The 131,071-nt window shown below is 35.7% G+C and overlaps 15 protein-coding genes and 1 long non-coding RNA gene across 21 annotated transcripts; 5 read left to right on the top strand and 11 right to left on the bottom strand.

Annotated features, from left to right (window-relative positions):
* Positions 1-9,262: 9,262 nt before the first annotated feature.
* On the top strand, positions 9,263-16,356 carry LOC100243284 (nucleobase-ascorbate transporter 6). Its single transcript, XM_059734038.1, has 15 exons — positions 9,263-9,437; positions 9,967-10,105; positions 10,941-11,038; positions 11,144-11,320; positions 11,735-11,835; positions 12,323-12,398; positions 12,513-12,572; positions 12,724-12,908; positions 13,656-13,752; positions 14,112-14,198; positions 15,064-15,122; positions 15,261-15,352; positions 15,441-15,518; positions 15,625-15,785; positions 15,876-16,356. Exons 2-15 carry the CDS (start codon positions 10,000-10,002, stop codon positions 16,092-16,094), a joined length of 1,596 nt encoding a protein of 531 aa, XP_059590021.1. The 5' UTR covers positions 9,263-9,437; positions 9,967-9,999; the 3' UTR covers positions 16,095-16,356.
* A 5,746-nt stretch (positions 16,357-22,102) lies between these two features.
* LOC100265593 (uncharacterized) lies at positions 22,103-23,486 on the top strand. The gene is made up of 3 exons (XM_002283457.4): positions 22,103-22,471; positions 22,555-22,703; positions 23,066-23,486. The coding sequence occupies exons 1-3, from the start codon at positions 22,201-22,203 to the stop codon at positions 23,198-23,200; spliced, it is 555 nt and encodes a 184-aa protein (XP_002283493.1). The 5' UTR covers positions 22,103-22,200; the 3' UTR covers positions 23,201-23,486.
* A 1,152-nt stretch (positions 23,487-24,638) lies between these two features.
* LOC100243334 (pentatricopeptide repeat-containing protein At2g29760, chloroplastic) lies at positions 24,639-26,009 on the bottom strand. The gene has a single exon (XM_019226469.2). The coding sequence runs from the start codon at positions 26,007-26,009 to the stop codon at positions 24,639-24,641; it is 1,371 nt and encodes a 456-aa protein (XP_019082014.2).
* Positions 26,010-27,065: 1,056 nt separating this feature from the next.
* On the bottom strand, positions 27,066-29,057 carry LOC100265654 (pentatricopeptide repeat-containing protein At3g62890). The gene has a single exon (XM_002280253.4). It carries the CDS (start codon positions 29,055-29,057, stop codon positions 27,066-27,068), a length of 1,992 nt encoding a protein of 663 aa, XP_002280289.2.
* A 512-nt stretch (positions 29,058-29,569) lies between these two features.
* Positions 29,570-32,921, bottom strand: LOC100260380 (LIM domain-containing protein WLIM1). The gene is made up of 5 exons (XM_002283489.4): positions 32,334-32,921; positions 30,764-30,860; positions 30,627-30,658; positions 30,426-30,515; positions 29,570-30,036 (listed from the first exon to the last, which is right to left on the bottom strand). Exons 1-5 carry the CDS (start codon positions 32,469-32,471, stop codon positions 29,845-29,847), a joined length of 549 nt encoding a protein of 182 aa, XP_002283525.1. The 5' UTR covers positions 32,472-32,921; the 3' UTR covers positions 29,570-29,844.
* A 1,291-nt stretch (positions 32,922-34,212) lies between these two features.
* On the bottom strand, positions 34,213-40,296 carry LOC100255301 (succinate dehydrogenase subunit 7B, mitochondrial). The gene is made up of 4 exons (XR_788012.3): positions 40,088-40,296; positions 39,944-40,012; positions 36,056-36,158; positions 34,213-34,441 (listed from the first exon to the last, which is right to left on the bottom strand). It is a non-coding gene; the product is annotated as a succinate dehydrogenase subunit 7B, mitochondrial (long non-coding RNA).
* A 113-nt stretch (positions 40,297-40,409) lies between these two features.
* Positions 40,410-45,119, top strand: LOC100250132 (uncharacterized protein At5g50100, chloroplastic). Its single transcript, XM_002283533.5, has 8 exons — positions 40,410-40,596; positions 40,690-40,835; positions 40,952-41,059; positions 41,724-41,780; positions 42,895-42,960; positions 43,043-43,103; positions 43,599-43,645; positions 44,785-45,119. The coding sequence occupies exons 1-8, from the start codon at positions 40,473-40,475 to the stop codon at positions 44,821-44,823; spliced, it is 648 nt and encodes a 215-aa protein (XP_002283569.1). The 5' UTR covers positions 40,410-40,472; the 3' UTR covers positions 44,824-45,119.
* Positions 45,120-45,470: 351 nt separating this feature from the next.
* Positions 45,471-47,444, bottom strand: LOC100260432 (UDP-glycosyltransferase 74B1). The gene is made up of 2 exons (XM_002280269.4): positions 46,701-47,444; positions 45,471-46,376 (listed from the first exon to the last, which is right to left on the bottom strand). Exons 1-2 carry the CDS (start codon positions 47,334-47,336, stop codon positions 45,639-45,641), a joined length of 1,374 nt encoding a protein of 457 aa, XP_002280305.1. The 5' UTR covers positions 47,337-47,444; the 3' UTR covers positions 45,471-45,638.
* A 312-nt stretch (positions 47,445-47,756) lies between these two features.
* LOC100255354 (calmodulin-binding protein 60 A) lies at positions 47,757-55,901 on the bottom strand. 2 transcript variants are annotated; one of them, XM_010664907.3, is made up of 8 exons: positions 54,968-55,901; positions 54,701-54,838; positions 53,615-53,696; positions 52,023-52,075; positions 51,418-51,908; positions 49,651-49,811; positions 48,809-49,015; positions 47,757-48,714 (listed from the first exon to the last, which is right to left on the bottom strand). In XM_010664907.3, the coding sequence occupies exons 2-8, from the start codon at positions 54,790-54,792 to the stop codon at positions 48,118-48,120; spliced, it is 1,683 nt and encodes a 560-aa protein (XP_010663209.1). In that variant the 5' UTR covers positions 54,793-54,838; positions 54,968-55,901; the 3' UTR covers positions 47,757-48,117. The 2 variants fall into 2 exon arrangements, with proteins under 2 accessions (XP_010663209.1, XP_002280322.1); XM_002280286.4 differs by having other exon boundaries at positions 54,701-55,310; positions 55,600-55,901.
* Positions 55,902-73,693: 17,792 nt separating this feature from the next.
* Positions 73,694-74,508, bottom strand: LOC100854641 (snakin-2). The gene is made up of 4 exons (XM_010664908.3): positions 74,394-74,508; positions 74,262-74,312; positions 74,104-74,146; positions 73,694-74,016 (listed from the first exon to the last, which is right to left on the bottom strand). The coding sequence occupies exons 1-4, from the start codon at positions 74,448-74,450 to the stop codon at positions 73,832-73,834; spliced, it is 336 nt and encodes a 111-aa protein (XP_010663210.1). The 5' UTR covers positions 74,451-74,508; the 3' UTR covers positions 73,694-73,831.
* Positions 74,509-76,400: 1,892 nt separating this feature from the next.
* On the bottom strand, positions 76,401-83,377 carry LOC100245051 (alpha-mannosidase I MNS5). Of its 2 annotated transcripts, XM_002280309.4 has the most exons (15): positions 83,082-83,377; positions 82,173-82,215; positions 82,019-82,084; positions 81,878-81,939; positions 81,602-81,701; positions 81,207-81,389; positions 80,410-80,458; positions 80,142-80,321; positions 79,797-79,917; positions 78,784-78,865; positions 78,607-78,692; positions 78,348-78,448; positions 77,428-77,569; positions 77,170-77,320; positions 76,401-77,007 (listed from the first exon to the last, which is right to left on the bottom strand). In XM_002280309.4, exons 1-15 carry the CDS (start codon positions 83,204-83,206, stop codon positions 76,777-76,779), a joined length of 1,722 nt encoding a protein of 573 aa, XP_002280345.1. In that variant the 5' UTR covers positions 83,207-83,377; the 3' UTR covers positions 76,401-76,776. The 2 variants fall into 2 exon arrangements, with proteins under 2 accessions (XP_002280345.1, XP_010663211.1); XM_010664909.3 differs by lacking the exon at positions 82,173-82,215.
* A 322-nt stretch (positions 83,378-83,699) lies between these two features.
* Positions 83,700-85,331, top strand: LOC100267361 (peroxidase 65-like). The gene has a single exon (XM_002280323.5). The coding sequence runs from the start codon at positions 84,139-84,141 to the stop codon at positions 85,120-85,122; it is 984 nt and encodes a 327-aa protein (XP_002280359.1). The 5' UTR covers positions 83,700-84,138; the 3' UTR covers positions 85,123-85,331.
* A 453-nt stretch (positions 85,332-85,784) lies between these two features.
* LOC104882288 (zinc finger protein JAGGED-like) lies at positions 85,785-86,375 on the bottom strand. Its single transcript, XM_010664910.2, has one exon. It carries the CDS (start codon positions 86,373-86,375, stop codon positions 85,785-85,787), a length of 591 nt encoding a protein of 196 aa, XP_010663212.1.
* A 549-nt stretch (positions 86,376-86,924) lies between these two features.
* LOC100257083 (putative DNA glycosylase At3g47830) lies at positions 86,925-111,096 on the bottom strand. 3 transcript variants are annotated; one of them, XM_002283597.4, is made up of 4 exons: positions 110,559-111,096; positions 110,006-110,206; positions 87,742-87,798; positions 86,925-87,675 (listed from the first exon to the last, which is right to left on the bottom strand). In XM_002283597.4, the coding sequence occupies exons 1-4, from the start codon at positions 110,979-110,981 to the stop codon at positions 87,424-87,426; spliced, it is 933 nt and encodes a 310-aa protein (XP_002283633.1). In that variant the 5' UTR covers positions 110,982-111,096; the 3' UTR covers positions 86,925-87,423. The 3 variants fall into 3 exon arrangements, 2 of the variants coding, with proteins under 2 accessions (XP_002283633.1, XP_010663213.1); XM_010664911.3 differs by lacking the exon at positions 87,742-87,798; XR_788013.3 differs by lacking the exons at positions 86,925-87,675; positions 110,006-110,206; positions 110,559-111,096 and adding an exon at positions 98,079-104,605.
* A 99-nt stretch (positions 111,097-111,195) lies between these two features.
* On the bottom strand, positions 111,196-113,374 carry LOC100244998 (U-box domain-containing protein 38). The gene has a single exon (XM_002283602.4). The coding sequence runs from the start codon at positions 113,159-113,161 to the stop codon at positions 111,590-111,592; it is 1,572 nt and encodes a 523-aa protein (XP_002283638.1). The 5' UTR covers positions 113,162-113,374; the 3' UTR covers positions 111,196-111,589.
* A 4,151-nt stretch (positions 113,375-117,525) lies between these two features.
* On the top strand, positions 117,526-123,778 carry LOC100267308 (uncharacterized). 2 transcript variants are annotated; one of them, XM_002283607.4, is made up of 8 exons: positions 117,601-117,825; positions 118,202-118,341; positions 119,077-119,111; positions 119,215-119,619; positions 119,695-119,756; positions 121,143-121,223; positions 122,690-122,752; positions 123,391-123,778. In XM_002283607.4, the coding sequence occupies exons 1-8, from the start codon at positions 117,781-117,783 to the stop codon at positions 123,442-123,444; spliced, it is 885 nt and encodes a 294-aa protein (XP_002283643.1). In that variant the 5' UTR covers positions 117,601-117,780; the 3' UTR covers positions 123,445-123,778. The 2 variants fall into 2 exon arrangements, with proteins under 2 accessions (XP_010663214.1, XP_002283643.1); XM_010664912.3 differs by having other exon boundaries at positions 117,526-117,825; positions 119,215-119,756.
* Positions 123,779-131,071: the final 7,293 nt, after the last annotated feature.

The following is a 131,071-nucleotide window of genomic DNA, read 5'->3' as shown; positions in this document are numbered from 1 at the left end:
TTTCCCTTGAATACACCTTAGAAAACTGTGGAAAATTGCGAGTGACACTGGCTGGAACAAGGGATGACACGAGTTCAGTGGTAAAATTGGGTGACTTACGTGTGATTGATTTAGATGACTCAGGTTCTTCATCACCATGGGTTGAGACATAAGGAAGATCAAGAGGTCCAAAGGACTCACAAGGACTATCTTCCATCATTGAAATCTCCTCCTGAAGAGAGGACTTGGGGAAAAAAAAGTTTATTTTTTGTGAAGGTGACATCTGTAGAGATGTAAAAATTTTTGGCTGAGGGATTGTAACACTTGTATCATTTTTGAGTGGATGAGTAACCAAGGAAGACACATTTTATGGCTCAGGGGTCTAGCTTGTCACTATGTTGGTTGTGGACATGAACAAATGCAGTGCACCCAAATACCTTAGGAATGAGCCCATTTGAGGTTCTGAAGTGCGGATATAAACTCTTAAGTATCTCTATGGGGCTTTTGTTGTCTACCACTCGTGAGGGGATTCTATTTATCATGTATGTGGCAGTAAGAACGGTTTTCTCTCAATAGGACTTAGAAACATTTCCTTGAAAGAGTAAGGCTTAGGTTGGGTTAAGTTAATGCCCATTTTTCCTTTCGGCTACCTCATTTTGTTGGGGTGTGTTAACACATGATGAGTCATGGAGAATGCCTTGTGATTGAAAATAGGGTGACAAAATCGGGTTGAAGTAATCTTTAACATTGTCTGTCCTAAAGCTTTTTATTTTAACCCCAAATTAGTTTTGAACCATTGAGTGGAAATTAGGTATGATAATGCTAACATCATATTTTTGTTTAAGAAGAAAGATCCATGTAACCCGAGTGCAGTTATAAATTAAGGATACAAACCAATGAGCCCCATAAACATTAGGAATAGTCGAAGGACCCCATATGTCACTATGAATCAGATGAAAATGATGAGAACTTCTTTTATTGCTAATAGGAAAAAATACATGAGTATGTTTTGCCAATTCACATGTTTCGTAATGAAACTCATAAATATCTAATCTTTGGAACAAATGAGGAAACATAACCTTTAAAACCTTAAAAGATGGATGACCTAAACATAGGTGATACAACCAAATGGTATCTTTATCTGAGGAACTAAGAAAAGACAACGACAAATTATTACTAGTTTTTTGAGATGATTCAAGGTGGTAAAGACCGCTTCTTTCCTTAGCAAGTCCAATCCTCCTCTCCGAGCCTTGTTCCTAAAAAACACAATAAGAAGGGAAAAAATTAGCATAACATTTAAGATCATGGGTAAGCTTTTGAATGGAAACAAAGTTGGCCGACAATTTTAGTACATGGAAGGCATTTTTAACAATAAGGGTAGGTGTGATGTATATGTCTCCGAAACCTACAACGATAACTAAAGAGCCATTAGCCACTGCAATTTTCTTGTTACTTGGCTTGGGGTATAGGTATGGAAAAGTTGAGATTTGGAGGTCATATGGTTTGTGGCACCGGAGTCTATTATCCAATAGTCATCATAAACTCTGTGTGAGGCATTTATGCAAAAAAAAAGTGAAGGTGTCCCTAAAAGAGCCAAATAACAAGTTCTAGTAGGCTTGTTAAGGGATCCCAACAAGCTTCTCAGCTTCTCCATTTCTTCGCTATTGAACAAGTTCCAGTAGGTTTGTAAAGAACACGTGAATAAAAAAAAAATCAACTATGAAGGCCAAAAAAATAGCGATAAATGTCAAAATGATGCCCAGGTCTTAAAAACCTACAACTCTGATACCATGACACGAACTATAGGATGAAAAATAATAAGTTCTATCTATTAGATTGACTATACACACATTTTATATAGGAGATTACAAGATAAGAAATAGGAAACAAGAAACATAATAGGAAACTAACTTATTCCTAAATCATAAAACTATCTATTTACATAAATATGAAACTAATAAAACTATCTATTTACAGAAATAGGAAACTAACATAATAGGAAAATAATTCTCCTATTCTATTTACAACTCAACATATATATAGGTTAATATTATTAAAAGAAGAAGTAGGTCTATGAAACCTACATAATGATGGGTTTGAATTAAATAAATAAATTATTGTATAAAGTAATGAGAGAAATTATTTCTAAGAAATTCAATTTAGTTTAGGAATTAGAAACAAATTATTGAGGATAGATTTTTGAAAAAAATAATAATTAATAAATAATAAAATATAATAAAATAAATAAAGATAAACTAATTAATTAAATTGTTATTGGTTAAGAAGTTGGAAAATAATTTTGTGATAATAGTATCTTTTTGTTATGTTAGGGGAGAATTAGATTCTTGGGGTTAAACTCTTCAAGGTTTCTAAGTGCTTTTAAGGTAAAGGAAATTAATGCGGTTGTTTTTTTTTTTTTTAGAAAGAAATTTTTATATACATCATTTGGAAATGTTTTGAGTTATTATTCGTTTTATGTATAGATCAAATATGTTTTGCATGAAAAATATGTTAGAACCTTATATTTTATTTACAATAGAGAAATGTTGAGATATTATGTTTTGCAAATTTGAATAATTGAAATAAGTGTTTGAATTTGGTTTGTTTAACCCTTGTCAATGGGATATAATAGTTGACTTTTGACTTTTTGGTCATTGTTAAAGAGATATAATAGTTGACATTTACATTTCTTGGTGAGGAATGTAATTGATTTGGACCCTAGCCTCTAAGGGTTTGGTTAGAGGTTACTAGTACTAGTAGTGTTTGGTTCCGTCCATCTTAAAGGAACAATTTGAGATTAACCACCTATTTGAAAAGTCTCACCTAACTAAACACTATTTGATGTTTGATGACCAGAGTAAATAAATGATTTGAATGTTTTGATTGAATTTGATATGAAAATGTTTGAATCATAAATGAAAGTGTATAGTTAAAAGTTTTGAATATATTGACAAAACTGACTCAAAAGTTTATAAAAATAATTAGTTATAATATCTTATATTTTATAAGTGAACTTGAAATATTTGATCCATTGATTGCATTAATGTTCCTTATTGGGCTTTGAGTTCATTCTTATTTGTTGATTACTTTTCAGGTACCCTTAGTTCGGGCAAGGAGTGATGGTTGGGTCGGGGAATGGTCATCATTAGGATTTTGCTTAGGATGTTATTTTTGAACCTTGTTAACTTATAAGTTTATATTCATTTGGATTATTTGGTTTTTGGAAGCTATTTAGATATTGAACTTTAAATTTTTTTATGATAGTTTGAAGTTGAGATTTGGAGATTATGAAAATTTTGTTAGCACTTGAATTATTTAAGTTTGCAATCTATTTGGATAATGGATTTTGGTTGATGGATGTTTAGTTTTAAAGTTAAATTTTGAAGATTTTAGAATTTTGTTTCGCTACTCTGAACAAGTATTTGGTAATTGGTAACTTCGAGTTACAAGATAATTGTTTGAGTCGGGTTACACTTTAAGTATTTAGGTTTGAGGTGTGAAATGACCATCACGCCCTTTGAATGGGTCTTAGGGCATGACATTCTGCATGTTTATAAATTTATTTCTTAAAATAACCATAAAAAAACAAGTGAAAAAAAATAATTAAAACATTATGTTTTTTGTTTTTAAAAATAAAAAACAAAAAACAATTTTTGGTTGTTAAATATAGAAAACCGAAAATTGTTCTTAAAAGTAGTTCTCAAACAACCCTTAATAGGTAAGGAATTGGAACTGAGGGTAAAAGAAGTTTAATACCTAACCATTACAATAAGTTTTTCTTAACATACGTTCATATATTTATTAAATTATTGGACTTTTCTATTTAAGTTTTGTTTGGTTTGGGAGAATTTGAGAAGAAAAAATAGGCAAGAAAAAAGAAAATAAAAAGTAAAGAAAAATTAAAAAAAATATTTATAATTAATAAATTATTTTTATATGTATTTTAATTTTGTTTTACCTATTTTAACTTTCCTATCTTTTTTTTTATAATTTAAAAATATATAAATTTCTATTTAATGTAACTATATTTTATTTTCTTGAATTGAATCATCATATAGAAATTACTATGTAGTATTTTATTTCCATAATTTTATTGCAATTTAATTTATTATTTTTTTACCCACTTTCTTTGGTGCAGAATTAAAACATATATTCATTAATTTGTTTAGAAAAATAAGTTTGAAATTAAAATTATAGAAACAAAGGAACAAGATAACCCCCATATTTGAAAAAAAAAATCTAGAAATTTTATGGTAAATTATATTTGCATTTACCAAAATTTTTTCTTTATATTCACGCTATGTATACATCTATTTTAAAATAAAAACCTTATTAATATATTCATTTACAATTTTTTAATATACTTAAAACTCTATTCTTATTCTTTCCTTCCAACTTTTATTTTTCTCTCCATAAATTAAAAACAATTAGGAATAATTTTAAATGATTTAAAAATAAGAGATGGTGAACAATAAAAAAAAAACATAAGAGAAATTAAAAATAAATAAATAAAAATAGGGATGACAATGAGACAAGTTCAAGATAGATTATCTTTATCCTAACCTTATCCGATTTGTTCAAAATAATTTCCATCTCATTCTATTAAAAAAATTAAATGGGGCGGGACGGAGCCAGTTGGATATAAGAATTTCTCATACTTGCCCTACCTCGTTTTACTTTTAAAATATATATATTAAAATTTTTTAATTATATTAAAATAAAGATATTCTATAGGTATTAAAATATTATAATTTTATTTAATTTGTTTTATTGAAAACTATTGTATTATTATTATTATTATTATATATTAAAAATAAAAAAATAATTTAATTTTATTTTTAATTTTAATTTATATATAATTGGAAAGCAAGGTGAGATAAGATAAGGTAATACTCGAACCCATATGGATTTAAAAAAAAAAATTCAAACTCACCTCAAATCCTTTTATTTAAATTTCAAATAAGGCGAGTACCCAAAAAAAAATCTATGACATTATCATCTCAAGCTAAAAAGTTTGATATAATTTGGTTATTTCATCTCTAATATAATTTGGTTATTTCATCTAGAGATATTTTTGCCCTTTTTTTATTTAAATGGATGCGAAAAGAATTAGATGGACACATATATAATTTTTATTATTTTATTCTTTTAATCAAATCACCCTTAAATTAAAAAAGGTGACCTTGAAATTTAGAAATCCAATGGGGTTGGGCTTCTTTCATATTTGGATTGGGCTTTGAGTGATCATTAATATCGATTAACCCACTAAAGTTAAGGCACGTTGAGACACAACCAAGCCTAAGCCCACCTCCCATTGCCAACGGCAAAGCTTTCATTTTGTTGACCAACCGACACTAAAGCTTTCATTGTCTTGGCCAAGACAAACAGCGATAGCTCATGAACGAATCTATTCGTGATCTATTTTGTTAATTAAATAACTTGTAAAAAATCAATAAAAAAAAGTATAAAATTCTACCATTTTTTAAATTTTCTTTAAAATATTGTTTCAAATGAAATATGATATTTTATATATGATATCCAATCTCGGGATATTATACTGTATTTATATGGGTTATTTAATTAAAAGTGTAATTATAAACTCAATTTTAGAAATCTAACTCTTTATTCATTTTTTGTCTCATTTTAATAAAAATACTCTCATTATTTTATTGTAAAAATAAGCATTTCTTTTAAAATATATTGTAAATACTTGAAATAGTTAAAGGTAATTATGTCAAAAATGAGTTATTATTGAAAAAAAAAACATGAGAGGGATAAATTCACAAATATGATAAGCATTTTATCCCTTTTAACCAATTATTTCTATTTATATTTGGTTTAAAGGTATAAAAAAATAAAATAAAAAATATATTATTTTAAAACATTTGATTTTTTTAAATAATAAATATTTTATGACCAATCTTTGCTATGAAAAAAAAAATCTTTGTGATGTTTAGTTTATAATTTAGTAAATAAGTTTTTATTTTTTATTAATAATATTTATAAGTAAAATATTCAAAATTTTAAATAAAAAATTACATTTTAATATTAAATAAATAAAAGCATTATACATACATACACACCCATATTTAGTTTTTATTTTTTTGCACAATGAATAATATAAAAAATTTTAAAATATGGGATATGTTATAATTGTAGTAATGAATGCCACCACATTAATGTTAATTAAGTATTATTTATGACTTCCATTAATACTCATTAATGGAAACCATTAATGTTATTTATGAGCTTCATTAATATTCATTAATGGGGATATTAATGGAAGCCATTTGAAAAGCCTATAAAAAGACTTCCCGTTTCCGACATCTCTAAGAAAAGAAAGAAAGCTCTTCCTCTCATTCTCTCTTTTTATTTCACTTTCTCAATTCTCTTCTTTGATTCCTTCTTCCATATTATATATCAAAGTAAGATATATTTTATCTCTACTACTTTGATTTGCATTATATTTGTCCTTGTTTTACAACAGGATATCTAATATCTTAATATTATTATACCCAATATAAAAATAACATAAAAATTATGTTAAATAAATTATATTTTTATTTATTAATCAATGTCTAGGATTGAATTGAGCAAGAAAATGAAAAGTGACAAAATAATTTATTGTATTCAAATACCGAATAAGATATTTCTTTTTCATCTTTTATATATTATATAATAAAAACAAAAAACATTCCATCTTCTTTGGTGTATGCTAATAAATGTTGCATTTCTTATTCAAGAACACAATAAAGGGAAAAATATAAATTTTGATCGTCGTTTTTTCATGTATATTAATTGGATATTATTTTTCTCCCTTAAAACTTATGTGTTCATTAAGCAAGCAAATCATAATTGGTTTTTAAAAATCAAAGATAAAGCAAAAAAATATAAAATTTTATCATTGTTTTTTCATGTATATTAATTGGATATTATTTTTCTCCCTTAAAACTTGTGTGTTCATTAAGCAAGCAAATCATAATTGGTTTTTAAAAGTAAAAAAAAAAATTATTACAACTTTAGAAACGTTAAAATAAAAATATTTTATTAAAAGAGCTTATGACGTTAAAAAAACGTTTAATATAAAACCCGATAGCATAATTTGATGAAATTTTCATTTATGTGGCCCACATTTCAAAATTGCTTAGAGATGTAGTCACAAAAGCTTTGAGCGTACTAAATGGGGATTAGGAACAAAAGGAAAGAAGGAAACTTGGAGGAGAAAAGAGAAAAGGAATATACCAATTTCTTATTGATCCAAGGATCTACTAACAGAGAGAGGGTGGTGACTCATTGAAGAGAAAGAGAAAGGGTAGCCAATGAGCTAGACCCAAGTAGACAAAGGCCACCAAACAACCATATCCCTTAGAATTAAAAAGGAGGAAGAAGCCATAGAAATAGGTAAGGCTCCTGTGGTCCATGTAGGGGAGGTTGGGTGATAAGGGCATCTTGTAAAGAAAAGAAAGCAACACCATGTTCTGTCTCCTGTCTTTTTCTTCATAGCTCTCATCTGTTTCCTCATTTCAATCAAATCCTCTCTTGAGTCTAACCACCCATTTCCATTTCAGATTTTCAAATCATTTTGTTCCACATTTTTCTACACTCTACTAGCCTATCCATAATTTTTTTCAACTACCCATGTTTGATTTTGCATTATTTATTGTTTCTAAGCCCAAGGTTGAGGCCACCTGTAGGTGGACGTGCCCTAGAGGTGGGATGGTGCCAAAGGGGAAAAAGTCTAGAGATTACCAATAAGATTAAGAACTTTTTAAAAACAGCTCCAATGGTCATTTTACTTTTTCTCTAATCTTTCTCTTTTCTTTGAAGTAATGGCAAAGCTTTCCATCTAATAATCAATGTGTTCCCAACTAATATTCGAGGTTGAATAATTGAAACAATCATTTGGGTGAAGGAAATCAGAAGGGGGAATATGTGGATTACCTTTTGAATTTGGTATTGTTAAAAAGTGAATCGGATAGAATCCCTACTTTTTAAATTGCAAAAGTCTATCCCTACTTTTTAATTGCCAAAGTAATTTATCTTTTGGCAAAAGGTAAAGCATATTGGGTCCCATTGTCCCAATAGCAACTAGTAATGCCAAAAATATTTGTGAAAGGGGGGTGTGAATCTTCATCCGTTTAGATCTTAGGGTTTGGGTTCAGTGCATCAAAGAATCTCTCCTGGTTTAGGGTTTTGGATTGGAAAAGAGTCTTGGGCTCCATAGTCTCACAACAGATTGAATTTATTGGAATAGATATTTACATAAAAAAAAAAACCCATGGAATATTAATAAAGAATCATCCCAAGAAAAGGAGAATTATAAGTCATGTGTTTGACCCAAAAGAATTCTTGGGAATGTGAAATATTCTAAAAAATAAAGAAAAAGAAAAGGGAAAGTGCCATTGCCAGAGAGCTTAGCTCTGGCAACAACAATTCCCCAAACCCAGAAAAAATATTGGGAGCAGCAAATTTTGAAGATTGCCACTTGCCAGTTGTAAAAGAAGTGTTATCTGAGGACAACATGCAGAGATTAGGGGATTGGGGATAAGACCATGTGTATGCCATCCCATCCTTTTTCCTGTTGGCTACTGATTAGGGCACCCTGACATTTTCCCTTATTCCTCTCCTCCCTCACCCCCATATATGACCTCCACAAACTCCAATATACCAATATGCCTCATCTCCTCAATTATTGAGTTGGTTGAAATTGGGTTTTCACTCTTATAAAAACATAAATTCATAGCTATTGGATTCAAAATGGAGTCATTATTAAAGCTGGTCCTGTTTTTCTAGTGCTTAATGTTTTCAAATGATTTTGTACCTTTTCTAAATGCTAGAATTACTTGTGTGATCATGACTGTCTTTTTTTTTCCTTTCAACTTTCTCTTTCTCTTTTGAAAATTTCCATTGAAAAAAGGCTCTAAAAAGTAAAGTTGCAAAAACAACTTTACTTGATAGAGAGCCCCACACATTGTTATGAAACTCCTGCAGCCATACATAGAATAAAAATTTTGTTTATAAAATCTAGGGTACCAAACAGGGTTCAATGGTAAATCCTAAAGTATTATTTGTATTTAAGACACAACACCTACCAATTATGAATTTGACTAATTTTTAAATGCACAGCTACCTACTTGTCCTTGGCAAGTGTTGCCTTGTCAACATCACTCCTGTATATTTAATATTTTACCAAATATTAAGCTGGTTGAAGAAAACCAGACTGTAATTTTCAGCACAGCAGTTAAAGGGAAACAAAAACAACAAAAACAACAAAAACAAAAACATAAAAAACAAAGGAAGTGTTAGAGAGAGAGATTTTGGGATTAGGTTCTACACTTCGGATTCTTGTGTTCAGAACTTCAGACCCCAATCCTCATTATATCTTTCATTTTGCTCACTCTCTTCTCATTCACCAATTCAGTGTTTAACAACTGGGTTTTTGCTCTACAACACATCTGGTACCGCTTCCTACTTTCCTTTTTGCTGTCTTCTCACTTTTTGGTGCACACTTTTTTTTTGGGTGTGGGGTATACTGGATAAATTGCATGAGTCTTTGACTTTAATGCTTTAAGCTCCCCACTAGCTCTTTGCTTCTCAAGAGAGTGAAAATTTCTCTCATTTCTTCTTGCAATTAATATTGCCATTATTTTCACTGTCTGGAGCCTCTATCCACACTCTCATTTTCTTTTCTTTTGTATAAGTTCCATCTTTTTTTTTTTTTTCCTATTTATTTATTTTTCTTTTTTTAATCCCAACTCACATGTGGGTGGTTTCAATATTGTCTCTCAGTGTTGTTGCACAGTTCATGAATGAGTGATTGAGCCTTCTGGGTCTTCATATTTCTGAGTGTTTTCTCTTTCTCTCTTTCTCCCTTTCTTCCACTAAGCTTAGTGGGTTTTGGGTTTCTGTAAGATTTGGGATCTGGGTTGTGTTCAGATTTGGGGTTTTGCAGTGCTGATACAGATTCACTGATTTTGTTATTTTTAGAGAGAGAGAGTGTGTTTTAGAGAGAAAAAGAGCATGGCAGGTGGAGGAGGCGGTGGAAAGGCAGAGGAGCCACAGCCACACCCACCAAAGGAGCAGCTACCGGGCGTTCATTTCTGCATTACCAGTCCTCCATCATGGCGTGAGTATCTCTCTATAAATCCACTCTTATCAATCCTTCTTTTCTTTTTTGGGTAAATTCTATTTTTCTTGTTCAGTCTTAAGCCAATTGTTGATTCTTTATGTAAGTCTGACTCTAAATCTGATTCCTCATGAATCGATTTAGATAATTTTTGGTAAGTATACAAACGATAGGTTAATTGTTTTGGATATGTTATCTCTCTATCTTATTGTTGAAAGTAGCTTTTTGAGTTACTCTTTAATGTTTCTGGAAGATACCGTGCCTTCTTTTTTTTTTTTTTTTCTGAGAAAGTGAGTGAAATAAGAAACCCCATTATTTTGCTGATAAATTTATGTAAATATTTTTCTATGGGTTCTTGACCATGTGGCCATTCTATGGAATTGGGATCTGGGTTTGGATTCTTCATTTGGGCGCTGAGAAAAAGGAGGAAGAGGAAAGAAATTTGAATTATTGTCTGGTTTTTTTCTTTGTCTTCTAACAAAATCCTTTGTTAAACTGCCCTTAATACAGCTTTGGATTAGTGGATATTATGGTCAGTTAAGTCGAGTAATGCATTTTTTAGAAACCAGCAAACAACTTAGGCATGAAATTCAAAATCCTATTTTATCTTACTTTGTCGGTTTCTCAGCAGGAAAACAGAGGCTCAGTGATAACTGAACTTGTGTAATCATTTTTAATTTGAGAACCGTTACTGATTCCTTTCTCTTTATTTAATTCCCCTCTGTTTGATTTTGTTTATTGGTGGGTGGGTAGGTACTTGATTGATTGATTTATTTATTTTTACTACCTTATTTGCATTTAATTCTTCAAAATTATGGGTTTTCTCTTTTTTCAGCCGAGGCTATCATTCTCGGTTTCCAACACTATATAGTGATGCTCGGTACAACAGTTCTCATCCCCACTGCTCTTGTTCCCCAGATGGGAGGAGGAAATGTAAGATAAAATACACAATTTTTTTTAATTCCTTTTAAGCCAGTCTTGTTTCCCAGACATGGTTCCTAATCTGTGTAACTAAAATCACATTGTCCATTCTTTTAGGAAGAGAAAGCAAAGGTGATTCAGACACTGCTCTTTGTTGCTGGTTTGAACACATTCACCCAAACACTATTTGGAAGTAGATTACCTGCTGTGATTGGAGGCTCTTATACATTTGTTGCAGCTACAATTTCAATTATTCTGGCTGGTCGATTCAGTGATGATGGGGATCCTATACAGGTTTTTTTTAATCTGGATTCTGTTCCAATTATACTGGCTGATGTTTGGATGTTGCATTTAATCTTGTAAACTGGTGGGCTCATTGTGTTGTTCTTATGGAAAACTTTTTCTATTAATCAAAACATTCTTTTTTACTCTTAAGTGAAAAGTGTTGAGAAACATGAGCTCTCCTTTCTCACTACAGCATGGGTTATAAAACATGTGTGTTTGTTGATATCTCTAATTTTCCCAACTTCACCAAAGTAATATTTGGAGCATCCAAGCACAAATTATTTTAATGCAGAAAAAGCATTTTAACATAATGCATACCAAGAAAACAAAAGAGCAATTGTGCATCCAAACACTGCATTTAAACCTTGATGATGTTAGTTTCAGGGTGGTTGTAACGATATAATCATTTTTATGCTTATTCAGAAATTCAAGAGGACTATGCGGGCAATCCAAGGTGCCATGATTGTTGCTTCAACTCTTCAGATTGTCCTAGGTTTCAGTGGCCTTTGGCGTAATGTTACGAGGTTGGTTCAAATCTAAATATGCTTATAATTTTAGACAATGCCTAGAGCCTCAGACAGCTTTTACTTTCATTTTATTAGTAATTGTTAATAGATGGCTTATATTTGTTTGGCCCTCAAATGAGTTTGTCCATTAAAGCCTTACCCTAAAAGATTCACTAGGCAGGGCCCATTTTGGCTGACTCAAAATAATTTTGGTTATACTCTGAATCAATCTGATTTTTGAAGTAGTTTTTCTTCCCCTCACCCTTTTGCCCCCTTTCTTTCTTCATCTTTTTTATTTTATCTTTCTTATTATTAAAATAAGATGTCTGAAATGGAGATTATAGGAGATTCTTATCACCTGAATGCATACATATATTTTTTTAAGCGTATGCTCAAATAGAGTCTATATGCAATTCAAAATTCTAATACTCTGTTATGACAGTTCCATCTTGGAACCTCTAAAATCATGTTGGTTAATTTTTCCACACCCTTTATATTGGTTCAGGTTTCTAAGTCCACTTTCAGCTGTTCCTTTGGTATCTCTAGCAGGGTTTGGTCTCTATGAGTTCGGTTTTCCTGGTGTAAGTGTACTTCCACTGCATTTGGAATGGATAGTAGTTAAAATCTTTTTGGGTTTGCTGATATGTTATTCATTTTATTAGAATAGAATGTTAATGCTTGCTTTGGACATTTAGGTTGCCAAATGTGTGGAGATTGGACTGCCACAGCTTATCATTTTAATACTTGTCTCACAGGTAATGTTCTTTGAAGTCCCACAAATGAATTTTCTTGTGAATTCAGATTACCCACTTGTGATATATAATCTATTGCATTTTGTCTCTGTAATTTTGTGTTGGATTGTTCTTATTATGTTAATATTATTAATTTCCAATGCTTGTTTTGCAGTACATGCCACATGTGATACACTCTGGAAAAAATATATTTGACCGTTTTGCTGTTATATTCACCGTGGTGATTGTCTGGATTTATGCTCACCTACTCACGGTGGGTGGGGCTTACAATGGTGCTGCGCCAAAGACACAAGCAAGCTGTCGTACTGATCGTGCTGGACTTATAGATGCTGCTCCATGGTATGTTTCTGCTCTTTTATTCTGGTAGTTGTTCACCTTAGGCATTTCTCTAGGGTTACATGTCAATATGATGACCAAAATCTCAAAATGCCAATGTGGCTATGCTCTGTTGTATTTATTAATATCCCCTCGTATAACACTGATTTTATAAATCAAACTTATTAGAGGCATTAATACTCTTATGGAAAATCTTTTCTTTTTTTTCAATGAAGTATGCATCAAAAATCTTTTCCATTGTATTATATGTTGTTTACCTGTTTTAAGTCGTAGAGAAACCACTCAGCCTAAAAAGAAAAGTATTAGAGAATGGGATCAATTGAGAAGAAAAGTATTATATATTTCTTTTAAAAGCTTCGGTTGCATTTGTTTATAGTGATCAGGTTGATTTGGTGCATCTAGTGTCATGCAGCTTACCTAGAGAGTTTCAATCGCATGAATTATTTGAATCGTCTTTCAGTTAAAGCTTGTGATGGAATAAGCACTGATTGAACTATGCGAATTACAAAGAATTTTTTTTTCCTCTTTGGAGTGTTCATGTGATTTTTAGTCTTGGACTTATTTCATGTTTCACATGTTATTGAATTGACATTAGCTCTAGGTAATCTACTAGGTACTTTTGCAATGAGAGTTTGATTTATCCTCGGCATTGCTTCACTTAATCTAATTCATAGACAAGCATCGCTTATGTTGTGGGTCAACATGTGAGGAAGATGTTCCTTATTTCTGCACTGGTGTTTGGTTTCTCAGGATAAGGATTCCGTATCCCTTTCAATGGGGAGCACCTACATTTGATGCTGGAGAAGCTTTTGCCATGATGGTTACTTCATTTGTTGCTCTTGTAGAGGTTTGTGTTCTTTATTAAACTTTACTAAACTCATCTTATCAATTCTTCATCACCATCATTGTGGTCGTTATTATTATGATTTATGGATTCTTTTCCTGCTGCATAGCCATTCTATTTGCAGCTCATCTAGTTTTTTTATCCTCCATGTGTTTGCTTTGAAACTCCATTAGAGAGGAACTAAAATATTTTTCATTAATATGATTTCATAACATGTTGAAATCATGTGGTAATCATCATAGGCATGGGCTGCATGAGCAAATATGCATTAGTATTATTATTTTGTAGGAATACTAATATTTATAATCCCTTGAAGTTCTTAACTTCACTTCTCCCTTACATATTTGTTATGATATAAACAGTCCACAGGTGCTTTTATTGCGGTGTCGAGGTTCGCAAGTGCAACTCATTTGCCATCTTCCATTCTCAGCCGGGGTGTTGGTTGGCAGGTAAACTTAAGAGGCTTGCCTTTTTTTTTTCTTTAATATTGTAACAAAACTTAGAAAGTACAAAAGCATGGATTGTAGTTGAATTAAGTTGTTTTTTCATATCCATCTTATTGTGGGATCAGGTCTCATTTTAGCTTGTCATTTTCATGGAATTCCTGTATGCATCCATATACATATGCACACTAAAGAATAGGCTAAATGTTATGGAAATTGAGCCATTGATAATATATATATTTTTTCCTATAGTAAAAAGGAAGATAAAGATATCCCCTTAGAGAGGTCTGAGTGGGCAGCTCTAGTTTTTGAATGCAAAGCATGTTCTTTTATGGTGTAATGCCCTCTGTGGGTCCACCATCTGTCCTATTATACACATGGGCACTTTCTTGTATGCACACGCTTACTCAAAGGGATAGGAGCTTACATCATTGATGAAAGGATTAGGTAGTGTCTTCCACTGCATATATTTCATATGCTCAACCTATTTATTAAATGTCAACTTCATCTAGTCATTTAAAAAAGGGGGAAAAAAAATACTAAAGGGGCAATCCAGGGTTCCTAAATGTTTGACTGGGAATAATCTAGACTGAACAATTGTATGACAATAGAAAATATGGTAAAAGATATAAAAGACCATCATAGTAAAGAGGTATTGAAAAAATATATATGATCTTCTCTATCTCTATGGTGGGGTGAGAGGCTATAATCTGCCAGGAAGTTGACCATGTTACTAGCAATGATGATGAGTGTATTGCAAATATCTGTCTCTGCTGTGCACAACACTACCATGCGAATCGCCTATACTTCAATGACAGGAAAATGTTGAATTCTTATTAGTTGTGAATTAATTGTTTATTCCTGTTCTCAGGGAATTGGCATTTTGTTATCTGGGTTATTTGGAACTGTGAATGGATCATCAGTATCTGTGTAAGACTCTTATGGAAAACCCTTTTGGTTTACATTTCTACATTAATCAATCATAAAACAAAACTTCCATGTTGACTCGAGGAGTTTTGATCAAAATAAAAAAACTTGACCTGGGGATTTTGCTTGGGTTCCATACAGAGAAAATGCTGGTCTTTTAGCATTAACACGTGTTGGCAGCAGAAGGGTTGTTCAAATATCAGCTGGGTTCATGATTTTCTTTTCCATTCTTGGTATGTTTTGAGGCATCAGGTATTATTTGACTTGTGCAGATTGAATATATGATCAATCCCTTATAATCAAATATCCATGATTGTGCAGGTAAATTTGGAGCAGTCTTCGCTTCAATTCCAGCACCAATTGTTGCTGCTTTGTATTGTCTTTTCTTTGCCTATGTGGGTATGTATATACAAAATAACAAGCCACCAAACAGACTTTTTGAACTTCAGATTCATTTCCATCAGTTTAAGTTTATGATATCTTCATTTTGATTTTGCAACTGCAGGTTCAGGAGGTCTGAGCTTCCTTCAGTTCTGCAACCTGAACAGCTTCCGAACAAAGTTCATATTAGGATTCTCAATTTTTATGGGCTTTTCTGTGCCACAGTACTTCAATGAGTTCACAGCTATTAGAGGTTATGGTCCAGTTCATACTAGTGGGAGATGGGTATGTACATTGGATGGCTCTTAATCTTAAAGCAAACTTTTGTTATTGTGTTCACCACTAAAAGAAAATGTCATGCTTTCTTATTGGCAGTTCAATGATATGATAAATGTCCCCTTCTCATCGGAAGCATTTGTTGCGGGCTGCCTGGCATTTTTACTGGACATCACACTCCATCGGAAAGATGGCTCAGTTAGGAAAGACAGGGGTAAGCATTGGTGGGACAAGTTCCGATCCTTCAAGACTGATACAAGAAGTGAGGAATTTTATTCTTTGCCTTTCAATCTCAACAAATATTTCCCATCTGTGTAATCTGCTCGTCACTGAGTTCTAATGCGGTCTTACCAAGTCTTGCACACTCAATAGCTCTCTTCGGGCTCATGCTATAATATTAATATCATCGTTCTTTGTTTTACTTGTGAATCCTGTTGCATGCTATAGCACAGTATAAATCAGTCACCTCCTTTACAGGATGCCTTAGAACATTTATTTATTAATTTTTCGCTGTAAATCCAATGGGTGAAATGGACTTGACCTAGCAATGAAGCAAGTTGGTTGCATTCCTCTTTTGCAATTTCTTGTGATTTTTTTTTTTTTTCTGAGAAAGTTATACTCCTGTTTATCCTGCTCCTGAATATACATTATTTGAATAGCACTTGCAATTTGGATGAGTATGTTTGTGAGGCCTAAATTAATCCAACTATCATGGGGAGATTGTTGGATACTTGATTAATGAATTTTGTTGGCAAATTATATTTAAACTTGTTGTTAGGCTAATATTTGATCAGGCTGTGCAGTCATGACGAGTTGGATTAGCTTAGAGTTTTTGGTTAGAGGTGACATTGATTGACTCAGGGCAGTTTCACACATCTTAATAATAATGACTGTCTCCATCTTTCCATTTTTTGTTGCTCAACTGTCTTTTAAACTCCTGTTTGACTGGAATCAGTTGTGCTTCCAGGTGGCTTATGAGCATAGTGTTTGAGCAACCAAGAAATGACTGATGAAATAGAAATGATCAGGATTCAGGGGATCTATAAAATTGGAAATTACTATATATAGTCTTGAATTTGTCCCAACAGTGGATAAAGAAACTTGGTAGGGCATCCCATGGAAATGGAATCAATTTGTTTTGATTTGATATCACTTGAACACAAGCCTAATTTCATCCAAAGATATCATGACCTAAGTAGAATAGATCTGAGATCATTCATGGATCTTAAAGAAGTGTTGGTATCTGAGAAATATGTTAGGAAAAGCTAACCCATTTAGAAACCCTCAAAAACACAATGGATTGGTTTCAAAATAAGATGGTGAATACCTTGCCTTGCTTTCATTCAATTTCAAGTTTGGGGGCATTGAGGGGTTTAGTTTACCTCAGTATCTTCCTGTCTTAAATCATCAGTTGTTGAATCCTTTTGTCTCTTTCCTTCTTTAACACATCTACATGTTTTTTTGTCTGTTCCTTGGGGCTACAGAGAGTCCATACCTTAATATCTAAAGATATATGATTGGCTTTTTATTAGTTGAAACTAGGCATCCCAAATTTGATGTGGTTCAAACTCTTATTTAAGGTGACAGAACAACCACCTTACCTTGCCTTGTAAGCCTAATTTACCAAATGATCAGATTAGACAAATAATGTAGTAAGCAGCAGGGGGCCATTTGACCCAACAGGAGGAGCAACAATGACATTTTTCTTTCATAAATTCGGGTTATTGTGTGGGTTGCGTTTATAGAAGCTACAAGACTTTTAGACTCAAAAACTGTCGACATGCTTGAACGGGGAACACAGGATCTGTATGGTCAGTATTAAGCATGGCAGGTTCTCCAGGTTATCATTGATGTTGATCGTATATTTATTCTGTTATAATGACACCAGCAGATTCTTTCTTATTATTTACCCTAATACTTGAAGCTGGTAGAAATGATAGTACTTGATGCATATGTGCCTGTGCCCGTTCCTATGAATATGTGTTTGGAAGAATTACTGACTTCAGATTGCTGCTGTGATAGTCTCTTTTTGCTCATTTTCCATATCTGTTTGGTGGAAAAAAGGATGAATGTATCTCTGGATTCAGCTGAATAAACAATTTCCCAGAATTTCCCATGTCTTTTGTACTAATCTCCAGGCCTTAATAATTATTTTGTGAGTCAAGTCCTTTACTCTTCTACTGTGTTGGGAATAGCAGTTGGGGTTGGATGATTGCTTCAATTTTATTAGAGAAAGGGTTGAATATCTGGTGCGGCTTCAGATATGATTTCAAATGAAATAAATGTGCTTCATTGGGTAGATAAAAGTCTCTTCCATGGCCCCCCACTGAAAGTGATGAAGATGTCCTTCACCTTAAATGAACATCCTTGAAAATATCAGATTCCACCTCTAGGCCTTAGGTGACTCCATCATTGAATGCATGGATCTTTCATGGACCCTTGTGTGGATGTTCCCACCGTTAATGGGAATGGTTAGGTCTTTAGGACCATCCTAATCAGAGGATGAAGAATTCTCATCATCAAGTCATCAACATCATCATTGTCATGTTGTTATATTCATGTAGAATATTGGATTGATTGATCTTTTATGGTAACATATTTGCAACCCAATTGCAGTTGGCCTATCCAAATCAAATGTGACCACAATTTGGAGACCCTGTTTGTGAGCTTATCCAACTTACATTACCCTTTTTGTTTTTAAACAATTTACCCACTAGATTGAGGAAAAGATTCAAACAGAGCCCTAGGCAACCCAATTTAACCACAAACCCTTGGCTGCTCTCTGGTGGGTACCCTAAATTATGGGGGCATTAGGTGAGTGGAAACTAAGAAGCCCATTCCCCACAAGAACCCTAAAAATGTAATCCATGGGGTTTGGTCACTGGTGGGGGAGGGGGGTTGGATTTGGAATATTAAATACCAAGGCACTGATATTGGGGACCTACAAATGTTGCTCCTACCCACTTTAATTTCTTGAAAAAGAAAAGGAATTGAATGGTACCCACTAGTTGTATACATAAAATCATGCACAAACAATGGAAAAGTTGGACTTGTCATATAATATTCAGGGCTCCATAGACCTTGTACGCAAGAAGTTAAGATCCTTAACTCTAATATTTAACGGTTGTAGACTTGCAGTTTCCCCACCCTCTGCCCTATTTTTGAATAACAGACCTTTAAAGTTTGAGACAGTACAGTTAAGTTTAAAAAGCTATCATACCTCATCCTTCACATGCCTGCATAAAACATCATTCACTCGACATTTACATACCGAGACATGTGTTCTAGGTTTTGACATGTGACTTGTACCAAAACCCTACCTAGGGTTTGAAATCTCTCTATAGTTTGGTAAATATTGATTCAGTACTTAATATTTTTCATCAATTTAACCCTAATAAAAGATAAAAAAACAAATATATTAAAAATTTTAATTTTAATAATATATGAATTATAAATTTATGACATCATTGATTAACCGCGGTTTAATCCTTAGTTTGATAATTGAATCATGAATTGGTAATTTTTTCAATTCAATGACCGATCAAGTTTTAAAATTATTGCTTAATACCATAACAAACTATCAAGTTAAATCAAAATGCTGAACCCTAGGAAAATGTCTTATATAGGCAATTGTGTTGACGTCATTGATTGACTGCGGTTCAACTCTTAGTCTGACTATTAAACCGTGAATCGGTAATTTTTCCAATTCAATGACTAATCAAGTTTTAAAAACATTTTTTAATACCGTAACAAACTATCAATTTAAATCAAAATGCCAAACCCTAGAACAATGTCTTATATAAGCAATTGTGTTAACGTCACTGATCGACTTTGGTTCAACCTTCAGTCCGACCATTAAACCGTGAATCGGTAATTTTTCCAATTCAATGACCGATCGAGTTTTAAAAACATTACTTAATATCCTAACAAACTATTAATTTAAGAACTCTAGGAAATGTCTTATATAAGCAATTGTACTGATGTCATTAATTGACTGCGATTCAACTTTCAGTCTGACCATTGAATCGTGAATTCGTAATTTTTTCAGTTCAATGACCAATCAAGTTTTAAAAAAATTACTTAATACCATAACAAATTATCAATTTAAACAAAATACCGAACCACTATCAATTTAAATTAAAATGTCGAACCTAGGAAAATGTCTTATATAAGCAACTTTGCTACCATATTAAGATGTACAAATTACAAATAAGTTAAAACTCATCAATGAAACATAAATTGAAGAAATTATGCTATAGAATGTACAAACAACATCAATTGTTTCTCTTTGAATGCACATGTAATGTGTTCATATAAAGAGGAAGAAGGTGGAAAGAATTGTTGCTATCAGAGAGCAAAGCCATTGACCATGACTAAGCAACTACAATTATGGAAAGTATATGGTTGAGTTGGCGAGGTGGCCTCTCATTTGTTATTGAATCTAGTTTCTGTGGTTTCAATGCTCTCATCATGTATGAGGCCCTAATTTTGATGTATTACAAATGTCAAGTCATTGTTGTCCCCTTTGAACTTAAAATTGTTCTTGTCATCTTTAAAACCCAAAGGAATTGCTATTATGGCTATAAATATGAAACATTATTTTCATTAATATTTTTTTTTAATACATAAGTTTTGTTTCACCGTATTTTCTTAAACTTGTTTTTTAAGAATCATTTTGTATTCTTTAACTTAAAAACAATTTTTAAAAATAAGTTTCATAAAGCATAGTCAAACAGACTCATATATATATATATATATATATATTAAAAAAATTAGTTAAATTCTCTAAAAATTATTTACTATTTCATTTTATTTTTATAAATTATTTCCAGAGAATAACAATTAAATAGTGGTATAATTTTTTAAAAATAATTTTTTATTTTTAAAAATAGAAAATTGTTTTTAAATCACACAATCAAATACACTAATATTTTATAAACTTAAAATATTGATAAAATTTTAAACAAAACAAATATTCATAAATGAGTTTTTATTACAAAATATTAATGTTGAAAAATACTAGGAAAAGAAAAAACAAAACCTACAATGATTATTTTCTAATGTGATACAGACGGGAAAAGTGGGTCCTGGTGAAATGACAGCCGTCGGATTTGAAGACGGAAAATCGGCCAAATAACTGGGTCCACCACTCGATCTGTATCAATTGGCTGTTTCCAAATTCAACCACCGTCCATGCATCTCTCATGGTCCCCTTCCCCACTGAATGGTTTGGAACCACGTGGGTCTCCATTGGGTACATTCACTCACACACCAGCTTCCAGTATAAGTGATTTTCTTTCATCTCCCTTATTTATTTGAAGGGCACAATAGCATGAGGCTCTTTTTGGGAAGTGAAAACCTCATCAATGGCTTTACACACTGTGTGTTGTCATCTCATCATGAAAAAGGGGAATGAAAAGGAAGGAAAATAACATGAAATTTTCTCATCATCCAAACAAAATATGCAATTACATGTTAAAAGCGTAACCACCCACATCATTGATGATTGAAAAACGAAAAAGGGGCGCAGGAGAAATACCCACAGGATCTTCAAAAGTTGGACACTATGGCAGACCATGATACGACGCCGTTTTGAAAGTGGTAAAGCTGGCAATTTTTTTCCTTTATCCTATGAAAAAGTGGAGAAAGAAAGGAATGAGTGGGAGGGAACCCTCACACGCGACACGCACTTATTGCGCGCGCTGCGGGTTGGGACCCACCTCTTACCTCACGGCTCCCCTCACGTTATCTTTACTTCTCCCCACTTCCCACTCAAATTTCACGCCAAACACCTCTTTTCCACCCCACGCGCCCTCATCTAAGGGAAGTCGCTTTCACGATTTAAGTTGATTTTATTATTTATAAAATAAAAGCAAGGGGCTGGGAAATGGCTTTGATGAGATTGGCGCGTGCCTTGACGTGGGATTTGGAGAGTGGGAGTAGGATTGTACTGCGCCAGTACTAGCCACGTCCACACGTAACGGTTCATCAACAGAGCGTTACGGTTAAACTCAGGTGTCCGAGGGAGCACGAAAATGTATGGTCTCGACCAATCAGAGACTTGGGTGTACCGAGACCTTTCCTCCTCTGAACACCACAGGAACTTCTCCCACATTGCACGTGTCATCCAGAATTTTATCTCAGGAACGGTATTCCAGAATTTCACTACCCAATCATACCCCGCCACATCACAACAAGAGAGGACAATCCGGTTATTTGACTGTAAAACATACCCCATGGTTTTATTGTTACTTTGACGAAAATACCCCTAGCCACCGTGGAAATTACGAAGTGAGAGGTGGTGGGTGGTGGCTACTGGCTATAAAGAGATAGGCGTGTGAACTCCTCCACCTTCCTTCCTCCTTCAACCACCACCTCTAAACTCCATTGAGACACAGAGAGAGAAAGAGAGAGAGAGAGAGAGATGGGGAATTGCCAGGCCATTGATGCAGCGACACTGGTGATACAATACCCATGTGGTAAAGCAGACAAGTTATATTGGCCTGTATCTGCCAGTGAAGTCATGAAGATGAACCCTGGCCACTATGTTGCTCTTCTCATCACCACCACCTTGTGTCCAACCACTGCCACAACCACCACCGCCCCCAGCTCTGTTCGGATCACCCGCGTTAAGCTCCTCCGCCCCACTGATACTCTTGTGCTTGGCCAAGTCTATAGGCTCATCACTGCTGAAGGTTTGTCTTTATCATCACCTCCTGGCTCCTTCTCCCTGTTGGGTGGTTGGTGCTAATGCCTTTGTGTGTTTTCTGGGTTGCAGAGGTAATGAAAGCATTGTGGGCAAAGAAGTATGCTAAGATGAAGAAGACCCAGGCAGCATCTGCAGATATGGCAGGGAGGGTGAATGAGAAGCTGGGAGGTGGATTAGAGTTTACTGTGAGAAGATCTGAAATGGAGAAGAACCATCAGGTGAATTTCTACTTTCTCTACTTGTTAATTGAGAACTCACATATCAACATGATTCAACCAAAACTACACATCCATCAAGAATACAGAAATTAGGCAGCTGTTTCCTCCGTTCACTGTTATTTAATTCTTCAAATGCCCACAAAACTGAAGCAAAATTCCAACATTTGAAAGAAGAAAATGAATCAATGCTTAAACATTGAAGGGTTCCTAGCAAATCTATATGAGGTTGATTTGGAGTACTAATTGGAGAGAAAATCATATGCACTTCCTTTGATAATAGGGTAACATGAACATTTATTCACATATAAGCTCATTTGTTGATACATGACCTCAATTCTCTAATCACTTTGAAAACATTTCAGATGGCACGCCATGAAAGAGGACATGAAAGAGGGCGAGGAAGGACAGCAGCAGCATCAGCAGGCGCAAACTCTGCCACAGCAAGGCCAAGAACATGGCAACCCTCATTGCATAGCATCTTAGAGGGTGGAAGCTGATTATGCTACAAAACTTCTCTGCATCCATTGTAAGAGGCAGAGGAGCAATAGATGGCTCCACTGATACAAAAATCCATTATACATCGATTTCTTAGCCTGTGACAACAATCTATACAGTATGTTAGAAAATCCAAGGAGACAGGTCGCATGTTGAGAGGTAGAGAACTTTTCTTCAAGTGCAGAACCAGATGATGTAAGATTTGTACCATGAGGGAATTGAGTTGTGTATCTGATATCATTGTAATCAAGTACTGTTCTATAATGGAATTAGTCTTTGCCCCCAAAATCATTTGCCTACTTTAGTTCCTACTTTCTTAATGGGTCAACGAATAATCCAACCATTAAAACACCATGTTAGCTCAAAGGATTGACCCAGCTTCAAACAAAAGAAAAACAAGAAGAAACAATCGCAAGGTCTAGAAAGATACCCTAATCTTAAAATAGAGTATTGATTGAAGTTTTACAGTTAATCCAGCTGAATCAGGGTAAGACTTTGGCTGAATAACACTACTCATAAGCCAAAATTTGCAGATATAAATATATGAATTTGGCAAAGGTGATGCCAAGCAGAAGAGATAAAGAAAAATATCAGAATTCAATGGCACATGGTTCTCCTTTTCATGACAAAAAATGGTAAATAGTGAAGGGAAAGTACAAAATACCTGTGATCATCATGCCACTATATTTTTGACTTTGAGACAATCTGCACTTTAATCATTTTTGGCACATTAGAAGAAGCGGAATCTTTCTTTGTACCCATGCCCACCGTTAACCCTTCTCTTTTCTCAGTGCTCCAGTGCAAGGCAGACCAAAGCTATGAAAGCAAAAGATGGCTTTTATTTTCCCTTTTCCCATTTTTATCTAATTGAGCTTGTAGAAACTTTTGATTGGACAACTGCAACCAGCTCATCATAGGAGCATTTTGTAGGCATGAAAATCAGAAGCATTACACATAAGTATAGTCAGATTCCATTAAAATAACTAGAATTTTTATGTGGGGCACCAAGAGTATTGTCATACTGTAGCAAATTGATGGCAGCATTACAGAAAATTTGTCTCTATACTGAACATATGAACCACTTGACTAATACAATTATTGATGGTATAGGCAGAAGTTGGAACAATGGGTTTCTAAGCAGTGTGCAAACAAATTTGGATTGTAGGCTCACCGTACCTTGTTGAGCTTGCCCTGGCATTCATCTTCTCACAGGTTGAATATCCCAATTGTGTGAATGAAAGGACACCTCTAACCTGGTATAAATTATGCATAAAAGGGTATGAAACTACAGTTTTCTCAGTAGGAAAAAGCTATTTTGCACTTATTGGCTGTGCAAGACCTAGTTGTTGCTATTTTTCGTCATTGGTGATGGTGGTGCCCTTTTACATGGTTCAGGATTTGGTCATTTAATTGGGAACTTCTTTCAACCTGCATTGCTTACTACCAAAAATCCTTGCATGAACAGTCTCCTTCTATGAAAGTGTGGAAACGAGAACGATCTCTAACTACTATTTCCCTGCCATAAACTTGGGAAATGGTCTTCAGAGCTGAATGACAGTCTTCGCATGTCCTTAGATTTTTCACTATCCGAATCAAAGTCCCTGGCTCAGTACTCATCAGTCCAAAAGCAATAGCTAACTTCTCACTATGCCAAGCCACTGCTTGCTCTTTCTCTTCCTCATTCAAATCAAATGAAACTTGCATTGTATTAGCCGAATAGCCTATTTGACTTAGTCTTTTCAAGATTTCATTCAGCTTGTTTCGAATCTCTACAATCTGGGGATGCAACTGATCAGCAACTCGAAACTCATGAACAAGACCATTGACCTCAATCCAACTACATCCAGGGCTTGACTCACTCCTCCTATCAACCATTAGCTTCCTCATTTCTGTGACCCTCTCCCATCTTCCTAAAGAAGCATATAAATTTGAAAGAAGCACCTCACCTCCATTATGATCACTAGATTTCAGTTGCCCAATGTGACTGATAATCTGCTCCCCAAGATTAACATTATGATGGATTCTACTAGCACTAAGCAAAGCCCTCCATATAACAATGTCTGGTTCCATGGGCATGGTTTTGACAACTTCAAGTGCCCTCTCCAAATAGCCGGCACGACCAAGCAAATCAATGTAACACCCGTAGTGCTCAATCTTGGGTGCAATTCCCCACAAGCTTTCCATATTAGCCAGGATTGAAGAACCCTCCTCTACAAGACCTGAATGGCTACATCCATTTAAAACCCCTAGAATGGTGATCTCATTGGGCATCACATTTTCATCTAACATTTGATAGAAAACGCGCAAAGCATCCTTGCCAAGCCCATGATATGATAATCCTGAAATCATGCTTGTAAAACTGAGAACATCACGTTTACAAATTCCATTGAAAACTCTACTTGCACAATCAATCCTTCCACATTTTGCATACATATCAATGAGTGCAGTAGAAATGTTTGAGCTCTGCCTTATTCCAATCTTGTCTATATAAAGATGAATCCAGTTTCCCTGATCTAAGGCTCCAAGATGAGCACAAGCAGATAGAACACAAACCAGAACAGCCTCATTAGGATTAACCCTATCATCGCATAACATGTTGCAGAAAAATGTAAGAGCTTCAGGATACCTTCCACATCCCAAAAACCCTGAAATCATGACAGCCCAAGATACATCATTACGCACAGGCATCATATTAAAAAGCTCACAGGCTCTATCCATCTCCCCATGTTTTGCATACCCACCTAACAGACTAGTCCAACTAAACACATCCCGCTCAGACATTTGATTGAAAACTTTGCGGGCATCCTCCATTCTCGCAAAAACAGAACACATATTAATCACCGAGTTGCCCACATATAAATTTGATTCAAACCCACTTTTTACTACCATCCCATGAACAATTTCTCCATATATGAGGGATATTTGATGTGAACATGAAGTGATCACAAAGGTAAAAGTATACTCATCCGGGACAACTTGCATGGGACCATCCAGTGTGAGCATCCGAAGAAAAAGATGGATAGGCTCTTGGGAATTTCGTATCTTGGAGTAGGTTCTGATCATAACATTCCACAGTTTAATGGGTGGTGAAGGAGAAGGATAGTGATCAAATAGGATTCTAGCATTTGGGTGGTTCTTGGCACAGAGGTAACAATGGATGAGAGAGGCAGTAAGAGAAGCATTTGATGACAACGCTTGGGTGACAACTTGGGCATGGATTTGTTGGAGTGGAGATAGTTTTGGACGTTGATTTAGCAGAAGAGAAAATGTTTGTGGATTTGGGAGGTCAATTGGAATTGGGTTGGTTGGTATGGAAATGGAGGGAAATGTGTTGGATGAACAGAAAGAGAAATAAGTTATAAATTTGAAATGTTTTGAAACTGCAATAGGGTTTAAGGTTATGGCTTTTGAGATTACATGGATTTGAGGTTTGGTGAGGGTAGAAGAGAATGTGAAAGCGGTAAATTTGTGCTTTTTGGTGCCGAGGGTTCTCATTTTTCATTGATCTTTGGGACCCCGCATCAGCATCATGTGCTGATACCAGTAGACAAAGTATTGCTGAAGAGGAATCGAACCGATTGTGAAATGATGACCGTGTATGAACCAATTTTCAATGAGATTTTTGAAAGAAGAGTGAAATTTTGACTTTGCAGGGTTGGTGGGTTTTGAGCTTCTGTTATTGTCTATGGAGGTGAAGGTGGTAGCTGTCCATTTTGATTAAAACAAGATGGAATCATGAAATCCTTAGGCCCACAGGTCAGAAAAAAACAGCATGTTCTATGGTCATTTTGTTTGATAGAGAACCTCAAAAAATCTTGTTTCAAGTGAACAGTTTTTGCAAGTTTACAAGTATCTATAATTTTACTTCTACCAATAATCAGTACAAGAACAATTTCCATATCTGAAAGTGTGGAAACGAGATCTATCTCTCACCACAATTTCTCTATTGAAAACAAGAGAAATGGTCTTCATGGCTGAGTGACAATCTTCACATGTCCGCAAATTCTTCGTAATCCGAATGGTACCCTCTTGAGTACTCAATAACCCAAAAGCAACAGCCAATTTCTCACTGTGCCAAGACACAGCTTGTTCTTTATCCTCCTCATTCAAATCAAACAACACTTGCTTGGTGCTAGGAACATAACCTCCCTCTATGCTTATTCTTCTCAGCACCTCATTCAACTTCTTATTTATCTCTGATATCCGAGGATGCAACTTATCTGCAGCAAGAAATTCATGAACAACACCATCAATCTCAATCCAACTGCACCCGGGGCATCCTTCACTGCCCCTCTGACTCATAGCTTTCCTGACTTTGGTTACACTTTCCCATTGGCCCATAGATGCATACAAATTCGAAAGAAGCACATAGCCTCCACCATGAGAACCAGGACACAGTTCTGCTATATGGTTTATAATTCTCTCCCCAAGATCAACATCACCATGAATTCTACAAGCACTAAGCAAGGCTCTCCAGGCAACAACATCAGGCTCCATAGGCATGCTCTTGATAGCTTCAAAGGCACTTTCAAGTCGACCAGCTCGACCTAGAAGGTCTATTAAACATCCGTAGTGCTCAAGCTTGGGAACTATTCCCCACAAAGGTATCATGTCATGGAAGATGGAAAGACCCTCCTCAACCAGACCTGAATGACTACATCCATTTAAAACACCAAGAAGGGTTATATCATCAGGTTTAAACCCTTCTGCTAGCATTTCTGAAAAAGTCCACAGACATTCTGCACCAAGCCCATGCATGGATAATCCTGATATCATACTTGTCCATGTGAGGAGATCTCTTTTATGTAACCCATCAAAAACCCGCCTTGCACAATCTATCCTCCCACATTTTGCATACATATCAATAAGAGCAGTCGAGATATTTGAACTCAGCAGAATTCTATTCTTGTCTATATAAACATGAATCCATTTCCCTTGATCCAAGGCCCCAAGATGAGCACATGCTGATAAGATGCTGACTAATACTGCCTCATTAGGCTTCACCTCATCATGGCAAAGCATATCATTGAAACATTGAAGTGCTTCATTATAGAACCTGTGTCCCACATAACCAGCAACCATGACTGCCCATGAAACATCATTGCGCCCCGGCATCATATCAAACAATTCCCTAGCTCTTACCAACTCCCCACGCATTGCATACCCTTTTACTACGCTAGTCCAAGTGATTACGTCCCTTTGAGGCATTTCATCAAACACTCTCTTGGCATCAACCATTCTTGAAAAGATTGAATACATATTCACCAACGAATTCCCCACAAATATATCCGATTCATACCCATCTTTCACAACCATCCCATGAACGTTTTCACCATAACCACGGAGTGTGGGATGACGCGAGCAAGCTGTAAACACAAACGTAAAGGTGTACTTGTCTGCTGAAGTGGGCCTGCCATGCGCAAGCATTTGATGGAAGAGGTACAGTGATTCTTGTGAACTGGGTGTCTTCGAATAGGCTTGGATCATGAGGTTCCATATTATTGTGGGCGGCAGAGAAGGGAATTGATCAAACACAATCCGTGCAAAGCTGAGATTTCTACAGCCAATATATGAGTGTATCAGAGGTCCAAGGAGAGAGGTATTCTGGGCCAAGCCGTGAGTAACAACTTGGGCATGTATCTGTTTGATCTGAGTCAAAGATGGCCTCTTCTTCAGGAGTTGTACGAATGTTGAATGGCTTGGGAGTGAAAATGAAGATGTTCCGGATGGTTCCCAGATGGCAGATGAGGTGTTTGATGAGATGTAAACCAGAGGAGACTGAACGTAGAAAGGTTCTTGGAGTCGAGGGATTTTGGTGCTGAAGAGTAGGGACAGTTTGGGAAGTGGGGTAAAGCGCATTTGTGATGAATATGCGCTTGAGGAAAAGTATTGCAGCAGGTGAGGAATGAATAATGAAATATGAACTACAAAGGTTTTCTGCAGTTGGGCATCTAATAGGTGGCATTAATTAACTGATCTTAAATATAAAACAATCTTCTATGACCCAATTTGAAGAGCAAATCATAGAGTTCATAGCTCATTTCACCCAAGATTATGACAGGAATTAAGCTGTCCCATTCTTATAGTACATTTTGTATGAGAAATGAAGCCATTTTTAGGCATTTGGGTTCCCCATTCTTTCAAAGGAATCTAGACAATATGCAAACTGCAGCAGAAAGAGAAGTTCAAGCAATAACAAAGGACAGAAACATATCTGATGGCAACAAATTCAAGACAAATTGTATGTGCATCAAAGGCATCTTAAAAAACAGCTTGGTTTCAGAGCAAAGCAATGGACAGAGAGAAGGAAAAGTCATACCAAGCTTCATATGAAAACACAAACAAAAGACCTTTGGGCTTGCCACATATTGTTTATTGAAAGGAGATAACCCCACCTCTCTAATTATTATTCATTCAAAACCTCACACTCAAAACGTGAAAAACTGAGACTCCAATAGTGAATATTCTTCAAGAAATAACACATATATATAATCTATATAGAAAAAGAAGGCAATCCCATTATCTCTTCTACTATACTTTAACAGTTGCATCCGGTTCTTAGAAAACCCCTTTGGATGTGATGTTACAGTATCACACTAACATGAAAACTTTAACAGTGTCGCTTTGCTGCTACGTTCTCAGAATTTCAGTCACCCCCTTTAACTTGCTCCTGCTTGTCCAGTTGGCTGAAGTTCCCCTTCTCCTTGAAGAGTTGGGAATGGTGGTGCCTACAGTAGAGTCGATGCTCATGGGCTATGTAGTTTGATGGGCTGATTGTACAGCCTCCATGGGTGCACCTGAAGCAAGCCTTATGGTAAGACGTGCCATCCACCCCCACCTGAAATGAACAGCAGTCATGATTCATAAGGCTTTTATGAAGGAGCAGTTAAATACACTTTTGGGCAAATGATACCTGGCAATCACATTATGTTACATTATTATTAACTAAGGATGGATTAGAGCATGGCCAAATAGGTTCAAGTCGAATTCCAAAAGATAACCGCTTGCTGGGATCTGGTTTTAAAACACTGGATTCTACAAGTTTCTACTAGCAAGGGATTAATATTCGTGGACATAGAAAAGTACAATGAACAATACAATTATCTAGTGCAGATAGTTAAGGATGGTAGAATAACAATGCTTCTCAAAGAATTTTGTAAAACATAAAGATCAGTTCGGTCTGCAAGGCTCAAAATGTATTTCTTTTATAAAATCGCTAATGCATACCTTTTCAATGGGGTAAACGGTTTTTTTGCAGGCAACACACTTCTCTTGAGTTCCAGCAAACATACTTGAAACTTTGCTATTTGTCTGGCCCTGCACAAGTGCACTCAATATTAGAAACAACTCAATATAAAGAAGTCAATAACTCCTCAATAAAAGTTGTAGGTCTTGAAGAGAAAAGTTAAAATTGGGAAGGCAGAGTACCTGATCAACAGATCTGACGGTCTTGGGAGCTCCTGGATGACAGGAATCAAGAGAAATAAACAAACAAAGAAAAAATGATGAGCTTAACAGAAGTGTATAAAAGGGACTGTAAGGACAACTTAATGAGGGCTAAGCACCTTCAAAACTCTTATCCAAGCTGCCAGTCATCTTAAACAATTGATCAAAGTGAGGTTTACAATACAACACACCCTCAAAGGAGGAATAGTTACTCAGCTGCAAAGACAAAGAACGTGAAAATTTAGACAAAAAAAGCAGGAAAAAACTGTTGAAACACATCAATTAACAAGCGGGGGTATAAACTATTGAAACGAAACATCAAATTTTTTTTGGTATTTTCTGATATAAGAAAATACTCGAAAGAGAATCACCAAAGAATTTCACATCTTTATGCCATCAATGCAGAAACTCAGGTGACATAAAACAGGTCTCAGCATACTAATATGTACAAATCCAAATTGTCACCAAAGTCATACCAACATCAAATTTTTAGGCCGTTATAAGCAGCTTTTTTTTTTTTTTTTTTTCCATAGATGTCTTTACATTTTCCAAATGTGATGTGCAAAACTGAATTTATACCAACTATGACATTGTGCGAAACATTCATAATGTTGAAATTGCAATATCTGTATTATTTAAATTGCAAAATGCATCTAAAACTAAGTCAGCCACAGACCGAGCAAAGGTATGCCAGATGGGAGTCACATGTTGGGCTGTCCCACCTCTGGATTGATCCTAACGGTGCCTTTGTTTATACTATATTGGCACCATGATATTGATATTAGGCAAGTAAACTTTCTTGGCTGAGAATCATAAGGAGGATAGAATAGATCTTTGTATGGTCTCTATCTAATCACACTGTCTCCATCACCAGATGGGTCCTCTGGCAATCATATTAGAAAAAACAGGAACCTAAAATTTGTTTGATTGGTTTTCTTCAATTCTAATTTTGTGAAAATTTCCAGAAAATATAATTCACCCACTTGACCACTTAAAAGGAAACAATTCTCGAATGATTTCGAAAGCAACTGATCGAAAAGCTTGGAAGATATTTGAATGCAGACAACGAGCAACAAGATGTTCAGGAAGGCATCAGTGACATAACAAAACCTTTTCTGATAAAAACTAATAAGAAACAACATTTCCATTAATGATCTGAGGGAAATTTTGAATGCTGACCAAAATCATCTCTTGCCAACCGACAAAAAACACATTGGAATGAATGTCCGATGGATTCAAACAACCATATCAAAAGATGACCTAATTGGACTCCTTCATGCAGCAACAAGAATAATTGAAGTTCAAATAATAAAACCCCATGTCTGAGCCTACTTAAACAAGGAAGAATTCCTGATCTAAAAGACTTAAATTGTCAAACAGAGCAAACGAATCCCATCGTCATCATCATCACCAAACTTGAAAACATATCCGCTCATCGTCCTCCAAACACAATACTACGATCTCTTAACATAGAAAACATCAAAACAAGCCCATCAACATCACTTATGAACAGAACCCATGTGAGAAAAAAAAATCAAGAATTAAACACTAAATCAAACAAATAAATAATTGGGTACACATTTTGATTTCTTCAATCATAAGGAGAACCAAGAAAAAACATAAGAAAAGATGAAATCTAGAGAAGTCAATAGCATGGGGATGGGGATGGAGATGGAGAGACAGAGTGACCTTGAGAGTGCCCTTGCAGTGGTGGCATCTGAAGCAGGCCTTGTGGTAGACCTTGTTATCAGCAGTGAGCTCATCCACCAAGTACACAGTCTTCTCACAGGCCTTACACTTCTGGGTAGTCCCTGCAAAAGTTGCCATCTCAGATCTTCCTCAACTCCACCACCCTCAAATACAACTCAATTTTCCGAGATAAGATTGATGAAATTCAGAAACAGAGACTTTCTCTCTCTCTCCTTCGGCTTACAGCTCAGACACAGTGACAGAGTCGCAGCTCAGGCGTTTCTATATTGAGTTATTGACCTTCCGCAAATATTAGCTGTCCATTTCTAGGGTCATTTTGGTAATAACGAGAACGCCATGCCTATTTTCGAATTACGATAACACCCCTATATATACAGGTGTCAGAAGAATAGAGAATTTGCCCCGGCCACAGAGTAAGCATCTAGTACATAGATTAGAACAAATCGCGGTTTTCACGAAGTTGATTCGCTGTTCCACTCTCGACCACTAGCCCGTTAATGACACTGCTCTTATTTCGCGGTCATATATGTTCGGGGGAGTGGTTCAAACGAACATCGAAAGCGCGTGGATTTCTGTGGGGAAAAAGTATCATCTCAGTAAATTGATTTTGGTGGATTGCGCTGTAATGCGTCTGTCTGGGCGGGTATGATGACGTGTAGGATTTTTTTTTTATTTTTTATTCTCAGGAATTAAATTTGAAAGCCTTTTTTGTCATTATATAATATATAATAAGAAAGTAAGAAAGTGATGGAGTGAATGAATAGCGCGACTCCACTCAATCATTCTCCTTGATTTGAAAAAGCAACTCACCAGCTTTTTCTTCCTTTTCTTTTTGTTTTCAAAAAAGCGGTTTGGATTCGGATTTTATATCATGGGTATTTGATATTTCTAATGTGGGTCACTTGAAACTTGGCCTACTTTACTAAATTCATTCATAAATAAGTTGGGAGTAAGATTTGGCAATTGCTAGTTGAGTAGTTGTGGGGGGGATGTGTTCAAATTTTGATGTTTAATTCAGCTATTGTCTTAAATTTGAATCCTTGACGCTGACAATATGTTGTAATGCTAATTAAAGCCGAAGTTCCCGGTAACTGAAGCTTTGAATACTCAAGTGCTTGTAATTTATGAAACGGATTGCATTTATGCAAATGAAATGGTTGATACTGAGATCGAATAAATTTCCCTAATAATTTTCCTTCAACTTGAAACATACCAAATTGGAGACCCCTGCCCTCTCTTATTTATGAAAACCTTATTTTGCGTCAATAAAGTCTCACTCAACGAGACCAAGAATGAGACTTGAGTCATGGTCTCAATTGTTGGTGGTGGTGGTGGTGATGGTGGGTGCCTATGCGACAATCTTTTACCCTATACATATGCTAAACTATGCTAAAAAGAGACTGATACCTGCAACCTTTTTTTTATTCTCCGTGGGAACACACCAACAGGGTACGAGCATTCATGTTTCCATTCACCTGCCTTTTTCAAAAAGGAAAACAAAATTGGAAAATGAGTATGAGCTCCCACTGCAGCTTCAGCACAATGAACCTAAGCATGATAAAGATCTGGAAATATTCAGAATAAGATTTAAATGCGTTTCCAGCACAATTGAATTGTTCTACAAAGGATGTTGTCAAGAACATATGGGCTAAGGCGAAGGAGTTGACATAAACATTAAGCGCTGTGCAATCAGTTTTCTTTTGAATGTCCCAAGTTGGAGTTCAGAGACCTAATCATCTGGGGCACCACCTTCAGCTGAAACAGTAATAATTGCTAAAGGACTACCATTACCATTTTCAGCCCAATGGTTATAAAGATATTCTTAGGAGTTAGGACATACTTATTAGACTCAAAATGATAAAGGTCAAATGAGCAGAAATTTTTTTTTTTGCAGTAGAAGAAAATCGGCATAACATGTTATCCTTCTTATTCAACACAGGCAAAACATAAGGATCTTATGATGTTACTGGACAAACAGAAAGCAGCGCCATGGAAACACACATTTCACTATGCAATCTCATTTGCAGCTGCCTGTTTCCTAGCTTCTTCTCGCATCACTGCTTTCACATAAATTTCATAGCAACAGCCTGAAACAAACATACATAAAAAAGCACATGAGAGCTCTCACATAAGAACACTGTAATATAAGTAATTTTCTTCTCCACACTAAGAAACATTATACCAATCTAAAATCATAATGAAACTCCAAGCTTCTACAGAACAAAGATGGAAATGGTGCCGCTATCCAATCCAATAGGTAAGGGATTTCAAGTAGCAGAGGGTGTAAGTATAAGAACAAGGTCACAGGAACAAGGACAGAGATATTTAATAAAGGACACCACAGTTTATGATATGATTTAAATCTCATTTTCTATAGCTTCTTACTTTTGGTTTAGTTAGAAGTTGAAAGAAAAGTTGAAACCATATTTTCAAATGGTTTATATTGGTACTTCAAAAGTCTTTTTAAACATGAAAAAACTTCTTAAATAAGTTAAAAAAGGGGCTTCCACAAGAAACAAAATTGTCCTTGCTTTCATGTTAAACTCAATTATAAGCTCTTTCAACAAAATTATTCAAATGCATCCAGAAAATAGCTTCTGTCATCCAAGAAATCAATTCAAACATAAATATATCTCCATGTAGAATAGGATGGTGTAACCAGATTTTTGTCATTGACCCCTAAAAGTGGGATTTGGTGGTGGTGTTGGTTGTTATTGTTGGTGTAAGGGGAGTGTCGAACATATTCGCTTATTCCTGGCAAATTAACAGGCATGACAAAGAGACCTGTGAGACAAGTAATTCAGCTAATGTTGATAAGAGAGAATATCGTGACCACTATAGGAGAATAATCAGTGATAACATGGTAACATCAGACAAACACGGTTATAAAGGAGCAGTTAGGCCTCGAGCACAGTGACCCCCAGCTATCACACCTCATCTGTAAAGGCCTGCCTTGATGAGGTTAGCCTATTTTTTTTTTTTGGTTTTTATTCATTTATTATTTATTATTATTAATGTTTTTTTTTTTACCTCAGTCATTTTGGCCCCTTTGTAAAGCTAAATAGTGGGGACAAAACAATGGCAACCCCTAAAAAGTGATTAAATTTTCCTTTGGTTTATTGCCTATCAAAAAATAAAAAATCATTTGGTTTCTAGTTCTCAGCACCCAAATAGTTCAAATAGATTTTCTTTTTTTCTCACATTTTTTGTGCTTAAAATTTCTAACTTCAGATTAAATTTTATGTTATTGCATTGTTTTTTGTTGGATACCTGTTTTAACTGCTTGGAATCTTGTGTTTTTGTTGCTTTGATTGAAATTTTGGATTATATTGATAATATGGGTAAATGACAAATGCTTACATGTCCAAATTTAAAAAAATTCCATTGATTGCATGTGCCTAGGTTGCATGTCACTTTGCTTAGGAGCATGCCTTGGTTGCACCTTGCACCTAGGCCATAGGAGACCTTTGCACCATAAGTGTCCCTGGTGACTCTTTAAACCATGCATGCAACATTTTAACATTTAAACTAGTGTCCCTTCCAACTACAATATCAAAGCATATAATGATTTGGCAGCATATATTAAAGATTAATAGTGTCAAATCTGCATCATAGGAAACCCAGTTAATTTTCATAGAGAAGTTTGCTCAAAAGGACACCCAAACCAGTTTTTCCAATTTGTAGTTAAGAGACCCTCATACCAGCTACAACAACGATTGTGAGAACATCTCCAACCCTTTTAAGTCGCCACACATTCCTCTTGTGTGATTTGAATCGCTTTAGAGATGGGTTGTCCGCCAAGAGCTGCATACTAACCGAGTTAGTTCAACATGATGTATGAGTGAACCTAAAGAAATCATATATCAAATACAACTTTCTGACATGCAGAAAGTACAAAATAAATACAACTTGGCATGACATAGGAAATGGTTCTCTCTCAAAGTAGTCCATCATTTTGTGTGGTTTAGATGAACTAAAAAAGCCTACAGTTGCACAGATAATTCCTGAAGAAACTATGCACATGAAATAGGTTGAAGCATACTTGTAGAACGAGAAATATTGGTCATGCACTGGAGTGGAGATGAACTTAATCACAAAAATGAAATGTTGGATGATGGAAGAGAAATATAAGGCACTATATTTGATGTAAAGGTTCTGACATAGTTGACTACCATATTGTTAATATTGACCACCAGAGTGAAGCCCCAGACCGTACAAGAATATGCTTAACACACACATGCACACATACCTGTGTATGTATGTCGATTAAGAGAAAAGCATTCATATATGCTTTTCTAAGGAATACGGAATACATATCAATATTAATCGGATACATTACCAGTTCAGAAAATGGTAAAAAGTAGAAAAACATGGAAGTTTGGAAAAATATTTTACAACACATGGATCAACACTTGTAGGTATTGAAGATAATAATGCATATACAGGTATTTGAAACTGTATTATGAAGAAGCAGTATACTCGAGTAAAAGCAGCAACAAAGATACAACCCATTTCCACCATTGTGCAGCAAAGGAGAATGTACAAAAGAAGAATTTTCAGTTGCAAGAAGCTAAGCAGAAATCAAAAGAGCAAGCTAGATAAACACCAAAAAATACAAACTTTATTTTCCACAATGCAAATGCAAATATTGGTTCACCACAGAAAAAGAAAAACATGAAAATGAAGGATAATTTTAGATAAATATGCAAAGAAGGGAGTTGTTGATGTAAAAGCATTAGATTTATACAATAATATTAGGAGGGCACTAATAAAACAAGGCATATGAACCCCAGGTAGAATTATATAGAGAGACTTTTTTTGTTATAAGTGTAGATGCATTAGAGTAAAAATGGAGTATACATGATGTATACAAAGTAACCAAAAAACCAAAAAAAAGAACAAGAACACAAAAACCAGCAACTGCGCCCTACAAAGAGCCTATCTAGTCCACAAACTCTAACAATGATAAAGAGTCATCCCCAATATATGATCTTACCCATTCCCAAAAAAGATTCAAGAAAGAACTTTTAATTGTTTGGTCCAAACTTTCACAATTATTGAATGGTATCCTATTTCTCTCCCCCCATATGGTCCTGAACACGCATAACAAAGTGATCTTCAAAGCCTTTTTTTTTTTTCTTTTTCCAACAAAAGATCCACGTAAACTTAAGAGAAACCACCTAACTAAAGAGTGCATCACTCATTGTACACCAAACAAAGCAAAAATCAACTGCCACAAAACGAGTGCTTTTGTGCAATGAGGAATAACATGATCACCTGTTTCTTCTTCTTCTCTGCGCCTTTAGCATCCATTAGGAATCCTCTAGCCTCTCCTTCTGAGCTGATCTAGGGTCAAAATCCTAACCCAAGTTGCCTCCCGAGCAAAGACACTAACTCTCACCGAGACCTAAGAATTCCATACTATGATCACCCGTTTCTTCTTCTTCTTTGCGCATTTAGCATCCATTAGGAATCCTCCAACCTCTCCATCTGGGCTGATCCAGGGTCAAAATCCTGACCCAAGCTGCCTCCCAAGCAAAGAAGCTAACTCTCACCGAGACCCAAGAATTCCATACTATATCATGAGGGAAAGGCTCTATTCACTTGCCAAAGAGGAGTGATATGATTTAACAAAGAAATTACCTTTCTTTGACCCCAATCACACCATAATATCCTCAGAGTCCAAGCTAATAAAATGGTCATACAATCTCTCAAAAAATTCATCAACCTCCTCCAACTCCCAATCATGCAACTATCTAACAAACCTTAGGCCCTAACTACCACCGTCCCATACATCAATCACCTAAACAACTTTTGAAGAGGCTTTAGAATAAAGAATCAGAAATGAGTCCCTCAAAGTTGTGTCTCCACACCACTTGTCTAACCAGAAATTCACCTTGTTGCTAGAGCTAACCTTGAAACCTATTCAATCTTTCAACGCCTCCTAACCTCTTATGATTGTCTTTCATATGCCCACTCCATACCCTTCTTTCACTTCTTTAGTGCACCACCCCCTTTCTTCATACCCGTATTTCCCTACAATTACCCGTTTCCAAAGAGGGAGGTTTAATTTCATACACAAATCTCCACGACCATTTTCCCAAGAGAGCCTTATTAAGGATTGATAGGTTTTTGATGTCCAATCCCCCTTTTTGTTTTTCCTGCAAACAACTACCCAATTTACCAAATGAGGCTTGTGAAACAATGTGCTACCCTTTTTGGGATGGTGGATAGGGACATGAAATAAAACGATAAACTGAACAAAGTACTCTTTATCAAAGTCTGTCTTCCCCTCATTTGAAAGATACTGTCTCTTGCACAAAGCAAGCCTTTTCTGAACATGTTTTTCAACCCTTTCCCAAACCCTAAAGAACTTGTAGGGGTACCCAACAAAAGGCCTAAATAGGTGGTTCGAAGAGCACCCACCTTCAGCCTAGGATCCCAACAAGCTCCTCCATGTCAAGGGCATCCCCAACAAAGATCAATTCACTCTTCTCCAGGTTGATCTTTAGCCTCGATAATGTTTCAAACCACATAAAGACCCAACTCAAGTGCTCTAACTTCCCCTTGTTACATCACAAAGAATGAGGAAATCGTTTGCAAATAACAAATGGGATACCCCCACTCCCAACCCATTTCTACCCTTTACTAAGAAACCATCAATGTAACCCCCTTCTTTTGCCTTGCTAAGAATGCAAGAAAGAGTCTCCATTACTAGAATGAAATGGAAAGGGAATAAGGAGTCTCCTTGTCTCAACCCCCTAGAGCTTTGGAAGAAACCTGAGGGTGAACCATTTACCAAGACAAAGAACAGTGCCGTGGAGATACACCATTTGATCCAACTAATCCACTTAGCTCTAATACCCATTTTATCCACCAAAGTAAGGACAAAACTCCAACCTATATGGTCATAAGCCTTTTCAATGTCAAACTTACAAATAATTCCTCTCAGGTTGCAAATAATCCACTTAACACCATTTCAGTCTCTCTATTGTATAGAGAGACTATAGGAAGCTGAAGCTTTAATAAGAGTGATGAATGACCATCTAATAATAGAAGCTCCAAAAAGGTACATGAATTTGATATCAGTAAAACATGAGAGAAGGGGATTTTAATGAATGGGAAGGCAAGGACTGGATTTCATTTTGCTTCTTGGATGATGAAGAATCGAAACAGGAAAAAGTTCTATGCCAATTCCTTTTATCCAAATGTTGGGGAGAAAGAATGATAACATCGGAAAGTAATATATCTTAAGCCTAAATATTAAACTCAATGCGAACTCCACCGTTTTCCTGGTAAAATCCACATTCGTAAGTCGTACCCAATTCTCCCCTGAGTCCCCTCGACTACAAATCCAATAGCCCGAAGTCAAATGATCTCCATTTACTAACCAAATCTAGCGATCTACACCTGGAACCGCTAATGTTGTCAAAATTTCTCAAAAAAAAATCGAGAAAGGCATTTCAAACCCTAACGAATCAAGAAAACTAAACCAAAGAAAGCAAGTGGCAGAGCCGATCCCAATGAATCAAGCAGTAATGAAAAACAGTGACACAGATAGATAGAGAGAAAACACAAGCGATACGCACAGCTTTCTCGCGAGGCCCGGGCTCGACGTGGAATCCGCGACGCGAGAGAGAAAAAGAGTCCTCCGTCTTCTGCTAATCAGAAATCAAAATTTAGAAAGAGAGATTGAGGAGAGAGAAAAAGTCAACATAGTGAAATAAAATTACCTGAGAATGAGATCGAAAATGAGAGAGCGCAGTGGCTTTGTTAAGGAGGAACGCCATGGCCAGAGAGCTCGAGTGGAAGAGAGCTGCACAGTGTTGCGACTGGCGAGAGAGAATCTGAATTTGTAAAAAGGAGGTTTTGCAGTGGTACCCCCAAGTTAACCCTATTATTAATGTTGTCCTTCTCTGCGGCCACGTTGAGGATACGGAAGCAAATAATACTTATTCAAGCCCCTGGAGGATAATTTGGTTGGAGCCCATGGCGCCACGTGTACAACGCTTCTGAACACAAAAATAATAATAATAATAATAATAGTGAATAAATAAAGAAAAAACAGTTGCCCAAAAACAAGCGGAGAAAGCTAAAACGGTTTAAAGTCCCACCGCAATGGCGTCGCGGCTCACAACCGCTGCATCAGTTTGCATTGGAAAACATGGAAGCCCTTCTCTCAGAACCAGATTTCATGGCTCTGCTTCAAACCCTCTTCATAAATTCATCTCATACCCCACTGGTAATCTTTATTTCTCTCTACTCCTGCTTATGCATACATATAATATGAAATGTTCAGTGTTTTGATCTGTTACATTGGTTCTTTTGATCTTAGTGGCGGGATTGAGATACCCAATTCGTGCAATCCATGGGGCCACGGCAGAAGCAGTGGCTCCCAAGAAAGCAGGTGAAGAAAAATCATATCAAGATTGGAAGATTAAGATGCTCTATGACGGGGAATGCCCGCTTTGTATGCGTGAGGTTTGAGTGGACCAACCCTCTTTTTATTTTAATTTTGGGTTTTGAATCCTTGGGTTTATGTTAGTGAAGTGGTTTTCTTATTGATGTTGGTTTAATTTTGGTTGTGATGGTGTCAGGTGAACATGCTGAGGGAGAGGAATAAGCAGTATGGGGCTATCAAATTTGTTGACATTAGTTCTGATGATTACTCCCCTGAGGAGAATCAAGGCCTTGACTACAAAACTGTATGTTAAATGCATAATTTGGGTTTCTATACTGTTAGGTAGAAGTTGCCCAGGTTGGCTGGCAGTGGCAGTTTACTTGAATTAAAGATTATGGATGTGAATTTTCATATGATTACTGGAAATTTGATTCCATTGTTGGCATTAATGTAACATATTAATCCTCAGAGAACTTCAAATGCCTTAGGTTGGAACCGAATAAAATTGATGTTAGTTTCTATTCTTGTGACTTTCCCATGAAACACAATAGTCATAACTTACTAGTTCAGAGCAATTGCTTTTTTCTTTGAAATTTAGCTTCTTGCACCTGTTCTGTGATTTGTCTTGCTGAGCTCATAAGACAAAAGGAGCATGGTGATGATTTGGATTATTTAAATTGAGGACTTTTTTCTGCGTCTTCTCTGCATTTTCTATTCCTTTTGTGAATTCTTGTTAATGAGACTGGAAAACAATGATTCCATGGAGAACCTTGTAGCAAGAACCCAAACAATAATTCCTTGGAGAACCTTCCAACAAGAACCATATCTCACTGAAGTGTTATGGCTTTAAGAAGGAAAAAGAATATAAAATGTTGAGGGTTTCATTGAAAACTTAAGATATAGTGCAGCATTTTGTCATATGACTCATATCTTCTGCGATGTTATAACAAAATTTGTCTGTTGGTTAGGTTATGGGAAGAATTCATGCAATCCAGTCAGATGGAACTGTAGTCACGGATGTTGAAGTATGCCCTATTTCTAACTGTTAATACTCTCTTTCTTTTCATAATTCTTTTGAGTTTTAATACATGAATATTAGTAGTGCCAGAGAACTTTATTTTCCTTTTTACTTTTAAATGTAATAAATTTTTCTTCTAAATCTGCATCATGTAAAAGTGTAGTTTTGTCTTGTTCTAGATTACTCAATCCATCATTTTGTGAAGCAAAATGTAACTTCAATTCGAAACTCCAAAGGTCTAGTATTATTAGGTGCTTAAAGTAAATTCAAGGACCAATTAAGAATGGCACCAACCAAAATGATTTTTAATTTCTCTGCATGTAGCATTGCTTGGATTCACAGGTGGTCTTAAACTTAGGCACCAGGTTGAAGTTAAGACTGCTGACGGCAGAATCACTTTGTGAAATTCATGAAGTCTTGAGGACATTGTAGAAACTAAAGCATCATAGTATGCTGGCTTTAAACCTAGGAAAGAATAATTCTACCAAACAAGTTCAAGGTTCTCTTTTTCTTTTTCTTTTTTTGATAGGCAGGTTCAAGGTGTTTAAAGCTGTGAATGTGATATGCTCGTGACAATTGCTATGTATTTGCATTTCAAAAGGAACAATAGATGCTGGCCAGGATTGTGGGACTCTGTTATTCTAGTCGATCATTATTATATTGATCCATTTTACAAATCACAATCCAGGACTAGGGGCCATCAATATGCACATTTTAAATGCTTTAAAAAAATTATTTCGCAAGTTTATCCTTTCTCCTCTTTGATCAGAAAGGATGGAACTACTGATGCCTTCTTGTTGGTACATAAGTAATGCCATTGTTGGAGTTGGAGTTTGATTTGTCTAATCAATATACATATCAGTATCCAACTTTTTAATCTTTAATAAAACGATATCCTTGTAGACAACTGTCACTATGCTACAAGTGTTCACCATTAGATGTGAATGGCATGGACTCAAGAACATTATTAGATAGTACCTAGAATGAATGGAACATTAGAAAGTAGACTGCAAATTTGTGGATGGCATCATTATTGAAATCTGTCGCTGTTCCCTTATTACTTCTTATATTTTAAAACATACATCTCAAGGAAAAAATTCATGCTAATGGAAAATTTGCAGGCATTTAGAAGACTGTATGAAGAAGTTGGTCTTGGATGGGTTTACGCCATTACCAAATATAAGCCAGTAAGTTGTCTTGTTCCAGGATTTATTTGTCCTTTTTATTCTTTATCAATGTCATGCTTAATAGGAAGCTTATTGTTCACAGATTGCAACAATAGCTGATGCTGTGTATGGTGTTTGGGCTAAATACCGTCTACAAATTACAGGTAGATGATATTTGCATAAATAATTTTCTGTTGTAATCTCTAAGTTCCATTTGGACATGCTTTGCACCAATGCCATAATCATTTATACAGCCATTTTTGCGACTTGTATTTATATAGTTTTTAACTAGAAAATAGGCTTGTTTCCAGGATATTATATGATGAAATAGTTGTGTCAGCTTTGTGACTCTTGCATCAAAATACACTTTTTTAAGTAACACTGTTGTGAAATTGAGCAGCTATGGATATTATATTTCTACGAGATCTTTTGGGGGCTAGAGAAAATTTTGATATGATTATGCATTAGGAAATTATATTTTTTTTCCATCTCTGAACATTTCTTTACTCCTATCCTGTTGTATACCTCAATTGGATGCTTGATTGTGGAGATAGTAATTTATTTCAGACCTTGTCAATGGCTACCATGGTTATTCTCTGTTTTCTTCAATTTATTTTAAGTTTTATATAGTGCCAAAATGATCTCTTTTATGGTTTCAGGTCGGCCACCTCTAGAAGAAGTTCTGGAATTACGAAAGAAGAACAAGGTATGCATATGGAAACTGCATGGATGTTCTTTCCTTCCAGTCAGACATCAAATTGTAGTTGTTCTTTCAATACCTGTGTAATCTGATAAATTAGCTAGCTTTCATGGGATATTATTATAGAAATGACTACTAACAGAATTGACCATGTTATTTTAGAAGTGTGAAGGGTATTATTTCAAATAATTATGCCACGGGCTGAAAATTTTGGGTCTACCAGGAGGCTTTGAGAGAATGGATTATGATAGTTATTCCATTTGGTTGTGTGCAACACTATGTTTTGCACAAGGAGGTATAGACACCTTAGGCTGACATGTGCAAGGCTGGCTGGTTTTTGTTACATTTCCCATCTAGCAGGCATTTATAGTTAAAAGAAAAAAAGAGATACATGTTGCATTGACTTCTAGCCTTGGGATGGGGACAAAAGAACACATAGCTCTTGTTTCACATGTTTTTTGGATTTGAAAAGAAGTCTTATCATTCTCATTCTCATTCTGAAGATGACATTCGTTTAGCCACCCTGACCAGGGCCTTTTATCAACATTGGGAGTTTGGATTTTTTCGGCATAAATTTTCAGTTTTTTAGATTAGTCTGGTCTCAGTATTCCTGTTTTATTTTTGATCTATTCCTTTTTCCCTTATTAGGAGCCTCCAACATCCCCATCCAAACCCCTTGCCACTTGGGCCCTTGTGTTTTATTATTTAAATCACAATTTTGTTTAAGTTGCACTTAGGTGCTCTTCAATTCACTACTATACTTCCCAAAGCAGTTTGCCTTTAAGGTCATTCTCATTCAGAAATGCTTTAATTTATATTATTATGCTAAACCAACTCTTTTTAACCTGTACTCTTCCTAATAGCCATGACACTTATTCACAATTAAAGATATATATATATATATATATATATATATATATATATATATATATATATAAAGGAGTAATTTCGAACAATTCAAATAGTGGTAACTGAACACCAACTCTTAGGGATTTGTTCTCTATACTAATCACCACCTCCCTATAATTACTGCCTTTTCTCTGTCTTTCTCACGGTGGATAGAATTCATATGCATCATAAATGCCATATTTCTGTATAAAAAGAATATTGGTGTTAAGTGTTGGACTTTTATGTTTTCCTTACAGGTTGAAGTATGCAGTGACAGCAAAACTTGTAAGATGTGAACTTTACTGGCAGTCAGGGTTTTGAATGGCATATTCTCTGGCCTGCAGCTTCTATGGTTATTTTCATCTTCCAAAATCAGCCTGTATGTGCGAGCTCATATACAAAAGCAACTACTACATGGAGCATAGGACTCCTCTCTGAAGATACTCTTTTCCACTTCAAGAACAGATCATGCTTGACATTCTATTTCCAATTTTGCCATGCCTTCACTTTGTTACACAAGGAGAGACGACTAGTATACATAACCTTTTACTTAATTTCATTAATCAATTAATCTGGTGAGTTTATATTGGCATTCGGTTTTTCTAGATTTATTGCTCTAGTTTCCTTCTATGTTCACATGACACATCTTTTTGCTTCAATGCCATTATGCATATATGCTATGATATCCAATTTTGTTCAGAATTTTGAATTTGAACCATTGGAGTGGATTCTTTCCAAATTTTATCGTCTGCACTAGCCATGTTGATGGAATTTCTATTCCTGAAGTTAATCTAAATTGTAATGATTTGGCAGATAAATGTGGATAAGGTCTTTCTATATATCATTTGATTATTCTTTTGCTCTAGTTTGATGTTTAATCTTCACAAACACACATCTAAAGTGAATTTAATCTTTACATGCCTTAGATCAAATAAATAAAAAATTGAAAATAAATCCATCCACGGTTATATAAACACAAGAGTTTCAGAGTCATGAATCCAGGCAGACATTTTATAGTGTACTTCCATTGAAGCTTCATAGTTTATAGGATAGCTGAATGTTAGACTATTAGCCATACAAGGTTATCTGATTCATCAAATAGAGGCAACAATCAAGTTTTCTTCTTGCCTCTCTTCAGCAACACTCCTACAAATTCATCAGTGTTCTTGTCAGAGCTCCCACCTTTGCTGACTGCACTTTTAGCTGACTGTCTCCACATACAGGCATTCCTCTTAATCTCCTCACTTCTTTCTCCAACCATAATTTCCTTAATACATTTCTCTAGTTCTTTTCGTGTCACAATTCCTTCTTCATCCTTCTGAGCTCTCACTCCTGCTCTCCACACATCCTCCACGAACTTAGCATTGGTTGGCTGGTCAACCCGCTGTGGCATTCCCACCATTGGCACACCTAGGCTTAACCCCTCCAGTATTGAGTTCCACCCACAATGTGTTACGAAGCAACCCACGGCTTTGTGAGCTAGGACCTCTAGTTGGTTACACCATGTCACAACTAACCCTGTTTCATTCATTGAGTTTAGAAAGTTGATTGGCAACTTCCCACTTTCAGACTCCTTCACAACCCATATGAAATGATAATCGCTCTCTTTCAGGCCCCATGCAATTTCCTCCACCTGTTTAACTGGGATTTCTGCCATACTTCCAAATGAGATGTAGACTACAGACTTGGGTGGCTTTGTTTCTAGCCATCCCAAGCACTCATCATTAGTAGGCTTCCAGAGACTGGCTCCATAAACTGTATCTCCCTCAATTTGTTGATCCAAGTAGGCTGATGGAACCATCGGACCAATCATCGCCACTGACCACAGTCCCGACATGGCCTTTACCAGCTTTTCAAGGGTCAGAACAATGTAAAAAGTGAAGAAGTTAATGAACTTTCAATAATTAAACAAAGTATCATACAAGTAATCAAAGGGGAAATTAAACTTCTTTATGAAATTCCCTGTTGTTTGTAATAATATCAGAATGATCAGGTGTATTTCTTCTTCCTGTGAACAGCCTGTGATTTTCTCCTTTTCCTCTAGATTCCTCAATCTGAATTATTCCTGGTTAAAGTTATCAAATACCATGTTCGTTCCATTTTTTGTGTTGATGTGTTAAGGCGTTCAACAACTAAGAGTGAGAGCTGTATGCAGAAAATATCAAACACTTACCTCACTTTCCAACGCATCAAATGAGTTCATGAACACCCAGTCATTTTGTTCTAAAGTGGAAATTTGTTCCATGACGGCTGACATATAAGCAGAGAGGTGCCCAGGTTGAGCAAGAAAATCTGGCAAATCGGATAAACGGAGAGGAGGAAGGCCAGGCATGGACACAGGCACTGGTTCCTGCTTCACAGGCAGAGACAGGACACCCTGCCGGAGTTGCCAATACATGGAGCAGACCGAGGCTGAAGTAGTCCAGAATGCAGCTCCATATATCCCAAACTGTCTAGCCACACTGAGACCCCATGGAAGGATCGAGTCGTATACGAGACAGTCCACAGGTGAGGCCGACTCATTGAACTTGAGGATGAGCTCACCTACAGTCCTTGAACCAACTGCTTGAAATGACTCCAAATAGGCCTCCAAACTTGGTGCTTGCATGAAGCCACCCTCATCAAAACCATCTGAAATGGCCTCAACTCCAACTGCATCCGACTGAATGAAGTTCACAGTGTAGTGGGTAGTGGCTAGAGTTGCCTTAAGGCCTTTGGAGGCTAAGCGCTTAGAGAATTGGAGGAGTGGGTTTATGTGGCCCTGGGCGGGATATGTGAGAACCATGACATGTCCTCCCTGTTTCTCCATTCTCCCCACTAAAATTGATCAGATAGCGTATACAGATCTTTATGACGGTATATTTAAGGAATTGGTTGGGGAATTAGTTGGCTACATTTGTCCAACTGGTTGAAATTCCAACCGGGTCTATCTTGTGCCAGACAGATGGGTTGAATTATTGGTTCATGTGCCATTAGTCAAGAGCGCCTCTTGTTTCTTTTGTTGAAAAAGTTGTCTTTTACTGGTTTTTCAATCTGTATGAGGAAGAAATGGGACCATACAAAGGCAACACGCAACTTCTCACCCAAGAAGAGCCTGATTAGCATTTAAAATGATCTTCATCCACAAGCATTACCATCACTAAAGCCTTATCCACCATAAGCAAAATAAATAACAAAGACTGAAAAATAAACAATACCCAAATGCTCATTAAATCAAGGGCAACTCAAGTATTGAAAAGTAGCATTTATTAAGTAAACGCTTCCATACAAAAACGATGATCCAGCATGAAAGCTAGTGAATTTTAAGCATTGTGGTTCAGTTTTTTGAGCTTCTACTGAAGTATCCACAACCAGAGACCTTCTCTGTGAAAAACATCTACCTATTCACAACTTAAACTGAAAAGAAATATGCATCTTCTAACTTCCATCTAGCGGAACTATCACCTTTCTAGACTGGCTGCATATCTACACATCAAAATAAGGTTTCCAAATTGTCTCACGCTACAACTGTGCACAAAGCTCAGCCGGGCAGCAAACACTGTACCACCATATTTGTAATGGTGATCCTAACCGTTTATTCCAACAGCCCATCAACTGTATCTGTGCATAGCTCGAAGGTGGGTCTTCTTCAAAGCCACATTCATACATATTGAAAACTTCATGACGGTTACTAGCATTCTCCACCTCCTTTGTGCTTCAATTGTTGCAGAACGAGTGATGAGAAAACCACTGACAGCACTGTGTAGATCGCCATTAACAGCACTCTGTAGATGGGACTGTGGTTTGGTTTGTGATTGAAGGTCATCAAAAAATCCCAGATGATTATCATCACAGAAAGCCTGAGTCATTGACTCTGTATCACAGATCATTGAGCTGGTCACTTGGCCTGGGAAACTTAAGGCCTGATCATATCTAAGATCCATATTGTCAATGGTGTGCAAGGGATAATCATCCAAACTATAGGGAATCATATCTGGGGATGAGGCACTCGGATGTGGATAATCAAATCCACCAATGTTGTGAGAAGTCAGAAATTTGCTGCCATTTGAACTCTCCGTTCTGGGTGAGCTTGGGTGGTGAACATCTGTTAAATGTGAAGAACCACCCGTAAGAGAGCTCTCATCCTCAAAAGAGACAACTTCTCCCCAGCGTTTAAATGCAGTACCGATCAAGTTATGGGCATCAACCTGATGCAAATTTCATCATAAGAAGTTAATAATGCAAAAAGAAGAGGAAAAAGGGAAAGAAAATAAAGCAAATCTGAAGTGAGAAGAACTGTGCCTTTTCAGTTTCAGACAGCTTATCAATGGGAATGTACTGGCATTCTGAAAGCAGCCCCATCAGTTGTCCCACAGTATTGAAAACCACACCAGATTTTTGCTGAGGGCCAGGAGGACAGTACATAAAAATCCTCTTATCAATTACACACGTCCGAGCATGTTCCACAGTGACTTCCCACATCTTAGTTGACATACCTGTGCCAAGGATCTGCAAACATCCAAACATTGTTATTACTTCATAGACCAAGGAGGGTGAAAAGGTTCATTCTTTTGCAGACATGAAAACTATTGCCTAAAGTAGTCAGAACCCTTGAAATCATTAATGCATAGCCCAAAAATATATCCAAAGCCTTACATAACTAAAATCACAAGGATGTTGATACAGACGTCAGTCTCAAACATGTACCAAGATCATCAAACACTTACACTAAGATTTAAAAGTGGCAGTGTCAATGGATATTCAACACAAATAAGAATCAGGTGTCTGCCATGTACAGCATACAAGACACTCTTTATTTCATTGGTGAGAAAAACTGTCCATTCTGAACTTCATTCCCTTTAGCAACGAATACAATCTCAACTTTTCAAAGACCTCAATGGATAGATGGTATCCAATTTATCAAAGTATAGGAGCTTATGAAGACAGTAAGCTCACTTTAAACTTCAAAACTAAGTTTATCAATATGTCAATCTTTAGAAGGAATAACCACATAGAAGGTAGTCATATAGAAGGTAATGGGTTCAACTCAAAGGTTATCAATGTAATAAGACAAGAACTATACCCTAGCTAGCATTGCAAAGGTATTTAAAAGGGAAAAAATGAAAGGGATAATTGAATGTTACATTTCGGAGCCTTGGTGAGTCTAAATAGAGTAGAGTCAGAAAATCCTTTACAGTAGTGATGCTTTCCCTACTCAAACGCTTGTGGAAAGCTCCATCTTTTCCAATCTTCTCTAATCGCCACACTTCGTCCATCAGAGATGGAGGGTGGTGCTTCTTGTACACTGCAAACAGAAATCAGAGGTCGTAATTTTTCTTATGAAAAAACATTTAATCATATATATAAAATAAAAAAAAAAAGAAAAAAAAAAGGGTCACAAGGCCAAAGCTGATATAAACATGAGGTACTGTGAGAAGGTTTCCATAAAAAAAGGAAGGGGGAACAGGCAAAGCAACCGTAAGTACACTAAGTCCACAAAGGAGAGCGTAAAGAAGAGCCCTGTAAAATAGAGGGTCAATAAGATAAAATTTTAACTTCGAATCAAGTCAGAACGGCCACATTCTCAATGGTTCTATCTGTTTTGCTTTTTCGAAACACGCCAAACAACAGGGGGAGGCTCCTTCCAAATTCTAAAAATCATTCTCAAACTCTCTTACCATGAAGAACAATAACCACAAAAGAAGGCTCCATCCACAGTTGAATGACATCTAGAGAAAAATAAAATAAATTCATTGCAGATGTCCAGACCTAATTATCAACTAAAGCTGGAGAACATACAGGAGCAATCAAGTGTACCATCAAGAGTTGCAAAGTTCCCATAAATATTTGAGTGTCCTAATGAACAGAAAGCATGCTAGTGAAATCAGAAATATCTTTTCCTACTCTATTTCATTCTATATCTACATACAGAACTGAGATGATTGTATGGTCACTGCACCAGGTAAGTGCAGCAAACAAGTAAATATACATATTTTGGTTATCCTGATCAAGCTATTTAAACTGGAAGATCAACTTCTTTCTCAGTGTTTGGGCTTGGATTCAATTTAGGAGCCCATATGGGTAATAAGTATCTGCTACATAATTTCTGTTTAAGAGAGTGCTCATGGCAATGTGTCTCCATAACAAGAAAGAGGTTTTCCAAGCTAGGATTTGTTGAGTTGAAGAAAAAGACATCAGAAGCAAATTTTCTCATTCTCTCTGTTCTTTCTACTCAACCAAAGATTGTTTATGCTTCTGGAGTGGAATTTAAGTCAGTATTTTTGTCTCCAGGTAAGTTTGGAAGACTTTCGTAAGTGGAAAAAAGCAGGTTCCTTCCCCTCTGGAAGTAATTTACTACAACCAGTGGTGCCCCATGAGTTAACATGGGTGGACCTAGCACTCTACATACAAAAGAATTTTGCCAAAGTATAAATATAAACTAATAGACTAAGGTATTCAATATAATTTTATCGTCTGTCGAACTAAAAGTAAGCATAAAACAATTTAGATTCCTATAAAAAACAATATGGACATATATGCACACATGCACACGCATTTGCATCAAGTTTGATGCACCGCCATCAAAATGGATCCCCTCACCGTAAACAGGGCGGCCCTTGACACTCACAATTCTCCTCTAAACAGATTTAAACCTATTTGGAGGATTTGGATGACCTGGACAATAGAAGGTCCCGCCAACTGATAAGTAAAGGAAGAAGCCTATTATTGAGGACAGAGTACTCTTCATCTAAATCTGGAAATTTAGCACTCTATCTAAATCTGGAAACTATAGATTAATTAGAACCTAGAGAATAAATAGGACTAACAGACCCAAACAGCTTGAAGATAACAGAATGTCAGTCTTTGATAAACTCAAAGCAAAACAAGAAAATAGAATCAGGAGTACTCACATTCTCCCCGGTGATCCCTGACAATGAATGATTCTGTCTTTGCTTCTCGTATTCTAGTTCCATCAGAGTTATCCACAACTCTTGCCCCTAGCCTGAACTTCCGGCTTCTTGTCCAGCTTGAATTATCAGTAAAGGAGATCTCACTAACAAAACCAACGCCATCTTTAAGATTTAAAAATGCATCCCCTGTAAGTAGGGGTTTCTTTCCTTCCCTTTCTCTAACAATGTTATTCTTAAACTCTTCAAGTGTCCAATTGTCTCCTTCATCACCATCAAAATCTCCCTCAAGGACTACTATTTCAACCCTTGCTGAGGATTCAGGCCCAGACTTAACAACTTCCCCAGTAAGACCATCAACTAAAGCAACTTGAATGGAAGAGCAATCTTCCCCTTCAATTCGAGTACCAGTGAATACTGGAAGAGAGAGAGCATTTGAGAATTGTAATTGTAAGCTTCTTGATTCAAAAGGATGTAACTCCTTCTCGAAATTCCTAACAAAAAGTTTGCAGATAAATCAATTATTCAATAGCAATCGGCAAGAGTGATTAACATGAACACTACTTTCTTATTACAAGATATGTTATTTCCAGAATATTTTTCCTTACCGCTTCATATTGCTTAAATGCTTTCTCAGAGCCGTTTCAACTTCCTCTTTTACCTGTAAACACAAAAGGAATTAATAAGCTATGCTGCTTATTTATACAATCAAGACTACAACAATCAACAGAAATAGAAAGGACAACAGCATATGGGATGTCAACATTATTTCATCAGTCCTCTATTGCCACGATTCACTGATAGAATGCTTTCAGATGACATGCATACCTCTAGACAAAGGCACACCACAATAGTCCTAGAGACCATGGCAACTATCAAAAGACCAAAACCCCATCTAGCAGCATATTGATCTATTTATCTAATATAGCAAAAGATTTAAATAATAAAGCAAAACTAGTTGATGTTAAATAGAGTTTGCATGAAAAATGTGAAGTTTTAGGCTAGTTTCACAAAGAAAGAGATATAAGTATAATAATTTTAGAAATAGAAGACATAAAATTTTAATCATATACAAAGGTTAGAATCCCTCATGCATAATGATGCAACTAGATCCTGCAATGGTGGTCCACCACCAAAATTTATAGTAAATAGAGGTAAGTTAATGCAATACAAAGTTGTAACCAATCATACAAATACAAATTGTCTGAAAATTTCACTCCAATGCTTAAGAACAATAATAGAGATAGAGAGAAAGAGAGCGACAGAGAGAGAGAAAGAACCATCTTTAAAAATATCATGTATGAATTAAAACATAAGGACTTTCAAGAGATTTTAATCACATCAATCACTTAGGACATTCTAAAGACTCCCCCAGTTAATGTTACACCCTATTAAGCAACTAACATGATACCTTCTAAGATTCAACAACTGCAGATATTTACCAGATTCTGAGCTAATTGATGCTATTCAGGTTTTTCCCAGTACATATATGACATGGTAACCTAATAGATGGAGATATGAGTTTAGACTCTTGGACTGCTCAACCATTCAATTGACATATTTGCCTTGAAAAAATATAATAAAAAACTTGAGCCTAACACCACCTTTAGGAGAAAAACACAAAAAGAACCATTATAAGCGTCAACGTATTAGCAGTAGAGAAATTAAGAAGCTTGTGCTCTTTGGTGGTTTTGCAAGATATCATTATTGACTGTATGTGCTGAACTGATTTTATATACTTGAACTAGTAAGCCCAATAGTAGAGTCCATGAGTGGCCTGTTTTTGGACCATTAGTAAACCATAAGAACTGTGGATCTTACAACTGCTTTTTCAGTGCCCTTTTTCTGATAAATTAGCTCTTGCATCAGTTGTCTTACAAGGGGAAAAGAAAATGCAGCAATCGTGAGTGCTGCCACAGATTGGACATTATCTGCCAACAGTAGCAGTATGTTAACATTTTAAATTTTTGAAAGAGCTTAGCATTATGCACTCCATCAATCCTAGGAATTGATATGTGAATTATATCTGCAGCAACTTAACAAATCCTTTTAATACAGAATCATTTTATACATATGCAAAAGAAGGAAGCGGTCAACATACAGATTAAATGGAATTCATGAAGAATAATTTCCAAGAAAAAAAAGGGGGAACACCTTTTCATCAGTATCACAACTAAAATATTTGATGGGATCCACTTACCACTTTACGAATCAAAGGCTCCAGAATCGGCTCCATCAAATGCTGGACCGATGACTGCATCTTCATTACTTCCAGAATTGCACTAAAAATATTATTATCAAAATTAGTAGAAGAAAAACAAAAGAAAGAAACTATATCAACATAGCTCAATACACATCACTAAATTCTTCAAAAGTTACTGGAAATCCCAATCAATATTTCACCATATGCATAAACCAAACTTGTTTACTAAAACCCATTTCAGTTTCACAACATAAAAAATGAAACAACTTCAACTCTCACCATATGAACAAGCATCAGTGGTTCATTTTTCAAATTTCTTCCCCTTATTAGTGCTTTGGAGGCAAAAGCATTAACATTTTAACCTTATGAGACAAGAGATAAGAGACAAGTGCCATGGCAAAAGGCATAAGCCTTTTCGTTTTTCATTTTTTCATTTCAAAGAACTACATAAGAATAATGAGAATAACACAGAGAGGGTGGGAGAGAGAATTAAATAATCAAAAACTCAAAAATATATCTAAACATTTCTTTTAGAAATTTAGTCCAGTTAACAAAGACTAAATTGGTTAGGATGATGGTGAGAGTAACTAACAGCTTTCCAATGATTTGAATTGTGTTTTATACAGAATAAAAGCATAAATTTCTAGTGATAGTACAAGACTATATTGGGGACTTCTTCCTCCATCTTCCAACTTTCTACAAATTTCAAGTTGTTTTTTTTTTTTTCTCCCGCAGCTAAAAGAACAAAGACGCCCATTCGAATTGTCCATGATATCAAACCAATTTCAAGCATACTGACAGAAGTGAAACCCATTCACCAAAATTCTCATTGAATGAGTGAACCCATTTCATTTTCCCACTTCACCTCGAGAATTCCGACCTTCTCTATAGAATCAAACCATGTTCCTCAAGGGAAAACCCCCATTCAACACCAATTCTCAGCAAACAAGAAAACCCGGTTTCATTTTCCATTCATTTCCCCACTTTCCCTCAACAAATTTCGTGACCCAACAACAAAAACATAGCAATAAACAGCAGAAATAAAAATAAAAATAAACCCACAAAAAGAAAAAGAGCCCTTACTTTTTCAAACTAGGAACCTTTCTCTTCTTATCCTCGGGACAACCCCCCTCCGATCGAGCCTTCCCATCCTCGGCGTGGCGCTTCTGCGACATTATCCAACTCTACAGTACAGAACCAGCGGTGGTGGTGGGATTGATGCTGGTGCAGGCGGTGGTTGTGAGCAACATCGCCCAACATGCGGGCTCAAAAAGGAAGAGAAAAAATAGAAAGAGGGAATAAACAATAAATGGAAATGAAGGAGTAAAGTCCAAAAAACACATGCAGCACCTCCTATCAACCCATATCTGAATTTGGCTGCGTCTTAGCAAGATGCTTCGCGGTGAAATTCCTTAGAAAGTGGGTAATCTTGGTTTGGCTGCAAACCGGAACAGAGAAAAGAACCAGAACCTAGAGAGGTGGGTTGAAGCCCAGAGTTGTAAGAGCCACGACCCTAGTGGGGTCCATGGAAAGCGCGTCCTCGACTCTTCACTTGTGGGTCCAACCCCCCTCCTTGTCCTCTTCTCTGAGTCACCCTATATTTGCCCGTTGTACTGCACCCCTTCCGCTTCCTTACGGACACTCCCCCTTTCCTCTTCCCCCCTCTTGGCTCTTTCTCACGTAACGAACACCCCTACTCCATCATGATTCATGGCAACAAACAAAAATAAATAAAATTTGTGCCAAATTATAAATAAATTGCTGTCAATTTATGATATCGAAGAGTGATTTTCCACTGATAAGACTCTTTTTTTCCTTGGACACCCACTTCGATTAAGAAACATTGTGGATTGAATGGGATAAAAACTTTGATTTTTGAGTGAAGTGTTGGATTGAGGAAAAGGCCAAATGAAGAAGACATTATTATGGGGGTGGGGAAGCTAAAACAATGATTATGAGGAGGAAGGTGCGCAGAAATTTACAGGGATTGAGTTGGTTGATCGGCTCCGTTCGAACTTTTAGGTGAAATTATCCGAATCTACTTTGTTTGTGATCATGCTGACAAATTTTGGAGAAATCAAAATAAATAAAACATGCTTTTAGAAATGGGTGTCGGTGGGGTTGGGGGCAAATGGGATTTTTGGGTTACAACACCCCCTTCTTCATCCTCAAGGGTCCTTATCAAATTGCCTCCTACGAAACCAACTCTGCTCACATTGGTTTGCTTCTAGGCAACTATGAATCGGAACACCCACTCTTTACCACCCAATCAATTCTTAGGTAGAACTTATGGTTATGTTTGGAAAGGTTCTCCTTTGCCAACTGCTTTTTTAGTATAATTATCTATTATTTAAAAGAAAAAAAAATGAAAACACTTGTTATAATATAAAATTATTTTATATTTTCTATTCTTAAACATAAAAATTAGCGTGTTTTTGAAAAATAATTTTTTAAAAATAACTATACAAATATAAAAATTATTAAAAACAAAATATTATTTTTAAAAATTATTTTAAAAACGCATTTAAAAATATTAAAAACATTTATTCTATAAAACATGAAAAACAGTTTTCAAAATTTGTTTTTAAAAATTATTTTTCATAATTATTTTTAAAAATAGTTATTAAATAAGGCAAAAAAGTTTTAAGAATTTTTTTTTATAAAAAAAATGGGTTTTGATTCACCAATATTTTTTAAATGAGTAGGTGAAAAAATACATATATTTTGAATTATTTTTAAATAAATAAAGATAACACCAATTTAAAAAAATCATAGATTTTTTATATATATACTTTCATTTTATTGAGTCAAAACCCATTTTTTGTATTTAACGTTTTTAAACTAGTTATGATATTTTTTAAAATAAGAGTCGATTTGAAATCTTTAAATATTTTCAACTTATTTTTAAATGTTTCGTATCCAAAATACTTTATTTTCAATTATTTTTTTATATTTTTAAAACAATGATTAAAAATGATAAATAAAAACAATTAAGATATATTTTTAGAAAATATCCTTATTTCATAATAATTTTAAAAACTTATTTAACCTAATGTTTTCACTTGGACTTTATTTAAATGGCAAAAGATAGTAGGAATATACTGATTAAATGTCAAATTAAATAAAATAAAATATAAAATAAAAAACCTTTTCCATGCATAAGGAAAATATCATTTTTAATGTTTTGGTTTTTAAAAGGAATCAAAGTAGTGCAATTTGGGCTCTAGGCCCGAATAATATATGTATACACACATTCCATTCATCCAAACAGAATCTATGAACATCATGCATTCCCTCAGATATTCCATCGATCCAAACAGAATCGAAAAGCATGCACCAGAACCGATTCTGTCCTGGTGTGTGTGTATAAGCATTAATTGATAAAGTCCAGAAAAGTATTAACTACAGCAGGAACTCTTTTCGAAGAGTACAAACGAAGATCATTCTTAGAATCCATCACCTGTGAAAGAATCACACTACCCAAACAGACACATAATTGCCAATTCATGTTCTGCCAATTTCCAGGAATCTTCCTTCCGTGCAACCACTGTTTGGGAATCGTTACTTTTACAAACACAGTAGCAGTTGTCTTCATTCCCACCACTGTTCATTACTTAATTATTCCTTCACATGAAATCACATTCCAAGAATGGAGTCTTCACCCGGAATGATCTCACTTTCCGAGCTATTTGCTCGGAAAATTTGAGAAAAAGTATTCAATTTCTTAATCCGATGAGTTCATGAGCACCTGGCTAAATTGTTTGGCATTGCGAGTTAAGTTCAGTGTCTTGATTTTCTCATGGGTGTGGGGTTTGTTTGAGGACATGAGTCACATGTGAGGCCATGAATTCACGAGCTCCGCCACATGGTTTTCCGACGCTCAGTGCCACGAATGGAGGATGGTCCAACGTTTGTCAGCCAGTCATGTGTTGTCCAATAAAGATGCAACAGCTGGGTGGCTTAGGAGTTAGGACCCATAAAGTGGAGGATTATTTTGCATAATGAATGTATGATAGGTCTATAAAAATAAGGAATCGTTTGATCACATTTTTCCTTTTTAAGATTTGAAGATATGTCGTCATCTTGATGTTAAAATATCATCATTTCAAGTAATCATTTTATGGAAGAACTTGATTCAAGTTTGTCAAATTGTGATGAATTTGGTTTAAATTCTGTATTTGTACGTATGGTAGGAAATTCCTCATTCCATAATTAAAGTTTATTTAGTAATGTTTAAAAAAAATATTTTTAGTATAAAAAATGTTTTTAAAAAAATAGAGAAAATTTTAAAATGTTTTTAAAAATCACTTATAATACATCCTAAAAGGATATTTGATGGATGATTTAAAAAAAAAAACAATAAAATAAAAATTATTAGAGGAAAATATTTCAAATCAATATACTCTTTGAACACACTTTCACATAGATAAATAAAATAAATGAGGTGAAAAAGAAAAAGAAAAATGATAATTATATTAATATTTTTCTTTTATGTTGTATTTGGTTCTCATAAAATTTAAGGAAAAATATAAGGGAAAGAAAATAAAATAAAAAAAGTTATAAAAAAAAAAGTGAATGAAAAAATTTAAATTAATAAATTATTTTTATATACTACTTCAATTTTTTTTTCTATTATACATAAAGATTAAGGTTAGGCTTGGCTCCCGAAAAATACTAAGGAGAGAAAAAAAAATGTTAAGGAAAATAATTTTCTCATATTTGATTGTTCCATGAAATTAAAATGTTAAGGGAGAAATTAAAATGAGACATGAAATCAGAAGTAAAATTGAACGTGCTTACAACTGAGGATCTAACCTCCTTAAATAACAAAAGAGGGAATATTAAGCGGTACAAATCAGGAGAAAAGCACTATTTACTTTTGAAACACGTGCATGAATAGTAATCCTGTGAGTGAATAGTGAATAGTAAAAAGTGAACAGTAAAAAATAGTCTTGAAAGTCCTTCCAAGGGTTGGAAAGGCTGCTGATTCATCTGCAATAATGATATAGTCCCATTGGACTATCTATGCAAGGCCAAATTCACTGAAAAAGACTAATAAAGGGGGAAAAGCTGAAAGTTCTCTGAGGATAGCAAAAGAACTTTGGAATAACTTAAAGCCATCCAAAATGGGTTTTGGGAGAATCTTAATAGTCGGACCAAAATATGTCCACCAATTGTGGAACCAAAATGGAAAAGAAGGTAGTTGATGCTTAGATGAGAAATAGAACATCCATGAATGATGGAAGTCCTTGTTCTGGATCAAAAAAGTATTGACCCATGCTCTCTGGTAGTCCCAATAATTGAAAATTTTGGGTTTTGAAGGTTTAGAAAATTCTCTAGAAAAATTGGGATTCCCACCCCACTGCTTAATTGTAAGGATTTTATAAATATGGCAGGTGGAGAATGCCAAATCCAAATTGCTGAACTTATCAGCATTGTGTTTGATTTTAATAGAGCTAGTTTCCACAAGGATTACTTCATAAAATTATCTTGTTTTTAAAAGATCACCAAAGGGATAATGAAAATTTTCATGAAAAGCTTTTGTTGTAATCTCTTTGGGGTTTTCAGAGAAAAACACTCTTTCAATAACCAAAAGAGGTTGATTTAAATCTTTTTGCCAATATCTTGATTTTGTTGAAAGATGTGTGGGGTTGGCAGCCACCACAATTTGCTTATTTGAAAAATAAAAGCTTGATGTTAATTCCTTTTGAGAGGGATTAGCCTTAGTAACCTACTTAAAGGTTTGAGACCCAGTAATAGTTGGATACTAAGTAGCCTTGACTGGTTTAGAAGAATCCGAATGATCATAGTACAAGGACAACATCTTATTAGGCATATGGTCAGAAGAATGAAGCCTTGCTTTTTCTTCTAACTCAACTTGTTGGCTCCAAAGCATTTCATGGGGAGAAGGTTCTTTGCTGGTTTTAGAAGACTGGGATTCTGGTAGTTTAGGAGCTTGGGTATTAGGAACTTGGGTATTCTTTTTAAGGGTCATGGTTTCGTGAATCCTGCAAATTTCACGAGTTAAGAAATTAGGGCTCGAGGAATGATATCCTTTAATATACTTAATTTGTAAATTAAAATTGCTTAAAATAGCTTGATATATATAAAAAAAAAATATGCTTAAAAGTTATATTCTTAACATCTTTTTGTAAAATTGAATTTACAGGTTTATCATTAATTCTTAAAAACTCTTGGTTCAAAATATCATCTTGAAATTTTGAAATGCATAAAACAATGCTTAAAATCTTTTTTTTAATGGTGTTATGAATGAGTTTGGTAATATTCCAGGTTCCTGAAGTATACCTAACCAACAACTCAAGGTTACCAACACTTTGCTTAAGAATCCCACCATAACCTATGTTTGAGGAATTAGTCTCAACAAACTCAAAGGTCTCTGGAATGACTGATTCTTAACATGGTAGGGTCTTGACACTGGACTTAACATCAACAATGAAAATAGAAAACTGGTTAAAGTTTTCATCCATTATATTCTGGAATTCTGCAGGTGCATTCTTAAGATCAAAGGACATTATGAACCATTCATAATGTCCAAAGGGGACCACAAAGGTTATCTTATACTTATCTTTTCCTACCATCTGGATTTGCCAAAATCCTGATTTCAAGTCAAACATAAAGAAACTTTGGACTTAACTAACCTTTGAAGAAGGTCTTTTTTATTTGGAATAGGACATCTAATCCAACTTAATACATCATTAAGAGGCTTGTAGTTGATGACTAGTCTAGGTGTTCCTCTTTCTAATTCAGTTTGTTTCTGAACATAAAAGGCTAAACAATCCCAATTCCAATTGGACTTAGACTTCCTTATCATCATCTTATCAAGAGGATCCTGGATCTCCTTTTCACAGTAGCTTAACAATTCTTTGTTCATTTGGATTGGTCTTGCTTTAGTGGGAAAATTCTTCTCACGAAAGTCAAGCTTATAAGGTAATTTTTCTTCATGTTGTTTCCTATACTAAAACGTATTAGGAATGTTAGAGCAATCTTCACCAATAATCAAATTAATCTTATGCTCTTGACTTTCCTTAGCTTGAATCACCTGATCCCTTAAGGTGTTTATATTTTTCTTATCAGGTGGGTTGGCAAATTCAAAAAGAATTTCCTGATCTAAGAGCTTTGTTTTTATACCTTGGTCATCTACCCACATGGGAAAAATAATGCTTAAAAAGGGGACACCAAGACGAGTTTTCTCCTTAAGATCCTTAACTAAAATGAAGGTTTGCTTAATGCAAATGCCTTGGTTACAGATGTGAGCATCTAACAGCTTATACTCAATGTCGAGCCTTTTACCATTAGCTCCAAAGAGAGATTCTTTGGTTTTCTTACAAAACTTAATAGGTACTAGACCTTCTTGAAGGCAATTCAAAGCTGCTCCTGAATCAATCAAAGCAACAATATCAATGGAAAATTTATTCTTAATTACTAGAGTAAGGGAGACTTCCCACCTCTGGAAAATAACCCTACTAACAGTATTCAAGTATGCATCTGCCTCTTCATCATTAGCTTGTGAAGATTCTGGAACCTCTTCAAGGTTCTCCTGGTTATCAACAAGATTACCTACAATAATCCTATTGATTTGTTCTTGGAGATTAAAAAACCCTAAGCTTGTGAATTGTCTTAAATCCTTAATTTCTTTCTTATATTGTTTTACTTCTTCTTGAAGATCCTTAATGGTTGTCTTTGGTAGTCTGTTGGTTAAATCTTGTTAAGATTTCACTTAAGTTATAAGGATTTACAATCTTCTTAACTTCTTGCTTACCGACAGATTTCTTAAAGACTTCATAAAGGTCTTGCTTAGTTTTTTCATCTTCAACTTTCCTTAAAACATCTAGGACAAGTTATTAATCTTGGATTATGACATTTATAGTCTTAGGTTGGCAATCACAATTACCCTTAATGCATTCTTCTTGGTCACTAGAAGTTTGGCTTGAGATTTCCTCACCACTACTATCTAGTTGGTTAATATCATCTTCATTATCTGAATAAGTCCTTGATTCAGACTCTATGGAGTTTAACATTACTTTACAAAGCATATCTTTTAAGTCTTCTGAGACATTTAAGTTATTAATCTTCTGCTTAACCCTACAATCTTTCTTATAGTGGCCTACCTTACCACACTTAAAACAAACTGGCTTAGACTGTGAAGGGACTTCTAGCTTTTCCCGGGCTTCTTTGTTCATCCTTCTTTGGATGTGCCTTTGTCTCTTAGTTTCATTCATCCTATAGTTGCCATGAGTTCCTCGCTTGTTGTGATAAAACTTTTCCTTACTAGGCTTTCTACTTACTTGTTTCTTACGTTGCTTAGAAGAGGGCTTAGTTTCTTTTTAGTTCAATCCAAACTGGCTACAGAATGAACCAAACTCATTCTTGTAGATCCTCTATTCATTTTTCATTTGTTGCTTAAGCTTAAAGTCATTGCACAGTTTAATTCCTTCTAATGTGACAATGCTTATGATTTCTCCATAAGTAAGCTTATCATAAGGGATTTGTCCATTAAACTATTCTCTTATCTTAATCCTAATTCTCTTAGAGAAAAGTCTAGGTAGTCTTGAGATGAATTTTTCTTTCCAAAAAGACTGGTTACAGTCTGATCTTAGCATGACTTTGGTTAGGAAATCTTCTCTATACCACCTGAAGTCATGAAGCTTGGGACACTTAAGGTTGGTTAAGAGATCTACAATCTTATCCTTAATCTTTATAGGATTTCTAATGAAGTGCTTAGATATGGAATAGATTAAAGTAGCCACTGCATCCTCTATATCTTGTCCATCTTCGTTCTTAACCACTTCATTTTCCTCATTAATCCTATAGGCTTTTAGGATACCATTTTTATCCTCAAAAGTGAGATAGTTATCCCACCAACCCTTAAGCTAGCTTGTAAACCCATCAACAATTGTCTGAGCTACAACATGGTCTGACAATCTATTTTTTAACTTATAGGTTGTACTAACCATGGTCATTTCATGAAGCTTAGTGAGTATGTTATACTCAATCATACCATCTATGTTCCATTCATAGATAGTACCACTAGTGTATGAAGCTTGAGTATACTAGTTTCTTTCCTCATACTGCATGTCAGGAAAGGTTGGTCTAAGGTAGTAATTCCTAGTTCTTGGTGGTTCTTAGGTGTTGATAATCCTTATAATAGTCTGGTTAGGATGTTCCTTAAAAATCTTAATTAGTTCATTAGCCTATGCTTCAGACCTAATTTCTCCTTTGACCATATTGATTCTCCTGTGAGAAAGCTAAGGTGTCTTAGGGACAACAAGGTTATCCTTAACCTTTTGGCTTATCCTATCAATAAGGGCTTGATCAATATGGGGATTCTCTAGGAATTTCTTAGAGAATTCAAAAGGTTTAAATAAAGATTTATTATCTTTCTTAACAAACGTAGTCTTAATGTAGTCTTATATTTCAATGATCTCCTCAAACATGTTGAGTTAATCGCCTATGGTCTTAAGAAACATGTTAGTTGTAATTGTTCTATTCCATGATTCTTCTAACATCCACAGCACTAGCAGTTCCTTTATCCTTTAGCTTAGTTTTAAAAGGTGGAGCTTTAACTATGGTGCCATTCATATTCTTTTCTATCTTAGCTTCTAGAGAATGGATGGATTCTATGACAATATTGTCACTAATTTTCCATATCTTAGTTTTAGTGGATATGTAATTGACACGCTTACAAGGATAATCTGGATGTTGCTCTTGTTTGAAGACAAACCAGATCCAATACTTAATGTTCTTCTTTTCTTGTCTTAAGTATGTGTAAAATTCTTCTTGGTAGAGGGTTCTAATGTCCTTTGGGACCTTGCTAAAGAACCAAACTCTCTTTTCCTTATTGACCTCAGAATAGAAGTCCTTTCTTAAGAGATTCTTGTTGATCTCAAAATCCTCATCACTTAGGCTTACAGTGTTAATCATCTGGGAATAAGTAGGAGACATATCAAGAGATTCATCCTAATGTGATTCTTTAGTAGACTATTTTTCTTCTATGTAAAAGGGTTTGGCCAAATTGGTGTGACTTTTAACACCTGTTAGCTTAATATTCTTAGAATTTGCTGAACTGGATCCTTCTTTATTCTTAGTGGTTCTTACTGGGATAGATGAACTTGAAGCTCTAGAAGGCTCATAATATGAAATTCTAGGGCTGCTAGAATGACGGAAAGAGTTGGAGAAAATCAAATGTCCTCCTCCACCAGGATATTGAACAATTTGTTTAATCCTTTTAGATCTTTGCTCCATGGCTGGGACAACATTAACAAAATGCCAATTTTCTGGAAACTCAACCTCATTCCACTTGATTTTCATGGGGACTATGAAATTAAACTTGTTTATCATATCTGAGTGGAAGAGAGTGGTCTCATCCTTGGGACTAGTGCACAGTGCTCCAAAACCAATGCTTGTGGTCATACTCTTATAGGCAAACCTGGTTATGATGGAAACGAGACTGTTTCCTTAATTGAACTTAAAGCCATGGGTCTTAACATGAAGAACAACCGAATATAAGATGTCGACATCTCTTAATCTAACTATGAAGTTAGGGAAACATTGGAAATAAACAGGACCATCATTCAATCCTACTTGGACTGCTCCAATAATAGAATCTTGGTAATCAAGATGTCTATTATCCCTTAAACACATGACAATAAAGGTTTTTAGACCTAGTCTTGTCAAAGGCTTAGCTGCAACTTGAATCATACCAAAGTGTATGAAGTTGTAGTTTCGTTTATGTTTCTCAATGGACTTACTATCTAAGAGTCTTATAACTTGATCGTCGTGTTCTAAACTTACTGACGTTTCAGAGGTCTTAATGGTGTAGTCTGTGAAGAACTTAAAGGTTCATTTCTTCTAAATTTCTTGATTAGGTACCTTGGGTTTCCAATCATCCAAATCATTTTGGATCTTAGGATAATTGATCTCTTCACTGTTTACTACAACGTCTTGAGAATCTTTGGATTTCCTAGACATGGTTCTGAAAATCGAACTCATTTTAAGGTTTTAATCTAGAGCCTAATAGCATATGAACAGACCTAGTGAGTAATCACCCCAACCCTTTTCCAGCCCTAACAAACGTCTATCTCCGGCTAACAACAGGCTCAACCCGGTAGGAATCGCACTCAAGCACACTGCTACTTTTCCTAGGATAGATCAAAACACCCAAAACAAACCCGACTTCCCTTCCTATGGCTCTGATACCATAGACACCCAGGATGAGGTAATATGCAATGAAAACATGAATTATGCTAAAATTCAAAACAAAATAAGAGAAATCGGAAAATACACAGATATCTAAACAAAGAAATTTAAAGAGAATGAACCGCAAACTTTATTTACATAATTTGAAAACAATCCATGATAGGAGGTATAATAAAAACATAAAACATACTTATATAAGGAGATGAATATCTTACAATGGGAGAAAGGGGGAAAACTTTGAAGAAAGCTTTGAGCTAGAAGGCTTACATGATAAGAGAAAAAGAAAAGAGAAGAGAGAGCTTATGAGAAGAGGGAGAGAATGGAGAGATTAAAACGAGACATGAAATTAGAAGTAAAATTGAACGTGTTTACAACTGAGAATCTAACCTCCTTAAATAACAAAAAATGGAAAATTAAACAATACAAATTAGGAGACAAAGCACTGTTTGCTTTCGAAACCCGTGCATGAATAGTAATCCTGTTAGTGAATAGTAAAAAATGAACAGTAAAAATAGTCTTGAAAGTCCTTCCAAAGGTTGGAAAGGTTGCTGATTCATCTGCAATAATGATATAGTCCCACTAGACTATCCATGTAAGGCCAAATTCACTGAAAAAAAATAACAAAGGAGGAAAAACTGAAGGTTCTCTGAGGATAGCAAAAGAACTTTGAAATAACTCAAAGCCATCCAAAATGGGTTTTGGGAGAATCTTAATAGTCAAACCAAAATATGTCCACCAATTGTGGAACCAAAATGGAAAAGAATGTAGTTGATGCTTAGATGGGAAATAGAACATCCATGAATGATGGAAGTCCTTGTTCTGGATCATAAAATCATTGAGTCATGCTCTCTAGTAGTCCCAATAATTGAAAAATCTAGGTTTTGAAGGGTTAGAAAATTCTCTTGAAAAATTGGGATTCCCATCCCACTGCTTAACTGTAAGGATTTTATAAATATGGCAGGTGGAGAATGTCAAATCCAAATTGCTGAACTTATCAACATTGTGCTTGATTTTAATATATATATATATATAAACAAATATGATATGTGAAACCAAGGTTTCGTTAATCTTGATTTTGATGATAATAAAATAAGGCTTGGAACTAATGATTATATTTCAAGTATGATTAGGTAATAAGATTTCCAAAGTAACAATCATAAAAACAAAATCAAGTCAAAGAGAAATCAATAAGAAGAAGAAGGCCTTAAAGAGAAGTGTTTTTCAAAATCTAAGCTTCATGGAATCCCTTTTTAAGGTTGTTGGTGCACTACGTTTTCATGCATTACACTATTAATTTATGCACCAAAATCATCTAAAAGTAATTTTGTTTTAAATTCTTTAAAATTGGATGATTTCATGTTTTCAACTAAAACCTTGTGTCAAATGTTTTTCAAACTTATTGAAAAGGCTTTAAGTTGAAAATGATGATTGTTGAGCCAAAAATGACTCAACTGCTTGAACCGGATGAGGAACCGATCGACCTGTTTAACTTAATCGGTCGAATAATGCAAAAACCTTCTCTCTTTTTAACTGCTTTCGCCACTAAGGCTAGTCCACTACTGAATGATTATGAGAAGGTTAAACCTCAACCGATCGAGGTCCGGCTAAGGGGTGGTCGAGGTTCAACAGTCACCCGCCAAGCATTAAATGCTAACGGCTAGTCAACCGATCGACCCCCAACTTGACCAGTCGAACCCTCAACAACTAGTTTGGTCGTTTTCCTCTTTAAAAAGACTTCAATCTTCATTGTTTCAAGAGTTTAACCTTCCTAAACATTTCTTGAATATATTTGAGCCTTGAAATAGTGTTTTTTAGTGCACTATTGTTCTAAAACTTGCATATCATTAGTGCACCATTCAATCCTAGTTTTCTTGTATCATTCGAACCTAAAGTTTTGTACTAAGATTTTGTGAAATTATTTATAAATCTTTAAGAGAAAGAATCTAAGTGTGAAGAATCACTTGAGGGGTTGTTCAAGAGTGAGGTATCTCTTGAAAATTGTAAAGGGTACTTGAAGTCAAAAGTCCAAGAAGGTTGATTAGAACCATAATCCAATTGTATTACTTGAAGACTTGTGTTGAAGCTTTGAATTAGTGGAACCTCAAGCTTGAGATTGAAGCTAAAAAAGAGTGGACCTAGGTTGCGTCAAACCACTATAAATCTTGTATTTGCATTCTTTCTTCCCTACTTTCTTACTTTATATGAAACTGTTTTTATATTATTTTATTATATATTTGCATATAATTGTCTATTGCATTCACATAATTTAAATTAACAAAAAGAGACGATCACCCTATTCACCCCTACCCCCTCCCTCTAAGGTGATTACCTTAAGTTGGATTAGCCTAATATTTCTAACAATTGGTATCAGAGTTAGGCCTCTTGTTTAAGACTTAATTGTCTAAGAAGTAATGGCTAATCCATCAAGCTCATCTCACATTGAAAGTTTTTCAACCACCCGGTCTCCATTCTTTACAAGAACCGATTATTCATATTGGAAAGCAAAAATGTCTTAGTTTTTAAAATCTATTAATCTTGATCTATGTGATATGATTGAAGATAACCCTCACATTCCTTCAAAATTAGAATATTGAGTGATGGTTCCAAAACCTAAGCAAGAATGGGATGAGCTTGATAAAAAGAAAGTTCAATTAAATACCAAAGTTGTTTATATCTTACATTGTGCTATTGATGAAATGAATTTAATCATGTTTGGCAATGTAAGTCGGCTAAAGAAATTTAGAGACTATTAGAAATCACTCATGAGGGAACCAACCAAGTTAAAGAGTGTAAAGTCAACATCCTTATGCATGATTATGAATTATTTTCTATGAAAGATTTTGAATCTATTGTAGAGTTGTTTTCTAAGTTCATGGTGATTGTGAATGAACTTGGAAGCCTTGGAAAAAACCTACACTGAAGTAGAGAAAGTTATAAAGATCTTAAGGTCTCTACCAAATAAATGGGAAACAAAAGTGATGGTTATTTAAGAAGTAAAGGATCTCACCAAACTCCCACTTGAAGAACTCATTGGGTCACTCATGACTCATGAGATAAAATTGAATAATCATAAAAAAGTTGAAGAAAATGATAAAAGTATAGCATTTAAGACCTCAACAAATGATGATGAAGATGAAGAAAGTGAAAATGAAGACCTTGATCTCATCACCAAGAAATTTATGAAGTCCACCAAGTTTGAGAAGATCAAGGAAAGAAAAAAAATCTCATTCAAGAGAAGAATCTTCAAGTTCCAAAAAAGAATAAGAAAGTCATGATGGCAACATGGAGTGAAAGTGAAAGTGATGAAGACCCCATGGAAGAAGAATGCACAAATGAGGATGCCAACATATGCTTCATGGCTTTGGAGGAACATGAAGATGAGGTAAATTCCAATTCTAACTATAATGAGTTTCAAGATTCATTTTAAGAAATATATTTTGGTCTTGAAAATCTTGGGTTCAAAAATGTCCTTCTTAAGAAAAAAATTTCTTGTCGTCAAAATGAATTTAATGAGCTCAAGGAAAAATTTGAAAATATTGAGAAGACAAAAATCTCTTTTGAAAAGGAAAATGAATGGTTAACATTTTCTTTACAAAAATTCTCAAATGGTCAAAAGACTTTTTGATATAATTTTGGCAAGTCAAAAGTGCATTTTTGATCAAAAGGGGCTAGGCTACAAGCCTTTCAAAAATCAAAATTATTTTTGTAAAGAAAGCCTCTAGTTTTTTACCTTCAACTATTTGTAATTTTTGTGGAAGAAGAGGTCACATTAGTGATAATTGCCCCTTAAGAAAATCTCCTCATGGTCTTCAAAACTCTAAATTATTTTGGATTCCAAATGGAGGAAAGGCTAACCCTCTAGGACCCAAAAAGATATAGGTACCAAAGGTTACTTAATTTGTTTTGTAGGGATCCATGCAAGAAAGAGGATATGCTTACCTTGGAAAGAATGCATTGATAATATTGATAATAGTATTCCTTCTAAAACTTAATTTGCAATATCATTTTATCATTTTGCTAACACTTGGTAAATTTTTGTTAATAATATAACATTTGGTATCACATTGATAAAATTGGTATAATTGTTAAACCAAGGTTTGGATTAAAAAGAACATATTTTTTAATATATACCTAAGTAAAATTGAATGATCATATGTTTTGTATGCTCTAATAGTATTATTCAATGCATGCATGTATGCTTGTATATTTTTAAATGCATATGTTCCCCCATATATCTTTCCAAATCATGCTTTAAATTGGGAATGTTTCAAGGTTGAGCAATCTTTTATTTGGAAAATGTTTTTAAATTAAAAAAAAAGGAGATTCATTTCCATGAGAAATTATATTATGCTTATTTTTTATTTTTATCTTTTGATATTATGTGATTCCCATTATATACTTTATTGAGACTTTTTGTTGATGACAAAAAAAGAGAAAAGTAATGGTAAGTTGCTAACTTGAGAAGAAATGTCAATATTGTTTTAGCAATCCTATCCATATTGATGCTATGTGTTTTATTGGTCATAATTACTTGTATCATATTTAATCATAATATCTTGTCAATTGCTAAATTGTTCTTTATGTTATTTATGTTTGATTATATCATTTTGAGCACTCTTAATATACTCCTTGAAGTTTCTAAACTTGAATATTTTTTAAATTCAAAGAAGCATATATTGAGGGGGAGCTTTTTAGCAACCTTGGTTTTGTCATCATTAAAAAGGGGAAGAGTGTGAAATAAAAGTTTCGTTAATCTCGATTTTGATGATAATAAAATAAGATTTTCAACTAATGATTATATTTCAAGTGTGATTAAGCAATAAGATTTCCAAAGTGACAATCACAAAGACAAAATCAAGTCAAAGGGAAATCAATAAGATAATAAGACCTCAAAGAAAAGTGTTTTTCAAAACCTAAACTTCATAGGATCTTTTTTTAAGGTTGTTGGTGCACTAGGTTTTTCATGCATTACATTATTAATTTATGCACCAAAATCATCTAAAAGTAATTTTGTTTTAAATTCTTTAAAATTGAATGATTTCATGTTTTCAACTAAAACATTCTGTCAAATATTTTTCAAACTTATTTAAAAGGTTTTAAGTTGAAAATGATGGTTGTTGAGCCAAAAACGACTCAACCGGTTGAACCGGATGAGGAACTAGTTGACCTATTCAGCTTAACTGGTCTAATAGTGCAAAAACTCTCTCTCTTCCAGAACGCTTGTTCAAATGGTTAAAGTTGAACCTCAACCGGTTGAGGTCCAATCAAGGAGCTATTAAGGTCCAACGGTCACCTGTTAAGCATTAAAAACTAATGGTTAATCAACCGATTAACCCCCAGCTCAACCAGTTGAACCCCTAACGGATGGTTTGGTCGTTTTCCTCTATAAAAAGGCTTCAATCTTCATTATTTCAAGAGTTTAACCTTCCTAAACATTTCTTGAATATATTTTAAGTCTTGAGATAGTGTTTTTGAGTGCACAATTGTTTTAAAACTTGCATATCATTAGTACACAATTCAATTATAGTTTTCTTGTATCATTCGAGTCTAAAGTTTTGTACCAAGATTTTGTGAAATTATTTGTAAATCTTTGAGAGGAAGAATCTAAGTGTGAGGTATCACTTAGGGATTCTCAAGTGCGAGGTATCACTTGAAGGGTTGTTCAAGAGTGAGACATCTCTTAAGAATTGTAAAGGGTGTTTGGAGCCAAAAATTCATAAGGGTTGATTGAAACCATAATCCAATTGTATTACTTGAAAAATTGTGTTGAAGTCTTGAATTAGTAAAACCTCAAGCTTGGGATTGAAGTTAGAAGAGAGTGGATGTAAGCCGAGTTGTGTCGATTCACTATAAAATCTTGTATTTACATTCTCTCTTCCATACTCTTTTACTTTATATGCAATTGTTTTTATATTGTTTTATTATATATTTGCATATAAATGTTTATTGCATTCACATAATTTAATTTTGTAAAAAAAGACAATCACCTTATTCACCCTCTCTTTAGGGTGATTACCTTAAGTTGGATTAGCCTAATTTTTCTAACATGATAAAAACTATTTAGAAGTTTATGCATTTTAAAATCATTTAATTTTTATATCAATTAGTGAAAATAAGTAAAATGAATTTAAAGTAGCAAATAAAAATAATTTATTAATTTTTAATCTATTTTTTATTTTCCTTCATTTTACTTTTCCCTTGTATTTTCTTTCCTTTATATTTTCCTTTAAATTTTTTGAGAACCAAATATAACCTAAATAATTTAAAATGTATACATTTTTACATGATTTTAATTACATTTGTTTTTCTATGTATTGAAACCAATTTTTTTTTCTTTTCTTTAGTAATTTTCGGGAATCAAACATAGCCTTAGAAAAATGACGAGTATGAAGTCGAAACAAGGAAAAAATCTTTTCCTCGGAAAATTAAAAAATAAAATAAAATATTAACATACTAGAAAGAAGTCAAATAAAAAAAGTGTGATATATTTTCATAATTTTAAAAATAAAATAAAATAAAATAAATTATAAATTATAAAATAATAAATTTAAACTTTAATTATAAAATATTGTAGCCATGTTTATTTTTAGATCAGATCACCACATGGCCGAGCCTTTGAAGGGAATAAAATAGAGAAAGGCAAGCCCAAAACCTAAGGCTAAGGGCCTGGGTTGCACAGGCTCTTTGGAAAGAGCCCAATTTACATTCTTCCCTCTCCAACGGACTTTTGGGCCAAGGCTAACCATTTTTATATCTACAGCCCAATTGAGAGGACTGTTTCTAGTCCTATATTTTGGTAGCCTACAATAAATTTCTCCCAATTTATTTTGTTTTAATTGATTTAAAAAAATTTAAAACTTCTCAATAAAATTAATTTTAAATCTTTTATCAATTTTTTGAATGGAAAAGAATCATTAGAATTCAAAAAGAAAAAGGAAAAAAATTCATATAAAATTTCTTATTAAATATTTTTATTTGAAAGTCCTTGAAAAAATGCCTTTAAAAAATTTATTTAACAAATTTTCATGCTATTTTTAAAATTATTGAAACTTATATTTATAATTTTTATCAAATTATTTTTCTTATAAAAATCAATTTTCTTAAAATTTAAAATCACTTAAGTCATACTTTAATTTAAGCATTATATACAAAAAAAAATGAATAAAATTTAAATTATTAAAATAATAATAATATAAGTAATATTGTTTACCATCATATCGCCTGATAAGGCCCCTTTGGGTCTAAAGTGGATAATAGCTACATAGTTGGGAGTGAGTCATCATAAATGATATCAGAGTCGATCCCCGAGTGTGAGGTTTATTTTGCCCTATAAGGGTGTTTGTCTGTTTAGCCCCACAATCTTGTGGGATATAATGAGGATATTGTGTCTGCATGAGAGATGTTTGTGACATCTTATATCGGATAGGGGGGAAAGTTTCTGGTACTATATAAGTATGGACTTCTCTTAACCCTATAGACATGTTTTAAAACCGTGAGAACTCATTTGGGTCCAAAACGAACAATATTTATACGATTGGGAACGGATCCTCACAGGACCTCAACACGATATATGGGAGGAAATTATTTAAAAACTCACCTGATTTTTTTATAGTTGAAGGGGTCCCCAACCAAAAGATTCATCTTGTAGCTGGGCCAACCAAAGGGCCAAGCTTGCTCCTTGTAACATATTCCACACCAAACATATATACTCTAAAACTTATCATATAAATATAATATTAAAATAATATTTTAATGAACAAATTAATTATAATTATTTTGATGATTAAATAAAAAAATTTCATTTAATTGATTATTAAAAATGTAAAAATTATTATGATAATTTTTTTATAGTATTTTTAATATCATTAGTATATTAATTAAATATTAAAAATTATACATATATTAAATGAATTATAATTATTTTATAATTAAATAAAAAATTTTCATTTAATTGATTATTAAAAATATAAAAATTATTATAATAATTTTTTTATAGTATTTTTAATATCATTAATATATTAATTAAGTATTAAAAATTATACATATATTAAATGAATTATAATTTTAATATTAAATATATTTTTAAATTAAACAAAATATAATCAAATATTATAACATTATTATCGAATAATATTTAATATAACTTAATAATATATATATATTTATGAATTTTTTTTTTTTATCAAACATATACAATGTTATTATGAAATGAATAAATTATATTATACATATATTATTATTTATTTATTTTTTTATAAATTTTAATCAATATTATATTTATGTTAAAATAAACATCCACGATATTCTATATATTCATAAAATTAGAATATCGTATCCATAATTACAAATATTTTTATCCTCATTTTTACCTACACTCATGAAAGTTAAATTATTTTCAAAAAGTTTATATTTTGTGATTATTTTTTGCAATGGAAGCACTTTTTCCCATTTATTTTTTCCCATATGTGACAGCAAAAACACCCAAAGCTGACTGAAAAGTTAGGGAATATGCCCCTCAAAAGAAACTCCTTAATAATAACAATCCTCATTTGCTTAGCTATTTACCACGTGGGTCTAAGGCCTTAGATTTTCTTCTCTTCAAAACTTTAGCAATCTTTTTTTTTTTTTTAATATTTCTTCTGAGTTCTGACTCAACCAACCCCATAAAATAATACCTCCACCACTACACTGCTACACTGCAGTGCAATAAATAACCACAACGCCCCTGCCTTTCTTTAATGGATGCAGCGTTATGATATCAAAAATATAATTTCGGTTTTTTCTTTTATCTTTTTGTGAAATTAAAGCCATGTAATTTGTTATAGAGATTCAATGCTCAAGGAAACATAGGTAAATATATACACTGAAGCTCAAACATATATACCATGAAAAACACTGGAGAAAACACAGGAGAAAGCATTAAGACAGAGTTGAAGGAAGACAAAAGAAGAAAGGCGACCCAGTTGGAAGAGACAGGGGGAGGGGGGAAAGGGGGGTTTAAGGGCACTTGGTCTTGTTGCCATGGGTGGTCATGTCAGTGTAGCATTTGCCGCAGAGTTCTCTGTTGCCGGAGGTGCCTGGTGGCACGCATTTGCACCTCACACAGCACGTCCCGCAAGCCCTTACGCACACGTTGGGCCTTGAGTGTAGGCTGCACCTGTCCTTGCACAACCCTCCGCAATCTATGAACACCAAACCAAAATCAAGTCAAATATACAGCTAAGCGACGTCGTTTCGGTGAAAACAAAAGGGAAAGAAGGAATCCCCACCTATGTCTTGCATCAGCCTTCTGTTTCCACCTCTCACGACCACCTGAAAACCACATACACACCTCACCCGTCACGATACACAACAACCAAAAACACCAAAAACGTTTTCCAAAAACAAAATAAAAATAAAAATAAAGTGCATGGATTTCATGTACTGCCTGGCTGACAAATGGCATCTCCTCTCCTTCGATGTTGAAGTCAGATGAAATCTGCATGAAAATGCATAAAACCCAAATGGTTAGAGAAAAAGAAACACTTATATACATATAAAAAAGAGAACCCATGCGCACCTGGGCGAGGAAGACCAGGAGAGCCACGAACACAAGAAGAAGACGAAGCGTAGCCATGGCTTATGGAAGCGAACCTGGAGTATGACGGTGATGAGGGTGGTGCGGCCAGTGCGCTTTATAGATGAGTTATTTCTTGCTATAATTACCAAACAGGCCACGTTTTTAAGTTCTTATTACTTCGCCTCGAACTTTGAATACGACTTCGTAAAGATTTTTTATTTTTTTATTTTTGAGTGAGAGACAGTTTCTCTGAGTCTGAGTTATGAAGAAAGATTCCATCATCAGAAATTGAAATTTGATTTTTGAATCATTTTTAGTACAATTTTCTTCATCGTTAACGTTCTGTTCATCAACTTTTTCATTTTCTGTTTCTCTGTTAAAAAGAAAAAACTAAAAAACACATTTTACAATCTGTTTCCATTATAATAATTATTTTTTATTATTTTCATTTATTTTTTTTAAAATAATTATATAAATATATATAATAATTAAAAATAAAATTATAGACATAAAAATTAATTTTAAAACATTAAAAATAGATCTAAAATATTTAAATTTTTTAAATAAACATTTATTTTATAAAATTATTTTTGATAACCATTTTAAAAAACAGTTAGGACTTGAATCACCTTCCTTTCAAATGGAGTAATCATACTGTTCATTACTTACATCCATCAGTACCTTTTTTGTTATTCTAATTTAAAATAGTTTTTTATTTTTAAAAATAAAAGAAAATACGATATTTTAAATTATTTTAAATTATTTTTTATTAAAAAATAATTAAAAATAAAATATTAGATATATAAAAATTATTTTTAAAATATATTCAAAAGCATAAAAAAAATAATAATAAAGATTAATTTTTAAAAACTATTTTTTTTTTTTATAAATAATCATTTTTAAGAAGAATAAAAATGTTTCCTAATTTGTATAACTTATTATTAAAAATAATTTTTAAATCCTATTTTAACTTATTTTTATAAAAAATATTTATGACAGATTTGCTATTAATAAAAATATTTTTATTAGAATCACTTTCAAGTGGCTTTATAAGTATGAATTGCTTGTGGGTGTGCGTTTTTTTTTTTTTTTTTTATTGAATGGATGGTTTTAAGGCAGTGCAAAGTACGTTATTATAAAATTATGAAATGTTGGTAGTTGACGGTGGGGAGTGGAAGTAGAAAAAACAGGGTTGGGAAAAACAAGAGGAGGTGGGGTCCTGAGTCCTGGGGATTTGGTAATTGAAGACAGCTGTGCAGTAAGTAATGAATGTGGGCCGTATTGGTGCAGAGGAAGTGGTTATACACGTGTCAAAATATTAGTGCCCGTGTATGGGTGGGGGTGAGCTGGAAATGGGGCCCGGTGGGAGGTGGGAAAAATATCAGTGATGGGTGATCACTGATCAGTGATCAACGCGAGAGAGGACAATGGGACAAAAGAGAGGTGTGGGACCCAGGATGCCGCAGATCCGTACAAGGACAATCACTTTTTGGACATAGTTATCTTTTTTTGATGATGATGATTTTGATTGTAGGAAGGAGAGGATGGTGACTTTGGTCAGAGCTCCAGCTGGCTCTGCCATTTCCACGCCATCCACCCTCCACCGTCCCTTCTTCCAAATACGTTAAGGGCATGTTTGTTGACTATTTAAAAAAAATGTTTTTTTTTTAAATAATTATATAAATATAAAAAATGATTAAAAATAAAACCTTACATATAAAAATTATTTTTAAAAATATTTCAATTTTCAGCCAACAAAGGTGACGTGAAGAATTCATAGCATAGATTATAATGTTATCAAAACCTACTCACTTGGCCATTATGCAAATAGACAAGGTCTTGTCATGGCAAGTGGGAGATTTAGACAAGGAAAGGGATAATGGGTGGTTGTGGTGGTACAGGAGATGAAGGCTCTCACTTCTGTAGTTCTGTTCAATGATATAAGCAAAAAAAGGAATAAGCAGAGGGATGGAGGTGAGCCCAACACACTTTTCTTGAGGTGGGGGATTGACTAGAACTCAATGGTAGAATTTGATTATGCGACCCTTATCATGAATTTGCATGAAGATCATAAGATCACATTCTGTTCAAAATGGCCTCAATCTGAATTTGAAACAAAAAAAATAAAAAATAAAAAATAAAAATATGAGAGGTTACAACCACAATCATCAGACAGAACATACATATTTGGTTTTCTTTGAAGGATTTTGTGTAAGGGATTATTCCTATCAGTTTCTCCTTTGCTATACCATTTGGTGTTAGATTTACATACCTGCCAGAATAATTATCCTTGCTGGAGAGCTTCCCTTGTACCACCAGATTCTAGGTTTCAGATTCACATTTATTTCTTTGTTGCAGAAAGAATGTGATCATAGCAGGGGGATCATATGAACAGCCATAGCCCGCAGTAGCCAGCCATGCTGCATGATCTTCGCCTACAAGTGGTTGCATCAACCCCACATTCATCTTCAGTCAGACACCTGTGGTCGCTTTGAGCATCAGGAATGTGGCAAGCACTCTCGACTTGTTGACTGCTACGTCCAGAGTTCAAGGTTGTTGCAGGACACACTTGCAAAGACATTGCACTCGATCGTCTTGCTGCTTGCTTTTCACTCTGCATAAATGAGAACTTCATTTTTCTTGTGCTTCAATTCATGACAGAATATAAGAGAAGTTGTAAGAATTCTTAACAGTCTGAACTGCAACTTAGGATTTGATAATGATGGTTTGTTTAAACATGGAATTTTTGTACATGAAGAGAAGGAAGAAGGAATACCTTGATAGAAGTCCCATTGGTGGGAATGTAATTTTCTGGAAGTCTGTCATGCCAAGCACTAATGACTGGAAGAGGGTGACCCTCAGTTGTGAAAACATAATTCCGATCAACCAAAAATGAATCGTCAAAGAGAAGATATAGATACTTGCAGCTACAGAAAACAGAAAGTAATACAGTTTCAGACATAAAGAACATAAGCATACAGCTGAAACATGTTTCTTCATATTTTAGCATGGGGAAAAAGTACAGTAGTCTTACGTTTCAGCAAGGAAGAAACTGTGTTGATGGTCTTCCAATTGCATAGTTGTTACATCTTTAATGCTTGCAAACCCCCCTTCAACTTTCGCATATAAATTAAGAGAATCTACCATTGATTTTCCCACTTCTATGTACCATGGGTCTGATAACAAGGAAAAGATGGTCACCAGACAAAGATCCTAAGGATTTTTTTTTTTTACCCCCAAAGAAAGGAAAAAATTGAAAAAAATACACAAATTAAAGATGTCAAAATATGAATAAGCTTACATCCAGAAACCCAAATGTCAGGATGGCAACAAAGAAGACAACTTGAATCAGTCCTCAATATTGGAATTTTTCCATTCACCTGGTTATGTGTAGTATTAATTTTTCTTCTGACATAGTAAGTTGTGGACTGGATCTCTTTTCACCTCTAGTTGGCCCATTTCTCTTCTTTTATCTCCTCTAAGAACAGATCAAATGGTGGAAAGGGGAAATTTCTTTCCTTCCAAACATCAGATGGGATGTTCTGCTTATGCAGCAACTGAACTACATATAGTAGTATCATCCCTCAGTTCACTTTTATCATATATCAACAATTACTAATCAATTTTTCAGAGGAAAACTTTGCTACAACTTAAAAAAAAAAATCAGTGAAAATGCAACTTGAGATGGAAAGATACAATCCATGAAGAGGTGTGCCTTGCAATTGAGGTAGTAAGACCTTCTGACTCTGTCAATTGATGGTTATAATATCCACCAGACTACTTCAATGTAATACCAGGTGCACACATCATAAGGTCAAACGACTTCATAATTTTTGGTTCTAGTTGATAGTAACTTTTTTAGCACAACTTCATGCAAGTATTGAAAAAAGAAAAAAAAAATACCACCATGATGAAACTAAAATAAAAAGTAAATTGCGAGAAAAATTACTGAACCTTTGGTCGCCTGATATAAATAAAATGTGGATTCTGCCAATTCCGGGCGCAAAGGATAATATTTCTCAGTGGGATGCAACATTTGATGGTCCAGCAAATACCTAAATAATTGTAAGAACTTCCTATTAGGGCTTTTTTCCCCTGAAAAAAAGGTGCAGTTATAGAAAACAACCATGAAAACTACAGCAAACCAAGCTAGGATTGACTAAAGGAAATCAGAGGACAAGAGCTCACAATGAAAACCACAAAAATATGATACCTTTCAGGTAGCACTCCAAACTTCTCCCACACATAAACAAATTCACGATGTGACGAATTAGCAGCTGCAATATCCCCTATAAGAACCTAATGACCAAAACTAAAAGATTAAATTGCATAATCTTCTCCAGGTTTCAAATTATTATTCAGAGATATACCAAGGACTCTATTTACTTGCCTGTACACCTGGCCAGAATGCTTGGAGGCTGGTAAGTTGCCAATATGTTGCTTTTCCTGTTCTCATATCAGCTTCATGGTACCTGAAGTGCAATAATGTCTTAAATTATCCTTACTTATCAAAAAAAAAAAATGTCTTAAATTATCCACAACTTCTTGCAGTCCAACCAAGAGATTGCAATCTTCAAGTAAGCCTCATTTTTGCTCTCCTCTTTTATTTTTAATTTTTGAACTGTTAAAAGTTCCCGATAGAAGTGCTGTATTAAATCTAGAGATTTACAGGTCATCGTGTCTCCTTTTCTTCGAGGTGAAAATATCATATTGATTTTATTTAAAAGGATGATGTGTTATAAGCCATGCTTGAGAGGTCTGAACTTTGAAATTTGCAGAAAAACCAAATTAATATTGCAGAGCCAGATTTCTAGTCTCTAAATTGGCTGAGACTAAACACTCGCAACCTAGTTCTCTAATTATTTTTTTGTACGTAACCTAGTTCTCTAATTATGAGAAAAACCTTAGAAAAAATCCAGATAAAGTAACATGAAAATTGGCTATTTAAGATTTTTTTTTATTAGTTTAGGAGTGTTGAAATTCAGTGAAATTTGGATGCATAATTAAAATTTAAAAAAAAAAAAAAGTGTTACCGATGTTGGTTATTGGGATATTCACACAAAATAGGATTTAAGTGAAAAGAAACGGCCAGTGGATTTGTTATGAGTTGGTTGCAGGTGGATAAAGGGTCCTGATTACTAGTCACTACCAGAAAATACAGATTCAGTGGAGAGTGAAGCAACATCTCCCTTTAATTTAATTTTGATATCAAAATTAGGCAGTATAAAGCAAGAAGAAAATAAGGTAACAACCCTTATACACCCAAAAAAAGAAAAGAGTTTAAAAATGAAAGAAAGCAGAACCAGACAATGATGCATCAAGAATAAACATTATAAAGCTTTTTTTATAAGTGAAAGTAGAGAACATTTCAGTAAACTAGAAGATAAATGCTCACTGCAGTACCATGGACCATGTCTGAAATATTTCTGCACAGCAAGATAGGCCGACTGAAACATTCTCCATAACTCCTCCTTCCCAAAAAGAATGTGAGCTTTGATAAGATACTCATAGAAAGAATCAACACCTAAAACAAGCCACACAGAATCCAGAATCACAAGCAGAAACAGAAGGGCTTATAAACCATAAATGTAGAAGAAAAAGAATTCAGACTAAACAATCAGTTTGTGAGTAGCATGGGTCAAGTCGTATAAAATCTATTTATTCTATTTATAATTCTATCTAATATAATTAAATGAAGCAACACAGAACCTAGGGCCATAAGGAGATCAAAACCCAGAGAGAACATACCAGCACCTATCCCGGATGAATACTCTATCCATTCTCCAGTTGCCACATCCAATGTTGTTCCCAGTAGATTCAGAGAGCTTCGCATGCTCCATAATTTACGAAGAGCACGCAAAGCTGCAGATTCATATCGGGGATCACCAGTTAATCGTGATAAAGCTCCCATTTCAAGAATCAATGAACCTGGACACATAAATGGAAGATTAGCCAGTTTCAGGATAGCATATTCTTTAATGGCTTCATCTGAAAGTGAAAAGGATAAGCTCCTCACCACACCCTGATGTACTTGTTTCAGTTGTCTCATTCTCCATCACTCCGTACTGTCCACATAATTTTGCATTGATGCAGAGTCATAAATCCCTCTTACAAACAAAACAAGTGAACATACTCATACTTTCTGAAAATTGGAAGGATGAAATTTGATTGAAAAAAATTACGAAGATAAGAAATCCCAAGCATGTATTGAGTACAATACATGCTTTAGAACTTCTACAGTGACATTTGCATCCTCGGAGCATGTTGGGATTTGATTAGCTTCACCCAAATTAAAAGATGAACTATTCTCAATGGTGAGAACAAACATGTAAAAACCCTATCCTATTGTAGTTTTTGGGCCTAAGAAGCAGTATACATACAAGTGTATCTGATTATTTACTCATGATGTTTACTATTTTTTGCACAACTTTATGCTCATCGAGTAAAAACCACATTTTTTTTTTTTTTCTTTTTGATTACCGTGGATGTTTGGGCCAGCTTACGTGCACCTCAACTAATCCCACGGGGTCCTGAAGTGAACAACCGGGTAAGCCTCCAATGGCCCTGAGGGGACTCGAACTAGTGACCATTGGGGAGCAAACCAAGGCCGGACCAACTAAGCTACCATTGGGGAGTAAAAACCACATGTTTAATGCAACATACTTCACAAAGCTAGCTATGTGTTTAATATTTCTCAGATAAATCTGACATTGTTTTATGAGGGCATATGAGATGCCTTGAATATATCATAAATAGTAAATTAATTTGGCATCAATATACTAATCTTCAACTTAAGTGTTTTTCAGGCAGTACCTTTAAGTTGATCCATGCATAAGGCAATCCAGTGGGTGTATCAAATGCAGGTAAAAAGCGCCGCCCTAAATCTTCAGCCAGAATAAGTAGCTCATTCTTGTAAGTTCCTTGCACTAACCTGTTTCTAGAATCAGTTGCAAGAATATGAGCAGAAACAAGTCCTCCAAGAACTCTTATGTTGCACTACACAATAGCGAACAAGTGGAAAGGAGAAGCATTAATATATTTCAGATGTGAACTGATTAACATTTACAAAATAAATAACACTCTCAGAAAGATACTAATAAGTAAAAACTGCAGCCACCAGACCTATCAAAATTTAAGAAAACTGAAGCTCTGCAGCCAAAAAAACTGAATTAACTATCTGATTTGCATAAAGTTGTTGAATTAGATACCTCAAAAAGATTTGTCCTCACATCAACATCAAATGATAGGTTTTCAGAAAGCCAACGAACTGCTCTTTCAAATTCTGTGTTGTTACCCAAGATAACAAGGCTAATAGAGGGAGAGAGAAATTGTGTATCAGAGCACTGACCCACAGAAATAAAGCAGCAGCATTAGGGAAACACAAAATAAATATTACAACTAGTAGCAGCAAAAAAGGAATAGTCCATGGAAATGACATTTACGACTTAGTTATCTATAAATCTCTCTGACGTAACATAATATACCTGGACAATGATTCTATGAGTGTAAGGGCCGACCCATTATAGTGCTCTGATAAGTGTTCAAGCTGAAATGAGCCGATAGATAGTTACATCAGCCATCCATAAGTGATCATTCTTTATGTTCTCAAATAAGAAAGAATTTACATTTAGATTCCCAAGCTCACTAAGGGAGTCGGTGAAAGTTTTGGAAAGAGGCTTTAGCTCATCATGCTGCAAAAAAGCAAATCAAAATTATGCATGTTCTGCCAGAAAAGATCCTACATGAACCAATAACAGAAAAGTGAGCATATGAACTGACTGGAAATGCGTGAGCCATGTAGTTATCATATGCATGGTAAAACCTGAAAATGGACAGAGAGGCATTAATTTTCAAAAGTAATCTTCTCTCTTTATTAGCAAATAGATAGAAGATCCAAACAATATAGGAAATCGTTAAAAAAAAGAAAGACCTGTTCAGACTACTTTTTTTTTTTCCCTCTAGCCTCGGCCAGTTCATATGCCATTCCCAGATTGAAATGCATTAGTCTGTGCCTCAACTGCAGACTCTGATAGGAATCTTGATTTCAATTAAAACCCTTTCCCTCATTTTGGTTTTCAAGGAAAAAAGTGTAAAAGAAAATAACACAAAAAATTTGATTCCTACATTGCCCGCCCTTTAATCTGTTTCTTTAAACTCAAAAGCTGAACTCAAATAAACCAGCTAGATAGCTGACTGCTTAATGCTCAGCAGAGAGGGAGTTGGTTGTGTTTCAGGCCCCAAATATTAGGAAAAGGTTAGATACGATTTAGAACTTATGTTCTTTGACTACATTTTCTCAGCAACCAAACGGGCATCAGGACACTCCATCAATTGTAAACAAAATAAACAAAACATTGAAACTCAGACAACAAATAGAGATTAATCATCTGACTTCGCATCAAACTTCAATCAGACACCACTAAACAGAAGCGCATGATGATCCAATACTAGTCTCATTAAAATTGAGCAAGTATTCCACAAAATTCCCAACGAAAGGATTAACTCAATCAACAATTTCAAGACACCCAGAACAGCAGATGACCAAAAATTAGCAATTCGCGAATCCCAGCCCGGGAAACCAACTGGGTCTTGACGATTTCTCACAATCTCCCCAGAAAATCAAGCGGGCCATGGTGATTTTCACAGATTAAGCAAGGAAATCAAGTGGGTGGGTGACGATATACTCACATTTTGCGAACTTTTTCTCTCATATACCGCTTCTTGGCGTCGATTTCGGACATGGAAGAGTGGACGAACGTGGAAGATACGAGGAGAAACATGAGAACCCATGTCCCAAAATTCGGAGAAAACATGTTCCTTCGATTTCAGAGAGAGGGAAGTGAAGATTTGACTAAACCCTCTACTGTTGTATATGTCTGGATAGTGGACAGATTCGCATCAGATTGAAGGGAGATCTGATGAAACAAAGATGCTTGCTCTTATCACAACCTGCGGACTGACTTAATAAATTTTTGGGAAATTACTAGTTTGTACTATTTGCCATATATATATATATATATATATATATATATATATATATATATATTTTCAATTTGATAGCACATTTTTTTTTTTTTTTTTTTTGGAAAAATTTTGATAGCACATTTTAAAAATTTTTTAAAAAAGGAAAAAAAAAAAAAGATATCCATTTATTCAATGAAAGGGGATGTCATGCCTGATTTTAAAATGAATTTTGATGGTTAAAAATTGAGGTATTTTTTGGGGTTTGTACCGATGATCATGGTAATATTTTGACTTTTATATGGATCTTTAAATTATGTGACCGAAATTTTGTTGAAAGTCCAAGACATATTGAGTATGACCGAAGAATGATGAATATAGAAATGAGTCCGTTGGGTTGACAAGCTGTAGAAGATGCAGTGGGAGAAAGGCCAAGCGAGTTTGCAGGGACCGGTGGTTGGCCGGCGGTGGAGCGCAATCCGCGCTCGAAACCACCACCCTCCTACAAAACACCCCAAAAATAATACACAACCCACATCGATGATTCTGAATTGCCACTCAAAGAGGGCATCTCTTTCCTCTCGATTTAGACAGCCTCTCGCATCAATCAAACACCTCTCTTCCGCCCCTCTACCTTCTTTGCCATTTTCCTGAAACCCAAAACACCCTGCTTCCTCTTCCTTTCTCCTTCCCCCCCGCCATTTCTTTCTGAGGAAGCAGGTCTGTCTCTCTTGCAAGCCCTTCTTCCTCTTTTTGCGATTGCAGTCTGTCTCCAACTCCAACCATGGCGTTTTCTTTTCTTGTTCTTCTTCTCTTTCTCTCTGGTATTTCTTCCTCAGAGTCCAAGCTCAATGTCAACTACTACCAGAAGTCCTGTCCAAACTTTGAACGCATCATGCAGGATGCGATTACCAGCAAGCAAATCAACAGCCCCACCACCGCCGCCGGCACTCTCCGCCTCTTCTTCCACGACTGCATGGTCGATGGCTGCGACGCCTCGGTTCTCATCAGCTCCAACGCCTTCAACACCGCCGAGCGCGACGCCGACATCAACCTCTCCCTCCCGGGCGATGCCTTCGACCTCATCGTCCGCGCCAAGACCTCCCTCGAGCTCACCTGCCCCGGCATTGTCTCCTGCGCTGATATCTTAGCTCTCGCCACCCGTGACCTTGTCACCATGGTCGGCGGGCCCTATTACGATGTCCAACTGGGTCGGAAAGATGGGCTGGTGTCTCAAGCCTCGCGGGTAGAAGGAAACCTCCCACGAGCAAACATGACTATGGATCAACTGATAGCAATTTTCGCTGCCAAAGGCTTCAGTATACAAGAGATGGTGGCATTATCAGGAGGACACACAATTGGGTTCTCTCACTGCAAGGAATTCAGCAACAGAATCTTCAATTACAGCTCCACTTCCGACATCGACCCAGCTTTCCATCCCAAATTCGCACAAGCGCTAAGAAACGTCTGCGCAAATTACCAGAGGGATACAGCCATGTCGGCATTCAACGACGTGATGACACCCAACAAATTCGACAACATGTACTACCAGAACTTGCCCAGAGGACTGGGGCTTCTGAGTTCCGACAATGTGCTAGTCACCGACCCCAGAACGAAGCCATTCGTGGAACTTTACGCCACCAACCAGAAGGCGTTTTTCAATGACTTCGCTCATGCAATGGAGAAGCTGAGCGTGCGTGGGATCAAGACCGGGCGAAAGGGAGAAGTGCGGCGCAGGTGTGATGCCTTCAACCATATTAAGACTTGATTTGAGATTTGTTGTGGGTTTTCCTTCTTCTGTGTGGTCAGAAAAGAATGAGAGAATGTCTTCTTTTTTTTTTCTTTTTTTCTTTTTTTCTTTTCTAGACTTGTGTTACTCCTGTGGCGATGTGTTTGTGATGTGTTTGATTGATACTTTTTTTATACAAAGAAGATGATGATTATTTGGTAAATGGAAAAAGTAGATGCTTGTATTCAAGTATAATATATATATATATATATATATATATATATATATATATATATATATATATATATATATATATGTGATATCACACATTAGAATAAGGTGATTCTGAGCAATGATTCAAGGCAAGATGAAGATGTTGTCAGATGTTGTCTGGTTGCCAAACTTCTTTGGTTGGAGAAAGTGAATAGAACATCCTCCCAGTTTATGCTGTAATTATGTGCTTATACAACATGGTCTTGATTTTTATAGACACAATTTGGAGCTTCATTGAAGCTAGAAAATCACCAAAATGCAGTTGAAAAATCGATACGGCTTCTTATACACTTACTATAAGATCCCACTACTTCTCCCTCCCTCCCTCCCACCCATTTCTAAAGGAACTGCAGATAGATGTCTGGTTGAATGGTGAGAGCCCTGAGACGGTTTGATGAAGAAGATGGGTTGGTTTGCTCTCTCACCCATTATACTTCTGTCTCAGGCTTTGCAAACGGGTGTCTTGTTGGGATCGGTTGTGAGAGAGTTGAGCCAGAGGCTTGGGGCTCATCAAAGCTAATATGAGGCTCCTTATACAGCATGAACTCGGGTATGGAGGACGAAACAGAATCATAGAACCAGGGAGACTCATGGTAAATGAAACCAACATCACTTCGAAGGGGTTGAAAATAAAAATTGAGGCTACCTTTCCTTCCCTGAAGCTGCAATCTTTTCTTCTCCAGCCTCTCCTTCTTATGGGCATTCTGGTGACCCCCCAACGCCTGCGAATTGGCAAACTCCTTCAGACAGAACTGACACTCATACTTCTTGTGCTCCGGCTTCTCAACACTCTTCTCCATCTTTGATAAAGCCACGTCTGGGGAATTCGCAGTCTCATCTAGTTCAGATCCTCCCTGAAGTTCTGCACCCTTGCAATACAGATCCACCTCAAAGCCGAATAGTCTCAGCTTTTTATCCTCACCGTGGATTTTAGAACCAAAGCTACCATCACCAGCACCTCCAGGCAGAAAGGGATTATTAGTGGCTGCCAGGTTTTGTTGAGATACATGATTTTCCATGTCTGTCAAATGAAAAGTTCAAGATTTCTCCTAGAAGTGTTTTCTCTCTTACATTTATAGCAGCAAGTCAAGTGGGGGTCCATGGACACAATTCACAGAACAGGAAATGAGAAAAAGAAAATCTCAGACCAAGGAAGCATCATGGATTACAATGTTGGAACTTTTCCACAGGAGAACAGATAAGCATCAAACTTTCCACATCAAGAGATATCATGTGGTGCTTTACAGAAGAAACTCATGGCCTATTAACAGTTCACCACTTTGATAATCAATGCTATACATGGAATTGCAGTACCACTTGTGCTCTTTAAAAATTCATGTAGGATGATAAAGAGGACAGCATCAATAAAAGAAACAAAGTAAACCCAAAAGTCAAAAAATGGTAGGAATGCAACCAAAAATACAAGACACTAGAAGTGTGGACTTAGGAACTGTAAGTGGGTAATGATGTAAGCAAATCTACAAATAAAGGTCTTAAAAAGATCTTGGCATATTTTCCTTTCTGCCATGCAACTGCAATATCTAATATCTTATACCTAAAAGCATAGATTTACAGCTAAATCTAGTCATCAGTCTCAATTATTGAATAAGTAAACAAAGCATTTTTTGTTGTGGACAATATTTGTAGGAGTACATTGGATCCATCCTCTCAACACTTTTAGTACATGTTAGAAACTAATGGAATCTGCAATTCTTTTCCCATCAACCCACTCTTGTACTTTTTTCTTCTAAGCCAGTCCACATTGCTTTGTTGCTTTAGGGGAAAAGAACCAAGTAGGCATGATCAAGCATTTCACTGTCCTCAAAAGTGAATCAAATAGGGATACCCTAGGGTGTATGTAGAATAGTGGGTTGGTTAAAATTGATGAGGCTTCATCTCATACCATTTCACATATCAGTCCATAAACATCAGCTCTACCAATCCCTTTTCCGATCCACCTATGCCTTTCTTTCTCTTTCTCCCACCACAATACATTGATAATTCCAGAAGGAAATGGTAATGTTGTGTGAGATGGGAGGGAGAGAGAGAGAGAGAGGGCATATAAACTCAATTGGGGCTGCTGGATTTAAACATATCACCACAGTAAGTTAACAGAGGACAAGAGCTCTCATGGGATTCCTTTCTTTTCTGGTTGGCCCCTTTTTGGGTACATTCATGGCAGAGTTTGCCATGTGTGAAAAGAAGACAGTTAAGGTCAAATTTTAGCTCATCCGGGATCCGTCGGTTGAGATGAAGATATGCCTTTTTCCTGTCTGCCACTGCGGGAACCCAACCAATGGCCTTCCCAATCTGGATTACCTGCATAGGGTTTTCATATTAACTAATTTTCTCATGTGGTATCAATTTGAAATATATAATACTCACATGTGTGTCCACAGGAAAATCATCTCGCTGAAGATGGAACATTAAAACACATGCAACCTATCAACCATTTCATAATTTGATATAAGTAACTGGGACAGCAAATACATGTTGCAGATAAATTAGATAGATGAGACACAAGGTTGAGCATTTTCATATCAGAAAGATGAATAATCAAAACTCTATAAGAAAGAATTGAATTGGAAACTGCCATCGAGAATAATCCCTTTTCCATCATGAAGAGAGAAACAAGGGATAAGCTAAACATGTCGAGAATTTGTGATGGCTTTAGAGTACAGAAAAGGAACAAAAGAAAAACCAAAGGGTTTGGATACATAGGTGGTCTCTGACTATCCAACTAGTTCTTGTCCAGCCAAGCTGCCATCTGGCAAGGCTTGGCCAGTAGTTTCATGATTCTGGACAACCTTTGCAACTACCATGGTCTACTTAACAAATGGGTATTTGGCTTAAAACACATCTCAATCAACATAATGTGTATCAAAGTACACCACATTATAGTGCTCAGGCTCACAAATTTCCCCATGACATTATGCTAAGCTAGCCCCCATTTTTGTTTCACTAAAATTACTCTATTACTTCTATTGTCCTCAGTCTCATCCAGGTGCAAAACTTCTAATATGTGAAATCTGATACTAAAACTCTACAGTACTTGCATTTGAAGGAGTCATCATAAGCCACAACAAGCATTTAGGAACATCATTTTGGTGATTTAATTTGCTTGCCAAGAAGTAAAGATGGAATACAAAAATCGACCAAGACAACAAGACCACAACCAAAATGAAAATGAGAGACTGAAAATCAACCACATGAGTAAAATTATAGCAGGGATAGACGATAACAACTACGTTCTTTTATATAAAATGTTGGCCAATCAAGAAATGATATTTTCTTTAAATAAGTGTAGCTGAAGTGAAAATGTTGAGATGGATGACCATGAGAGAAGAAACTGAATTAAACTTGAATGCATTTGCAAATAGAATCTATCCAAGATGATGAAAACTTGCATCAAAGTTCAGGTCAAGTGAAATGAAGATCATACCTGCAGTAATAAGTAGTGATAGAAAAGACATGAGGGCTGTGGCATAGAACCTAGATATAGTTGAATGGTTGAAAAAGAAAAGAGAATTCATGTAGCTAACCATGAGTACTTGAGAACTAACACAGACACAAAGTTTAACCCCCAACTCTTTTAAGGTGTGCAGCATTTAGAAGACCTCTAAGCCAACCCTTTTCAATCCCCACATATGCACAAGCAACAATCACAAAAGCAACACAATGCTTACAGGGAACAAAACCCCAAGTTATACTAACTCTCCCAAGTGATTACAAGAAACAGGCATGGCCTTCTCTGAGTAAGACTTACACAACTTTCTTTAGAAAGTTCATGCAGAGAGGGCCTGATAAAGTACACTAGTTATACCCACATTTTAGGAATCAACCCACTAACACTACCCCTGCTTTGGCTAGTTTTCCAACCCATGACCTATGTCATTACCACCTGTCATAGTAATTTCATTTCATGCTCCTCTTGCTCATGCCACTTATCATAACAGTTGCATTACATGCCCCTGCTCATGCTACTGGTAGCCATGCTCAACAGCCCGCTGTCTTAATCATGTCATGCCACCTTTCTTAGCAGTATTGCACCATTGCATGCCATCTGTTCCATTATTACAAGGAATTGCTTGGCTTGTGTCATCTTGTGTCATGTATATTGCAAGCATCAGTAGCCTGTCACGTGTCCTATATCTGATGCCTTACAACCCCATGGTAGGTGTCATCCTATTGATGCACCATCAACACCTTGCTTAGGCTTCGCCCAATGCCAAGGTGTCACATCTTTGTGCCTTCAACAAGTGTCATGCTCTTGTTGTGCCAATAACCTTGGCCTAGTCTTTCACCAATGCCAAGTGTTGCACCATGTTGAGCACACATATGCCATTCAACCCAATGAATGTATAGGTGACCCAATGTGTGCCAAGCCCTATCTTAGCCCTCTCTTAGCCCACATTCTTATTGCAACATATCTTAGCCCACATTCTTATTGCAACATGACCCGTACATGCCAAGCATCCCTCTTAGCCTACAACCCACATATGTTGCATTGTTGGTCTATGTATGCTAGTATTGCTTTTTTCCTTCTATCAGAGGCCTACCTGAACCATGCCATGTGTCACAGCTGCACACCATGGTACTACACCTATAATTGCACCACACTCATGACATGGCACCCATGCATGTTTGCAGGTAAGGCTCACCATCACACCTTATCTAAGAATCCCTGTCATGCCTTTGGAGTAGCATAGTCGTTGTCACTCACATTGTATTACCACCTTGGGAGAGTCATTCCCCCCTTTTAACCTGTAATCCACATATGTTGCATTGTTGGCCCATTTATGCTAGTATTGCCTTTTCCTTCTATCAGAAGCCTATCTGAACCATGCCATGTGTCACAGCTGCAAGCCATGGTATTACACCTATGGTTGCACCATACTCATGACATTGCACCCAAGCGTGTTTGCTAGTAAGGCTCACCATCACACCTTGCCTAAGAATCCATGTCTTGTCTTCGGAGTACATAGTCATTGTCACTCATGTTTAGTACCACCTTTGGGAGAGTCATTCTCCCCCTTTCCATTTTGATAGGAGGAAACATCATAGTTGTTTCCACAAACATGATGAATTTTCTTTAATTATAAAAAATCTCAAAAAATATTTCACTGCTTGGAAACTCCCTAATGCATCCTCTTTAAAGAAAAATTTTCAACCCAACTATGAGTATTTAGCTAGGTTGGCAATTCCGGAAAAAATTCCTAAGTATCCCCCAACTTAGTTTTCCAATTCTTTTTCAAACTACTTGACCCTTAAAGATTAAGACTTTGCTAAGAGGTCGAGGTTTGTAGCCAAGTGTGTGTTGAATGAAGTGAATCAACCCTATTTTTCATCTTTAAAAAGAGTTCAAAAAGTTATGAGAAATATTTTTTGCTAAAAGGCTTTTGCTCCCCTGTTTTTGGATCGATCCAACTAACCTATTTTTAAGATCAAATTTCAGCCATTAAATTAAGGGTTTCTTTTGCTTTTTAAATACAAACTTTTCCCATTTCTAGTGAGCAGAGACTACAGCAGTCGTGAGAGAGAGCTTCTCATTCCTTACCATTTTGAGGGTGTTTACATACTAAGAAAATCTCATCCAATTTTTCCAAGAAAATTTTTTAAATGGATTTTCTGAAAATGAACATGGGTTGATTTCTAAAACATTCATCTCTCATTCTCTTGGTTTTGTGCAAAAACCCATTTTCTTCTTGTGTGGATTCAAGAAGAGACCGAGATCGAGCTTCGTGTGGACTCCAAGTGTGCTCCAGAAAAAAAGGGTGAGAAGTTAAAACCGAAAGGTACTAGTCAAGTTGTCCGAAAAGGATTGGTTGGCTTGAGTTAGGTAAAACCTTGTATGCAATTTTTATTCTTCATAGTGGATGTTTTCAATCGATTGTAAGCCCGTGGTTTTTTATCTCTTCGGAGGTTTTCCACGTTAAAATCCGATGTCAATTGTCTATTTCTCTCACTCTACTCTTTGATTTATTTTAAGTTTTTGATATCATTGGTTTCTTGGGCATATATGTTGAATGGAAGATATATGAACTGAAATAAGTGTGATTATCCATGGAATATCTTCAATAATTTTTCTATTCATTTTGGTTAATGATATCTTGTAGTAAATTGAAATGAGTTAAGGAGATAATTCTTCTTTTGAATTAATTTTGAGGAATATTGAAGCATTTGCATGTGAATTGTATTATAAATTGTTGGGAGAGTGTTGGTGCATACATACTTGCTTGTGGATTTTATGCTTTGCTAAAAAGTTGTTAGAAAAGAAGTTTATTTCCATTGAGAAATTCTAAGGTTAGGTAATCTTTGTTAGAAAATTTTTTTTATAGTTCAACAACACCTATTCACCCCCCCTCTAAGTGTAATCCATTATTGAGATTCACCTTTCACCAACGAAATCCCAAACTCAAATTTTTGTCACCCACATGGTGCCTTATGTGGGTATGCGCATGTGCTACCCTTCAGTCACCACCAGTCTAACGTTCAACATCCATAACACTCCCTTCTCACATAGTGACATGCTATCAAATGTCCTAAGAACCTCACCTTGTCTAAGTCATGGTGTGTCTTCCTATATGTCATAGGCACTCATGTGTGCAAGGTGTCATCACATGAATCCTTTGTACAGCATCATCATAGTCAAGGTGCTAACAAACCACCCCCACAAGGTGGAGTTAGTGCCCTTGTTGACTTAGCTTGCAAATAAGTTTATGCTAACTCTTCAAATTGCCACAAGATTGTATCTCTTTATAAGCTAGTTTCACTTTTTGGAGTCTTTTTCCAATAAACTAAATAATCAGTCTTTCTATTCTTCTTGCTTGCCCTCATATTTCAGTGATCCGATATCTTGGAAAGCACTCACTCAAATTTCTCTAAGATAGTTGGAGGTGTACTATTTTGTTGCATCCTGATGTGATCTTGAATCTCATGAAAGGGCTTCAATAAACTCACATAAAAAGAATAACTAATTTTCAATCTACCAAGGGATTTCAATTTGTATGCCAATGAATCATAATATTTGGAGATCAAACCCTTCTATACCTTCTTCTTGTTGATCTTCTTCCAAATTTGGGTTATAGCTTCAACAACTTCTTCCAAATCATAAGGCTAAAAGGGGTTTTAAAGCAATATGTCCAAATGAGGTGAGACATAAGCCTCGAGGCAGAACGAGGCATAAGCCTCAACTTAAGCAAATAATTAATAAAAAAAATTATTTTAAAAAATCAGAGAAATACTCATAAAGTCACAAAAAAAAAATGAATAATAAAAAGGCATAAGTTTCATACTTATAAAATTAATTATTTATCATTGTTAATAAGTTCTAATTTAGTTTCATTTTCTCTATTCTAAAATTTAGTTTTCTGTCATGGTTTTATCAAATAAGTTTCAATGTTACTATCATTGTCACTAGTAAGATCCTCAAAGGAACATAATCATATGCAATTGTTGTCTTATCCTCCCCATCAATGTTAATATCTATCCAATTCTTGTTCTTCATCCACCAAGTTAGTGGTATTTTTTCTTCTCTATCAATAATAAGATAATGATAATATATGAATTCAATCATTAGGACAGTCAATAATTTCCCTACTCTTTCTTCTCAATCTCTCTTTTTCTCTTCCATGTAAAAGGTTAATCGAAAGTCAACTAAGCCCTTATTTTATAAAAAGTTTAACCAAGCCAGGACTCAATACAAAACTCATGAAATCTAGATCCAAAACCCACAAAAGCATAAATGATAAAACTCATTAAAACTCTTTGAATATTGAGGCTTAAACCTCTTATAAAATATATGCCAAAAGCCCACAAAGGCAAAAAACCCTTTGGATTTTTGAGGATTAGGCCTCAATAGCCTTAAGGCTATAGCCTCAAAGCTTTAACCCTAAATTAGATGAGATTTAAGCCTTAATTATCCTAATTAAGGGCATAACCTCAATGCTAATTCGCGAAGCCTCACCTGAGGCTAGCTTTAAGGCTTAAGCCTCTATAACCTTTTAAAACGTTAATTTTATCTCATTTGATAATTGTCTCCTACATTTCTACTTCTTGTTTCCACACTTAACTCAATTAAGATACCTAAAATTGTTCAAGAGGTACTTAGGGACAATGTTTTCAAAACCGGACAAATCATTGAACCGAAAAAGTTACCAACTTATGATTCAATAGTTGAACCAATGGTTGAGCTTTGGCTCAAATGAGCATTCTAAAGAAACTTCAGTTAAGTTATGCTATAGAAAAGGAAGGGTAGATTCTTGAATTTTTTCCCTCCTACTAAGAAATCAATTCATTCAAAATACTTTAACCGATAACATCACAAATATATAATTTATATATTTTTATTAAAGATATTTAACTTATAATTATTCTTATGAAATAAGATTTTATTATTTAAAGTTGTTTAGATTTTTTTTTTTTTTTATCAATAAGTATAATTGTATTGCAAAGAGGCGCTAAAATAGCGACCCACAGAATTACAGTATAAGGGATCTTACCCCCCTACAAAAGGGCTCATACAACAAGGAAAAAAACAAAAAAAATTTCTCTCTTAACGCATACACACCCACTCTATAAAATCTATTAAGGTTAAAGGACCATCTTTTATTCACAAATTGGTTTTCGACCATAGTAAATACACAAAAGAAACTTTCGGCTTTTGGATGGACAGCCCGCAATCCTCGAAAGCAATTGAATTTCTAACCTTCCATATGACCCAAAACAAACATAACGGTCCCAATTGCCACACCACCTTCCTCTTCTTACCCACAAAAGATCCCCTCCATCCTAAAAGGGTTTCCTTCACTGAAAGAGGAAAAACCCAAGAAACTCCAAAAAAAGAAAGGAGCAACATCCACACTTCCCTTGTTTTTTCACAATGAATGAGGAGGTAGTCAATTGACTCCTCACACGTATGGCATAAAAAACATCTATTTGCCAGAACCCAACCTCTCTTTTGCAAACGATCCAAGGTTAAAACTCTCTCCCATGAAGCCTCCCACGCAAAGAAGCTTAATTTGGGCTGCACACAAGAGTTCCAAATAATCTTTGAAGGGAAAGAAGCAAGAGACACCGGCTGCATAGTCCTATACAGAGATTTTACCGAGAAAACCCCATCCTTTGATTCCATTCACTTCACCCTATCCTCCTCATCCACCCTAACCTTCTTCCCCTCCAAGCAACAAAACAACCTTTCCACTTCTTCCAACTCCCAATCATTGAAAGGTCTATTGAAACAAGGATTCCAACTTCCCACCTTTCCCCCTTAGCTGTCCAAACTTCATTTACCCAAGCCTCTTTGTAAGAAGCTAAAACATATAATGAAGGAAAAGCCCGCACAAAGGGATGGTTGTACACCATTTGTCTTTCCAAAACCTCACCTTCTTACCATCACCCACCACAAAGCCAAAAGAAGGGGTTACTAGATGTCCCATTTTACTTATTGTCTTCCACAAACCAACTCCATAGGCCTCCCTAGTCTCACAAGATCTCCACACTCCTCTTTCCTCCCTGTATTTCCCTCTAATCACTTGGTTCCAAAGGGTCTTTCTTTCATTTGCAAAGCACCAAACCCATTTGCCAAGGAGAGCCCTATTGAAAGCCCCAAGACTCTTAACCCCCAACCCTCCTCTTCTTTTGTCTAAACACACAATTGGCCACCTTACTAAGTGCGGTTTTTTCTCAAGAGCCCCACCACCCCACAAGAAGTCCCTTTGAATCTACTCCAATCTAATTCTAACCACCCTAGGCAGCTGGAAAATAGACATAAAATATATCGGCAAATTGGACAAGGTACTTCGCACTAAGGTAATCCTTCCCCCTTTTGAAATGTATTGACGTTTCCACATAGCCAATTTCTTTCTGAATCTTTCTTCTATTCCATCCCACGCTGCAACACATTTAAACGGAGCACCCAACGGCATTCCTAGGTAAGTGGAAGGCAATTTTCTCACCTATAACCGAACTCATCAGCTAGCTCTTCCACATTCTCAACTCTACCAACCGGAATCAGCTCATTTTTCTCCAGATTTGTTCTTAACCCTGAAATTGCCTCAAACCACATTAACAGTCAGCACAAGTACAACAACTGATCCTCCTTTGCTTCACAAAAAATTAACGTATCATCAGCAAACAACAAATGAGAGACCTAGACCCTTTCGCCTCTTCTTCCCCGAACCAAACAAGACGACAAAAAACCCCCAGCAACTGTTCTCTTTAGCAAACAACTAAGAGCCTCCATCACAACTACAAATAAGTAAGGCGACAGGGGGTCTCCTTGCCTTAACCACCTTGAGCTTTGGAAAAAACTAGTAGGGCTTCCATTCACCATAAATGAAAACTAACAATGGATAAACACCACTTTATCCACCTGCACCATCTTTCCCCAAACCCAATCTTCTCCATCACTGCTAAAAGAAACGACCAATCCACATGATCATAGGCTTTCTCAATGTATAATTTGCAAATAATTGCCCCTCTATTGCTTTTCACAATGGAGTCAATTGCTTCATTAGCAACCAACACTGCATCCATGATCTACCGCCCCTCCACAAAAGCATTTTGGGACGTTGATATCACCTTAGCTAAAACACCCTTCATTCTATTAGCCAACACCTTAGCTAATCACTTATACAACCCTCCCACCAAGCTAATTGGCCTAAAATCCTTCAAATCCTCTGCCCCCCCTTTCTTAGGAATCAACACTAGAAATGTTACATTCAAACTTCTTACAAAGCTCCCAGTCTCATGGAACTACCTGAAAAAGTTCATTACCTCCTTTTTAACAAATTCCCATGAAAACTGCCAAAAAGCCATTGAAAAACTGTCAGGGCCTGGCGCTTTCTCGCCACAAAAATCTGACAGTGCCCCAAAAACCTCCTCCTCCTCGAATGGCTTCTCCAGTCCTTCCACATCCCCCTCTTCCAACCTCTCCAAATTCAAGACATCTATACTAGGCTTCCACCCACCAGGATCAACCATCAGCCCTTGAAACACTCTGTACACCTCCTCTTTGATCTCCTTTTCCTCAGTGTACCATATCTCATTCACTTTAACTCTATTCATCCGATTCCTTCTTCTATGAGCATTAGTCATCTGATGAAAAAACCTTGTGTTTCTATCCCCCTCTTTCAGCCATATTTCCCAGGACTTCTGCCTCCATGACATTTATTCTAAAAGGACCCACTTTTTATACATCTCTCTTGCCTCCTTTCTAGCTTCTTCTTCTTCCAAGGACAAAACGCAGACACTCTCTTTCTTATCCCAAAAATCCGTTAAATTCCAAGCATTCTGCTTCTTAATAGTAATCTGACCAAACACCTCTCTATTCCAATTTCTCATAATCGGTTTTAAAGCCTTTAATTTCTCACTCAAAATGAAACTGGTTAACCCACTAACCTGAATCCCCTCCCACCAGTTTCTCAAAACCTCTTTGAAGCCTTTCTCCTTCAGCCACATATTCTCAAATCTGAAAGGTGTGGGTCCTCTCCTCATTCCCCCCCCCCCCCCCCAATCAAGAATAATCGGAGAGTGATCAAATACTGGCCTAGCCAAAACAACTTGAATAATCCCCTGAAAATGAACTTCCCAATCTTCAGAGATAAGGAACCGATCAATTCTCGACTTTAAAAGATTATTATAACCTCCACTCCACGTGAACATCTCTCCTCCCCCCCCCTCCCCCTGAAGAGACAAATCCCTTAACTCTAGCTCCTCAATCACTTTTGAGAATCTCCTCATTGTCGGGGATAGATGACCTCCTCGACTATGCTCAGAAGGGAGTCTTATCATGTTGAAATCTCCTGCAGCACACCACGGCTCATTCCACAATCCTCTAATAGCCCCCAACTCACTCAAAAAATCTTCTCTCTCCACCTTCACAGAGGGCCCATACACTCCTGAAAACATCCAACAAAAACCATCCTCACAATTCTTAAAGCGGCAGGATACTGAATATTTACCCACCTCCATTTCCACCATCTACAGCACCCTATTATCCCAGAACACCACAACCCCCGTTGCCACGCCCCTTGAATTCAAAGCCCCCCATTCCAAACATCTTCCTACCCCTAGACTCCTCACAATTCCACTAGTCATTTCCTGAATTTTTGTTTCCTGGAGACACACTAAGTCCGCCTTCTGGGTTTTAATCACATCTTTAATCAATTTTCTCTTATCTTTGTCATTTACCCCCCTTACATTTCACGACAGAATTCGAAACCTCATCTAACACACTCTTGATAACCCCGGTCCCCTCCTGACCCACTGTAATTTACCGATCATTCAAGTTTCTTTAGCTCGCGATCAAATCTCAAGGGTCTCTGTCCTTTCCTCTTTTTTCCACTTATCCTCTCGCATCGATCTCTTATTTCCCTCATCTTATGAAGAAGTTTCAGAATCTCACTTTCATAGCCCTCTGTAGGCATTCCCAAACAATGACAAAACTTTGCCAAACAACTGTACCTCCACGACTCCACATCTTCTCCCTCTTTCTCACCCCTTTCCACCCTTCCTTCTTTAAACGGGAAAGACCCGCTCGCACTCTTCTCTCCTAGTCTCTCTTCTGCAGGACACACACTCAGAGGGTTTACATTCAACTCCCCTTTGATTTCCTTCAGAAAGGCCTCAAGACCACAACTCTTTTCCATCTCAATCAAAGCCCCCCCCCCCCCCCCCCCCCCCCCAAAACGCAAACAGTCGAAGGCTTAAAGAGGGAATACCTGGAAACTTCCTCCAAAAGGCACGCATCCGCTATGGAACAACTTTCTAGCGTCCCTCTCACCGCTGTAGACCCCATCCCTCCGACCAATTTCTCTTCAGCGAACCACCCCTCAACTTGCAAATGACGAATCGAAGCCCTAGCCTTTATAACGGGCTCGTCCAAGGGTGTCTTAAGAGGAAGCGGAGCCCAATTTGTTGTAAGGCTAGGCTACCCCTCTCTCCCTGCCGACTTGGGCTTGTTGTCCAAACGGCCTAACCCATCCCTTTGAAAGGATGATGGGCCATCACTTGAAACCCGCTCCACCGAATCGTCCAAAAAGGTTTTAAGTGGCATCAAAGCCCAGCTCGCTACAAGACTGGGTTGCCCTTCTATCCCTGTCGACTTGGGCCTATTGTCCACACGGCCCAGCCCATCCCTTTGAGAGAAAGATGGGTCAACACTTGAAGCCCGCTCCCCATCCCTATTGTCCACGTAGCCCAAATCGTCCCTTTGAAAACTTGAAAGACCATCACAAGCGGCCCGCTCCTCACCTCTGCTAGACTACCCCCTCTCCCAACACACCCTGGGCCCTTTCATCTCCTTTTGTTTTACAACCCAATCCATTCTATAACTAGAATATATTGCAGGGCCTTCACGTTCCAGGCCTAAACTCCTTTTGGGTTGGACCACTTCACAACCAGGCTTGCAGCTGTCATGCCTAGCCAACCTATCCTATCCACTTAAGCCCACCCCTCCAGCCTCCTTACCATAGCCTGCAAATCCATCTATTGAAGTTTCCATCCTGTCACCATCACTCTGTTCTTTGCCCCTCATTCTTCTGACTGCACCTGCTCCATCAGTTTCAGCTGCACGCCAACTTTCCTTTCCCCTCCTACCACTACTCCCCGTGCATGAGCCCTCATCCCATTCTTCCCTAACCCTTTCCCTCTCATTCCATTTCAAGTTCTTCATCGGCACCACTGCAGAAATCCGAGGCAGCACCTCCCACCACAACTGAACTGCATAACAGAAAGACTTCACCACTAAATTCAAAGTTCCTGGAAAAAAGTTCCCCCCGTTCTTTACCAAAATCCTGGCCCATTGAAGTTGAGAATGATTCTTTGTTTCTTCATCCACCTCCACAAAACCTCCATAGCAGTCACCAATTCTTTTAAATAACTCTCCACTCCAACAGTGAAGCGGGAGCCCCACTACCCTCACCCAGACTTCTTTTGCTTGGCTTCCTCCCTGCATGCACCCGGCCTCCTCACTCCATCTTTCTAAATGCAGCATTTTATCCTCAAAACGGCGCGTCCCCCTATTTAACACTCTCTCTGCCTCCTCTTCATCTTCAAACTCCAGCAGAAAGAAAGGTTCTCCCAACTTCATCACTTTCACACTTTTTTTAAGATTCCAACTACATTCCTCCCATTTTCTAAACGAAGTTAACTCCGTCTCCAACACTGCCCCGTCTCCCCACCTTCCAACTAGGCATCGCCCCAACCCTTCCTCCCTACTCCTCACTCCTCTCCCTCCAACCTGAAGCCACAACTCTTCTCCTATCCTTCCAGCCGGTTTTTTAGCAACATCCAGAAAACTCTTTTTCTTACCCTTCACCTTATTTCCAAGGCATTTTTCCTCGTCGCCATCTAAGGTCGCCCCCTTCTTCTTTGATTTGATTCGGATTGCTTCTTCACTCTTGGCTTTCTTTTGAGTAACTATCCCAAATGCCCTTAGTTTCTCAACGAGAATGACCCATCCTCCTATCATGCCCTTTCCTTCAGGAAAGACTAAACAGAATCTTTTAGCATCTACATCAACAACAGAGCATAAGACATATCTACCCGCCCCGTTTACACGTCTCTCCAATCGGAACTTTCTTCCCTCTTCCTCCCAAACTTTAACCAATCTTCCTTTCTTCTCCTCCCTATCACATTCTTTAAAACCTTCCAGTAGTTTTCTCAAACTTAATACCCCAAACCTGATTCAAGAGGAAAAACATCTACTCCTTTCCATAATGATACCTTTTAGTTTCCCTTTGACTTCCTCTATCGACACTTCAAACATCTTCAACTCAATCGCTACCCAAGACTTTCCCATCACTCTCTTCTCAAGGTGTTAGAAAGGAGGCATGTCTAATGAGAGAATATGGATTTACTTTTAAAGTTGTTTAGATTTTAGTAGCTATATATTTATTACTTCCAAAATTTTTAGTTGTTTTATTTATATTTTTGATTTTATTATCTTATCAAATTAGATAAATCATAAATCTTTATATTTATTTTTAAGTTATGGGATTATATTATATATATTTTAAATGCTTTTATATACAAAGACTTGAGACATCACACTTCACAATGTTGCACCCTTAGTCTTTTCCCACAAAAGACCTAGGTTAAATCCTCATCCTTCCATACCTTTTAAATGGCCTTTAGCCCTTTAAAAAAAAGGCCCCTTTGAATTGCACATCAAAAAATGAGTGACCCAAAGGTCCCAAACTACTCTATAAAAAGCCATTTAGGAGTGCATCAGTCAACTAAATTCAAAGAGTTGTGAAAGGGCATCACTTTGGGCCTACTAATTCGTTGGGCTTTAAGAAAAAAGTTAAAAAGTTAGTTGGACATTGGACTTGTGAACAAAGGCATTCAAAAGTGGGCTTTTGAAAAAAAAAAAACAAAAAGGTTGAGTTGAATCAACCAAGTCAGCTCACCGATTTTGCAGTTGGACTATCAAGCTAACTGTTTTGATGCCGGTTCAACTCTATTCCAGCCCAATTAGGTGGATTGAATCGGATCGAGGTCCAATCGATGGTTTGACTAGTCGAACCAACCAATCTAGTCCAGTTTTTAAAACATTGCTTAAGGATAAAAATTGGAGGGAGGCTATGGTGGAAGAGATGAGTGCATTGAAGAAAAATAATACTTGGGAAATTGTTGATCCTCCTACTAGGGAAAAACAAGTCTAGCATGATAGCAAATGAGATAGTAGAGATGTATAAAATGAGATTAGCAACTACAAGATACACATAGACTTATGGGATAGACTATCAAGAAACTCTCGTGTGCAGCCCAAATTGAGCTTTTTTGCGTGGGAGGCTTCTTGGGGGAGAGTTCTAACCTTGGATCGCTTGCAAAAAAGAGGTTGGGTTATGGCAAATAGATGTTTTCTTTGCCATAAGAGTGAGGAGACAATTGACCACCTTCTTATCCATTGTGAAAAAACAAGGGAAGTATGGATGGTGTTCCTTTCCTTTTTTGGTGTTTCGTGGGTTTTTCCCCATTCGGTCAAGGAAACATTTTTAGGATGGAGGGGCTCTTTTGTGGGAAAGAAAAGGAAGGTGGCGTGGCAATTGGGACCGTTATGCTTGTTTTGGGTTATTTGGAAGGCTAGAAATTCAATTGCATTTGAGGATTGTGGGTTGTCCATTCAAAGGCTGAAAGTATCTTTTGTGTATTTATTGTAGTCGGAAACCAAATTGTGGATAAAAGATGGTCCTTTGACCTTAATAGAATTTATAGAGTGGGTGTGTATGCGTTAAGGGAGAGGTTTTTTTGTTTTGCCTTGTCCTTTGATGTTTGGGCCCTTTTGTAAGGGGGTAAGTCCCTTTATACTGTAATTCGGTGGGTCGCTTCTTTAGCGCCTCTTTACAATACAATCATATACTTATTGATCAAAAAAAAAAAAAATCAAGAAACTTTTGTCATGATAGCAAAAATAAACATCATTCGTATTTGGTCCCTTGGCTACTAACCTAAATGGCTCTTATAGCAAGTTAATGTGAAGAATGTTTTTCTACACGAAGACTTAGAGGAGGAAGTCAACATGGAAATACCGCCTAGTTTGGAAAATTGAAGAAGTAACTTGCAAAGGAATTTGAGATTAAAGACCTTAAAGGGATTAAATACTTTATCAAGATCAAAGTTGCATATTCTAAAGAGACAAGTTGCACATTTTAAAGAGAGAATAGTAATCTCACAACAAAAGTGTGTAGTAAATCTCCTTTAGGGATGAGGAGAGTTTGTGGGAGGTTTTAGGTTCAAGTCCCTATATGATTTAATTTTCTTATCAAATAAAAAGGGAAAAAAAATCTTGTTTAAGAAACTAGAATACTAGGAAGTAGATCAATAAAGACTCCAATTAAGCTAAGTCACAAGCTTGATGAAGGAAAACATCATGCACTAGTAGTTTAGGAAAGGTCTAAAGGCCTTGTGAGGAAATTTATTTCCTTTTCTCATACTCAACCCCAATATAGCTTTTTACTTCAGTGTGGTAAGTCAATTCATTCATAGCCCCAAGGACATCCATATGGAAGCAGTTTTCAAAATACTTTTTCTTTTATGGGTAGAGAATATTAATCGATTCGATATTTGAATTTCAAACTAGTTAATAATTTGAACCATCATATCTCATTCGCTAAATTCATTACTTAGATAATTTAAGTCAACAATAGGCAAAGCTATTTTGTTTCGGAAGATAGGCAAAATGATTCTTGAAACCTATACAAAAGTTGGATGGACAAGATCAATGATGGATCGACGATCAACTTTCAGATACCATACTTTTTTTTGGAGGAAATTTTGTTACCTAGAGAAGTAAGAAACAATTAGTGGTGGCAATATCAAATGATGTTTAGAGCAATGGCATATGGGGTATGGAAACTTCTCCAAATAAAAATTATATTTACAAATCTTACGATCAAGTGGGAAGCATTAATGAGACTCTACTCTCATAATAAGTTTGCAATAAACATAGTTCACAATCCAACTCAATATGATCGGATCAAGCATATGGAAGTAGATTGTCATTTCATTGATGAAAAGTTGGATAGGCAACTAATGTGCACTCCCTCCACATGCACAAAAAATCAATTAGCTGAAATTTTGGCCAAAGGACTTGCAACTCATTCATTTTAAGCTATACAAGCAAGTTGGGATTAAAGAACATTTACTCACCAGCCTAAGGAGTATTGAAAATCCTGATAATTTGTATAGGCTACATTTGACTGTGCAAGCGATACATAGTCAATACAGCTTGTATAAGTTGTAAATTAAGGCTGTAAATTAGGGGTTCCTACCTTGTTTATATAGTTGACTAGCGGTTTCCATATTCAGTTTTTTTCTAGGCAGTCAGATTATTCCTTTTCTTGTTTTCCCTATAAATTTTATATATTCACTGCAAACTCCTTTATCAATACAACGAAATACAATTCCATAATTGTTTACACATAGAATCGATGTCTTTGTGCATAAAAGAAGTCTACCTCCAACCAATACTATCTGGTAGTGCCTTCCTGAACTTGCTGCAATAGCTTAACATATGTTGCATCTAAAGGTGTTTCCTACTTGATTCTAGCAATGAAGTTAATTACAACATGAGATAAGGCCTCCAACTTAGAGCATCAGCTACTTTATTTTGCCTTCTCGGTCTATGCTCCTAGACAAAGTTGAAATTAACAAGAAACTCCTACCACCTTGCTTGCTTAGCAGTCGACTTCTTTTGAGTCTTGAAGTAAGTGTTAGTCACACCATTGGTCACCACCACAAACTTGGTACCCAACAAATAGTGCTTCCAATGCTCTAGGAAATGTATCATTGTGGTTATCTCTTTCTCATGAGTTGAATACCACTGCCCAGTCTCATCCAATTTCTTAGTCTAGAAGGTAATAGGATGCCCTACCTACACTAGAACTTCACCTAGTGCTTTTTCTAAAGCACCTGCATGGAATTCAAATAGCAATTCCAAGTTTGGCAATCTCAAGATAGACTCTGAAGAGATAGCTGAAGAGATAGCATCCTTCAACTCATCAAAAGTCTTTCAGTATTCATCTTCTTAACACTTCTTCTATTCTTTCTTCAAAAGTTCTGTAAGTGCCACAACAATTTTGAAGTACCCTTGGACATAGTGGCAACAGTAATTAGCTAACCCAAGAAGGAGAGCAATTCAATCACTTTGGTAAGTTCTTGCCAATATCTTATTTCCTTCACCTTTCCTCCATCCATCTAAATCTAACCATGTGAGACTAGGTGGCCTAGAAACTTGATCTGAGTTTTGGCAAACTTGCACTTTTCCTTTTTAATATACAACTAATGTTGCCTTAGTCTCTGCAACACTTTACTAATATAATACCACAGGAGGATGGTTATCTATAATCTAATAGGTAGGCTAGTGTTTCAATCCTTTAGAATTTTAGAAAAGGAACGAGGAAAAAAATTGTGGCACAGGAATAAATAAAATAAAAGATAGGAACGGAGGAGATAAAGAAGAAAGGAAACCTTAAAGTCTCACTAAGACCATTGAGGAATTTCACCTAGAAAAAGAGTAATGAAGTCTTACCATTGAAATTTGCAATTATGTAAAAAAACTTAATATTATTAATCATCAATTATTCATTTATCTTGTTTTACATCAATTAGTTCTATTTATAAGCTTTAGAAAACTCCAAAAATTGGATAAAACTATCAAAAAGTGAACCTAGCCTATGTAGTAACTTATTAGAACTTCTTCACATTTCCTAAAATTATTAAATCTTCTAAAAAATTTAAAAGATATCAGAAATTTTCCTTTTAGAATTAGAAACTTACTTTGTAGAAACTTCTTGTAATAAAGTTAATAATAAAGAAGAATTTTAGATTCTAAAAACTTGCATAGAAATTTAAAATAATAATATTAATAATTTAGAAAATAGAAAGTTTAGAAACTGTTTTTAAAGAATAAAACTCAAATACCAACTACAAACTAATGACAAAAAAACTTAACCAAATAATTACCTAAACACTCTTCATAAAGTAATTTAGGATTTCTTTATTTCTTCCCATTCCTTTTTTATGTAAATCTTACAGATTCATCCTCATCATTTGTGCATATGGACTACATGATCTTCCAATGTAACCATACAGCACTATATCATCAGAGATGAAAGACTACAAAAGCATCCAAGTAGTCAAACAACACAGCATTCATCAAATTACAAAAATTGTTAGGGCATTAGTACACCCAAATGGCATCACGAGAAATTCATAACTCTCATATTGAGTCACACAAGTTCCTTATCCCCTTTTACTATCCGGACTTATCAGCTCAGATTGCAAGTCTAACTTTGAAAAATAAGAAGTCTTAAACAGTTAATAAAATAAATCCACAGCCACAAGAATAAGATATTTGTTTTTTATTGTTACCTTATTTAAGACACGATAATCTGAACGCATTTTTTTTTTTTTGATAGGAAACCACGCATGAATATATTGATAGAAAAAGAAGTACAATAATCTGAACACATCCTTAGCAGACCATTTGGCTTCTTTTATAACAGCACTAGTGCCCCATATCGTGCTGTTAAAGGTTTGACCAAGCCTGCATCTAGCAACTCAGTCAACTTATTCCTGAGTTCAACCAACTTAGAGGGAGGCATTTGACAAGGAACTTGTGAACAAGGTTTGAAACCCAACGCTAGTTCAATGTGATAGTCAATAGGCCTTCTAAGATGAAGTTTCTTAGGAAGCTCTTGTGGCATCTGTCAGCAACATCCTGCAACACCTCTAACACAACATCACATACCTCCACAACCTGAACTGGTTTGATTTCCAACAACGCAGCCACATAAGCGCATGACCCTTTCCTCACTTTTCTCTCTACTTACATGGGAAAGAGCAATCCTACCTTTGATAACTTGCCCACATTTTGGACCTTGTTGAGCCCTCGCATAAAACATGGTTGGGATTCATCTATCACTAACAATCCATTAAAGTGTGGTAACAGAGCCAACTTGACCTTCATAAAAAATCTTATTGCCAAGTGTCAAAACAAATCATTCAAAGGTATATCCTAAGTAAGCTAATTGTATGTTTCCAACCACCTAACTAAAGTGGTACATCTTCAGCCATGCCATTGATCTCTTGCTCTGTCTAGTGACAACTTTTAACTTGCTATCATCCTTGCTTAGCTTATGACCTAACCTTGTTGCCTCTCTACCAGTGACAAAATTGTGAGCTGCTCCATTATCCACCATGGCAACTACCCTTTGGCCATTCACTACAAGTTCAACATGCATCAACCCCTTATGAGCAATTGGTTTAACCTAAATAGTATTCATGAATTGTAGATGATTCACCCAACCTAACACCTATGACTCAATCTTCCCCCTTTTTTTTTGCAAAAACCATAAGAGCATTCAACTTTTCCTTCTCAAGGCAGTCCTTAGCTCTATGTGGACCATTACAAATAAAGCATCTTGAAACTTTTGTCATTTGCACCTTTGTGGACTTCACCAATTTAGTTTGAGACTTGTTTGCCTTCTTTCCTTGTTTTCCCTCATTTTTCTTAGAGGATTTGAACTTCTTCTTTGGTTTTTGTCTCCACTCTTCTTTTCCCTTTTAACCCAAGGGAGGAGTGCTTAGTTTGTAGTCAACAAGGCAATCTCTTGTTCCCATGGCTAAAAGGCATCCCTTACTCCTTGGCATCTCAACTCTATCTAAGCCCACCCCGACAAGCTTGACTTGAAATTAAACAACATATCCACTTTTGACACGTTTTTAATGTCAAGAATCAAAGGACCAAACTCCTTGAAATAGTCTCTGACAGATCTAGCATGTATCAGCTTCTTCAAAAATTCTCTTACCATCCACGCAATATTTTTGGGAAGGCATTGATCCTTTAAATCTTTATTTTGGGTTTCCCGCGTGTGATATGAGGCTTGTTAGACTCAGTATCATCACTAGTTCTAGTGCACCAACACCACTTTGCATCACCCGACAAGTACATAGTTGTAATGGTAACTTGCTCATTCTGAGTATGAGCAACAATAAAGTATTGCTTCATATCCCACAAGAAATTCTTCAAGTTTTTTGCATTATACACCCTGCTGAAGGGCTTGGGTTCTAGGATTAGCATTTTTTTTCAGGTTGTTTCTACAACTCCCGATGTGTCTTAGACCCACAGCCATTTTCAGCAACATAATATCCCCCTCAAGCAATTGTATTTTGGCTTGGAACTCCTTCAATATAGCTTTGACATCAATAATAAACCTAGTAATATTTTCCTTAACGAATCTATCATGTCCCTCCAACAAGCTCCTTTGAACCTCAAATTCATTAGCAACTTCTTCCACTCTAGCACAAAGACCATTGTCAAGATCATGAGGGACCTCACCTATCAAAAAAAAAAAAAGGGACCACAAGGGACCTCACTAATATGCACCCTCAATTCGAGAAACTCACTCTCTCAGCACCTCCACTAGCCATATTTTCTCTACAACGAGGCTCTAATATCAACTATCCCAGCATAAAGCTTACCCCCAAATATTTTGCATTGTGCAAGGCTTAGGAGACCTCTACACAAGCCTTTTTTCATGCCCCACGAAATGCACAAGCAACAAGCAACACAATACTTACAAGGAAAAACACACAACAACAACATTTGTTTAAAAAAAAAAAAAACCCTCCCAACTTTAATAACTCGCCCAAATAATTATAAGAAACAATCGAGGTCTTCTCTAAACAAGACTTCCACAACTTCCTTGGGAAGTTCATATAGAGAAGGCCTAGTGATGCACCATATATATACACTAGTTACACCCACGGCTTAGGAATCCACCTAGTAAAACTACCCACATTCTAGGTAGTTTTCCAACCCATGTCCTCTGCTATTGCCACCCATCACAGCATTGCATTTCATGCAACCTGTCACAATAGCTGCACTGCATAGCCCTGCTCATGCCACTTGTAGCTATGCTCAACAACCCACTTTCTTGATCATGCCACCTTTCTTGGCATTGTTGCACCATAGCATGTCACTTGCCTCATCATTACATAAAATTAATTGGTTTGTGGCATGTGTCTTGCAAGCATTAATGGCATACGATATATCACAAGTTTGATGCCTAGCAACCTCCATGATATGTGTCATCCTCTTTATGCAGTAGGTGCCACATCTTTGTGCCTCCAGGTGTCACGCTTTTGTTGTGTCCATGACCTTGGCTTGGTATTTAACCAATGCCAAGAGTTACACCATGTTAAGCCCACATGTGTCATTCAACTAATCAATTGTATAAGCAGCCACATGTGTCATTCAACTCACAGCCTACGGCTGTTTACATTGTTGACCCAGGTGCGCTAACATTGTTGATTCCTTTCATCTAAGGCATGCTTGATCCATGCCATGTGCCAGAGCTGCAACCCATGACACTGCACCTATGGTACCAAATTCATGGCCTTACAACCATGCTTATGTGCTAGCAAGGCTCACCATGACACCTTGCCCTTGCCCAAGGCTCCATGTCGTGCCTTCGAAGCAACATAGTCATTACCACCATTCTATCACCACCTTTGGAGAGAGTCAACCCCTATAAATTGCTTTTTTCAGCCTTTTTCATTCTAGTAGGAGAAGACACCATGGGTACTTCCACAGGCATTAGGGATTTATTTTTTTTAATTATAGAAAATTGCGAAAAATATTCCACCATTTGAAAACTCTTTAGTGCATCCCCTTTGGAGGAAAAATCTCAACCCAACAAAATCCCACACTCGAATTTTTGCCAAGTCAAGGCACCCACATGGTGCCTTGTATGGGCACACACGCATGTTGCCACCCCTAAGTCCATGCCTAACACCTATAGTACTCCCTACCAGGCATTAACATGAGACCAAGTCTCTTAATGACCTCTGCTTTTCACCTTATCTAAGTTATGGAATGTGAACAGCTAAAGAAGCTGCTGAATACAAAAAACTAGAGAAAAAAAAAGGGGGGAGGCAAATGCTAAATCAACTCCACAACGTAGCCCATATCAATTCAAAAATGAACTAGTTTAAGCACATTTGTCTTACATATTGATTCAAAACCAATCAAAAGCACTTTCTGGTGGTAATTATCAATACTATATTCAACCAAATAGATGATCATCCAGATCACAGACAGACTGCCCAAAATCTGGGCAGTAACCAAGGTGTGCCCTGTCCAATCAATAAAATACTAAGCTTGACTCTTCTGCCAATGTGAGCTTTCTTTAGTGTCTTAATTGCTTGAGGAGTGAGGACCCTAGTAAGGAATTAAAGGAGAATCCCACCTTAATGTTTGTACTAAAATAGTATTAGATTAAATAAACAAGGTAATGATTCAGTAATCACTCTCAATATGCCCAGTTCTTGGCAAACTGTCAAAAATAGGGATGATTAAGAAATTTGTTTTACTAAGTTACAGGTGATTTTGAAGTTTGAAAACCTAAGCAGTAGACAGGAGCAGCCTTCAGGTGCACAAAATTCTTTATCTTCTCAATTCTAGAGTTCTATAATAACTCTCACCAAAACTATTGTTTCACGCCATGAGAATATACAATTCTAAATGAAAACATCACCTAATATAGAAGATCCCCACAATAACTTCTTCCCTATTACAAAGAATGTCCTACTCCCTCATTTGAAGTCAAAACCCTACCCCACCGCCATTATTCCATCAATTTACAACAATAAAAAAATGAAAGTCATATAAATGTCATTTCTTATGTTAGATAGTGGTCTCTGTATCCGAGATTAGATATTAGTCAGGCTGGGGCATAAAACCCTGACTTTTTTGTATAAATTTTCTGAATTCCACATCCAAAAAAGGTTTCCAGAAGGACAAAGGGAATACTTTGCATTTGAACAAAATTTTCAGCAATGAAGATACAACCCTTGAAAATTTACGAAGGGCTGATTCAAATTTCATTGGATGTGTCCTATTTAACCAATGGACCATCAGAGAACAACACCATCAAGGGTCGTAGTAGCATGGAAAGGAAAGCATTGAAACTCCAACCACTGAAAGTGCATTCATGGGTGTCTATCAAAATAACAATCTCTAATGGGCCATAAACCCTCAATGCTCTCAGATGCCATAAAATGTTTCAACAGATAATTCTCAATAAGCAAGCAAATTCATAAACAAGTTAACAAGCAAGAACAATCAAAACAGAATTACCGTTTTGGGGCCAATACCCTTGAAATGAGAAAGCTCTGTCTTGATTTCATCAACTGTTAAATCTCGCAAGTACTCAAGGCATAATTTGCCTTTTCTCTCCAGCAAACAGCTCAGCATTTTCTTGATACAAGAAGCCTTAGTCACAGCCAAACCGCCACATCTTATGGCATTCTCTATGCTTTTGGAGTCAGCAGCAAGAACCTGAAACAGATACAGAGGAGAATCATCCAAACAAATGCAAAGCCAAACAAGAGTATTGGGATAAAACCACTGAAAGAACATAAAAATATTCTAATTCATGAATGCCTAGGAGAACAAAACAAACTTAAATCAAATGCAGATCCAGAAAAACCGAGAAACATGCAAACCATTCAAAACAATGCAGCTCAATGAAAAAGGAAAACACTGAAAAACCCCAGAAACGTGCTCTAATTCATCATCACCCATGAAACCAAGAAAAAAGCAAATGACTCGAACAATCAAAACCAAGAAAACGGTAGGTCCAGAAACGCGAAAATCATTCAAAGCACTGCATGAAACCAGAAACACATACATCTTGCCAGGTGGGAAAAGCAGACTTGAGAGAAGCGAAAGCCCTTTGAGAATTAACATCTGTTGTATTCTGTGAGAGTATGATGCTGACCAAGCCATCCAAAACGCTTTCCTTCTGAGAGGACCCATTCACGTCATCGCCGTCAGACGGGTCCAACTTAACCGGAGTTCCGCCACCGCCGTCGAGCCCTGGAGAAGAGGTGTGGGGAAGAGGGGGCAGCCTGAGCTTGCGGTACTTCTCGAATCGTTGGGGAAAACCATGGAGGGCCAAGAGGTCGTCCCGCACGGCCCGACATTCTACAGGGGTGGGTCGCGGGTGAGATGGGTAGGGGTCGACGACGACGTCGTTTCGGGCTGATTTGGTTGCAGATTCCTTTGAGCATGATGACGACTCCTCTTGCTTTCGCTTGCGGCTCCTCTGCATTATTTTTATTCTTCTACTTTCCTGCCGAGACGGTTGAGAGGGTTTGCGCCCTTTTGGGAATCAAATTAAATGCTTAAATTTGATATAATTATTTAAATATCGAAATAATTCCAATCTGTCGTATGATAGTGGTATTCCTTTGGTTGTCTCATATTTCAAATGGATCTTTCTATGGAAGAATTAATAAGTCTGAAACAATTCAGTGACCCAATAATTGGCTGAAAACCCACAAGAAATCTTCCAAATTCATTTTCTGTACAGAGTCTACAGACCAAGTATAATGGAAACAGAAGATTAAATACAACAGACCCAAGAATCCAGACTATGAACAAAGTCAAATAAAAACAAAAACACCTACTGCTATTCAAGTGTGAATTTCCTTCCTGAAACTTCATCTTCTTCCTTCCACTGGAGATGCAACTGTTTCCAATTCACTCTATTATTTACAAATTTGAGACTCAAAACAGACTTCTACAGGGACCATAACCCATCAATTGGAGATGGAAAGATGCATACACAAGTTTTCAGAGCTCCAACGAGTAACTGAAATTCAACTCTATACAGACAAAAGGTCTAAAACCTTTCAAAAACCCTAAACCATCAATCAATCAAAATTCAGTGGAGTATGCTCCATGAATGTGCTGTTTGCCGGCACCACCCACTCGATACCGTGGCTGACTCAACGCCCCCGATTCCAGAACCCCTTCCCAGTCCACTTCTTCTTCCTCGTCTCGTCCCCTCATCATCTGCAACATCCTCTTCGCTTTCTCTCTTGCTCTCCCGCTTCCTCTCTCTTCAACCTCCCGTAAAACCTCTACTGCTCTTGCTTCTCTTGCCAACCCCTTGAACCTCATGCTCCCATGGCTCAGCAAGTATAGCACGGCCACGCAGTTTTCTTGAGTTGACTCCGAGTCTAGTTCCTTTCCTCTCAACAGCCCCACCAAGCAATCCACGGCATTCGCGTCCAGCATTGCAGAGCGCCCATCGCCGGAGGCGGCCATGTTGCAGAGTATGAGCAGAGCGCGGCTCGCCAGGTCGCCGGACTTCACCATGGCGAGTAGAGTCGGTATGGCACCGAGTTTCACGAGTTTGACTCGGTTGCTCTGGTCGAGTGAGAGATGGTACAGTGCCAGAGCCGAGTCGTGGCGAGTCCGCTCGCTCTCCGATCTGAGCGAGTGGAGCAGCGGCGGCAACGCGCCCATCACCCCAATCGCCGTCTTGTTGTTGTCTTCTATGGCTAGACTGAAGAGTGCCCCGGCGGCGTGCTCCTGCGACTCCGGGAGTCCGCCCTTCAACAGGTCGATCAACGGCGGAACGATTCCGGACCGTACGATTTTTGCCTTGTTCGGCTTCTCTAAAGAGAGATTCACCACCGATGCGACGGCGTTGGTCTGCACGACCCCGTACCTTGAATTCAGTAACAGCCGGAGGGCGGAGAGCACTCCAGGGGTACAGAGCGAAACCCTAAGATCCTCCTTCGTTCTCGTAATCGTCCTCAGCAAAATCAGCCCTTCCTCCTGCTCATGAACTTCAGAGCTCTTCAATTTCCCCAAAATCTCTTCTTCCTCGGAAGAAATGGGGTCTAGAGTCACGGCCAGGCTAAGGGCTTCGTCCGAAGACGATGAAAACGATGAATAACAGGAGGGTCGAGTGGTGAGGGGGAGGGGAGTCGCCGGAACGGCAGCGATGACAGATTCCTCAGAGCTGCTGGAGTAGAAATGATTGGGCCGGTGATTCACCTCCGTGGCGGCGTGTGAGAACATGACCGGCGGGTTCCCCGGCACAGCTCGAAGCAACTCCTTCTCCGAAGTCTCAAACCTATCATCTCCGTCCGACCCCATTGCCGCCCTCACAAGCGTCTCCACCGATCCATACTCCGGCTCCGTCGGACGGTCCACGCGGGACGCAGCACACCAATTCAGAATCGCGGACTTCATAGCCAAATTGGGAATGACAACAGTGAAATCAGGCCTAGACCCGTCACCCAAAACCGGAACAAACGCCAAGTTCCTGCACACCTGAACAGAAATCCTCTCAAAAGTTTGACCCGACGCAACCACCACTGGGTCAGCCATCAAAGACCCAGAAATGGGACACATGAACTCCTTAGGAGACTGCTTCGGCATTGAGGAAGACGATCGAAATGAAATTTTCCACCTATGCTTGCCGTTACCGCCCATATCTATCTCTCTCTACCCAGACGTAAGCTCCCTCTTATACTATAATACAGTTTGACTGGGCGAGATGAGATACAGAGAGGAAGAAAACCAACGACTTTTTCTCACATTGGTACGCGGCTTGCTCCTTGGAAGATGAATCCAAAACCCATCTCCCGGCGATTCTTCTTTACCGCAATAAATAATTGAATAACAAAAAGTCACGGCTGTGATATTTTCTATATACCAGTGGTGAAGATGATGGGAGTTGGTAAATTTGAAATGAGCTTGGTCAAGGCAGCTGAAAGCAAAAGGGGTGATTTTTTATTTATTTATTTCATTGGCAAATTTATTCTTATCTTCTCCAGCTGACCGTGGTATTCCTCTCCCTTTGAGCTTGGAATTTATTTCAAAAAACCCCATTAGAAAAAAAAAAAAAAAAAAAAAGGAGCTCCTCTGTGCTTAGTTGAAATCGAAATTTCCAGATGGGCATGCTTAAGATTATTGTCTTTTTACTGGTTGGCAACTTGGCATTGCGGCTCTTTGCGAGGAATGATAATAACATAGCACGTTGAATCTGACACTGCGGAAAGTGGGCCTCCACGGCCAGCCAATTTATGGCTTAGCATCGCTGGCAATGTCCCAACCAAGTCTCTTGGGCTTTGTTTGGCCCCAGTCATTCATCTTCTCCCAATATGATATTTATGGAATTATTATTTCTTTTTAGCTATTTGTTTGTGGTAACCAAAATGTTGACTGGCAATTAAAACCAAAAGACAAGTTGGAAGAAGGAGAGTGGGAGTTTGGAGAGTGAAACGAGCCTTGAGTTGAGTGTTCTAATGACCATAAAGTAGGGTACCCCAATCTAGATCAACAAATCATAAAGGTGAAAAGATATTTTAACGGACATGATGGCATCCCAACCGTCATTATTAGTGCCATAATTTGCATTTACAGAACTTTTTCCTTCTATTTAGAAAAAAAATGAAAGTAAATAATTAAATAAAAAAAAATTATTTTCATACACTCACATAAAAATAATTACGACACAAGAACCCTCTAAAAATAATTTAAATGTCCTACATCATTAGTAAAAAATAACCCCTGATCAAGTATAATACTTATTTTATTAAAAAGTAGTACTTGAATAGTAAAAAATATTAAGATATTAAAATAATACATTTATTAAAAGAAATATATAAAATATTAATTATTTTTAGATAATTACTTAAATTTTATATTTTAGCATATGAAAACACATTTTTTTCTATAAATAAAAAGAAAAATATTATTTTATATATAAATTTTATTTTGAAAATACAATAAATCCGTATAAAGACTTAAAATAAATGTGTTTAGAAATTCTTCAGTTTTTAAATATGACAGCTATGTTTCGTTGATGGAAAATATCAAGAATAAAAAAACATTAAGACTATGTTTGGTTCCTGAAAATTTTGATAAAAAAAAAATATTGAAAGAAAAAATAAAGGGAAATAAAAAATGTATTCAAAATTAATAAATTAATTTTATATATTTCTTCAAATTCATTTCATTTATATAAAAATTAAATCATTTAAAAATGTATAAAATTTTAACTAATTTTAATTATATTTGATTTTCTTTTATATTTTTATGCTCAAATCAAACATTAAAAAAAAATATCTTCCTTTATACTTTCTGACACCAAATATAACATAAAATAATAATTTTTTAATATTTAATTTCATATGAAAAAATAAATATAATTAAAATTAGTTATAAATTTATATTATTTAAAATTATTTAAACTTTATATAATAAAAAAATTTTAAAATAAAATTTTAAAAATATATAAAAATAAATTATTAATTTTAAATTTATATTTTATTTTCCTTCACTTTTTTCTTTTTTCTTTTACAAACATCAACTACTTTTTCATCTAGGTTATATTTGATTCTCATAAAATATATTAAAAATAATAATAATTTTCACATATTTTATTATCTTATAAAAAATAATAAAAAAATCAAATATAATTAAAATTATATAAGATTTATATATTTTAAAATTACTTAAATAACTAAAAAATAATTTATTTACTTTAAATATATATTTTATTTTTTCTTCTACTTTTCATCTATATTTTCCTTCTTTTGGTCAAATTTTCCATTTTCCAAGCATCCAAACATAGCCCTTATGCAGAGAATCTTACACAACCAAACAAACATGTGTGTATATATATATATATATATATATATATATATGAGTTTACGAGGTCAACGCCAACGCCAAATATGAAGGCCATTATGGTCATACTCATACAACTGCAAGTAGTAGGGCATGAGTCATGACTATATATTATAGTGACTAATGAACATTTAAACATGTGGCTCATGATTTAATAAACATTCGTGATAGCCATCGTTGGCCTCCTTCATTAGACTTTCCTCCTCTATATCCACCTTGACTTTTCAATTCCCCTAATTCTACAAACAAATTAACCAAGCATCAAACTATGAAACAAGAATCCAATTAACCCCAATGTGAGGGTTGCAGTTCATTTTTCACCAAGAGATTTAAGATAAAAATAGAAACATCCTAATTAGTACGTTGAAATTATAAGTTGATAAAGTTGGATATAATTCATCGATTCAACATGTTTTTCGTGAATTTGAATTAAGGTTTTTTACCGACATAAATAATATGAATTCAAGTTAATCAACCCATTTTAATGATTATAATTAGAATCCATTTACCGCTTATTTTATTTATTTTAAATAAATAAATCAATAAATCTTAAACATATAAAATCTATGTTTCTAGAAGAAGATAAAATAAAATAATTCAACCATGATGTTAATTAAAATGATTTCAATAAAAATGTTTTTAACCTTGATGTAACATTTTTATAATAAAAACATCTTTGAAAGAAAAAAAGTTTTAGGGTTTGTTACAAAACGGTTTTTTAGAATAATTTTTTGTTATTCATAATAAAAAAAAACGTATAAAATATGGTTTAACAATCAAAAATTGTTTTCTGTTTTTAGTTTTTAAAAGTTAAAAAATATAGGTTTTTTAGATAATATATTTTACTTGTCTCATGTTGTTTTCACTTGTTTTCTTCTGATTGTTTTATAAAATAATTATACAAACACGTAGAATTATTAAAAATAAAATATTATACATAAAAATTACTTTTAAAACGTATTTAAAAAATATTAAAAATGAATTAAAAGTATTTTAGATATCTAGACGGACTTCTATTTTATAAAAATCATAAAACAATTTTCAAAAACTATTCTCTAAACCTATTTTTTATAACTATTTTAAAAAACAATCACCCAACAAGTCTAAGAATCCTTTGGAATCATTGTGAACCAACATCAAATGAGTTATTTTCTTTTCTAATTTAAAATTTAAAACAAGTTACTTAAAAATTTAAAATACAAACAATAATTAAGATAAAATTATAAAAGCATTAAACCATTCACTTATTTATTTATTTATACAAAGATGACATAATATTTCAATGGGTAGCATTGTTTTTTCCTTACAATTTTACCTTGAAAAAAACACCTTTAAAAACCGTTTTATAATATTTTGTAAAATAAAAATTTATTTAGGAACTTAAAATATTTTAAACATATTTTTTAAATATTTTTAGAAAATAGCTTTTATATCGTGATTTATTTTTAATAATTTTATATGTACTGCTTACTTATTTTTTAAAACAAACTTTAGAAAATATGTGAAAAATAAAAAATAAAACAAAACAATTTTCTCATTGGTAAACGTCTTTTTTGTTCTAGATGATAGAAGATTCTTCACCAAAAATAGTCGTCAAACGGACCTAGGCTATTACATTGATTTCCAATGCAACCTTTCGGATTGTGGTCCAGTCTATGAAAAATGATGTAGACACTTTACTATGGTCGGTCCTCACTCCTGACGGTGGGGTTCGCACAAAAAATACTAATAATGCAAATAATACCAATAAATTTAAAGGCTCCCAAAAACTTTTAAAACCTGTCTCGAGTAAACAATTCCCATTATGGGTATTGAAAAAAATCTGTTTCATTATCATTTTTATTTACATAAAATTGTATTTTTTTAATTTAATAACCATTTAAGGATCAATAAATTTAAAATATAATTAATATTATTTATTTGAATTGAATATAACTATTTGTGTCTTTAAAAAAAGTCGTTATTTATAACAATTAAAGTCTTATACAATTAAGTCAATTAATTGTCGTGTCGTATTGACATTCGATTGTGACTCAATTCATACAAGATTCCCTAATTTAAAATAAAATATTAAAAAATAAAAATTTTATTAATAGATTATATTAATTCTATTATTATTATTTTTATTTTTATAAATTAGTTTAGAAGGTAAGTTAATTGGGAATTTGGGCCAGGTGTACGGGTCTGGGCCGCAGTGATTGGGTAAGCCTGTGACCCAGCTACGTCACCGTCAGGTGACCCACTGAACGCTACTCCCAAAAGCCGCCTTCCTCCTGCTGAAAGGAAAATAGGAGAAAGGTGTGTAGTTTTTCAGAAATGATCAAGAGAGAGAATTTCGTGGTTTGATTCAGATTAAAGATTGGAGGTACATGGATCGATTCACCTCTACTGAGCCATAGAGAGTGAGAGAAAGATTAATGTCTCGGCCCCAGGTCACCATCACTCTGGGCCGTACTGGTCAGGTCTCTCTCTCTATCCATTTCTTCTTGGGTTTCCCAAATCTCGCAATGGATTCGGGTTGAATTATTGGTCTTTCAATACCGAGTTTTTTTTTTCTTTTGGTTTTTGTTCTGTTTTCCGTTCTTTTTTCTCGAGAGCCAAACAGCAAGTTAGCGTTCAGTGCGTGATCTTATAGCTATGTTCCGTGATGTATTGATTATTATTATTTTTTTTTTAATTTTAATTTTATTTTCAAGTTTTTTTATATTTTGTGGATAATTTTTGTTTGATTATGAGGTGTGTGTTTTGTGTTTTGCTTTTGTTTTTGTTTTTTTGTTTTGGTTGATTTTGAGAGGATTTTAAATAGTATAATTTGGGTGAATGCTGATGCTTCTACAGGTGGTGAAGAGGGCGGGAAACGTACCTGACGGCTCTCGATTTGATTCTTTGCCTTCAGCTGGAAGCAAGAGATCCACGAGGGATGGGGCTGGAGGTAATGCCGAGAGTTCCCTCTATGAGACGCAATCCAAGACTAAGCGGTAAATTTCTTTCTAACAAAGATGTTTTTGAGCTAATTTTCCGCGTCATTGTGCATTGATTTATAGGAAAACTGTGCATTTGTAATGATACTTTTTATGAGTCGAGGTATAATGAATTAAACTATAAGCTGTAAAGCATATGTTTTTCTACCCTTTGTTTTGGGGTTCATCATATGCTTGTAAAATTTTTAATCATCTTATCACTTATTTTGTAACCATATTGTTCCTTGACCAGACAACATTACGAAGCATAAAGCATGGTTGTCTTACAGCTGTAAGATGAAAAAGAATAAAATCAAATCCAGAATGCCTCGGTTGACTGGAATTCTTAAGAGCAATGAATTCTTAAGAGCCTTTTTGAGTGTTGAATGGAACTGAATGGATGGACTTGATTTTATTTCTTCAGTATGTTTGAAGGTAAAAATTTATATCCGGTATGCGGAGTTTGCCAGGATCGATGGTTCTGGATCAAGTTTAAAATTTCTTGAATGGCATAAATGCATTTCCCCTCATTTGTAAGATGGATTTTCATTTTTAATAATTGGCCCATTGAAGATGGTAGGATTTGCCCAACTCTGATTTAGTTCCCATGGGACATCAGAAGATGCATGGTTTCCCAAGGCCACTCTCTTGCTTACACATGCACTTACAAACACGCACAAACAGAACAGAGACACACATTGAGAAAACTTGTTTTAAGCTCGACATTGATGAGTTTTCATTTTCTGTGTGCAGACATCGGGGAGATAGAAGTGTTTGGAGTTCAAATGGTAGGGATAATAACAAGCAAACCAATTTTTGTTTTACAGGATTCAAAGTTTGTATATCTGAACTGCTTTCAGTACTAACCTTGATCACTTTAAATAACTAAAGATGCTCGGGTTGGTCGAAATGATCTTCGTTTCAAACTCATGCAAAAAAACAAGTTTAGGCGAACAAGGGGTGACTATGAAGGAAGAAATCACACGGGCCTTAAGAGACAATTGCCAAGGGCCGTTTATCCTCCTGTCAATATGTATACACTGCAGCGCATGCCTGAATCAAAGGTTAATGGCCTTTTAAGACGAATTCCTCCCACAAGAAGTGCAGATGATTTGCTCCAGTTGAACTCATCAAGAAAATCATATTCCACGTGGACTCATAATGGGTTAAGATGTAGATCTCCAGACAGAATTTTGAGTGCTTCTAGAGGCTTCTCACCACCGGGAAATATAAACGACCAGCAGCAAGTACTGACATTTAGGCCAATTGATTCCTCAAGAGCTGCTGCATATATGGGTAAAGACGCTTATAACCATTCGAGGCCCACAGGCTCTATACATTTTTTAACCAAAGCTACTTTGCCTCTTGAAGCCACAAAGCAGGTTTCACGACTTCCTCCACCAAATAGCATTGCTCAGAAAAATTCCTATTTGGTACAGTCAAATTGCCACAACCTTGCAGTTACACTGTAATAGCTTATTTATGGGAGAACTCATTTGCATGGCCATGATCCGCATATTTTGATTGTTTGTGTTTCATTTATTGTTTATTGACATGAAATAGGAATTAGAAAGTGTTTTTTATTTTATTTTTTATTTATATTTTTTTTATGCAACAATCAGTTTGATTCAGAATGCTTGAGTTTTAATAAGTCTGAGCCAATATCTGCTGGATAGAGACTTGCAGCATGCGAGGAGCAACGATAGTTCCCATATATTTAACTTCTACTTCGCCAAAACAAAATTGTTTTAGTTGTTGTAAAGTAGAATGCAACTGCAGGTTCACAGTTAAAGGTGTAATTTCCATTTACATGTTTGTCAATGCTGTGAATGATTGTATGCTTTCATTTTATTTTAGCGGAAGTTGTTGTACTTTTTCTTGTTTTGAGGAGGCCAATTTGTAGGTTAGAAATTATAGGTGTTGGAGTTGAAATCTATGCTATACCTTGAATGTATCAATGGTCAAATGATGATTGAGATGTGTCAAAATGGTAATTGATCAGTGAGAAAAATGTAAACGTTAACAAATCATGACTTTCAGTTGGTGTTGTCACACATGTTGCATCAGGCATTCATGAGTGATAATTGATGGTAGTCTTCTTTCAAAGTCATTTATTTCAAATCCAGACAAAAATTTGAGATGAACGTGAAGCCTCTGAACTGGAATTTTGGGTTTCTGATGTAACAGATTGATGAATAGATTGAATCAACTTTGGTGAATTTTATGTAGTTGTGTATGGTTGATATCTTCTAAGGAACTATTTTAAGTTTAATGAATAGGCAATCCTTGCATGAGAATAATGATAATATACTTGATTTTGAGGATTAGATTTCCATTTCTGAGTCTGCTGTGTTGACATCCAAATTTATGATATTATACCTCTTGAGTGAAAGTTTTGTATTAGTAAAGTTTCACTTGGTGCCCTGTCATACATTTGACCCAGAGGTGTTTAGTATCCGTTTTGATCTATTGAAGCTTAACTATTTATATCAACAATGTTTCTCTTGCTTACATCTTATAGATGTTTTAGTAAATCTTGAAAATCTGAAATGGTTATGCAGTATCATTTAAGCTTGTGCCACTTATATCATCGTTGGTGGTATTAGGGTGTGGTATTTTATCTATATGGGAAATGTTATTACAAAAAATTGTTTTAGTTGCTTACACAATTCTTATGTTTGTGTGTCTACTGAAATTCTTTACACTGCCATGGCAGTAACAGATATAACTCTGGCAATGTTTGTGATGATGCTATATCACCCATCAACATGTCTTACTGCCACATTTTTAATTATCTTTTCTTGGTTGTCTGTATGTAGGGAGTGGAACCACTCACCGTTGCTAGCTTCTTACATTCACTGGGTTTGGGGAAATATATCATCCTTTTTCAGGCTGAGGAAGTAAGCACATCTGTTCTTGCTATCTCTGAATGTATCCTGGTTGCATTTTTAGTGGTAACTTGTAGTTTCAGATTGGATTTTGAAACACTAAATACATGCATATTATTTTAAGGTTACATAATTAAGAATTAAAAATAATAATGACCATAATCATTCCCTTGAAGTGAATTGCAAAATGGGTTATGCACTTCGTTTCACTCATGCTTCCTCACTTGGCTAGAACACTCTCTTTCCTCTAGGATTCTTCTATATGATCTTGAATTGGATGAGGATTCCAGTTTCCATGTTGATGATGACTAGTTCAGAAAGGGATTTTGCTTTCTATGGTCCTCAAACTTAAAAGCCAATCCTATCACCAAAAGTTGCCTCTCTGCTTTTTCCACATGTTATACAGTTCTGTCGAGTGCAGATTAGCCAGTTGAGAGTCTGATACAGTTTGTTGCATCTGTAGTTCACCCAAATCCCGGTGATTTTACCAGAAGTTAGCATTCTGGTTACTGCTTAATGCTTCCTTTGCCCCTTGATCTGAGTTTTTGGTAAATGATAAAATATACTGAATTTGTGGTGTTCAAAAATAAGTTGAGCTAACAATCATGTGAACATTACCAAGTTGAACTTGATTAGTAAGGGATGGTGACTATGCTTCTAGAAAGGGGCTAGGCATCAGAATAGAAGTAATCTTGGAGTGAAAACAGCAAGCTTTCAACATTTGACTTCAGCTCAAGGTCCGTCACTTTGGGAAGTGGAGTTCGTTTATTGAAGTTTATGGAAACTTAAAAGCCATGTATCACTTTGACTTTGTATTTTACTTAAAGCATTTTTTCCCCTTGTTGGAAGATTGTGGACATCTAGAGCAAGTGGGATTAGTGGACAGAAATTTGTTGTTTCTGCCTACTGTTTTCCCCTAAAATGATGTAATTTTGCTGCAAATATAACTCAACCAAAAGTCAAATACTTCTGAAATAAATTATGATAATTGGTTCTTGTCTTTTGAAGGTTATTTGAATTAAAATAATTTTAATTTCATATGAGCGTGATGCCTATCTTGCTATTGTTTGAACTATGATGTTAGTTTCACAAAAGGGTCAGCTTTTTCCAAAGTCATATAGCAGATATTAGATGTCCCTTTGAATTTTGATAAGTTTTTTTTGTTCTATTTAAATCTTACAATTATGTTTTGAGGATTGTACCATGTATGCATCGGTGTATTAAACCATTGGAGTTTCATAAATGAGATGGCCTGTAGCTGTTAGGGTTCATGTGTGATCAATCATATGAATGACTAGGAAATTTTCAAATTTTCTGGGTATTTAAGAAATTTTGAAGTGAATCAAGAGAGTTATATTGTGTTGTTTTGTATTTCCTGTGACCTGACATGTATTTTGCTATGATTTAAGGTAGACAGAGTTATATTATATAGTTTTGTATTTCCTGTGACCTTAAATGTATTTTGCTATGATTTTCAGATAGACATGACTGCACTAAAGCAAATGCGGGACAATGACCTGAAGGAGTTGGGAATACCAATGGTATATTCTTTTGTCTCTGGATATATGATTGTTTGTGCTTGCAAAATGTTCTCCTGTGAACTGGCATTTAGATTTTTGAGTCCAGACACCCCAACAAAGATAAAGAACAATCGATTTGTCATGCAGAAAAAGAAGATCGTGGCGATGAATCTTGGTCAAATTAAATATTATGTTCTTTGTTGCTGACCTCATAACACAGAATGATGCCAGTTAAATGAATGAAACTTTTCAGGACTAGGTACAATCCTGTCCTTTTAAGTCCATGCCACATGAGACTTTTAAGCAATCGGAATGCAGTTCAAGATCCTCGGTTTCCGTGCTGATGGGTTTGCACAAATTGTTAGAAAAGAAACATATACATATATACACATACAAGGAAATGCTTCCCAGTGAATGAACTTCAAATCCTATAAAGCTCTCGTTTGATTTTATTTTAATAGCATGCTTGAGCATACAATTAGCAATATACATGGTATATTCTGTTTTAATCTACCTTTGTCTTCCATAAAAGTACTAGTGGAAGTAGAATTGTAAGTACCTATCATCTGATGGTGGGAGAGATGTTCCTACACCTTTGCTTGAGCATTTGTTGAAATAAGTTAGCTGTCAGTTGCTTAATAAGGCTGTTTGAATTTCAGGGACCAAGGAAGAAGATCCTCCTTGCTCTCAGTCCTCATTCCAAACAAGTGTAGCAACTTCAGATTTGAACCTCTGTGTATGTATGATCTTTCTGGTGCAAAAAGAGAATAAAGGGGGGAAGGGGTTTGTTGTTGGTTTGATTGTTGATCCTCTTTATGTCAGCCATGTGTAGCACAACATTCAAGATTCTTGTATGTAAAGATTAAACTGTTTGTATCACATTCTGAAGATGTGGCCCTTAGATTTGTTGTAAAAAGCCACATTCTTCTGGGAAATGTTTCATCTAGATCCACTTTCTCCAAATCAAGGTTCCCCCCATTATTTCCTGGATCTTATGTGGCAGACATCACTGCTCGGATTTAATAGAAATTAGGTTCTTATGGCTCAGTTTTTGGCATTTTCAATATAACATGACACTCCATGGTTGCAAGATACTATTAGTTTCATAATGTTTTCCTTTTTCAGTCCCTTATGGAATATTAAAGAATGCCCTTGGTCCAATTCTTTCGGTTGATGGCTTCAGCATCAGAAAGAGTAGTTCACATACTTTTAGTAGGCTGCTGGTAGTCATTTTGGCATATGCTTTTATTATTATTATTTTTTAAAATAATTCAGTATTTTCTATAGCTTTTCTTTTTAAGTTGTCAAAATGCAGTTGGAAAAAAAATTGTTTTTTTTTTTATAAATTCATTTAAGATAATTCGAAAAATAAACTAGATCAATAAAACGCCCTGCTATGTAATTGGCCCCCCTGTGAAATGGGCCTCCCATATTGGGTTCCAAGCCCATCCATCGGAGGTGGGACAGAATTGGGGTGAGAAATGGGGTTTGTGTGTCCTGAAATATTTCATTAGTCTAGTCTGTATGTATTTTAGTAGGTCGACATAAAATCCAATTTCAAAACTCTCATCATTCTGCCTTAACCGACATTCTTCTGTTCCACCTTTATAAGGTATGGACAAACAATATGACCAATTGCAGTGAGAATGAAATTTATTTGAAAATTAGTATATAGTTCTATGAATTTTGAGACTAGTGAATAAAAAGGGAAGAAACTGGAGAGATCAAACACTTGAAAATATTTAATTCTTTCAAGATCAAACTTCATTTTGAATGTATGTATCTATATATAGAGAGAGAGAGAGGGAGGGGGGGGGGGGGGGGGGGGGGGGGGGGGTGGGGGGAGAGGGGAGTAAAGGAGAAACCAAAATGCTGCATTCAAGCACAGGAGGGAAGAAACGGAAAGTGAGAAACAGAAAGGGTTGCACCAGAAAAGCTGAAGCAAATTCTTATACTAGCCTCCCTCTGATTAAAAACTTAGGGTTTCTGAATTGGGGTCAGAAGCATGTAGCAGCTGCAACTCAGAGAGAATCTTTTAGGAGACCCCATCCTTTTTTTTTTTCTGGTCATTTGAATTAGTATTCCATATGAAAGATCAGCAATGAAGACCCAACTTATTTTAGCAAGGGCCGAAGAAAAAAATGCCGTTTTAAACCCAAACACTGCCCAAAATAAAGAAGTAGGTTTATATATATATATATATAGAAATACCAAGCACATTCAGCATCATTGAATGGTACAAGAAATATATCGAACGCTTATGCTCTTCAAGAGTAGTGTTAATGGGACTCACTCTTACCTCACCTGCCAAATCAAAACCAGCCTCAACAAAGAAATTGATTTAAGAACCTCTATAGTACTCCTCAATCATTCCTATATATATATGCTTCTGATTTTGATGTTGGGTATATGCTGCCTATTAATGTTTTCTGCTAATTAATATAGCATCTACCTTGTGTGATCTTAAAACATGTTCTATTCCAAATTCCAAAGGCATTCTGATACAAGTATATATGCAGTAGTCTACGTGTTTCCTTTTGCTGTGACCATATCCTTTCATTGAATGGACCAAGTTTTGAAAATACCCACCAAGATAGGACTCCCAAAAACCTAAAACATGTGCAATCTACATATGGGAAGAAGGGCATTTATCATAATTTGCAACCAAAGAGTGAAAAACTGCAGTGAGAGAGGTTGGTCAGAGAGATTTTCTAACAAAAGATGCAACTCAAAAAAAAGCAATTTTGAAAGCTATATGATAAGGAATACTATCATAGGCTAATCTCCACCTAGCTAGAGATATCTTTTAGCAGGTAATGCTTCTTGTGATGATGCAGTACTGGCATGAAGAAAAGGGAAGCAGGTGAACAAAGAAATATATATATATATATATATATATATATATATATATGGAATTGATAGTGCAAAAAGAAGATGCTAAATGAAAAGCAAACCCAGATAGAATTATTATCTAACACTTCAAATTTATGCCTTTTAACAAATTCAGGATACTTTTTAGGTTTTACAGCTAGCCCAAATAGATGAAGCAGAATTCAAGATTCTATGTTCATATATGCAGCTGCATATCTTTTCCAATATGCCTCTATCTTTCTCTCCATATATTTCTATTCACACCCAAATGCCTAAAACTAATGCAGCAAATACTCATAGACAATATGGTGTTCATGTAGCCATATATGTATAGAAACCACATGCACAATCTCTTTGCATGCATAGGTGTTCACACACATCTCTCTTTTAAGTTTTCTTCATCCATGTCAGTATCATCATCATCATTTTTGTGAACATATTTTTACAGATAAGAAACAGATCAGAGCTTGGGAAATTGTTTGAAGCCATGAGGATATCGAAACCCTATCTGGTTTTCAAGAACTGTTGAAACTCTTTGCAGAGTGAATGAATAATGATTGTTGGTGTTCTCAACTAAAAAACACAATAACATTTAATACAAGAGAGAATGATGTTCTCTTCTAGCACAAACACACATACCCACATGCCATTATCAAGTTTCTTCTTTTTCTGCAGTCAGTTAAGGAGAAAGGACACCAAAATTCAAGTAAAAAAGACATACCAAATTAAGCAAACTATTACGTTTAATAAGTGAAAAATGAAGAAACCCTATAGCCGAAAAGCTTCTTAAGCATGCTGTAATTTGCTTGGATCTAGCAAACAATCGGACCGAGACGCTTGATTCCCCAGGAGAAAAGAGAAAAGAAAGAGTTGATGGAGCCTCTGATGATGGAGGAGGAGAAGAAGACTCTTCAGTACTCAGAAAAAGACTAGGGTTAATTTTCTCATAAGTAAACCCTCCTCCTCCTTCTGGCAGTGGTGTGTGGCTGATGGGGCACTCTCCTTCCTCTTCTTGTTGGGGTGTGTGGCTGATGGGGTTGGTGGTTCTTGCTCTTCTTCTTCTTCTATGTAGAGATGATGATGATGGTGGTGGTAGTGGAGGTTGTGGATTGTGAGGGAGTAATGATGGCGGTGGTGGAGAGTCAGATGGAGGAGCAAGGAGGAGGAGGAGGGCATGATGATTGCTGTTGGGTGTTGGGGTTGAAAGAATAGAGTAAAATCCAAGGTATTTCGTGCCATTTCTCCGAGGCTTGATGTCTCTCTCTCTCCCCCTCTCTATCTCTCTCTCATATGGAGAGAATAATGATCACTGCACCCATGGTCCTAGCTTTTCCCATGCCTCAACCCCCTTGTTCTCTCAAAAAGGAGGAGACCCCCTCTTTTTTTATTGGAAGAGTAATCGAATACAGCAATGCCCCCTCTCAAACTCTACATCATTCCACTCAAGTTACATACAACCCCTTGTACATTTTTTTTAGTCCATGTTATATCACTCACCAGTACTTTGTGGGGTGAGTTCACAATTTGGCCAACCTTTGACATAAAAGAAATATTAATTAGCCTTGGTGACAGAGATGAATATTTGATCTGCAAAGACGATTGGATGCTAAAGCCTCAAGGCTGCAGTAGGTGATGGAGGTGAATCTTTATACATAAATTTTTTAATAAAGATGTTCCTTTCCTCTACAGTAAAAGGCTGTTTGAGACTGTATATGGGGAGTAGTAGAAGAAATGGCTTAAGCTTTATTGGGTTTGGTTAAAGATGAGGGAGTTTGGCAGCAGCACATATATATAACTAGGAGCAAGATAAAGAATTGACAGAGGGAATCATAGAACTCAGGAATGACAGAGAGAGAGAATCAAGGGCTAAAAAGAAGGAAAAAGAGAGTTGGGAGAGTGGGAGAGAGTGTGATTTGACACTTTGATGGAGAATGTGTTGCCCAGTGAGAATATGAACCTGAGCCCCCCCCTCCCTGCAAAAAGAGAATTTTGGTATTAGGAATAGAGACATACCTGTTGGTTGCTGTGTTATCTGCATTTGTATGGTACTATCTTATTGTAAATTTATAAATTCAATCACTCTGTTACAAAATCAAAATCATTAATTCATCATGTCTTTTAAAAATCAATGTAGGGTGGAACCCATACACAAACAACCTTATTGTCTCCCATGAGATTTTATGGTACAAATATTATTGGAGATGATTCAACAATCACATTAGGATCGAAAATTGATTATAATGTTATTTGTATCGATTCATTTCCTATTATAAAGATATTATCCGTTCTCAGTCTAATGAACTTTTTATCACATATCTGATTAAAAGAAGTTCATTATATGCATAGTATTGTATATATTTTTTCTTGATCCAATATGGAGTAATAATAAATATTATTATTTAAAAGTATAATTTCGATCTCAACGCATGCTTTCAATAAAGCCAAAAATAGAAGTGGAAATTTGTTCCAAAAAGGTAAAGAGGATTGCTTTTCCCTCTAGTAAATTAAGCAAATTTGGATTATCATCTAACAAGGTTAAAAGTCAAGTATTTTAGTCACAACTATGAGATTAAGTAAAAAAAGTAGATTACTTTTAAAAGTGAGATGTTTGAAGAGATGGGTGAGTCCCCTTGATTGATTTTGACAAGGAGGTGGTAACATAGAAGACAAAATGCAAGTTGTCTTCCCTCTTTAGATTAAGAAAAGCACCCATGTATTATTTTGGTGAATGGCTTCTATCTTATAATCTCTGGCTCAATCACTTTACGTTTGACCCTGATAAAGTATCTCCCAATGAGCCAGCCTTTTCCCTTGTGGCAAACAGAGTTGGAGTTAATGGGAAAAAGGGCCTTTCAAAGAAAAAGCAAAATAGTGTAGAGAAAAGTGGAAAATTTTCCCATGGATTCAAATCAATTTTAAAAGAAAACGAAGTCCCAAGACTCCCAACCCAAAGTTGAAAAGGTCAGTTTTTTATGTCCATTGAATCATTGGTGCTTGTGTCTTCAATGTACATTTTTAACCTACATGTTTTCCCCCTACCAGTTCCTCCCTTTTTCACTTTTTGTAAGTTTTAGCCAATGGGGATTTGCCATATCTCCTACCATATAATTACAGGCACTGCAACTTTCTCCTCTATTTTATTTTATTTTTTCAAATATTTGATGAAAATGGGTACTGCAAGTCTTCTACTTTGTCCTTTATTTTTTTTTTTTTCAAATATCTGATCAAAATCCCTTGATTTCTGTAAAAAGAAATACTTTAAAATGTTACCTTATCCAATGCCATTTTTTTTAATAGTATAATACGTATCAAAATATTCTTTTTACATGGGAGTTGAAATTTGTACCCGACACTTTTCCACGTCCAATTATGTAGATTAATCGCTTTGAAACAAAATAGATCTTCATGACTTTAAAATATGTTTACATGAAACTCATGCTTATATAACGTCAAAAACTTTTTTCTTTAATGTAGAATATTACAAATACTTTTTTATACAAACACAATATTTTCGTTATGTATCATAAGATTACGAGGTTAAACAAATAAGTACTTCAAACACCTTTCATATAAATACAATGTTCTTGTCATGTCCCATGAGATTATGAGTCAAACAGATAAGCACATCTCATTAGGGTTGGAAATTGACTTTGATGTTATTTGTAAAAACTCATATTCAATCGTACAGATATTATCCACTCTAAACTCGAAGAAGTCATCGTGACTTTAAAACAATTTTACATGAGTAAGAGAAACTAATACTGATATAGCACAATGAACTTTTTCTTCTATCGAACGTGGGATATCACAATTAAAATATTTTAATACTTATAAGTAATAAGGTTTATAAAGTCTTAGATCTTGTTTATGAAATAGCTAAAAGGGGTGAATAAATATTTAGTAATTTCTTTTTAAGAATCATGGAAGAAGAAGGGATTTCAATCGTGCAAGATATAATAATTTTACCTAAAAAATCACTCACAAAGTCTTCCAGAGATTTTGAGGATGTAAAAGTTAAGAGGTTTACGATCATATGACAGATCCGTTATCACAAGAAAGTGCACAAATTTATCTAACATATGTTATTTTGAAGTCTGACTCTTTCATAGTTATACTAGCCTTCACTTTCATAAGCTAGTATCACATGTGGACACCTCAACTCTTTGAGGGGATGCCAAACTCTTTCACGAATCTAAAATAAGAATCACAAATACTCGTAAATAATATGAGAATATTATAATGCAAGAAAGGCTAGCAATCATTTTTTTCTTTCTAAAATTCATATTACACTAAAAATATCTCTCTAACATGGTATTTACGGGGAAGACATCCTAGTGGATCGAACAAGTTTCCAAAAAGCATTTTAAAAAACATGGAAAATTTTTTAAAATTGAAAATCTAAAAAGTTTTACCTTTGAACACTTGAGCACTTCCGATGCAGAATTTTGATCGTAAAGAAAATTACTACAAATGTGTGTATATATATATATGGTGATGAATGAATGGGACCCCGTAATTTGAATCCGGACCAATGGCGATGGAATTGTTGAAGGTGACCGTGACCCCCATGCCCTCAACAGACAAAAGTATTTATTCCAATCACAGTGACTTGTTTGGCACCCATCTCCCTATAATCATTACTTCCTAAAAGTGCTTTCACTCCACGCACTCTTTTTCCATATTTTTATTTCTTGCCAGACAGGCCTCCCAGACCCACCCCATTCTTTCTCATCAAGCAAACACGTCGCCGTTTTAAAGGGCATTGGGCCCTCCAATCTAGCCCCGGCTCATCCGCAGGCCCAAGTTCTGGATCCAGTGAGTCAACGTTCGGGCCATCGGCTAGCCCAATATGCATCCATGGTGGCCCAAGTCCAAATCCAGTCAAAATGCACGCCTCTTAAAGAGTGAAAATGAAACATGAAAATATTGACATTGATTATATTATTAGATATAATTAGAACAATTATTTTTTAAAATGATAATTAATGTTAAGGAAATTGATAAAAGTGATCCATAACCATTTTAATTAAGCTATTATTTAGGAGGTATTTGGTAAAACTTAATACTTGTTATTTAATAATTTAAATTGATTTTAAATTAAATTATATTTAAGTTATTGACTTAAAAGCTATTACTCAATTATTATTTTAAGTATTAAGATTGTTTAATAAAATTAACTTAAAATTTATTTGAAATCATCAAATTGACATATTTATTCTCATAAATCATAACTAACGCAAATGAGGTCGAACAATAATGAAGGAGGTTATAGAGTAGTAAAAAAAATCGTGAAGATAATTAGAGTATATGAGGATAAAAGAGTAAAATGAAAATATTAACTTAAAAATAAGTTAATTGTTTTAATTTATTATTTAAAATTATACTATTAAATCATTTTATTAAATATATTTAAATCTGATTTAAATGAAGTTATTAAATTACTTTAAATTATTAATAAGTTGTTTTATG

Source organism: Vitis vinifera, chromosome 17 (genome assembly GCF_030704535.1).
Source record: "Vitis vinifera cultivar Pinot Noir 40024 chromosome 17, ASM3070453v1".
In the NCBI taxonomy this organism is placed as follows: Eukaryota; Viridiplantae; Streptophyta; class Magnoliopsida; order Vitales; family Vitaceae; genus Vitis; species Vitis vinifera.
Note: the sequence above shows the minus strand (reverse complement) of the source record. Positions and strands in the feature narration are given on the sequence as shown.

What these genes read in the sequence shown, in the direction of transcription:
- LOC100250132 (XM_002283533.5), top strand. Translation starts at nt 40,473, where the DNA reads ATGGCGTCGCGGCTCACAACCGCTGCATCAGTTTGCATTGGAAAACAT. An exon ending in ATTCATCTCATACCCCACTG is followed by an intron (nt 40,597 to 40,689) that starts GTAATCTTTATT and finishes TTTTGATCTTAG; the next exon opens with TGGCGGGATTGAGATACCCA. An exon ending in ATACCGTCTACAAATTACAG is followed by an intron (nt 43,104 to 43,598) that starts GTAGATGATATT and finishes TTATGGTTTCAG; the next exon opens with GTCGGCCACCTCTAGAAGAA.
- LOC104882288 (XM_010664910.2), bottom strand. Translation starts at nt 86,375, where the DNA reads ATGGAAAATCATGTATCTCAACAAAACCTGGCAGCCACTAATAATCCC.
- LOC100265654 (XM_002280253.4), bottom strand. Translation starts at nt 29,057, where the DNA reads ATGCGCTTTACCCCACTTCCCAAACTGTCCCTACTCTTCAGCACCAAA.
- LOC100260380 (XM_002283489.4), bottom strand. Translation starts at nt 32,471, where the DNA reads ATGGCAACTTTTGCAGGGACTACCCAGAAGTGTAAGGCCTGTGAGAAG. An exon ending in ACTGCAAGGGCACTCTCAAG is followed by an intron (nt 30,861 to 32,333) that starts GTCACTCTGTCT and finishes TTGTCTTTGCAG; the next exon opens with CTGAGTAACTATTCCTCCTT. An exon ending in CTTGGATAAGAGTTTTGAAG is followed by an intron (nt 30,659 to 30,763) that starts GTGCTTAGCCCT and finishes CCTGTCATCCAG; the next exon opens with GAGCTCCCAAGACCGTCAGA.
- LOC100267361 (XM_002280323.5), top strand. Translation starts at nt 84,139, where the DNA reads ATGGCGTTTTCTTTTCTTGTTCTTCTTCTCTTTCTCTCTGGTATTTCT.
- LOC100244998 (XM_002283602.4), bottom strand. Translation starts at nt 113,161, where the DNA reads ATGGGCGGTAACGGCAAGCATAGGTGGAAAATTTCATTTCGATCGTCT.
- LOC100854641 (XM_010664908.3), bottom strand. Translation starts at nt 74,450, where the DNA reads ATGGCTACGCTTCGTCTTCTTCTTGTGTTCGTGGCTCTCCTGGTCTTC. An exon ending in TCCTGGTCTTCCTCGCCCAG is followed by an intron (nt 74,313 to 74,393) that starts GTGCGCATGGGT and finishes ATTTTCATGCAG; the next exon opens with ATTTCATCTGACTTCAACAT. An exon ending in AGATGCCATTTGTCAGCCAG is followed by an intron (nt 74,147 to 74,261) that starts GCAGTACATGAA and finishes TGTGGTTTTCAG; the next exon opens with GTGGTCGTGAGAGGTGGAAA.
- LOC100255354 (XM_010664907.3), bottom strand. Translation starts at nt 54,792, where the DNA reads ATGTCGCAGAAGCGCCACGCCGAGGATGGGAAGGCTCGATCGGAGGGG. An exon ending in CAGGGATCACCGGGGAGAAT is followed by an intron (nt 49,812 to 51,417) that starts GTGAGTACTCCT and finishes TTCTGTTTGCAG; the next exon opens with TGTACAAGAAGCACCACCCT. An exon ending in AGCTGTCTGAAACTGAAAAG is followed by an intron (nt 48,715 to 48,808) that starts GCACAGTTCTTC and finishes AATTTGCATCAG; the next exon opens with GTTGATGCCCATAACTTGAT.
- LOC100243284 (XM_059734038.1), top strand. Translation starts at nt 10,000, where the DNA reads ATGGCAGGTGGAGGAGGCGGTGGAAAGGCAGAGGAGCCACAGCCACAC. An exon ending in CATTTGTTGCTCTTGTAGAG is followed by an intron (nt 13,753 to 14,111) that starts GTTTGTGTTCTT and finishes TGATATAAACAG; the next exon opens with TCCACAGGTGCTTTTATTGC. An exon ending in AATGGATCATCAGTATCTGT is followed by an intron (nt 15,123 to 15,260) that starts GTAAGACTCTTA and finishes GGTTCCATACAG; the next exon opens with AGAAAATGCTGGTCTTTTAG.
- LOC100260432 (XM_002280269.4), bottom strand. Translation starts at nt 47,336, where the DNA reads ATGGAGAAACAGGGAGGACATGTCATGGTTCTCACATATCCCGCCCAG. An exon ending in TTGATGCGTTGGAAAGTGAG is followed by an intron (nt 46,377 to 46,700) that starts GTAAGTGTTTGA and finishes ACCCTTGAAAAG; the next exon opens with CTGGTAAAGGCCATGTCGGG.
- LOC100267308 (XM_010664912.3), top strand. Translation starts at nt 117,781, where the DNA reads ATGTCTCGGCCCCAGGTCACCATCACTCTGGGCCGTACTGGTCAG. An exon ending in ACGCAATCCAAGACTAAGCG is followed by an intron (nt 118,342 to 119,076) that starts GTAAATTTCTTT and finishes TTCTGTGTGCAG; the next exon opens with ACATCGGGGAGATAGAAGTG. An exon ending in AAGTGTTTGGAGTTCAAATG is followed by an intron (nt 119,112 to 119,214) that starts GTAGGGATAATA and finishes AAATAACTAAAG; the next exon opens with ATGCTCGGGTTGGTCGAAAT.
- LOC100265593 (XM_002283457.4), top strand. Translation starts at nt 22,201, where the DNA reads ATGGGGAATTGCCAGGCCATTGATGCAGCGACACTGGTGATACAATAC. An exon ending in TAGGCTCATCACTGCTGAAG is followed by an intron (nt 22,472 to 22,554) that starts GTTTGTCTTTAT and finishes TCTGGGTTGCAG; the next exon opens with AGGTAATGAAAGCATTGTGG. An exon ending in AAATGGAGAAGAACCATCAG is followed by an intron (nt 22,704 to 23,065) that starts GTGAATTTCTAC and finishes AAAACATTTCAG; the next exon opens with ATGGCACGCCATGAAAGAGG.
- LOC100257083 (XM_002283597.4), bottom strand. Translation starts at nt 110,981, where the DNA reads ATGCAGAGGAGCCGCAAGCGAAAGCAAGAGGAGTCGTCATCATGCTCA. An exon ending in AGGGTATTGGCCCCAAAACG is followed by an intron (nt 87,799 to 110,005) that starts GTAATTCTGTTT and finishes AATGGTTGATAG; the next exon opens with GTTGCATGTGTTTTAATGTT. An exon ending in ATTTTCCTGTGGACACACAT is followed by an intron (nt 87,676 to 87,741) that starts GTGAGTATTATA and finishes AACCCTATGCAG; the next exon opens with GTAATCCAGATTGGGAAGGC.
- LOC100243334 (XM_019226469.2), bottom strand. Translation starts at nt 26,009, where the DNA reads ATGGAGGATGCCCGCAAAGTTTTCAATCAAATGTCTGAGCGGGATGTG.
- LOC100245051 (XM_002280309.4), bottom strand. Translation starts at nt 83,206, where the DNA reads ATGTTTTCTCCGAATTTTGGGACATGGGTTCTCATGTTTCTCCTCGTA. An exon ending in TTTATATCAGGCGACCAAAG is followed by an intron (nt 77,570 to 78,347) that starts GTTCAGTAATTT and finishes CCTTGTTATCAG; the next exon opens with ACCCATGGTACATAGAAGTG. An exon ending in CCAATGGGACTTCTATCAAG is followed by an intron (nt 77,008 to 77,169) that starts GTATTCCTTCTT and finishes TCATTTATGCAG; the next exon opens with AGTGAAAAGCAAGCAGCAAG.